At 61.0% G+C, this 128,264-nt stretch overlaps 4 protein-coding genes across 11 annotated transcripts; 3 read left to right on the top strand and 1 right to left on the bottom strand.

The window, feature by feature from the left end:
• Window positions 1–12,226: 12,226 nt before the first annotated feature.
• LOC115642504 (TLC domain-containing protein 4-like) lies at window positions 12,227–28,787 on the bottom strand. Its single transcript, XM_030546071.1, has 7 exons — window positions 28,712–28,787; window positions 23,228–23,398; window positions 22,756–22,845; window positions 21,823–21,881; window positions 19,244–19,338; window positions 15,619–15,692; window positions 12,227–15,217 (listed from the first exon to the last, which is right to left on the bottom strand). Exons 2-7 carry the CDS (start codon window positions 23,380–23,382, stop codon window positions 14,911–14,913), a joined length of 780 nt encoding a protein of 259 aa, XP_030401931.1. The 5' UTR covers window positions 23,383–23,398; window positions 28,712–28,787; the 3' UTR covers window positions 12,227–14,910.
• Window positions 28,788–30,698: 1,911 nt separating this feature from the next.
• On the top strand, window positions 30,699–38,180 carry ECSIT (ECSIT signalling integrator). 3 transcript variants are annotated; one of them, XM_030546037.1, is made up of 8 exons: window positions 30,699–30,765; window positions 31,968–32,213; window positions 32,858–33,284; window positions 33,508–33,731; window positions 34,183–34,240; window positions 34,859–35,007; window positions 35,801–35,903; window positions 37,520–38,180. In XM_030546037.1, the coding sequence occupies exons 2-8, from the start codon at window positions 32,097–32,099 to the stop codon at window positions 37,738–37,740; spliced, it is 1,299 nt and encodes a 432-aa protein (XP_030401897.1). In that variant the 5' UTR covers window positions 30,699–30,765; window positions 31,968–32,096; the 3' UTR covers window positions 37,741–38,180. The 3 variants fall into 3 exon arrangements, with proteins under 3 accessions (XP_030401897.1, XP_030401896.1, XP_030401898.1); XM_030546038.1 differs by lacking the exon at window positions 30,699–30,765 and adding an exon at window positions 31,777–31,868; XM_030546036.1 differs by lacking the exon at window positions 30,699–30,765 and having other exon boundaries at window positions 31,769–32,213.
• Window positions 38,181–40,479: 2,299 nt separating this feature from the next.
• ZNF653 (zinc finger protein 653) lies at window positions 40,480–56,407 on the top strand. The gene is made up of 9 exons (XM_030545843.1): window positions 40,480–40,799; window positions 45,391–45,434; window positions 50,188–50,403; window positions 50,636–51,226; window positions 52,681–52,849; window positions 53,155–53,266; window positions 54,213–54,327; window positions 54,995–55,094; window positions 55,745–56,407. Exons 1-9 carry the CDS (start codon window positions 40,480–40,482, stop codon window positions 55,920–55,922), a joined length of 1,845 nt encoding a protein of 614 aa, XP_030401703.1. The 3' UTR covers window positions 55,923–56,407.
• Window positions 56,408–78,505: 22,098 nt separating this feature from the next.
• Window positions 78,506–121,411, top strand: ELAVL3 (ELAV like RNA binding protein 3). 6 transcript variants are annotated; one of them, XM_030546076.1, is made up of 8 exons: window positions 78,506–78,522; window positions 78,886–78,956; window positions 113,297–113,519; window positions 113,878–113,981; window positions 114,452–114,605; window positions 115,552–115,777; window positions 118,239–118,277; window positions 120,323–121,411. In XM_030546076.1, the coding sequence occupies exons 2-8, from the start codon at window positions 78,888–78,890 to the stop codon at window positions 120,669–120,671; spliced, it is 1,164 nt and encodes a 387-aa protein (XP_030401936.1). In that variant the 5' UTR covers window positions 78,506–78,522; window positions 78,886–78,887; the 3' UTR covers window positions 120,672–121,411. The 6 variants fall into 6 exon arrangements, with proteins under 6 accessions (XP_030401936.1, XP_030401935.1, XP_030401937.1 ...); XM_030546075.1 differs by lacking the exon at window positions 78,506–78,522 and adding an exon at window positions 78,593–78,697; XM_030546077.1 differs by lacking the exon at window positions 78,506–78,522 and having other exon boundaries at window positions 78,712–78,956; window positions 113,300–113,519.
• Window positions 121,412–128,264: the final 6,853 nt, after the last annotated feature.

Here is a 128,264-nt window from a genome sequence, read left to right on the forward strand (position 1 = left end):
AGCACAGGCTGGGGGGGCAGTGCAGGCCCGGGGGGGCGTGGGGGGCAGTGCAGGCCTTTGCCAAAATGAAAACGCTATTTTATAAACACCGCTGGCCGCAGCCAAGTCGGAGACGCTTTAAGGCTTTATATGGCTCGGTGGGACCCGGGAAGGCAGCGGGGGAGCGGGGGGGCCGGCCGGAAGCTTGGGGGTCCCCAGCCAAGACAGAGACGTTGGGGGGAGGCAGGTTTGATCCCCCGGAGCCAGACCCAGAAGGGTATTAATGCTGGCAGGCGCCTCCGGCAGCCTCCTGACTCACCCAGCCAGGCCAGGCCCCCGGCCCAAACAGTGTGTAGGCCACGTCCGCTCCCCAACAGCACCCATGGGCCATGTCCACTCCCCAACAGCACCCATGGGCCACGTTCCCCCAAACCTAGCACCCATGAGCCTTGTCCGCTCCCCATTGCACCCATGGGCCTTGTCCGCTCCCCAACAGCACCCACAGGTCATGTTCCCCCAAACCCATCACCCACGGGCCACGTCCCCTCCCCAACAGCACCCACGGGCCATGTTCCCCCAAACTAAGCACCTACGGGCCACGTCCCCTCCCCAACAGCACCCATGGGCTACGTCCCCCCAAACCCAACACCCATGGGCCATGTCCGCTCCCCAACAGCACCCATGGGCCACGTCCCCCCAAACCCAGCACCCACGAGCCACGTCTGCTCCCCAACAGCACCCATGGGCCATGTCCGCTCCCCAACAGCACCCATGGGCCAGGTCCCTTCCCCAACAGCACCCATGGGCCACATCCCCTTCCCAACAACACCCATGGGCCATGTCCCGCCAAACCCAGCACCCATGGGCCAGGTCCCTTCCCCAACAGCACCCATGGGTCATGTCCCCTCCCCAACAGCACCCATGGGTGACATTCCCCCAAATCCAGCACCCACGGGCCACGTCCCCTCCCCAGCAGCACCCATGGGCCATGTTCCCTCAAACCTAGCACCCACAGGCCATGTCCCCCCAAATCCAGCACTCATGGGCCATGTCCCATCCCCAACAACACCCATCGGCCACTTCCCCCAAATTCAGTACCCATGGGCCACGCCCCCCCAAACCCCGCACCGATGGGCCATGTCCCCTCCCCAACAGCACCCATGGGCCACGTCCCCTTCCCAACCCAGCACCCATTGGTCACATTCCTGCCAAACCCAGCACCCACAGGCCACGTTCCCTCCGTAAGACAGCACCCACAGGCCATGTTCCTTCCCCAACAGCACCCATGGACCATGCCCCCACCAACCCAGCACCCACGAGACACATCCCCCCAACAAAGCACCCATGGATCACGTGTCCTCTCCAAACAACAGCACCTATAGGCCACATATCCCCTCCAAACAAACACATATGTGGCTCACCCCCCCCAAACACAGCTGTTATAACCTTATTCCCAGATTCTGGACCTTAGCGTCCAAAATTTGGGGGTTAGCATGAAAACCTCCAAGCTTAGTTACCAGCTTGGACCTGGTACTGCTGCCACCACCCAAAAAATTAGAGTGTTTTGGGGCACTCTGGTCCCCCTGAAAAACCTTCCCTGGGGACCACAAGACCCAAATCCCTTGAGTCTCACAACAAAGGGAGATAATCCTGATTCCCTTCCCCCCTCCAGGTGCTCCTGGAGAGATACACAGACACAAGCTCTGTGAAACTACGCAGAGTAAGTCCCCCTCTCCGTTCCCAATCCTGGAACAAAAGCACTTTCCTCTTCACCCAGAGGAAATGCAAAATCAGGCTAGCAATCCAACACACAGCTTTCCCCTGATTTCTTCCTCCCACCAATTCCCTGGTGAGTACAGACTTAATTTCCCTGAAGTAAAGAAAAACTCCAACAGGTCTTAAAGAAAACTTTATAAAAAAAAGAAAGAAAAAATACAAATGTTCTCTCTGTATTAAGATGATACAACACAGGGTCAATTGCTTAAAAGAATATTGAATAAACAGCCTTATTCAAAAAGAATACAAATCAAAGCATTTCCAGCACTTATATTCATGCAAATACCAAAGAAAAGAAACCATAGAACTTACTATCTGATCTCTTTGTCCTTACACTTAGAAACAGAAGACTAGAAAATAGAACTACTTCTCCAAAGCTCAGAGACAGCAGGCAGACAGACAAAAGACCTCTTACACAAACTTCCCTCCACCCAAAGTTGAAAAAATCCGGTTTCCTGATTGGTTCTCTGGTCAGGTGTTTCAGGTGAAAGAGACATTAACCCTTAGCTATCTGTTTATGACACGCCCCCCAAATTGCAGACAGTGGGGAAGCTCACTGGCGGCAATTTCTTCTAGAACTTGAAAATAAACAGATTAATACAACACATGCACCTTTACATATACTACTAAGTATATAACTAACAGACTTTAGATTTTAAGAACACTTTTTAACTACTGGATTCTGGGAAACTTTGTGTAAGAGGTCTTTTGTCTGTCTGCCTGCTGTCTCTGAGCTTTGGAGAAGTAGTTCTATTTTCTAGTCTTCTGTTTCTAAGTGTAAGGACAAAGAGATCAGATAGTAAGTTCTATGGTTTCTTTTCTTTGGTATTTGCATGAATATAAGTGCTGGAAATGCTTTGATTTGTATTCTTTTTGAATAAGGCTGTTTATTCAATATTCTTTTAAGCAATTGACCCTGTGTTGTATCATCTTAATACAGAGAGAACATTTGTATTTTTTCTTTCTTTTTTTTATAAAGTTTTCTTTAAGACCTGTTGGAGTTTTTCTTTACTTCAGGGAAATTAAGTCTGTACTCACCAGGGAATTGGTGGGAGGAAGAAATCAGGGGAAAGCTGTGTGTTGGATTGCTAGCCTGATTTTGCATTTCCTCTGGGTGAAGAGGAAAGTGCTTTTGTTCCAGGATTGGGAACGGAGAGGGGGACTTACTCTGCGTAGTTTCACAGAGCTTGTGTCTGTGTATCTCTCCAGGAGCACCTGGAGGGGGGAAGGGAATCAGGATTATCTCCCTTTGTTGTGAGACTCAAGGGATTTGGGTCTTGTGGTCCCCAGGGAAGGTTTTTCAGGGGGACCAGAGTGCCCCAAAACACTCTAATTTTTTGGGTGGTGGCAGCAGTACCAGGTCCAAGCTGGTAACTAAGCTTGGAGGTTTTCATGCTAACCCCCAAATTTTGGACGCTAAGGTCCAGAATCTGGGAATAAGGTTATAACATGGTGTGCAGCGGCGGGATATAGACAGAATCCAGAAGCCAGTAGGAATATTATATTTTTCTTTGCTAAGGGCTTTTTAGCAGAGAGAAACAGTTTGGTTTTAAAAGGGAACCAGAGAGAATTTTTTTTTCTGCTCTCTCTAGCAGTTTGTGGTTTGCATATTAAGCGAGAAGACTGTTAAGGGTCTTTTGTCATGCAATAGCCCTCCCATTAGGTGGCAAGTACCAGCACTTATATGCAGGCAAATTAAGTGGTTTTTCTGGTTTCCCTTCATTGAACATTAGCTAGAGAGAGAAAAGGAAAAAAGCACTGTTGCTAGGCAGACTTCTGGAGGCAACAGAGCCTGCAGTTCAAAAGAGAAACACCGGAGGGCACCCCAACACAAGAAAACAGGAACCATGTCTACCAGGACAAAAATGGAGGCCGAAGACCAATTAAAAGAAGCTGAACACAGGCGAGAGATGGAAAAACACAAACAGAAGACTAAAAAATAGAACTACTTCTCCAAAGCTCAGAGACAGCAGGCAGACAGACAAAAGACCTCTTACACAAACTTCCCTCCACCCAAAGTTGAAAAAATCCGGTTTCCTGATTGGTTCTCTGGTCAGGTGTTTCAGGTGAAAGAGACATTAACCCTTAGCTATCTGTTTATGACAACAGCACCCACAGGCCATGCCCCCCCGCAACTCAGCACCTACTGGCCACATTTCCCTACCAAACACAGCGCTTATGGGCCATATCCCTACCCCACATCGAGCATATGAGCCCTCCCCCCAGCACATATGGCCCATGTGCCTGCCTCCACGATGTATAGGTCAGGTCCCCCCCAACACATAGCACAAATCGACCGTGTCCCCCAGTCCCTCACATGGCGTGTACAGGTCCTGTCCCCCGGCAAACAGCAAACACGGTGCGTATGGGCCATGTCCTCCCATCCTGGGGCCACGTCCCCCCCAGCGTGTCCAGCCATGGAGCTGCAAAATTGCCGAGGGCTTGCTCGCATTGGCCTGAAGTGACCCCTGAGTGCAATGGACGGGCCCTGAGGTCCTTCTCCCAGGTGCCCGTGTGGGAGTCGTGGGCACAGCTGGGGGCTGAACCCAGGAGCTCTGGCTCTGTGATTTCCTAGCTTAAGGCCGAAGGGACCGTTACATCACCGCTCTGACCCCGCTGGGCCCGGGCCCTGGTCAGCTGCGTCCTGCCTAAGGGGTGGGGACTGCAGCCAGAAGCCCCAGCAAGCAAACGGGGTCAGGCAGGGTCGGGAGGAGGGGGTGCAGGTGGCACCGGGGGCGAGCTATGTCTGGGGACACATGGTGGCAGGACGTGAGAGATGCTGCCAGAGCTCTGGGTGAGCCTGCAGCGGGTGCTAGCCCATGAACTAGCCCAAAGCGACAGGTTAGACTGAGCGGTTGATGAGCCCGGCAGCGCGGCCTAGCGGATAGAGCTCTGGAGCGAAAGCTGGTTCTATCCCCGGCTCTGCCACTGGCCGGGTGTCACGGACTCACAGATCGTGCCCACTGGAAAACACAGAAAACCCAAGAAACCCTCCACAGTTCGTCACACCGGCTGGGTGACCTGCGTAAGTCATCTCCCCGCTTGGTGCCTCAGTTTCCCCATCTGGGAAATGGGGATAAGGATGCCACGCTGCTTGGAGCTCTGCTGGTGGCAGTGCTGAGAACTAGGGACTGTGGCTCTTTGTTCTCAGCGTCCTCAGGTGACTCCCCTTCCCCACACCTCAGGAATGAGTTTATGATGATGTTTATATCGGGGCAGCGCCGAGCAGGCCCCAGGCTGGGCTCAGGGCCCCTTGTGCCAGACGCTGCCCCCCCAATAGCTAATCACAGGCCTTGCCTGAAGTGTTTCTGAGCAAAGCGTCGGAGGCGAGAGGCAGGTGGGCACAGCAGACACATGTGACACTCCGGGCCCTGGCCTGGCACAGGGATAGACTGAAGGGGTGGGGGTAGGAAGACACTGACGAGGGGGAAATGCTGCCACGCTGCCAAGGCCATCCGGCTATGATCCCCAGCCGGGGTGCCCAGGGTGCCCGCTAAGAGCGTGGGAAGTACCGTGACACATGGTCCGGGCACCGGCTGGAGAAGGTGCGAGGAGGCAGCCCTGGCACTGTGCCCATGGGGCTCCCCCAGTCAGATCAGGGGCCTGGGGAACCCAGGGGCCCAGACTCTGTTCCAGCAGGAATAACCCCCTGGTTAGAGGCCGGTGACTGTTGGGGGATCTGATTTGGGGGGTTCCAGCTCCCTGGGGCTGGGAGCTCACCAGGAGGTGGGGAGGGCTGGGTGTGCATCTACACTGCCCCCTGCTGGCGGGCCGGGCTGTGAGATGGGGCAGGCCAGCTAGAGGTGTGTTTACAGGTGACACCCCAGGGCCCCGATCCTGTGCCCCCCCCAGCAGGCTGGCTCCTGCCAACCCAGCACTGCCGGGCTGTGCGTGTGCACACGCGTGTCCAGGCCGTGGCAGCCAGGGGGTTAAGGGCCCAGGCTGCTGCAGGCTGACTCAGCCCTGAGCTCATGGCCCAGGAGGCTCTGATGCTGGAGGGACCTGGCGGGCGGCTAATTTTTGCTGATGACGTGAGGCTGGGCTGTGTGGTGGCTGAGTCAGGTCGGGTACCGATGCCCCCCTCCCCACCCCCTGGCCCCCTCTTGCCCACCCCCTCTCGCTCCCCAGCTCAGAATGCGCATTGCCATTTATAGCTGCCTGGTGGCCTGGCCCCATGTCACCGCGCCCATGGCTCTGCCAACAGGGTGCCCCTGGGAATGGGGGGTCCTGCTAGGGGGCCGGGCAACTGTACCAGGAGCCCTGCTCCTCTGCCAGCCCCATCGACTAATGCTTCAGACAGGCAGTTGGGGGGGATGAGCGGGGAGTGAAATCACCAGCCAGGGAGCCCCCTGGGACTAGAGGGGAACCTTTGGAGCTGGCCCAGGCCTTGGGGTCAGGGGGTCCAGGCACCCAAGGGGCTTTGCGGGCTCCTTTGGGCATCCGCTGCTCAACAACCTCCAACCGGCAGCAAGGAAGGATGGCGCCAGCCACGGCATGGAGGGATGGATGCCTGAGGAGGGGGCACTGTGGGTGCCTGGGGAGGGGGTGCTGGGGGCCCCAGGGAGGAGGTACTGAGGAGGGGGTGCCAGCTGGGGTGCCCGATGTGCTAGGACATCTGGGCAGGATCAAGGAAGCGCCGACTGGCAGAGATCAGGGCTGGCACCAGCTACGTCAGAGGCAGGTGTGAGACTCCCGGCAGCGATGGGCTGATGCCCCCCCAGTCCCCTATTCTGGGTTCACTCGCGTTTGCCCTCCCCCAGCCCCAGGGGCCCTCACTGCCCCTGCTCCTGGCCTCACGGATCCCATGGCAGGGAGCAGGGCCAGCGCCAGGCACCAGCAAAGCAAGCCCGTGCTTGGGACAGCACGGTGTCAGGGGCGGCACTGGCCATCTGTTTTTTTGCTTCGGGTGGTAAAAGCCTAGAGCCCTGGCAGCAGCAGCGCGTCATGCGCAGGGGGCGCCCTGGGGCCGCTGCAGTTCGCGCCACGTGGGAGCAGCGCCTGCACCTCGTGGCTGCTGTGGGCAGGCTCCGAGCAGGGGACGCTCAGGCTGGGGACCGCCCCGCAGGGCACAGGGAGCCGCCTGCAGGTGCCGCAGGGTGGCTGCCCCCCAGTGCCGCAGCCGGGTGGAGTGGCCCGAGCCGGCCAGGGACTGTGGCAGGGCAGCAGCACGGGGTGCAGGTGTAGGGGGGAGAGAGCCCAGCACTGGGGCGGAAGGTGGGGGGGGAGAGAGAGCCTAGCACTGGGGTGGCAGGGGGTGCAGGTGTCTGGGGGGGAGAGAGCCCAGCACTGGGGCAGCAGGGGGTGGTGTGTGGGGGGGAGAGAGCCCAGCACTGGGGAGGCAGGTGAGGGAGAGAGAGAGCCCAGCGCTGGGGCGGCAGGGGATGCAGGTGTGGGGGGGAGAGAGCCCAGCACTGGGGAGGCAGGGGGTGCAGGTTTGGGGAGGAGAGAGCCCAGCACTGGGGCAGCAGGGGGTGCAGGTGTGGGGGGGAGAGAGCCCAGCACTGGGGCGGCAGGGGGTGGGGGTGTGGGGGGGAGAGAGCCCAGCACTGGGGCGGCAGGGGGTGGGGGTGGGAGGGAAAGAGAGAGCCCAGCACTGGGGCAGCAGGGGGTGCAGGTGTGGGGGGGAGAGAGCCCAGCACTGGGGCGGCAGGGGGTGGGGGTGGGAGGGAAAGAGAGAGCCCAGCACTGGGGAGGCAGGGGGTGCAGGTGTAGGGGGAGAGAGCCCAGCACTGGGGAGGCAGGTGGGTGGGGAGAGAGAGCCCAGCACTGGGGAGGCAGGTGTGGGGGGGAGAGAGCCCAGCACTGGGGTAGCAGGTGGAGGGGGAGAGAGAGCCCAGCACTGGGGTGGCAGGTGGGTGGGGAGAGAGAGCCCAGCACTGGGGAGGCAGGGGGTGCAGGTGTAGGGGGAGAGAGCCCAGCACTGGGGAGGCAGGTGGGTGGGGAGAGAGAGCCCAGCACTGGGGAGGCAGGTGGGTGGGGAGAGAGAGCCCAGCACTGGGGTAGCAGGTGGAGGGGGAGAGAGAGCCCAGCACTGGGGTGGCAGGTGGGTGGGGAGAGAGAGCCCAGCACTGGGGCGGCAGGGGGTGCAGGTGTGGGGGGGGGAGAGAGAGCCCAGCACTGGGGAGGCAGGTGGGTGGGGAGAGAGAGCCCAGCACTGGGGAGGCAGGTGTGGGGGGGAGAGAGCCCAGCACTGGGGCAGCAGGGGGTGCAGGTGTGGGCGGGAGAGAGCCCAGCACTGGGGCGGCAGGTGGGTGGGGAGAGAGAGCCCAGCACTGGGGTAGCAGGTGGAGGGGGAGAGAGAGCCCAGCACTGGGGTGGCAGGTGGGTGGGGAGAGAGAGCCCAGCACTGGGGCGGCAGGGGGTGCAGGTGTGGGGGGGGGAGAGAGAGCCCAGCACTGGGGCGGCAGGTGGGTGGGGAGAGAGAGCCCAGCACTGGGGTAGCAGGTGGAGGGGGAGAGAGAGCCCAGCACTGGGGAGGCAGGTGGGTGGGGAGAGAGAGCCCAGCACTGGGGAGGCAGGTGGGTGGGGAGAGAGAGCCCAGCACTGGGGTGGCAGGTGGGTGGGGAGAGAGAGCCCAGCACTGGGGCGGCAGGGGGTGCAGGTGTGGGGGGGGGAGAGAGAGCCCAGCACTGGGGAGGCAGGTGGGTGGGGAGAGAGAGCCCAGCACTGGGGCGGCAGGGGGTGCAGGTGTGGGGGGGGGGGAGAGAGCCCAGCACTGGGGAGGCAGGTGGGTGGGGAGAGAGAGCCCAGCACTGGGGAGGCAGGTGTGGGGGGGAGAGAGCCCAGCACTGGGGAGGCAGGTGGGTGGGGAGAGAGAGCCCAGCACTGGGGAGGCAGGTGGGTGGGGAGAGAGAGCCCAGCACTGGGGAGGCAGGTGGGTGGGGAGAGAGAGCCCAGCACTGGGGAGGCAGGTGGGTGGGGAGAGAGAGCCCAGCACTGGGGTGGCAGGTGGGTGGGGAGAGAGAGCCCAGCACTGGGGCGGCAGGGGGTGCAGGTGTAGGGGGAGAGAGCCCAGCACTGGGGCGGCAGGGGGTGCAGGTGTGGGGGGGGGGAGAGAGAGCCCAGCACTGGGGAGGCAGGTGGGTGGGGAGAGAGAGCCCAGCACTGGGGCGGCAGGGGGTGCAGGTGTGGGGGGGGGGAGAGAGCCCAGCACTGGGGAGGCAGGTGGGTGGGGAGAGAGAGCCCAGCACTGGGGAGGCAGGTGTGGGGGGGAGAGAGCCCAGCACTGGGGTGGCAGGTGGGTGGGGAGAGAGAGCCCAGCACTGGGGCGGCAGGGGGTGCAGGTGTAGGGGGAGAGAGCCCAGCACTGGGGCGGCAGGGGGTGCAGGTGTGGGGGGGGAGAGAGAGCCCAGCACTGGGGAGGCAGGTGGGTGGGGAGAGAGAGCCCAGCACTGGGGTGCAGGTGTGGGGGGGGAGAGAGCCCAGCACTGGGGCGGCAGGGGGTGGGGTGGGAGGGAAAGAGAGAGCCCAGTACTGGGGTGCAGGTGTGGGGGGGGAGAGAGCCCAGCACTGGGGCGGCAGGTGGAGGGGGGGAGAGAGCCCAGCACTGGGGAGGCAGGTGGGTGGGGAGAGAGAGCCCAGCACTGGGGTGGCAGGTGGGGGGGGGAGAGAGCCCAGCACTGGGGCGGCAGGGGGTGGGGTGGGAGGGAAAGAGAGAGCCCAGCACTGGGGAGGCAGGTGTGGGGGGGAGAGAGCCCAGCACTGGGGAGGCAGGTGTGGGGGGGAGAGAGCCCAGCACTGGGAAGGCAGGGGGTGCAGGTGTGGGGGGGAGAGAGCCCAGCACTGGGGCAGCAGGGGGTGCAGGTGTGGGCGGGAGAGAGCCCAGCACTGGGGCGGCAGGGGGTGCAGGTGTGGGCGGGAGAGAGCCCAGCACTGGGGCGGCAGGGGGTGCAGGTGTGGGGGGGGAGAGAGCCCAGCACTGGGGCGGCAGGTGGGTGGGGAGAGAGAGCCCAGCACTGGGGTAGCAGGTGGAGGGGGAGAGAGAGCCCAGCACTGGGGAGGCAGGTGGGGGGGGGAGAGAGAGCCCAGCACTGGGGTGGCAGGTGGGTGGGGAGAGAGAGCCCAGCACTGGGGCGGCAGGGGGTGCAGGTGTGGGGGGGGGGAGAGAGAGCCCAGCACTGGGGAGGCAGGTGGGTGGGGAGAGAGAGCCCAGCACTGGGGCGGCAGGGGGTGCAGGTGTAGGGGGAGAGAGCCCAGCACTGGGGCGGCAGGTGGGTGGGGAGAGAGAGCCCAGCACTGGGGAGGCAGGTGGAGGGGGGGAGAGAGCCCAGCACTGGGGAGGCAGGTGGAGGGGGGAGAGAGAGCCCAGCACTGGGGAGGCAGGTGGAGGGGGGAGAGAGAGCCCAGCACTGGGGAGGCAGGTGGGTGGGGAGAGAGAGCCCAGCACTGGGGTGGCAGGTGGGTGGGGAGAGAGAGCCCAGCACTGGGGAGGCAGGTGGAGGGGGGGAGAGAGCCCAGCACTGGGGTGGCAGGTAGAGGGGGAGAGAGAGCCCAGCACTGGGGAGGCAGGTGGAGGGGGGGAGAGAGCCCAGCACTGGGGTGGCAGGTAGAGGGGGAGAGAGAGCCCAGCACTGGGGAGGCAGGTGGGTGGGGAGAGAGCCCAGCACTGGGGTGGCAGGGGGTGCAGGTGTGGGGGGAGAGAGAGAGCCCAGCACTGGGGCGGCAGGTGGAGGGGGAGAGAGAGCCCAGCACTGGGGCGGCAGGTGGAGGGGGAGAGAGAGCCCAGCACTGGGGTGGCAGGGGGTGCAGGTGGGGGGGGGGAGAGAGCCCAGCACTGGGGTGGCAGGTGGAGGGGGAGAGAGAGCCCAGCACTGGGGTGGCAGGGGGTGCAGGTGTGTGGGGGGAGAGAGCCCAGCACTGGGGTAGCAGGTGGAGGGGGAGAGAGAGCCCAGCACTGGGGCGGCAGGGAGTGCGGGTGAGGGAGGGCACTGATGGGAGGGTGGGAGCCCAGGGCTGGGGTGAGAGGGCAGCCAAAAATTTTTTTGCTTTGGGCAGCAAAAACCCCCGAGCCGGCCCTGGCAGGGAGTCCCCCCGGCCCCTTCCCGGGGTTCCTTCCAGACGCACTGACGGCTCCTTGGCCCACATAGCTGACACCACACGCACCATGGGCCCCCCAGGCTCGGCAGCGCTGCCCACTGCTGCCAGACCTAACACTTATATCATCGGGGTGGGGGGACATTAGGGGCCTGCAACACCTGCCAGTGTAGCAACGCCCGCCCCGGCTCCTGTCTGCGGAGCGGCTTTGTCTGACTACGGCTTGCTCTGCAGCACAAGAGGGTCTGGGGGTCAGAGCAGGGGGCTGCGAGGCAGGACGCCTGGGTTCTATCTTGGCTCTGGGAGGGGAGTGGGGTCTAATGGTTAGAGCAGGGGGGACGGGGAGTCAGGACTCCTGGGTTCTGTCCTCAGCTCTGGGAGGGGAGTGGGGTCTAGTGGTTAGAGCAAGGGGCCCCTGGGGTTCCTGGGTTATTTTCCCAGCCACAACACATCCACCCACCAGCCCAACGTGCACAGCCTGACGCCCCCTCCCCCCAGCCCCCAACACACACATTCCCCCACAACCTGCTCCCTGTGCAGCCCATACAGCTTCACTCCCCCCAAACACACGTCCATTCCCCGTCATACTGAACCACTCCTTCAGCAAGGGGCTGCCCGCCCCCCACTGCACCCCACAGACTGACGCAGTGGGAAGGTTCTTTGAATGCTGCGTGGGGCGTGCTGGCCTGGGCCGATTGCAGGGGAGTTTTGCTGGGACTGGCTGCACTGGGGAAGGGAGGATACCTGAGCAGGTAACAGGAGAATGGGGGGGGGGTTGGAGCCAGGTGACACCTTGGCCAGGGAAACTGGACAAATGCAGGGGGAGGCTGGGCCAGATGCAGGGCTGGCGCTTCCATTTAGGCGACCTAGGTGGTCGCCTAGGGTGCCAAGATTTGGAGGGTGGCAATTCGGTGGGGGGGGGGTCCTTCCGCGCTCCGGGTCTTCGGCGACAATTCTCCAGCGGGTCCTTCACTCGCTCTGGGGCCCGTTGTCGAAGTGCCCCAAAGACCAGGAGTGCGGAAGGACCCCCCCACTGCAGAATTGCTGCCAACGACCAGGAGCGCAGAAGGACCCCCGCCTAGGGCGCCAAAAACCCTGGCGCCGTTCCTGGCCAGACAGCTGGGGGGAGTTTCAGTTTGGAGCTGGCTAGGAAAAGGGAGGGGAGCCCAGATGGGGCTCTGGCCTCCCTGCCCCCCGCCCAATGGAACTAACTGGGGGGGTCTTGTTCTCTGTACCGGCAAGACCTGTCTTGGACCATGTTTCTGTCGTCCAAATAAACTTGTTTTCCTGGCTGGCTGAGAGTCCCGGGGAATCGCAGGGAGCCGGGGGTGCAGGGCCCTGACTCCCCCACCCTCCGTGACACACACACACACACACACTGCACAGGGCACCTCTCCCTGCCGGGACGCCCTGAGAAAGGGCTGCAGGACGGCTCAACTTCATAAACGAAATCCTGTTTATTGTCACTTCCAAGGCCCCTGCCCCGTTTAGTGATCACAGGCCGGGGGAGGGGAGGATGAGAGACAGGCCTCAGATGGGGGACCTGCCCCTCGTGAGAACAGTGCCACGAGGCGGGAGAATGACCTCGCCACGATGGCAAACCTGAGTCCCCACAATTCGTGCCACGTCCCTCCAACTGCCCCTCCCCCTTTCTCCTGCGGGGCCCCCAGGGGGTGTGTGGCAGCGGGAGCCTGGGAGCTGCTCTGCAGGGCGCGGGCCGACGGGGATGCAGGTGTTTGGGGTGGGGGGTACGAAATGCCAGGTTTGAGCTGGCACTGGGCAGCACGGTCGCCCCCCTCGACCTCCAGCGAACTGGCCGGAGAATCCCCCAGCATCGGGCCCGGGGAGGCGGGTTTGAGTTCAGGGCTAGGCTCTGGTGCAGACCAGCCCAAGGGGACGTACGTGTGCCAGGGTAAATGCTCCAGGCCAGCCCTGCACCCAGCAGCCCAGGGCACCCGCTGTTACTCAGGGGCAATCGACAGCCAGGCCTGGAGGAGTCGCAGGTGGGGAAGATTCTGGTGTAACTTCACGCCCAGATTGTCAGCTGGTGCAATTTGGTGTATTACTGACTGGTCCTACTGTCCTTAGAGACCACAACCAAGATTGGGGCCCCCTTGTGCTGGAGGCAGCCCAGATCCTGGCTGAGCTATCGGGGTGCTCCCACTGTGCCAGGGGCTATCCAGACCCCAGCTGAGATATCGGGGCCCCCACTGTGCCAGGGGCTACCCAGATCCTGGCTGAGATATTGGGGTGCTCCCACTGTGCCAGGGGCTATCCAGACCCCAGCTGAGATATCAGGGGCCCCCATTGTACCAGGGGCTACCCATATCCCGGCTGAGCTATCAGGGTGCTCCCACTGTGCCAGGTGCTACCCAGACCCCAGTTGAGATATCGGGGGGCCCCCATTGTGCCAGGGGCTACCCAGATCCTGGCTGAGATATCAGGGTGCTCCCTCTGTGTCAGTGGTTACCCAGACTCCAGCTGAGATATTGGGGTGCTCCCATTGTGCCAGGGGCTCCCCAGACCCCAGCTGAGAGATCGGGGGCCCTCCATTGTGCCAGGGGCTGCCCACACTCAGAATGAAATACAGTACCTGCCCCAACAAGCTCACAATCTAAACAAAGGGTGAGGGGGAAACTGAGGCACAGAATAGGCAGTGACTTATGCAGAGTCACCCAGCCGGCCAGTGGCAAAGCTGGGAACAGCCGACACCCCCACTGTGGGTCCCGCCCCTCCCCTGACAGACAGACACTGGAGACAAACGTGGCCGGAGAGGTCAGAGTCCAGCCTGGTTTCGGGGTGAGCCAGTGGGGGGGGGGTTTGGGGTTAATAAATTAGTATCAAGGGGGGAGGGTTAATTCCTCACTAGGGCAGAAATGTCAGTCATGAAACAAAGGATCGAGAAGTAGTTTGAGATTCTCCACTGGAAATTGTCCAAAACCCCTGATCTCGGCGCCGACCGGAGTGAGACCTGCCGCACGAGGCTACTTCAGAGTGTCACTGGGCGTGTGGAAATGCCTAGAGGGAGATCAAGGGGCGCTGTCCGGGCCTGGCCAAGATCGGGGGCCCCCGGCCGTGCTGGGAGCTGCCCTGGTTGAGATTGGGGGCCCCGGCCGTGCCGGGCACTGCACAGATACAGAGTGAGGGACAGGCTTGGCCCGAAAAGCTCCCACTCTGAAGAGAGAAGGCACGGATGAAGAGGCATTGTCCCCCTTTGACAGACAGGGAAACTGAGGCACAGAGGCAGGGACTAGAACCCCGTTTTCTGGGGCCCCAGCGGTAGGTTTAGCTGGGGGCTGACCTGTGGTAGAGACACCCCTGCTGGGACCTGTGTGCCCTCCCAGCTCCTCCAGCCACAGCAGGATCAGCCCCAAGAACGCTGCCCCGTCTGGTCGGGCAGGGGCCAGAGCTTTATGGATGGGGGGGTGCTATGGGCCAGGAAGCGTCTGGGAGGGAGGGGCCAGGGTCAGACTGCAGGATCCTGGGGCACAGGGGTGTCCTCAAAAGCTATGTAGAACCCTTGGCCCTTGGGGGTTCAGTGCAGATGGGCCCTGCCCCCCCAACTCTCCAGCCCAGTAGTGTGGGGTTCCTCCCACTTTTTGCAGGAGTGGGAGGGGGTGCGGGGAAGCTGTTCATGAAGCAGTAACGTGGCCCTACCATGGCTCCCCGCTCTGCCCCTGCCCCGTGGGACCCCGCACCTGGCTGGAGCCTCTGCGCCCCTTATGCATGGACACGCAGGCCCCCACCAAAGACACCCCTAGCTGGGGGTTGGACAGCCTTAGTCCCCTGCGAGGGGCACTGCCAGCCCCACAGATGGGCCCCACCGGGCTCCCAGCCAGGGGCGTGGGCCAGTCCAGACGTCCCGTGTTCAGTGCCAGTCCCGGTGCCCCATGGATTTCCTGGGTGCCTGGGGCATATGCCAGTCTGTGATGTCCATGAGTTTCCTAGGTGCCCGCACGTGGCTGGCACTCAGTGGGGGGGCAGTCCGGGTGCCTGGCAGCACGTGCCAAGCCAGGTATTCCTGTTGCTCTGGGCTCTGATGGGAATTGGAGTGGATCGTCCATCTCTGCCAGGAGCTTTGGGGCGCCCCGGCCGTGCCCCCTGGGGAAGTCCAGCTCCCACTTAGTCGCCATGGCCGCAGGCCAGCTTATGCTCTCGGGGCCGGCAGAAGGCCCGGTAGAAGCCCCGGATAATCTTGTACATCCAGACCAGGTTGAGGACCTCCAGGGCCAGGCTGGGCACGATCCAGGCCACCTGCACGGCGAGCCCCAGGCGGGCGTACTCGGGTGTGCCGTACCAGGCCAGCATGCGGGCGTAGTAGCTGGGGATGACAGCGATGCGCACCAGGAAGAAGACCACGGTCATGGCCAGGCCATTGGCTAGGACGAACCAGGAGGAGCGGGGCTGCCCCACGGTGTCAAAGAACCACCTGGGCCACGACAAAGGAGCGCCATCACTTTAAACAGCCGCAGGCCCCGCCCCCTCCGGCTCCTGGCTTCAGATGATCACATCAGCGCTCTCATTAAGCCGGAGGGGTAATTGATGCTGCCTGAGTTTGCAGAGAGCCTGAGCCAATTGCCCAGCCTGGGTCAAGGGTGAAGCTGCCCTGATGCAAGTCAGAGAGGTGTTAACTCCCAGCACCACTGATCTAGGGTCACCGCCTGCCCTACCCTTCAGCCCGCCTCCCCACACTGTTTGCATCCCAGCATCCTCTGGGGTAGCGGCACCATCCCCATTCCCCAGTGCCTCGGGAAAATTTGAATCCGTCCCCCACTGGGACGCTCAGCCACCTTAGAGCCCCCCAGCTCCAGCCCCCACCCCCCGACTCACCGCAGGTTGACAAATGGGGTGGAGAGCTCGGACAGGAGGCGGAAGTTGGCGAAATAGGGCAGCACCCCTCGACTCTGGGGGAGAGAGAGGCCATTAATCCCCTGCCCCAAGGGGCCTGCAGGCGGGACATCCCCTCGCCCCCTGCATAGAGAAGGGAACGGATCCTCCACCCCAGGGCTGCTTGGGAACCTCCCCAGAGACGGGGGGCGCTGAGCTGTGCCCCAGCACGAAGAAAGGGAGGAAAAGAGCACAGGGGGAGGTGCCTTGTGGGGGGGGGGGTGTCACTGAACTCACAGACCCCAAAGCAAAGTCACTTCCCTGAGGACCTAGAGCCATGAGCAGAGTCCACCCCACCCCCTGCAGCCCTGCCGGTGACCCTCACTCCCGACCCACAGCCCTCTGCTATCCCAACCCTGGGATCCCCCCCATCCCCATCCCTGCCAGTGCCCCTCACTCCCGACCCACAGCCCTCTGCTATCCCAACCCTGGAATCCCACCCCCAAGCCCTGCCAGTGCCCCTCAGTCTTGACCCCCAGACCCCTGCTATACCAGCCCTGGGATCCCCCACATACCCAGCTCCGCCAGTGCCCCCTCAGTCCCGATCCCCAGATCCCTACTAGCCCAGTCCTGGGCTCTCCCCAGCCCTCCCAGTGCCCCTCAGTCCCGAATCCCAGACCCTTGCTAGCCCAGCCCTGGGATCCCACCCCCAAGCCCTGCCAGTGCCCCTCAGTCCCAGCCCCCAGCCCCCTGCTAGCCCAGCCCTGCCAGTGCCCCTCAGTCCCGAATCCCAGACCCCTCCTAACCCAACCATAGGATCGCCCACGTCCCCATCCCTCCCAGTGCCCCTCAGTCCCGACCCCCAGACCCCTCCTAACCCAACCATAGGATCGCCCACGTCCCCATCCCTCCCACTGCCCCTCAGTCCCGACCCCCAGACCCCTCCTAACCCAACCATAGGATCGCCCACGTCCCCATCCCTCCCAGTGCCCCTCAGTCCTGACTCCCAGACCCCGGCTAGCCCAGCCCTGGGATCCCACCCCCAAGCCCTGCCAGTGCCCCTCAGTCCTGACCCCCAGACCCCTGCTAGCCCAGCCCTGGGATCCTGCCCCCCACCACAGCCTTGCTTGCTAGTGCCCTTCAGTCCCAACTCGCAGCCCCATAACTCCAGCCCTGGGTCTCCCCTACCCAGCTCTGGGAATGGCTCCCAATCTCAACCTGCCCCACCCCTGATCAAAGAGTTGTCCACATATTGAGACCAGGCTCCCTGTGGGTGTCCGTCCCTGCTGGTGGGGCCGTGTCTGACAGCTGTGGGGGGGGGGGCTGATCCCTGGGGAGCTCAGTACCAGGGTCACATCAGGGAGGGCCGGTGGCTTGGTAAGGAGTCACAAATATTCAGATGTTCCCATGGCCGGGGCACAGCGCAGGGGGCACAGTGGGGAGAGAGACGCCAGCTGGGGCTGGGTCCGGACTCTTCCCGCTGGCTAAGTTCTGAGGGGTCGACGGCCCCACAAACAGGGGAGACTGACCCAGGTGAAAACACAGCACAAGTGAGTAGCCCAGTTCACAGGCCTGGTCGATGCTAACAGGGCTGCCAAGCAGGAGTGTCACTTCCTATGGGGGGGCAGCTGCTCCCCCCCACCTTGGTTTGCCCCCCTGACTTTTCATAGGTCCCTACGACCCTCCTCAAGACGCTGCAGGCTGGGACACAGTTTAATCCCCAGCGCCCCCTGTTACCGAGCAGACGCCCTAGCTCCCAGAGTCGGGCGAGAGTCGGTTTCAATCCCCAGCTCATGGAGTCCCGGGAGAATCCAGCTCTCGCAGCAAAGGCAAAGCAGCGTCCTGGCCCGCGTGGGGGCCAAGAAAAGCTCCTGGCCCTCAGCAGGATGGATAAAGTTGCAGCGCTAGGGGAAGCCGGTTACAGCTGCAACCCCCCCCCCCACGGTTCATAAGGTGAACCCCAAACACTGGTAGAAAGTCATGAGGCTCCTCCCCAGTGACCTGGGACCTGGCAGCGCTGGGCTGAGCAGACCTGGGGAAGGGACATTAACCCTTCGGGGCATCACATGAGCCCTTACTAGGAGAGAGGATCTCCCCCCGCCCGCTGCCCTGTGAAGGGTTCTTTCCCCTTCCCTGGGGCAGCCGGTGCTGTCCCTTGTCAGAGCTGGGAGGACAGCGGGTCGGGACCTGGGGGATGGCCAGTCCTAGGGTAGGAGGCAGGTTTTCTTCCCCAGGACTCAGGCGCCTCAAGGCAGGGGCGGAATGGAGCTGGGAGTTTAGGAATTATTGTTGTGTGTCTGTGCAGCGCCTGGCGCAACGGGGTCCCTGCCACGACCAGGGCACCTAGGTGCTACCATAATACACCGAATAAATGTACAGTACCTACCAGCCCCTGACCAGGGCACCTAGGTGCTACCGTAATACACCGAATAAATGTACAGTACCTACCAGCCCCTGACTAGGGCACCTAGGTGCTACCGTAATACACCGAATAAATGTACAGTACCTACCAGCCCCTGACCAGGGCACCTAGGTGCTACCGTAATACACCGAATAAATGTACAGAGCCTACCAGCCCCTGACCAGGGCACCTAGGTGCTACCGTAATACACTGAATACATGTACAGTGCCTACCAGCCCATGACCAGGGCACCTAGGTGCTACCGTAATACACAATATCAGGTCACTGACACCCGCCTAAAGCTTTTTGGATGGAGATTTTCAAAAGCAGCCTCTGGTTTATGGGTGACCAGCCTGAGCTGCCTGAAGGGGGGCAGTTTCCGGGCAGTGCTCGGCCCAGGACATTCCATAGATCTTGGCTGCTGGAGCCTCCTTCTGGGCCGGGGAGTTTTGGTGCTAACAAGCAGCTGAGGCTGTGGAGGCAAACAGCTCCTGGTGAGTCGCTGGCCACCAAGAGAAGCCGCCTGGAGGGGTGTGTGAGAAAAGCCCAATTGTTATCTCCCAGCACAGCCCTGCAGCCACAGTGTGTGCACAGTTCGGCTGCCATCACCATGGCATCTGGGCACCTCACCATCATTGGTGTATTTAGCCTCAGCGGGGCTCATCTCAAGGGGCCGCGCTCTCTACCTTGAGCTAATTTTTCATTCAGGAGGTGGGTGAAATTCTCCGGTCTGTGCCACGCAGGAGGTCAGACTAGATCTATGGGTCATTTGTGGTGTTAACCCCCCCTGAGATTAGCCCCTCCCTGCTGCAGAACAGGGACCGGGCCCATCTACCCCGGTATCCCGTCTTCAGCAGCGGCCAGTCTCCTTTCTCAGCCCCTTACACCCAAACCCAGCCCAGCCTCCCGGAGGCAGGTGCCATTAGCTCCTGTGTTCTGGACAGGCCTGGGGAGTGGGGACGCCAGCTAGTGAACGGGGGTTGAAATCTGAGGTTGACTTGAAGCAGGGCGAGGGGGTGGGAAGGTGGATTCTAGCAGGGTTTAAAGGGGGGGGGTGTTGAAGCTGATTTTGGAGCCTGGATGGAGCCAGCCGCTGCCCTCGGCATGGGGGCAAAGGAAGTAGCTGGGGCTGTGTGTGCAGAGGAAGCCCAGAGAGAGCAGAGATCTGGGGGGCAGGGACAGAGGAGGGAGCCTGCCCCAGAGCGGCCGGCCGGGCTTGCCACTGACCAGCACGTAGCCGTAGGCGTACAGCGCCACCAAGTGGTGGCAAACGAACAGGGAGTCGCCCAGCGTCTTCCAGTAGCGCAGGAGAAGCAGCAAATCTGGAATTGGAAGAGAGAGCGAGGGGTTTGAACGGGGTGGGGGGGACAGGTCAGTGTGCAGGGTGCCCGGGGTCAGGCTGAGCAATGGGGAAATGCACCAACACACACGTGCCCTGCAACACATGCACAGCCGCCCCCCCACCCCAAACACTCCCCACATATCCCCCCTCCCGCACGCCTGGCACCTCCCACCGCGTCCCTCGGAGCAGGGCCCGTAGCCGGTGGGCGTCCCCTGGAGCGCCGGCCCTGGCTGAAGTCGCCCCTTTGGGGCCCGAGGAACCATTCACTGCCTGGGAGACCCTCCCCTGGGCTGGGCATCTGGATTTCTCCTGGGGCTTCCATCCATTCCTGGGATCTTCAGCTTTGGGGGGGGGGGACAAACAGCTCCCCCTTGGATGGGGTTTCAGGGTCCAGCCGCCCCATCGCAGCTCTCTGCTCCAGCCCCAGAGCCTGGCCCCAGCAGCTGGCAGTGCCTTTCACTCTAGAAGGAAATAGGGCGACCGGACAGCAGGTGTGAAAAATCGGGACCGGGGCATGGGTGGCAAGTTTGTAGAAATGGTGGTGGTGCCCAGAACCCGCCCCCCCAAATCCGCTCCCCCCCAAACTCTGCCCCCACCAGCCTAAGGCTCTGGGCGGGGTTTCGGGGGGAGGTATGGGATGCAGGTCCTGGGCTGGGGATTAGGGTGCAGGAGGGGTGCAGGCTTTGGGATGGAGTTTGGGTGCAGGCTCTGGGCTGGGGTGGGGATGTAGGAAGGGGTGAGGGGTGCAGGCTCTGGGAGGGAGTTTGGGTGCTGGGTGCAGGCTCTGGGCTGGGGTAGGGGGTGGGTGTGCAGGAGGGGGTGAGGGGTGCAGGCTCTGGGCTGGGGGTGGGGGTGTAGGAAGGGGGAGGTGGTGCATGCTCTGGGAGAGAGTGCTTGCCCTGGGAGGGAGTTTGGGGATAGGGAGTGCAGGGGTGAGGGCTGTGGGGCTGAGGATGAGGGATTCATGATGCAGGAGGGGGCTCAGGGCTAGGGAAGAGGGTTGGGGTGTGGGGTGAGGGCTGTGAGGATGAGGGGTTCATGATGCGGGGGGCTCAGGGCTAGGGCAGAAGGCTGGGAAGTGGGGTGAGGGCTGTGGGGCTGAGGATGAGGGATTCATGATGCAGGAGGGGGCTCAGGACTAGGGAAGAGGGTTGGGGTGTGGGGTGAGGGCTGTGAGGATGAGGGGTTCATGATGCGGGGGGCTCAGGGCTAGGACAGAAGGCTGGGAAGTGGGGTGAGGGCTGTGGGGTTGAGGATGAGGGGTTCATGATGTGAGAGGGCTCAGGGCTGGGGGCAGAGGATTAGGGTGCGAGGGGATGAAAGCTCTGGCCGGGGCTGGGGGATGAGGGTTGGGGCTGGGGGATGAGGGGTTCAAGATGCAGGAGGGGGCTCGTGGCTATGGCAGAGGTTTGGGGTGTGGGGTGAGGGCTGTGGGTTCATGATGTGGGGGGGCTCAGGGCTGGGGGCAGAGGATTAGGGTGGGGGGATGAGGACTTTGGCTGGGGATGAGGGGTTCATGCTGCAGGGAGGCTCAGGGCTTGGGCAGAGGATTAGGGTTGGGGGGGTGAGGGTTAGGGCTGGGGATGAGGAGTTCATGATGCGGGGTGGCTCAGGGCTGGGGCAGAGGATTAGGGTGGGGGGATGAGGGCTGGGGCAGAGGATTAGGGTGGGGGATGAGGGCTGGGGCTGAGGATGAGGGGTTCATGCTGCAGGGGGGGCTCAGGGCTGGGGGCAGAGGATCAGGGTGCGGGGGGATGAGGGCTCTGGCTGGGGATGAGGGGTTCATGATGCGGGATGGCTCAGGGCTGGGGCAGAGGATTAGGGTGCGGGGGGATGAGGGCTCTGGCTGGGGATGAGGGTTGGGGCGTTGCAGGGTAAGGGCAGCCTGCCTTGCCAATAGCGGCTCCCAGGCACTAGGACCCTGCGCCAGCAGACAGCAGTTCTGCAGGGAGCCGATCTCTGGCAGCGCAAGCAGGCAGGGCAGAGACCCCCGCTGATATCTGTCAGGCAGGGACGCGGCGGGGGGCGGGGGCTGGGACCTGCTCCAGGCAGGGACGTGGTGGGAGGCCCGTGGGGGCTGGGGCCCGATCCAGGCAGGGCCGGGGGAGAGACCCAGCTCCAAATATTGCTGGAGCAGGGCACCCGGCCCTGAATATTCCTGGAGCCCGAGCACCGCAAATGTATCTAACCCGCCGCCTATGTCACGGGGGTGGGGGTAATAGGAGCCTATATAAGAAAAAGACCCCAAAATCGGGACCGTCCCTATAAAATCGGGACATCTGGTCACCCTACAAGGAAAAAGCCACCCAAATTGTAAGACGTTTCCCCGTTTTTTCAGGTTTTTAGATGATTTTGTGTCTAAAATCCCAGTTTTGGGGTCCCCCCAGGTCAGGGAGGCCCAGGAGCTGGGGGTCGCAGTCCCCAGGCCGGCCAGCAGGGGCAGTGCGGTGCCCCCAGTGTTTACCGTAGAGCAGGTACCCGCAGGAGATGGCCACGTTGAGTTTCACCAGGTCAGGGTCCCCCCTGGAAGCACAAGGAGTCAGGGGATGAGGGGCTGGCATGGGACGGGGTAGAGGAGTTAGTACTGGGGGGGAGGTGGAACATGAACACAGGCAAGGGGGTGATCGTGGGGCCCGCTCCCCCCCCTCAGACACTCACTCCCCTTAGTGCCTGGGCCCCAGATCCTCCTTGCATGCAACCCCCCTGCCCGGGCACCGTGCCAGCCCCCAGGCTCCACTCCCCAATGCAAGTGGCTGTGCCCAGCCGCACCACGCAGCCCCCTCTGCCCAGCCAATGCCAGCTGCACAGTCGGCTCTGGCTCCTGGCAGCCGGGGAACAAGGGGGCCATTCTTCCCAGACACAAAACAGCCTTTTATCACCTCTGTCACCATGTGATCTCAGGCCCACGGGACCCCCCACTCAGCCCCCCCCCCCGGCTCAGGGCTGGCACCTTCCAACCAGCTGTGAGAGACGGGGCTTGGGAAAGGGACCAGAGCAAATCTGCCCCCCCGCCCCCAACTGCAGCCAGCTACAGAACTGTGCGTGTGGGGGGAGAAGCCCAGGGCTGGGAGAGCAGGGGGCTGCGGGGGAGCTGTGGGGCAGGGAGCAGGGGGCTGCGGGTCAGGAGTGAGGGGCATCAGGGGAGCTGTGGGGTGGGGAGCAGGGGGTTGCAGGTCAGGAATGAGGGGCACCGGGGGAGCTGTGGAGTGGGGAGCAGGGGGGTGTGGGTCAGGAGTGAGGGGCACCAGGGGAGCTGTGGGGTGGGGAGCGGGGGACTGCGGGTCAGGAGTGAGGGGCACTGGGGGAGCTGTGGGGCAGGGAGCAGGAGGCTGTGGGGTAGAATGAGGGGCACGGGGGGAGCTGTGGGGCAGGAGTGAGGGGCACCAGGGGAGCTCACCAGATGGGGTTGGCGTTAATGGCTCCATCGAAGAAGAGGATGTAGAGGCAGAAGAGGCCGACGATGAGCGCGTGGAGAGTGGAGACACACCTGAGAGGGACATGCAGGGGGGTCAGCCTCCCCTGGAGGATCACACATGGCTCAGCCCCCCCATGCTCCCCCCCGGATCACCCATAGCCCCACCACGTTGCTCCGAGCGCCCAGCCCCCGTGTCAGACAATGGCTCCTTTCAGCCCATGAGATGCCTCACGCACCAGGATGTTCTCAGGCTAAGCTCACCAGGAACGTCCGGACGGCTTCCGCTGGGGGCTGGGCCTAGTGGTTAGATGTTGTTGGGCTGGGAGCCAGGACTCCTGGGTTCTATCCCTGGCTCTGGGAGGGGAGTGGTGTCTAGTGGTTAGATGTTGTGGGGCTGGGAGCCAGGACTCCTGGGTTCTGTCCTTTTCCCCTCAGGCCCAGAGGACTGCGGTACCTGGAGTTCCACTCGCACTTTTTGACAGCGGTCAGGCTGCTGTAGTGGCGACTGAGCGCCAGCGAGAGCTGGGGGCTGACAGCCGAGAAGAAGAACTGGAAGGCCACGAAGCTGCCTGCCACGATGCAGTAACCCAGCCGCGTGGACTCCTCCATGGCCGCTCAGTGGCACCTGTGAAAGGAGCGTGGGGTGTGAGCATGGCGCCCCACCGAGATGGGATCTGGAGCCTTCTGGTCATGAAGCACCAGCCCCCAAATCTGAGCGCAAGGAGAATCACCATTGGCTGATAGCACTATAGGGCATATGACACACAGCAGAGCTGCTCTCATTCCATGCAGCAAAGGGCAATGGTACACACACACCCTGCCAGATTTCTGTGGAGTGGCAATAAGTCTGCATCACAGAGGGGAGAGTACTTAGGAGTTTAATTCTCTGTAGATCCCCCACTCCCCTGCACTGGAAACATCACAGCAATGCTCAGCCCTGTGCCCTTCCCCCGCCGCAGGCCCTTGGTGCCGTGTGGTGCTGCCCCCACTCTGAGTCAGGGGATTTTGCTGGGGCTCTCAATGGCTGTCGCCCAGCAGCCCAAGGCCAGCGGGGGAGGGGGAGCACCAGCAGCCCCCAGGATGTACCCCGCTCTCTGGAGGTGAGATGGGGATCTGGCCCCCTGGAGCTGGGGAGAGAACCCATGGGGAGAGAGGCCTGAAGTTGAAGAAAGAGGGAGCATTATTGAATGATAAGGGGGCAGGAGCCAGGACTCCTGGGTTCTATCCCTACATCTGGGAGGGGAGTGGGGTCTAGTGGTTAGAGAAGGGGGCTGGGAGCCAGGACTCCTGGGTTCTAGCCTGAGTGGGGTCTAGTGGTTAGAGCAGGGGGCTAGGAGCCAGAACTTCTGGGTTCTAGCCCCAGCCCTGGGAGGGGAGCAGGATCATTTTGGTTTGTGAGCGAGAGGTGGGATCCTCCCAGAGGCTGGAGCTTTAAACCAACCCTTGGATCTGGCAGGCGCTGGGTGATCCTTGCCCAGAGGAGCCCTGCTGACTGTAATTAAGGATTTGCTTAATAAGCCTCCTGCAAACTAACCTCTGCACTTCAATCAATATTTGCTCCAGACGTGTCCTGCTGGAACCCTGAATGGATTTCAGGGGCAGGGCTTTGGGGTGGGGGAGGGGATTCAGGGCAGGTGACCTGGTGGGGTGGGCGGTTTGGGGCAGGTGACCCAGTGCGGTGTGGATTTGGGGTAGGTGACCTTGGGGGGGCAGTTCGGAGCAGGTGACCCAGTGGGGTGGGAATTTCGGGGCAGGTGACCTGGCCAGGGGGTAGGGCGGTTTGGGGCAGGTGACTCGGTGGGGTGGGGGATTCCGGGCAGGTGCCCTCCCCCAGCCAGCCAGGAGATCTCTATGATCACAAACTGAACAGGCTGTGAAACTGCAAACTGATCCTGGTGGATCGAACCCCGGATCTACACCACTGCCCGGCCGGACGGAAGGAGCAGGAGGGGAGGGTTTGCAGACTGGGACTGAGGGGTGCTGGCAGTGGCAGATTAGCCAATGGGGTCTGTGCCCGGGGGCCCCAGAAAAATGAGTCCCCATACCCCCCTCTCCCTCCCAGCTAGAGTGCCAGGCAGGCGGGGGAATGGACTGCATGCAGAATGGGTGGGGAGGGTCCCCCACTTGCTCTGGCCCAGGGCCCCACAAAACCATAATCTGCCTCTGGGCACCGGCAGAGCTGAGTGGGGAGCCCAAGGCTGGGCTAGCAGGGGCTGCGGGTTGGCAGTGAGTGGCAGCAGTAGAGCAGTGGTGCAATGGCAGACAATAGGAAACAGAGGCTCCTGCTCTCCTGTCCTTTTGCTCTGGGCACGGGGAGCCGTTCCAGTGGGGCCACGAGCCCCCAGCTCCATGGGGCAGGGCCCAGCATTCCCAGATGAAGCTGAGCCCACCCAGAGTCGAGCGGGATCTGGCTGGCCCTGAGCAGAGACCCAGGTGGGAGTGATCCCGGGATCCTGGCAGCGGGCGTGTGGTGGGGGGGAGGGCAGGCAGTGCCATGGGGCCCACGGACTGAATACTGGTTCCCTGTGTGTGGGGAGGAAAAGGAGTCTGGGTGGGCGAGGTTCCAAAAGGGGCTGGAGCCGGCCCTCCTCCTCCAGACCAGATACCACGGTGTCAGGCACCGTGTAGGTACGACGGCTTAGAGCCGAGCCTGCTGCCCGCCATGCCCATCAGCATCGTCTCATTGTTCCCTGCCCCCCCCCCGGCTGCCCCCACCTCTTGTCTGATGCTTTGCCCCCGATCCCGCCAACGCTGCCATGCGCTTCAACTCACTGCCAAGCAGTGAAGCACAGCGTGTGCAACAGCGTTGGCAGGCCTGGAAGGTGTTTGGGGCAGGGCTGGTGTCTTTGGTCTGTGTGCAGCGCCTGGCACAACGGGATCCTGGGCCATGGCTGGGGTGCCTCGGCGCTACCGCAATACACCTAATAAATAACATACAGCGCCTAGCACCATGGGGTCCTGGGTCATGGCTGGGGCGCCTCGACGCTACTGTAATACACCCAATAAATAAGGTACAGCGGCTGGCACCATGGGGTCATGGGTCATGGCTGGGGTGCCTCGGCGCTATCGCAATACACCTAATAAATAACGTACAGCGCCTAGCACCATGGGGTCCTCGGTCATGGCTGGGGGACCTCGGCGCTATTGTAATACACCCAATAAATAACGTACAGCGCCTGGCACCATGGGGTCCTGGGTCATGGCTGGGGTGCCTCGGCGCTACCGTAATACACCTAATAAATAACGTACAGCGCCTGGCACCATGGGCACCTGGGCCATGCTCCTAAGCCCAGCGGTAGCACTCCCTGCAGCTGCGATTGTGTCAGCTCCAGTCCCAACTCTGCCACTGACCTGTGGTTCCAACCCCTTGGCATGACTGCCTGTGCCCTGGTCCATGAGGAACAGTCGCATTCGCAGCCCCAGTGGTGTTGGAAGCCGATGGCTGTGGCTGTGGCAGGGGGCTGAGGCTAACCATGGGATCCTCATGGCCGGAGGATTTTCAGAACAGGCGGGACGAAAAGCAGGGCAGGGATAGGCTGGGTTTACCGGGTCCCACTTCAGTATGGAGGGGCTGGCGCAGACGCCCTCACAAGGTCCCTGCCCCACCGACAGGCCTGAGAGTGGGTACTCAGGGTCTGGATGCGGTGACAGGAACTGGCTCAATCGAGATGCCACCTCCAGCTTTCGCTGCCAAGGCAAACGGATCAGGGCCAGAGAACAAAGCCGGCTGCAGCTTGGAGCCAGGCCGGGTCACCGCAAGACGGAGCAGCCACGTTGTGCCAGGCATCCGTGCCAGCTCCCTGTGTTCACGTGCTGTGCTGGTGCAAGGGGGCGGGCACCTCACACAGACTGATCACGAGGCTTAGGTCAAAATCTGGAATTAAGGTCGGGGGGCGGGGAATAGTGTAATGCCATGGTCCACCTAAGTGGTTAGAGTGGGGTGGGGGCTGGGAGCCAGGACTCCTGGGTTCTATCCCAGCTCCGGGAGGGGAATGGTGGTTAGAGCAGGGGAAGGGGGGAGCCAGGACTCCTGGGTTCTATCCCAGCCCTGGAAGGGGAGCATGGGTTACAGGTTAGCGTGGGGTGGTGCGTGGGAGGGATTTCAGGGAACTTGGCAACCTCCAGGGAAGCACCCGACGTGCCCAGCTCCCAGGGCGGGTGAGACGCTCCCATTCAGTAATTAAAGGTTGCAAAACACCAATGCCAGGGAACTGAAACATGCAGCTAAATAATCCAGTTCCCGCCACCTCCCTCTGGCTGCGCTGGGCCCAGCCCCCTCCCTGGGGTTAAGTATTATCATTCATTTTCACAGGTCACTAAGCAAATTGGGCTAGTAACAAAGTGGCAAAACTTGCAGCCAATTTCCCCCCGTGTCCCTCCGCCCAGCCACTAACCCTGCCTGGCGTAATGCCCCCTCCGCGGTGGGGCCGGCCCGGTGCATTCTGCTGCGTGTCAGCTCAGGGATGAGTGACAGGTACCCTGATTTCATGGGGGGGCTCCCCCCCAGTGCCCCAAATGCACGGTGCCAATTTCGGTGTAAGGGGGGTGTTGCCAGAAGGGAGCCAGCAGCCCGGCCCCTCATGGCTCCCCCTCTTCCGACCCCATTGGCTCCCCAGCTCCTACCCCTAGGCGGGAGATCCTGGAAGGGAGCAGGATCTAGTGGTTAGTGGGGGGGGGCGCGGGGGAAGCAGGGACTGGGAGTCAGGATTCCTGGGGATCTATTCCCTGAATCCACAGTTGCCCCCCAGCTCCCCCTCCCAGGGCACAGCCCCCCATGGATCCAGCTCCCCTCACTCGTCCCCCAGGGCACAGCCCCCCATGGATCCAGCTCTCCCCACTCACCCCCTATGGATCCAGCTCCCCCCACTCAACCCCCAGGACACAGCCCCCATCGATCCAGCTCCCCCCACTCGCCCCCCAGAGCACAGCCCCCATGGATCCACTCCCACTACTTGCCCCCCTGGACACTGTGCCCCATGGATCCAGCTCCCCCAACTCACCCCCCCGGACACAGCGCCTCATGGATCCGGCTCCCCCTACTCGCCCCCCAGGGCACAGGCCCCATGGATCTGCCTCCCCTCACTCGCCCCCCAGGGCACAGCCCCCCATGGATCCAGCTCTCCCCACTCACCCCCTATGGATCCAGCTCCCCCCACTCAACCCCCAGAGCACAGCCCCCATCGATCCAGCTCCCCCCACTCACCCCCCAGAGCACAGCCCCCATGGATCCACTCCCACTACTTGCCCCCCTGGACACTGTGCCCCATGGATCCAGCTCCCCCAACTCACCCCTCCGGACACAGCGCCTCATGGATCCGGCTCCCCCTACTCGCCCCCCAGGGCACAGGCCCCATGGATCTGCCTCCCCTCACTCGCCCCCCAGGACACAGCCCCCCATGGATCCGGCTCCCCCCCACTCGCCCCCCAGGGCACAGCCCCCCATGGATCCGGCTCCCCTCACTCGCCCCCCAGGACACAGCGCCTCATGGATCTGGCTCCCCCCACTCCCCCCCAGGACACAGCGCCCCATGGATCCGGCTCCCCTCACTCGCCCCCCAGGACACAGCGCCTCATGGATCTGGCTCCCCCCACTCCCCCCCAGGACACAGCGCCCCATGGATCCGGCTCCCCCCACTCGCCCCCCAGGGCACAGCCCACTATGGATCTGGCTCCCCCCAGTCGCCCCCCCAGGACACAGCGCCCCATGGATCCGGCTCCCCCGACTCTCCCCCAGGACACAGCGCCTCATGGATCCGGCTCCCCCCACTCGCCCCCAGGACACAGCCCCCCATGGATCCGGCTCCCTCCACTCGCCCCCCAGGGCACAGCCCCCCATGGATCCGGCTCCCCCTACTCTCCCCCAGGACACAGCGCCCCATGGATCGGGCTCCCCCCCCCCCGCTCGCCCTGCCCCGCGTGTCTCGCACGACCCACCCACCTGGGGAGCTCCTGCCCCCGGGCGTGGGGCGCCGGCTGCTCGGAGCCCAGGGGCTCCCGCGGCCACCCAGGCGGAGGTTCCGCGGAGCTGCCACATCCCAGCCCCACGCCCCGCTCCTGGCTCTGACAGGGGGGCCGGCCAGCGCCCCCGCCTCCACCAATCCCTGCGCAGGACACGCCCCCTCGTGGGACCAGACACGCCCCCCGCCGCCTTCCCCCACCCACCCGCGGTGGGAGCCGGCCAGGTGGCAGGTCCCGAGGTGGGGCACGAGCCAGCGCCGCCGTGGGGGTGGCTCTGAAAGAAGCGGGAGGCCTGGGTGCGGTCCCTGTCTGGGGGGCAGGGCGGGAGCCAGGACGCCTGGGTTCTATCCCGGTGGCAGAAGGGGAGGGGGGCTGGGAGGCAGGACGCCTGGGTTTTATCCCCGTGGCAGGAGGGGAGGGGGGCTGGGAGGCAGGACGCCTGGGTTCTGTTTCCTGAATTCACAGCTGCTCCGGGGTTAATGCAGGAGGCGGCTGGGAGTCAAACTCCTGGGTCTATTCTTGGCTCCGAGAGGCGAGGGGGGAGGTCTAGTGGTTAGGGTCAGAGCTCCTGGATTTCTAGTCTCACTTCTCATACTGCCTCCTTGTGTGACCATGAACAAATCATGTCACCTCCCCGTGCCTCAGTTTCTCCCTTTGAATAATAGGGAGGATACACACATCTCCTGAGGCAATGCGTATGCAATGCCCGAAAGATGGAAGCTGCTGCTTTCGTCTGTCGCCACAGCCCTGTGTTTATAGACACACCTTTCAGGGTGTCACAAAGCGATATACAACATAAAGGCAGGGATCAGGTAATCCCCTATTGAAATCCACCTACTTCTGGGGTGGGATCCAGGGGTGGTTTATCCAGAGATCCCTCATCCAGCGCTGAGGTACACTCACCCAGGGGTGGAACACAGCAGCTGTTTATATCAGGACTCTCACCTGGTGCTGAGGTGCAGCCACCTCTGGGGTGGGGCCCGGCAGGTGTTTAACAGTGGCCATGCCACAGCTTGGGGCAGGAGTGAGGAAGGATCCAAGTGACCCTCGGGGGAGAGAACAGGCCCGAGGGAGGAATCAAGGGAGAAGGTAACGTTCCCTCCCTGCTGTCCATAAAGCTGAAGTTGGAGGCCTGCTCCCTCGCCTGGGGCAGGGGGTCTGGTAAAGCAGGGCTGGGGAAAGGAAAGCCAGGGCACGCTCTGGGCCAGCGAGGAGATGGAAGAGGAGGGGGTCCCTGGGCTAGGCCTCAGGAGAGGTGGGTTCAGTTCCTTGCTCTGCCACAGAATCCCTGAGTGACTCCCCTGCCCTGACTCAGTTTCCCCATCTGTAAAATGGGGTCATTGACCCTTCCTTTGTTGTGATCGCTGTGGGGCAGGGACTGTGTTTATACAGCCCTGACATAATGGGGGTGTGTGATCTGTGCGGGGGGGGGGGTTGAGGAGGGAATATTAAATAATAGCAGAGCCTCATGCTTGGGCTGCGGGGTCTATCAAACCTCCCGGCTGCAGGCCAGTCCTCCCACCCGGATTCTGGGGGACTGGGGGGGGGGGCGAGATTGGTTCGTACCTAGCTCTGCCCCATGTGCCCCCCACCTGGGACAAGGTGCCCCCTGTTCTGTAACCAGCCGGGAACCAGGGAATCCCGCCGGTCCGGGCACGTCTGGGGCAGGGTGCGATAGGCTTGGCAGCCCCGGGGCACCGGCTGATTCATCCTCACCCCGGCCAGGGAAACCGAGGCACAGACAAAGGAAGGGACTTGGCCAAAATCGAGGGGTGGGGGGAAGCCCAGAATAGAACCCAGGAGTCCGAGCCCTCTGCCGGGGGGTGGGGGGGAGGAAGACTCAGGGGCGCGCCCCCTGCCCGGCGAGGGGGCAAGTGGGACCCACGTGTCCGGCTCTACCCCACGGGCGCCCCGCCCCGGTGGGGGATGGGCCTGGGAGTGGGCGGGGCTCAGAAGCGAGGCGTGTGATTGGCTCCGCCTCCTGACCCGGCAGGGATTAGAGGGGGCGGTGCTAAAATGGCGGCGCCCAGTGGGGTGAGGCCGGCTGGGGTCGCATGGGGGGGGGAGGCTTGGGGAGCCAGGTCCAGATGGGGGGATGAGAGCTGAGGGTGGAGATGGGGTTTGGGGGTGCTGGGGGCATGCCCAGATAGGGAGCAATGGGAGCTGGGGTGAGGGGTGGGCTGGAGATGGGGTTTGGAGGTGCTGGGGGCATGCCCAGATAGGGAGCAATGGGAGCTGGGGTGAGGTGTGGGGTGGAGATGGGGTTTGGGGGTGCTGGTGGCATGCCCAGATGGGGGGATGAGAGCTGGGGGTGGAGATGGGGTTTGGGGGTGCTGGGGGCATCCCCAGATAGGGAGCAATGGGAGCTGGGGTGAGGCGTGGGGTGGAGATGGGGTTTGGGGGTGCTGGGGGCATGCCCAGATGGGGGGATGAGAGCTGGGGGTGGAGATGGGGTTTGGGGGTGCTGGGGGCATCCCCAGATAGGGAGCAATGGGAGCTGGGGTGAGGCGTGGGGTGGAGATGGGGTTTGGGGGTGCTGGGGGCATGCCCAGATGGGGGGATGAGAGCTGGGGGTGGAGATGGGGTTTTGCGGGGCTGGGGCATGCCCAGATAGGGGGCAATGGGAGCTGGGGTGAGGTGTGGGGTGGAGATGGGGTGCTGGGGGCATGCCCAGATGGGGGGATGAGAGCTGGGGTGAGGTGTGGGGTGGAGATGGGGTTTGGGGGTGCTGGGGGCATGCCCAGATGGGGGGATGAGAGCTGGGGGTAGATATGGGGTTTTGCGGGGCTGGGTCATGCCCAGATAGGGGGCAATGGGAGCTGGGGTGAGGTGTGGGGTGGAGATGGGGTGCTGGGGGCATGCACAGATGGGGGGGATGAGAGGTGAGGTGTGGGGTCGAGATGGAGTATTGGGGGGCTGGAGGCATGTCTATGTGCTGGGGGGCGGGAGGTGGAGTGTCTGGGAAGTGTGAGGTGAGGGGATGGGCGTGCTGGGGGTCTGGAAGCCTCCCCTCCCTGTGGGGGGTATATGGGAGTTTGGGGGCAGGGCATGGGGGGGGTGAACATGTTTGTGGGAGACACAAATGCAGTGTATGTGGCTGCATATAGGGCCCCATGAATGGGGGGGTGCCTGAACAGGTGATGGAGAGCTCTCCCTTCCCCCCACCTCCCCCCGGTAGATTTCCTGTCTCCATGTGCTACGGTCAATCTCTAAGTTACGTCTCTGTCTGTTTCAAGCAAACACTGGAGGTTAGGCATGGCTGAGCCTGCCCCTTCCTCCCCCCGTCATTCTGCATCTCCCAGCTCCAGCAGCAGCCTCCTTCCTCGCCAGCCTCCGCCCTGCATCGGAGGGACAAACTCCCCACCATGAACAGCGTGCGGAACCTGCTCCGGGCCCGAGAGCTCTCTGCCGGCCGAGGCGTCCTGCGGCAAGCCGTGCCGGGGAGGGATAGCCCATGGCTGCAGGAAAGGAGCTGTGCCCAGGTACCAGCCGTCCTGCAGCAGGCTGGGCACCACGTGAGACACAAATTCCGTGTGTGTGGGTGTGGGTGTGGGTGTGTGTGTGGGTGTGGGTGTGGGTGGGTGGGTGGGTGGAGGGGAAGCAGGGACTGGGAATCAGGACTCCTGGGGTTCTATTCCCTGAAACCACAGCTGCCCCCTGCAACTCGTGCCCCAGGGCACAGCCCCCCATGGATCCAGCTATCCCCGAACTCCCCCTCCCAGGGCACAGCCCCCCATGGATCTGGCTTCTTCTCCCGCTCGCCCCCCAGGACAAAGCCCCCCATCCCCGCTCCCATTTGATGTAATCCGAGGGTGGGGGAAAGAGGGGCACCAGGCACCCGTTTGTACGAGTGGTATCGCAGCGGATCGGTCTGGTGGACAGGAGGGGCTGCTGGGAAGTAGTCTGAGACCCCGCGGTTCCATTGCACACAGGCTGCTAAGCAGCTGTCAAATGGTACCAGTCGCTGCTGGCCTGCAACCTGGCATCCAGTGCCTGTGAGCCAGGGGAATGGAATGGCGCTGTAGAGTGTGGGTCTGCTATCTAGGGCCTTGCCCCGCTGAGCGAGCTCAATCACCAGGTAACATGACAGCTGCTAAAGGCCCTGTTTGATCCAATTCTCTGCTAGTGCTTCTGGCTGGTGCCTGTGCGGAGCATCCGGAGCAGCGCTGCCCTGAGCCGTTCTGAGCTCGTCCCCTCGGCGAAGGGGGACAAGGAGAAAGACAGAGGGTTCCGTGATGGGTCCCTGGTGCCCTTTGATGAGCTCTTCGAGCGGGCCCACGAGGGAGACAGGAACAAAGCTGCCTTCAACCGAGCGGTGGAGTTCTTCTGCCAGAGGGACATCCGGCGCAGAGGTCACGTCGAATTCATCAACGCGGCCCTCAGGAAGATGCCGGAGTTTGGGGTGGAGCGGGATCTCGACGTCTACAACAAGATCCTGGACGTCTTCCCCAAGGAAGTGTTCGTGGCCCGCAACTTCATCCAGAGGATGTTCAACCACTACCCGAGGCAGCAGGAATGCGGGATCCACGTCCTGGAGCAGATGGAGAACTATGGTAGGGGTGGGGGGTGCCCAAACACCCACAGCAGCAGTGTGGGGTAGTGGTTAGGGCTGGGGGGAGTTGGAGTCAGGACTCCTGGGTTCTATTCCCAGTTCTGCTACTGACTCCCTGTCTGAACTGGGCAAGTCGCTTAACCCCTCTGTCCCTTAGTTTCCATGGTGAGGGCTGGTGAAGGCACTGTCTGCGTCTCTTACCCGCCTCTCCTTTGCATACACAGGCATCATGCCCAACAAGCAGACGAAATTCCTGCTGCTGCAGATCTTTGGTGACAGGAGCCATCCCATTCGCAAGTACCAGCGGCTCATGTACTGGTTCCCCAAATTCAAGCATATCAACCCTTACCCGGTCCCGGCGGCTCTCCCCCGAGACCCCGTCGACCTCGCCAGGATCAGCCTGCAGCGCATTGCCGCGGACCTGAGTGCCGAGGTCACGGTCTATCAGGTAACAAGAGGTGCTCGGCTGTAGCGCGTTGCCCGTAGCCATGGGAGTGCCTGACTCTCGCGTGCTGGGGTGTGAGTGCCGCGGGGGAAGGGACTCTAACACGCCAGGGCCTCTTGCCGCACAGCGGTGGAGTCCCAGAAAGAGCAGCGGCTGCCGCCGATGAAGGCAAAGCTCTGGTCAGCTCGAGCGACCCCTAGCACAGCCTGATGCAGAGGAGAAGGTGCTTGCAGCAATCGGGGCATGGAGCACCTTCTAGACTGTTCAGTGCACCAAGGAGTTTACTCCTGTTACCTGGGGTCCGGCCTCCCGGGGCTCGGTCCCCAGTTCGCGCAGGGAGCCCGGCCTCTTGGGCTCTACAGCCTGCCGGGCTGTATTGAGCTGGGGGAGCAGGTCAGGGATCCCATGCGTGTGAAGGATGCTGTCTCTAACAAAGGTGTCTTCATCCCCGCAGATGCCTCTGACGGATATTTCGGATGCCGGAAAAGAGATCACCCAACCGCACATCGTAGGTACGGGATGCCCCGGACAACCTTGCCTTTGACTGGCCGGTGCTGGATTACGTGGGAACGAAAAGTCTCTAGCCCGTTGCGGGTGTCTCCTTTGGAGCCTTAGCTGGAGGGGACGTCAGCACTGAGAGCGTACGGCCCTTCGAGCTGCTGGCTGGAGGCAGCCCACATGGCTCGTGATTTCTAAGCCCCCCGCAACCCTGGACAGACTCAGAGGGGGGCTTTTGGGTTGGGTACGGGGGTGTCTCTCTAGCCCCATTGACGTGGATTTGCTCACCTTCCTTATAGCCTCGCCTCTAACCTTTCCTTCCCCCGTTAACTACTGACACTGCTCCGGCGCTGAGGAGCCCAGCGTCTTCAGAGACGCTAACGAGCTAAGCTTCTCTGTGGGGCATCGCATCTGGGGTAACAGACGCGCAGCTTGGAAGCCCAGCTCCTAGGTAGGAATCGCAGCCTGGCAGCTAGGGGCTGTACGCGGCTCGTGTTCTGGAGAGCTTCCCCACCTGGGGTGCTTTGGCTTGGTGCGAAGGCCGTTCAGCGCAGAGCCATTGGATTATGTTCATTCTCTCCCCGGGTGGCTAATCCTTGATTTGTGGCGTGTGTGGTTTCCCCTCCCTTTAGGAATCCAGAGCCCCGATCAGCAGGAACTCTTGGCTCGCCACAATCCGGCCAGGCCCGTGTTTGTCGAGGGCCCCTTCCCCTTGTGGCTGAAGAAGACTTGTGTTTATTATTATGTACTCCGCGGAGATCCACTGCCTCCTGAAGAAAAGGTAGAGAATGGCCTTGCCTCCCTGTGTAGGCCTGGGGCTGCCGGCTGCAGGCTCTGGGGAGGAGGGTCTGTATTTCCAGGCTGTTTTCCTGCATTGCAAACACCACGGAGTTGGTGCTGCTTTGGTGAATGACGTGAGTCACTGTGGAAACGCTGTAAGTCTTGTGGAGGTGGGCCAGGGGCTGGTTCATGGGGTGTGGAGAATGGGCTATGGGGGCTTTTCCCCTATAGGGGGTGCTGTCTCTGACCCTGACCCCCAGCATGGGGACTGGCTTGCTCAGGGGAGTCAGAGACTGGAATATGGGGCTTTTCCCCTCTTGGGGGCACCAGTTCTATTCCCTCCTGCTTTGGTGGAGACCAGTAATTACCTCCACCTGACGCCATTCGTCGGCCTGCACATAATGAGTTTGCCGGGTCTCAGTTCATTCCTAGCTGGGCTGGTGAACATATCGTCGAAACCACCAGCACAATCTGCAGTGACCAGGCCCCTCACGAACAGCCTCACTGGAGAGGCTGGCGTCCATTCTTCCACTGGGGGGGAGAGGGGTCTGTCCAGGGCTGGCTCAGGGATATCGGACAGGAAGTTCGCTCTGCAGACACACTGGGCTGCCATTCTGGCATCTTTCTCTGGAAATCCAGAGGCTGCACAAGCTGAAGAGTGGGCTTGTCTTGTCCAAGGAGGGCAGAGAGATGCATGCGGCTCAGCGGTGTTGGTTAGCTATTGAGGAAGGTAGAGGTGTTTGGTGGGGGTATTTACTCCCCCTGTATAAATATCTTTCCCCCTTCCCCCTTAGGAAGAGGTGATCGACTCCGAGAGGAACTTCTACTACCCCATGCACCTTGACCTGGACCTGGACCGGGACCTCTGGGACGACGAGGAATTTTACGTGGATGAAGGTAACACGCGTGGGGCAGGGCCGCTGAGGTGGGGGCACATTTAGAGCCAATCAAATCTACTGGCACAGTCGGGCAACAGGAGAGCCAGAGCAGCTGGCAGTGAAGCAGAAATAGAGCCCAGAAATTGATTCATCCCTCTGGAAGCTGTTCCATAGGTTAATCGACACCTCTGTCCTCACTCACCCTAAACTGAGATTGAGGGATGTGATCATTCCCCTCTATTCCACATTGGTAAGGCCTCATCTGGAGTCCTGTGTCCAGTTTCTCAGTGCCTAATTCCACCTCTTAACCAAAGCCACTCCCCCTCGGTATAAGCTTCCAACGCTTGTAATAGTGTGCTGTCAACCTCTAAGTCGCCAGTTCAAATCCAGCCCTGCTCAGCAGTGGATGAAGGTTACTGCCCCAGTTAATAGTCCCCATCCTAATCCAGAGCTTCTGAGAGAGGTCTGCATAAACCAGCCCTGGCACTGGTTAGAATAGCAGGGTTGGAAGGGAGCTCAGGAGATATCTAGTCCCACCCCCTGCTCAACGCAGGACCAACCCCAACTAAATCATCCCAGCCAGGGCTTTGTCAAGCCTGACCTTAAAAACCTCTAAGGAAGAGATTCCACTCCTCCCTAGGGAACCCATTCCAGTGCTTCACCACCCTCCTTGTGAGATAGTGTTTCCTACTATCCAACCTAAATCTCCCCCACTGCAACTTGAGACCATTACTCCTTGTTCTGTCATCTGCCACCACTGAGAACAGTCTAGATCCATCCTCTTTGGAACCCGCTTTCAGGTAGCTGAAAGCAGCTATCAAATCCCCCCACATTCTTCTCTTCGGCGGACTAACCAATACCAGTTCCTGCAGCCTCTCCTCATAAGTCATGTGCTCCAGCCCCCTCATCCATTTTTGTTGCCTTCTGCTGGACTCTTTCCAATTTTTCCACATCCTTCTTGTAGTGGGAGGGCCCAAAACTGGGCACAAGACTCCAGATGATGCCTCACTAATGTCGAATAGAGAGGAATGATCACATCCCTCAATCTGCTGGCAGTGCCTCTACTTATACAGCCCTAAATGCTGTTAGCCTTCTTGGCAACAAGGTCACCTGGTGACTCATATCCAGCTTCTGAGCAATCACAGATTAATAAGAATGATCTTTTTCCTCCCCCTCTAATTTCTATATTTGATCCCCCAAGAAAGAAAGTATTAAGGTTACTTAGATCAGCAGATACTTTTCTTCCCTACCTGCACATGTCAAATCAAAACTCCTCTGCAGCAGGATACAGTAGTGACTTCTATTCTAAGCGGCTGTGTGGTAGCTGTTGTGTTCTGCCCCAGAGGTGGCCACATTTCAATGCCGGGTGAAAAAAATAGTTCCTGGATGTGTGGACTTTGCACCAGGGAATCGAAGTCCTTGACAGACAAGCCGCCTCCCTCCTGAGGGTGGAGGATTATTGTTGTTCGGTGAATTGACAGTTTTCTTGCGGAGGGAGGGGCAGAGGTGAGATTAGGACCCCAAGAATCCTGATTTCCAGTCACCCCGTTGGCATTACTGGAGTCCACTGCTCCATTGTGCTGTGGGGTTTGCTAATATTGACGCTGCTTCTGTTCTCTGTCCTGTCCCCTGCAGTGGCGGAAGGCCCCATCTTTGCCATGTGCATGGCTGGGGCAGGAGACCAGGCCACTTTGGCCAAGTGGATTTTGGGCCTGCAGCAAACCAATCCCATTTTGAGTCAGACACCAGTTGTGTTCCACCTCACGCCGGGGCCCCGAGAGCTCCAGGCGGCCTCAGACTCGGAGAGCGGCGAGGAGGAGATCCCGCAAAGTTGGCACATGAAGCAAGAACTTTAAACCTGCCTTCATTTCATCGCCTTCCTTGGGGATTGTTTAGCTGTATGCAATCGAGCCGATGGGCCAGAGGGAATCTGCTTCAGCAGCCACCGTGGCATAGGAACGGATCTGTCCCTTCAACCAGTCTGAGCCACTTTGAGTAGAGTCCCATGTAATGGGGGTGCTGTGACTGTCTGTCTCCTCCCCATGGCCATGCTTCCTTTGCTCTAGCACTAAGGACCGTACTGGGTAAGGGGTGAATGCGCTTAGCCGCCAGATGATTTGATGTAGTAGCCTCACATTTGGACCTGATCATTGTTCTGGGTGGTCTCTGATTGTGGCAGGGGGAGCCCAGAGCCTCCTGAGTTGTAATCCCAGCTCCTTTTAAACCACTGCGCCGGGCGTGGAGCAGAGACATTATTAAAAAGCCTTCAGCACTTTCCGAAGGAGGCAGGGAATGAGTCCTGTTCTGGCCCTGCTGGTCCTTCTCCATGAAAAGGGGGCAGGTCAACATTACAACATGGCTTTGTGCAGGGGGGGGCCTGCCCAAGCCGTGGGGGCCTAGGAGAGCCTGCCCCACTTCCCCATGCCTTCTGCTGAAGCCGCTCTGAAAACTAGCCAGGAGCTGGCCTGACAGGGTGTTCAGAGCCAGGACTGGGGGCTGCTGCTGATCACAGAGCAGATACTTGCTGCGGGGGTCGTGACTGGGCTGAACTGCCTCCAGCCAGCTAGTCAAGGCCAGCTGCTCATGGGAACTGTATGGGTAGAGGGGCTGGGCCTGGGGGGGAGGGGGTGTCTCCTGAGGGTTCTCTGGTGCGGGGGAGCATGGTGGGTAAACTGTCCAGGCCTGGGGTGGGTGGGTGGGGGTGTGTGTGTGTCCGTCCTGGCTTAAGCATGTGGGACCATGGTGGATGGAGCAGCCATGTGCTGGTTGGGCCATGGGGGGACCTGTCCTGGGGGGCTGGGCCCAAGCATGCAAGGGAGGGTGGTGGCTGGCAGGGGTGTGTGCTGACCTGTCTGTCCCAGAGCTTGGGTGGAATGGTTGTGTATGGGCTGGGCCCTGGTGGTGGGGGTCAGTCCTGGGGGGCTGGGCTCCATGAGGGGGAAATGTGATGGGTGGAGGGGGCTGGGTGCTAGTTGAGCCCTGGTGGGGGGGTTAGTCCTGTGGGGCTGGGCCCCAGGAGGGGAGTGTGATGGGTGGAGGGGCTAGGGACTAGCTGGGCCCTGGTGGTGGGGTCAGTCCTGTGGGGCTGGGCCCCACGAGGGGGAGTGTGGAGGGGCTGAGCGCTAGCTGGGCCCCGGTGGTGGTGGGGTCAGTCCTGTGGGGCTGGCAACCCCGAGGGGGAAATGTGATGGGTGGAGAGGGCTGGGTGCTAGCTGAGCCCTGGTGGGAGGGTTAGTCCTGGGGGACTGGGTCCCAGGAGGGGAGTGTGATTGGTGGAGGGGCTAGGGACTAGCTGGGCCCTGGTGGTGGGGTCAGTCCTGTGGGGCTGGGCCCCACGAGGGGGAGTGTGGAGGGGCTGAGCGCTAGCTGGGCCCTGGTGGTGGTGGGGTCAGTCCTGTGGGGCTGGCAACCCCGAGGGGGAAATGTGATGGGTGGAGAGGGCTGGGTGCTAGCTGAGCCCTGGTGGGGGGGTTAGTCCTGGGGGGCTGGGCCCCAGGAGGGGATGGGTAGAGGGGGAGGGGCTGGGCAGTAGCTGGGCCCTGGTGGGGGGGTCAGTCCTGGGGGGCTGGGCCCCAGGAGGGGATGGGTAGAGGGGGAGGGGCTGGGCGGTAGCTGGGCCCTGGTGGGGGGGTCAGTCCTGGGGGGCTGGGCCCCAGGAGGGGATGGGTAGAGGGGGAGGGGCTGGGCGGTAGCTGGGCCCTGGTGGGGGGGTTAGTCCTGGGGGGCTGGGCTCCATGAGGGGGAAATGTGATGGGTGGAGGGGGCTGGGTGCTAGCTGAGCCCTGGGGGGGGGGCTTTGTCCTGTGGGGCTGGGCCCCAGGAGGGGAGTGTGATGGGTGGAGGGGCTAGGGACTAGCTGGGCCCTGGTGGTGGGGTCAGTCCTGTGGGGCTGGGCCCACGAGGGGGAGTGTGGAGGGGCTGAGCGCTAGCTGGGCCCTGGTGGTGGGGTCAGTCCTGGGGGGCTGGGGCCCAGGAGGGGATGGGTGGAGGGGGAGGGGCTGGGCGGTAGCTGGGCCCTGGTGGGGGGGGGTCAGTCCTGGGGGGATGGGTGGAGGGGGAGGGGCTGGGCCCTGGTGAGGGGGCGGGGGAACGGGCGAGGATGCCCCCCGGGGGGGCTGGGGGGGCTGTCTGGGCCGGGGCTTCCCCCCCGGAGTCAGGCAGAGCCCGGGGCGCCTCAACGCTGAGGCCCCCTGAAAAGGCTGCTGGGGGGCGGGGTACAGATAGGCTCCCTGTACTCGGGCGCATGCGCACGGGATCTCCTGGTGGCGGCGGTGGGGCTCTCCAGCGCATGCGCAAAAAGAGCAGAGGCGCTCGCATCAGTGTGGACATGTTGAAGGCGGAGCGTAGCTCGAGTGGGGCGCCTGAGCCCTGAACCCATGTCTCCGCGCAGGCGCGGCGTGGACCCAACGGGCGCTGGGTGCGCATGCCTAGAGCTCAATCAGCTGGGCACGCGCGTTGCCGACTGATGCGACTTTTCTGGCGGACCAGCGGGCGGAAACAGGAAGCGGGTCGCGGACTGTTGACGTCACTGCCCCTGCGCCGGGCTCCTGCGGGTCCCCGAGAACGGGCCGCTCGGCGCGGCGGGCGGGCTGGGCATGAGCGAGGCGCAGCGGGGCCCGGGCCCGGCCGCGGCCGCGGAGGAGGAGGAGGCGGAGGCCGAGGAGGAGGAGGCGGGGCCCGGCGCGGGGGAGGCGGAGGCCGGCGGCCGCAAGGCCCGGGGGCGGCCCCGCCTGACCGAGTCCGACCGGGCCCGGCGCCGCCTCGAGTCCCGCAAGAAGTACGACGTGCGGCGGGTGTACCTGGGCGAGGCGCACGGGCCCTGGGTGGATCTGCGGCGGCGCAGCGGCTGGAGCGACGCGAAGCTGGCGGCCTATCTGCTGGGGCTGGAGCGGGGGCAGCGCGCGGGGCGCCGCGGGTGAGAGCCGGGCCCCCCCTTCCCCCCCGGGTCCTGCCCCGTGCACCCCCTGTCTGCTGGGGCTGGAGCGGGGGCAGCGCGCGGGGCGCCGCGGGTGAGAGCCGGGCCCCCCCTTCCCCCTCGGGTCCCCTCCGGGTCCCCTGCACCCGCTGTCTGCTGGGGCTGGAGCGGGGGCAGCGCGCGGGGCGCCGCGGGTGAGAGCCGGGCCCCCCCCTTCCGCCCGGGTCCCCTCCGGGTCCCCTGCACCCCCTCTCTGCTGGGGCTGGAGCGGGGGCAGCGCGCGGGGCGCCGCGGGTGAGAGCCGGGCCCCCCCTTCCCCCCCGGGTCCCCCCCGGGTCCCCTGCCCCGTGCACCCGCTGTCTGCTGGGGCTGGAGCGGGGGTAGCGCGCGGGGCGCCGCGGGTGAGAGCCGGCCCCCCCCTTCCCCCCCGGGTCCCCTGCCCCGTGCACCCCCTGTCTGCTGGGGCTGGAGCGGGGGCAGCGCGCGGGGCGCCGCGAGTGAGAGCCGGGCCCCCCCTTCCCCCCCGGGTCCCCTGCCCCGTGCACCCGCTGTCTGCTGGGGCTGGAGCGGGGGTAGCGCGCGGGGCGCCGCGGGTGAGAGCCGGGCCCCCCCTTCCCCCCCGGGTCCCCTCCGGGTCCCCTGCCCCGTGCACCCCCTGTCTGCTGGGGCTGGAGCGGGGGCAGCGCGCGGGGCGCCGCGGGTGAGAGCCGGCCCCCCCCTTCCCCCCGGGTCCCCTGCCCCGTGCACCCGCTGTCTGCTGGGGCTGGAGCGGGGGCAGCGCGCGGGGCGCCGCGGGTGAGAGCCGGCCCCCCCCTTCCCCCCCGGGTCCCCTGCTCCGTGCACCCCCTGTCTGCTGGGGCTGGAGCGGGGGCAGCGCGCGGGGCGCCGCGGGTGAGAGCCGGGCCCCCCCTTCCCCCCCGGGTCCCCTGCCCCGTGCACCCCCTGTCTGCTGGGGCTGGAGCGGGGTGCCCAATCCCCCCCCGGGCCTCCACTTCCACCGTGCACCCCCTGTCTGCTGGGGCTGGAGTAGGGGCAGCGCGCGGGGCGCCGCGGGTGAGAGCCGGGCCCCTCTTCCCCGTGCATCCCTTGTCTGCTGGAGCAGGGGCAGCGTGCAGGGCGCCGCAGGTGAGAGCTGGGCCTCCCAACCCCCCTTGTCCGGCCTGGACCCCCCCCTTCCCCGTACGCCCCCTACCTGCGGGAGCAGGGGCAGCACACGGGGTGCCATGGCTGAGAGCCGGACCCCCCAACCCTCTGGCCTGGACCACCTCTCCTTGTACACACCGTTCTGTCTGGAGCGAGGGTAGTGCATAAGGTGCTATAGGTGAGAGCTGGCCCCTACTGAGCCAGATTCCTCCCCCCCCCCAAAAAAAAATAAGTGTGCCTGGCCAGGCCCTTCATTGATTCCTCTTCTCTGATCCCCATCCCTGTATGCCCACACCTCCCCACCTGCTGGAGCACGGCCAGCAAGTGGGGTGCCACAGGTGAGAGCTGGGGGAGGTGGGAGATCAGGTCCCTGACTGAGCTGGGACCCACCCCATCCCTTACCCTCCAATCCCATAAACCGTTTCCTTCCATGACTGACAGCCAGGACCACTTCACTTGGCTGGTCCCACTCATTCCCTGACTCCATTGTCATATCCTGTTGGGGCAGAGACAACAAGTAAGGGGATAGATGGGGGAGTTGTGGGCTCTGGAGCCCTTTTTCCCTACCCCCATCCCCATATATCTCCTTCCTTCCGGAGCAGGGGCTGGAGAGAGGAAGCCTGGGGGAGACCAGGATCCCTCACATGGGGTGTTAACCCCATTGCCCCCATAGCATCTCTAGGGGAGAGACTACTCCTACAACCTGCTTTGAGAGGAGTCGTGAGCAGCTCGATGGGGTGTCTTACTCCAGCCTCTCTACATGGGAGGGGATATCTTGCCCCTGCATGGATAGACACATTGTCCCCCCCCACCCCCCCATCTGTTCCCATCTCCAGTTGAGGTGTAGCCAGTAGACTGAGGATGGGAGGAGATCCAGGCCTCCACCTTCTCATTTGACAGCGAAATATGTGACCATATTGACTAGTGGTTAGAGCAAGTGATATGGTGTCAAAGCCCCTGGGTTTTGCCCACAGATTTCTTAGAGACTCTCCGCCCATGACCTTCTTTAGTGACATTTTTACACCATCCTCATCACCATGGTATGCAAACAACATGGTCAAGTCACCTCACACCTCTGTGCCTCAGTTTTCCCCCTCTGTGTGTAGGGGATAATATCACACACAGGTGGGGGGAGGAGTTGGGCAGCTGAGATTTGGTGAAGGACTTTGTGACCCTTGGATTGAAGGGGCTCTAGAAAGGTGTTATATGTGAAGCATCTTGCCTGTACAGTTGTCACTTTGGGGGGTGATTTTTGCCAAAATTTTTATAGCAGCCAGAGCCATAGTGTAGACATGGTTATACCAGCAAAACTATAGTTTGGGTACAGCTCATTTTGCTCTGCGTACTGGCCCTGCGAGGCAGTGCTCTCTTTCTCTGGGATAAACTGCTCAGTGCTAGGAGATTTTGCCTGTTCAGCCTTATCGGCAAACTTTCTCCCCCCTTCTGCTTTTGTCGTGCCTGAATTCCAGTGGTGAGCTGCTGTGGATCAGCAAAGAGAGTTCTCATCTTAAAGCAGAACTGTTTACACTCTCTGCCGCTCCCCTGGTGATTGTTAAATCACACAAGAGTCACGGTCTGGGTCCCAGATCACAGCACTGGTCCTTCTAACTCAGTGTGCCCTGCCAGCCATGTGATGAATGCTTCAGGGGAACGGCTCTCATCAGGCAGTACTGTACCGTGCAGGGAAATTACTCTCCGATCCCAGCTCCTACATGAGAACTAGTGGTATTTCCCTTCTGATATTGTATCCTAGGGTGCTGATCCTGTGACGGGAGAGACGTGGGCAGATTAGCTGTGTTCTCGTGGTGCTGCATCTGAGTTCTTGTGGGTCTGTGACGGTGCAGAGATCTACTTGCATTCATTTCGCTGCAGGTTCAGGGCCTCAGCGAGTATAACGGACTCTGGAGATTTTTCACCTTCCTCTGCAGCATGGGGTGTGGCTCACCTGTTGGTATCATCTGGGCGTGTCTCACCTGAACAATTCCGTGCCATCACAGGGGCATCCGTGGCACCTCGATCTCTCCTGTTCTGCCTGTGGCACAGTTTAGTCTCCTGAGGACTAAAATGCTTTAGTCTAACTAAAGTCATGGGGCTCAGCTTAGGGGTATCTGTCGTGGCTTGTGAGATACAGGAAATCAGATGAGAGACTCTAGCCTTAAATTATTTAGGTAATAACCTGCACAGTGAATTTCCCAGGTTAATTATACGCTGGAAGAAAATGGGCTAAAGTGTTCTTCATGGCCTTACTGTATTAAGAGCATTGTCCCTTTTGGGTAGCATCTAGTCAGCTGGATTTCGTGGCCTGTCACATTTAGATCAGCAATCCATGGCTGTGCTCTGCTGAGAGAATTTGGGAGCAGAGGGTTTAGATCGCTCACCGGTCACGGATCTAAGCGCTTTTCATTATTTCTTTTGCAAAAGGGCATGAATGTGGGGGCTGGTTTTCAGACAGAGGAGTAACGATATAGGTTTGATCAGTGGTCTGTAACATGGTGCCCGTGGGCGCCATGGCACCTGCCGGGGCATTTATGTGTGCCCGCCTAGTGCCCAGCAGGGGAGAGAAGCTGCGGCCCCGTGCCTGCCAGGGACAGAGAACTCCAGGGCCCATAGGCTGCAGGCCCCGGTGTTCTCCGTCCCTGGCAGGGGCGGGGCCGTGGCTTCTCTCCAGCCTCGCCCTGCCAGGGACAGAGAACTCCGGGGCTGCAGGCTGTGGGCGCCAGTGTTCTTGGTCCCTGGCAGGTGCAGGGCCATAGCTTAAGCCGGAGAGAAGTCGCAGCCCCGCACCTGCCAGGGACAGAGAACTCCGGGGCTGCAGATGCTGGTGTTCTCGGGACCCGCCTAGTGCTCAGCAGGGGAGAGAATCTGGGGCCCCACCCCTGCTGGGGACAGAGTACTCTGGGGCTGCGGGAACCGGTGTTCTCTGTCCTCACGGCTTCTCTCCAGCTTCTCTCTTCTCTGTGGATTCATATGTATGTTAAATATGATGTTTTTGTATTTAATGTACAAATACAAAATAAGCCTTGAAAAATTGTTAGTGCCCGCCACACTCTTCTGAAAACATGAATGTGCAACTGGCCACAAAAAGGTTGGGGACCACGGGGTTTGAGGATGTAAGGGACAGATGCCGCTCCCTGTGTGTTCTAATAGAACAGAGCTCTTTATGTGGTCTTAAAAGCCAATAACTGAGAAGCCCTACTCCTGTTATAAACCTTGGCAGTAAACCCTGCTTCTCGGATTTCCTCTCGTGAATCTGCGCCACATAAGGTGCAGGTACCATGACTTGGGGCAAGTCACTGAATCCGTGCCTTGGTTTCCCCATCTGTAAAAGCAAGATGGGATGGGGGGGAGATAATAGCACAGCCCTGCCTCCTACGCTAAATGGTTGAGGTGTCCAGATATGGCAGCATAGACCCTGATGCTAAATCAGTGCTCTCTTTTTCTGTTGCAGGAAACCATGGGAGCAAATCCCTAAAAAGCCAAAACGAAAGAAAAGTAAGTGAATTGTCCTGGGGGATCCAGCTTGTGACAATGGCTGAATGTGGGTGCACAAAGAACGCGTCCAAGATCCGTGTCTGCACCCAGAAACCCATTACAATTCTTTTTGCTAGCACAGCCATCTCATAGACTCATAGGTCAGAAGGGACCAATATGATCATCTAGTCTGACCTCCTGCACAAGGCAGGCCCCAGAACCCTACCCATCCACTTTTATAACAACCCCTAACCCAGGACCGAGTTATTGAAATCCCCAAAATTGGTTTGAAGACCTCAAGCTGCAGAGAATCCACCAGCAAGCGACCCATGCCCCACGCTGCAGGGGAAGGCGAAAAACCTCCAGGGCCCCTGCCAATCCGCCCTGGAGGAAAATTCCTTCCCGACCCCAAATATGGCGATCAGCTAAACCCTGAGCATGTGAGCAAGACTCACCAGCCAGCACCCAAGAAGGAATTCTCTGCAGTAACTCAGTTCCCATCCCATCCAACATCTCCCCGCAGACCATTGAGCAGACTTATTTGGTGATAATCCAAGATCAATTGCCCAAATTAAACTATCCTATCATAACATCCCCTCCATATACTTATCAAGCTTAGTCTTAAAGCCAGAAAAGTCTTTTGCCCCCACTACTTCCCTCGGAAGGCTGTTCCAGAACTTCACTCCCCTAATGGTTAGAAACCTTCGTCTAATTTCAAGTCTAAACTTCCTTATATCCAGTTCGTACCCATTCATCCTCGTGCCTACATTAGTACTAAACTTAAATAATTCCTCTCCCTCCCTCCCTAACATTAACCCCCCTGATATATTTATATACAGCAAGCATATCCCCCCGCAGCCTTCTTTTGGCCAGGCTAAACATCCAAGCTCTTTGAGTCTCCTTTCATAAGGCAGGTTTTCCATTCCTCGGATCATCCTAGTAGCCCGTCTCTGGACCTGTTCCAGTTTGAATTCATCCTTCTTGAACATGGGACACCAGAACTGCACACAATATTCCAGATGGGGTCTCACCAGCGCCTTGTATAACGGTACTAACACCTCCTTATCCTTGCTGGAAATACCTCGCCTGATGCATCCTAAAATCGCATCTGTCCAGTTCCCCGCCAGGTGGCCTTTGTCTTTGTACAGCACCTAGCACAAAGGGGTCCTTCTCCAAGATTGGGGAGCCCTATCACTGCCGTAATCCACCTAATAACATACAGGACTTTACACAGCTGGGTCCTACTCCGTGACGGGGGAACCCTACTGCTACCGTAATACATAAATGTGCAGGGGTCAGCACAATGTGGTGGGGGCTGTGACTGGGGCTGCTGGGCTCTACCATAATACACCTAATACATAATGTACCGCACCTAGCAAAATGCAGTCCTGGGCCATGATGGGGGCTCTTTGCGGCTGCTGTAATATACCTAATAAATTACATATAACACCCACCATAACGGGGTCCTGGTCTGTGATTAGGGCTCATCGGGGCTGCCGTAATACTCCTAAACAATAACGTTCTGTGCCTAGCACAAATGGGTGCCGTGACTAGGGCTCCTAGATGCTACCGTAACATACCTAATAAACAATAATCTGCATGACCCCATCTGCCCTGATGCGTAAGAATTGCTCACCCCAGTGGCCTTTCTCGTAGCTCCATGACCATAAGATCTCCTCTCTACAAATGTACCAAGTGGTTTGCTGCAGCAGTGTTGGACGCAGGCTGATTTCTGTAGGTCTGGCCCCTGATGGTAAAGGCTGGTGTTTTACTCCTGTCTTTCCTGGGGGAAGCACCAAGTGCAGAAATAACTGGCGTGACATTGAGTGAGGGAGCGACGATGCTATGTGCCCATGGAAGGCGTCCATAGAGTGCAGTGGAGTTTTCACATATACAGCCCGAAAGTGCAGTCCAGGCCCAGAGAGCTGGGACTGCCCCGGGACAGTTCTGGACTGATCTGGCGTGGGAAGACTGGCCACTGACCATAGATCTAAAGCCGTTCCAGCTGGAAGACTGGCTGAGCAGGCTCGGTGGCGTCCTGGAAGTCACTAAAGCCCTGCTTGGCCTGCCTCTGAGGGAGGGGGATCGAGAGCTGTGCAGCTTTCTGTGGGTCTGAGCTTCAGCTCTGAATCCTGCTCCTGGGGATGAGGGTGGGCCACGGGTTAGAGCATGAGCCTTGGGCCTGCAAGCCCTGGTTCAATTCCCAGCTCTGCTGCCAGCTCTCCGGGTGACCTTGGGAAGTCACTGTACTTCTGTGCGCCTCGGTTTGCCATCTGTATAGACCTGCCCTGAGCCAGGTGGCTAGCAAAACTAAACCCATTAATGACTGCGAGGTGCTTGGATACCACTGTTACGGGGCTGTTCGTCTACCTTAGACAGACGTTCAGTGTCCCCTGACATTTCTAAGGGGGTTTACTCCACTGCCTTAGTGGGGGTGGGAAAATGACTGTTCTCCCCAGAGGTGGCTGCATTCCCATTGAGGGGAAAAGGCTATAGAAATGTAGGTTGTGGGCTACCAAAGTTCACAGCACAGCCAGTGCAAATGGTGGGCCGGTGACACACGGGGCCAGAGCTGGCAAAGCAGGATGGAGACGTAGGACTCCTCAGACAGACCTCCCTCTGCCTGTGTGCAAGAGGAGGGTATTACAGGTGTTGGCAAAGCAGGGAGCCAACCTGCTCAGCGTTCATTGCTGCAACAGTGTCTTCCCGGCATCTTAACGTCTGAGGAGACCTTTGCTTTTGCACCGGTTAGGGTGCAGCTCTGGTGTGAGCTCTCCATGCCCTGGAGGGAGGCAGCGTTACAATTCGGATTCCTCTGGCAGTAGATGCCCCTCTCCTGGGAACGTTAAAAATGGTCCAAGAGGCTCTATAGGAATGACAGGAGGATTGTGACAGTAGCAGAGGTGCTGTCATGGCACTTCGCTGCTCCATTGTTCCGAGCTCAAACACAGAGACCAGGTGGGGAAAGAATTGTCCTTTCTCTGGGGAGCTGGGTGCCCCAGCAGGGACAGGTCCTACTTCAGGTGTCATGTGCTGAGCCAGCAGCCACCGTCTTGGCAGTGCCATAGAATCACAGAAATGGGGGACTGGAAGGGACCTCGAAAGCTCATCAGGTCCAGTGCCCCATACTGAGGCAGGAGCAAATAAACTTCAGCCTTCCCTGGCCGGGGTTTGTCCAACCTAAAACCTCCAGTGTCGGGGATCCCGCAGCCTCCCTTGGACACCTGGTCCAGAGCCTAACTCCCCTTAGAGTTAGTTAGAAAGTTTTTCCTAATATCGAACCTGAATCTCCCTGACTGCAGAGGAAACCCATTGCTTCTTGTCCTGCCTTCAGCGGCCATGGAGAACAATTGATTCCTATCAACAGCAACAGCCCTTAACCTATCTGAAGACTTCTCAGGTCCCTTCGGTTGACTTTTCTCAGGACTAACCGTGCCCCCGTTTTTAACCTTTCCCCATAGGCCAGGTCTTTTAAATCTTTGATTGTTTTTGTGGCTCTCTGGAGTCTCCAGTTTGTCCACCTCCTTCTTAAAGTTCAGCACCCAGAATTAGACGCAAGACTCCAGCTGAGGCCTCCCCAGTGCTGTGCAGAGTGGCACGGTGACCTCCTGTGTCTTACATGTGACACTCCTGCTAATACAATGACATAAGCTACTTTTACAGCCGCATCACATTGTTGGCTTGTGTTCGATTTGAGATCCACTCTAACACCAGCGCCTTCTCCGTGGTACTGCTGTCAAGCCGGTTGGTCCCCAGTTTGTAGTTGTGCTTTTCGTATTTCCTTCCTAAATGTACTACGTTCCACTTGCCTATAATGAATTTCATCTTCTTGATTTCAGGCCAATTCTCCAATTTGTCCCGGATGTTACGAATTTGAATCCTGTGTTCCAAAGCGCTCGCAGCCCCTCCCAGCTTGGTGTCAGTTGCAGATGTTCTAAGCAAACTCCCCCCTCCATTATCCAAATCATTAATGAAAATATTGAATAGAATCAGACCCAGGACTGACCTTTGCGGGCACCCCCCAGGCATGCCCTCTCAGTTTGACAGCCAACCATTGATCACTAATCACTGAGGGGGGTCTCTGAACCAGTTGTACACCCACCTTATAGTGATTTCATCTAGACCACGTTTCCCTAGAGTGCGTATGCAGTTGTCATTTGGGTCTGTGTCAAAAGCCTCTGCAAAATCAAGATCTGTCATGTCTACTGCTTTCCCCCTACCCACGAGGCCCATAACCTTGGTATGATTTGGTGGCGTCTGCCCAGAGCCTGGTCTACATACTAAACAGGCTTCACCTGAAGGCCGCCTTGCAGCCACCTGGCTCCATCAGAGCATCAAGCCATCTGCAGTGTGCCTGAGTCCCGCAGGCCACCTGTCCCAGCTGGCTGGCGTGTCTGTGGAACAGACAGCGAGTGCGAGTCAGTCTTGACGCAGATTCCTCTCCTCCCAGTTGCAGAGTTCACCCTCCTTGGGTCAGGTCAGCACCCAAAGGCAGGGCTGAGGGGTGGTGGATGGCCGGAACTCCCCCACTACAACCTGGGCTGTACCAGCCAGGGATCCCTGGAACTTAGCCTGCCAGGGTCGTTAGTGGGGGTAGTACAGTAGTTATGACAGACACAGACGGTCCCAGTGCTGACAAACGGTTGATCACTTGACAGAGTAGTCTTCTGGCTAATGGTTTAACCCAGGGGGGTGCTCTCCATCTTTTGCTAGCAATGGGCATGTCCCTCCGATTCCCTGTAGTCGGCTCACGTGCCTCTCTCCTCCCCCTAAGGAAGGAGGCGGAACGTCAACTGCCTGAAGAACATGGTGATCTGGTACGAGGACCACAAGAACCGCTGCCCCTACGAGCCCCACCTGTCGGAGCTGGACCCCACCTTCGGGCTCTACACCACGGCCGTGTGGCAGTGTGAGGCCGGGCACCGCTACTTCCAGGACCTGCACTCCCCGCTGAAGCCGCTCAGCGACTCTGAGAACGAGAGTGACGATGGTGAGCGGGCGGGATCCTAGTCTCCTAAGGCAGCCCGTGGGCAGGGTAGCGCTTAGGGTAGCCTGTTGTGTGGCGTTGCAGTGCATCCCACCCCAGAGGTGGCTGCATTTCAACATAAGGGGAATGATCCCTAGGCCTGTAAGGGAGATGTTCAGTTAGTATCCCTCAAAGCCCAGGGGAGAGTCCTGCCGTGGCTCTAACCCATGCCCGCCGATCGCTCTCCCCACAGCAGCTGGCAACGGCGTGGGGGCCGGAAGCTCGGACTCCTCCGAGGAGAGCTCCAGCTCGGGCTCGGAGGAGCAGCCCGAGAGCCGTCAGGCCAAGGCCCAGCAGCATCCGCCCCCATCGGCCGCGGAAGGCGGGAGCAGCAGTGGCCTCATCACGCAGGATGGCATCCACATCCCGTTCGAGCACCACATCGAGAACCTGACGGCCGAGCAGGGTGCCGCCATGTGCCACAACCCGCCTCTTAACGGCTCGGAGAGCATGGAGACCGTGGTGTGCGTCCCCATGCCCGTCCAGGTAGGCGCGAGCCACGGGACTGTCTTTGAGAACGTGACGCAGGAGACGCTCGGGGAGGTGGTGGCCAGCTGCCCCGTGCAGGGCATGATGCAGGGCTCCCAGGTGATCATCATTGCCGGGCCCGGCTACGACGCCCTGACGGCGGAGGGCATCCAGCTCAACGTCACCAGCGGCGGGGGCGAGGAGATGCCCTGCTCCATGATCGAGGGCGTTGCCGCCTACACCCAGACGGAGCCGGAGAACGTGCAGCCCAGCGGCGGGGAGCCAGTGGAGAGCGAGGAGTGCATTGAAACCAAAAAAGGTAGCTGTGGCCAGCCCTCGGGGGTGGGGGGCTAGCCCCTCTGCCCCCAGCTCAGCATGGGGAGCTTGGTCGGTACTGGGAGGGGAGGCCTCCGAAGGCCATGAAAAATGCTGTGCGTTCCGTGGGGGCCTTCTCGCAGGGTCACAGCCTGGCAGTAGGGGGCGCTGTGCTGCTGGGAGTGAGCTGGGGCGCTCGGTAAGGAATGCGCACTCCTGGGTTAGTGCTGACTCCAGTACCCAAGCGTAGTGCTTGTGGGTGGCTCCGTAGGGGGCGCTCTCCCTGCTTAGTGACCCCGGTGCCCCATCACGGTGCTGAGCTGCAGGATGAGGGGCTCCGTAGGGGGTGCTGACCCCTGGATCTGATGTCCTGGCGTGGTGCCAGGGAGGGGGTGGGGGTTCTGACCCCTGGATCTAATGTCCTGGTGTGGTTCCGGGGGCGGGGGGGGGTCCATAGGGGCCGCTGACCCCCTGGATCTGATGTCCTGACATAGTGCCAGGGGGGAGGTCCATGGGGGGGCTGACTCGTGGATCTGATGTCCTGGTGTAGTGCCAGGGAGGGGGGTTCATAGGGGGCTCTGACCCCCTGGATCTGGTGTCCCAGCGTGGTGCTGGGGGGGGGGGGGTCCTGACCCCTGGATCTGATGTCCCAGCGTGGTGCCGTGGGGGATCCTGACCCCTGGATCTGATGTCCCAGCGTGGTGCCCGGGGGGGGGGGGTCCGGACCCTTGGATCTGATGTCCCAGCGTAGTGCCAGAGAGGGGGTCTGTAGGGGGCGCTGACCCCTGGATCTGCTGTCCCAGCGTGGTGCCGTGGGGAGTCCTGACCCCTGGATCTGCTGTCCCAGCGTAGTGCCAGGGAGGGGGTCTGTAGGGGGCGCTGACCCCTGGATCTGCTGTCCCAGCGTGGTGCCGAGGGGAGGGGGGGGGTCCTGACCCCTGGATCTGGTGTCCCAGTGTGGTGCTGGAGGGGGGGATCCTGACCCCTGGATCTGCTGTCCCAGCATGGTGCTGCGGGGGTGGGGGGATGTCCTGACCCCTGGATCTGAGGTCCCAGCGTGGTGCCGGGGGCGGTCCTGACCCCTGGATCTGATGTCCCGGTGTGGTGCTGGGGGAGTGGTCCTGACCCCTGGATCTGAGGTCCCAGTGTGGTGCCCGCTCATGTGCCCCATTAAAAATCCCAGGTCCCTTGATTCCCCATGGAGTGTTAACCCTGATGTAACTCCATTTCACCTCCGCCATCCGTAGGTTCAGCTGGCTACAGGACTGTCCCCTTCTTGCCCTCACCCCGTGTGTGGTGTTAAACAGCTGCTGTGCTCTGCAGCAGAACTAGCTGCATTTCAGTGGCTGGTGGCTCTTGCCTGCCTCTGGGATGGGGGTTAATGGCTTCATGTTTGAAAAGCTTTGCCAGATTCTCGCCACGCAGTGCGGCCTGCTGACACATGTTTTGTGGTGGCAGAAAAAGATGATCCTTATGGGCTCAAAAAGGAGGAGCTGCAGCCCCCCTCGGAAATGGAGATGCCGGAGGAGCTGGAGCCGGCCCAAGAGAACACGGAGCCGGAGCCCGAGGAGATGGACGGCAGTGACATGTCGGCCATCATCTACGAGATTCCGAAGGAACCGGAGAAGTGAGTGTCGCCACGGAGCGGTTAGCTGTCTTTACAAGTCTCTGACCCTTCCTGTGCCTCGGTTTCCCCACTCAGCCAGAGATCCGGCCAGCTGCGTCAGCGAGCCGCCTAGTATTTCCTTCCCTTTTCCGTGCGCTGCATTGGGTGCTCAAACACAGGGGCAGCTCAGCCTCAATCCAGGGCTGTCTGCGCCTCCTCCCTCCCCAGGCCTCTGCCCTGAGGGCCTTCCGCTGCCTCCTCCCCAGCCAGGCGGGCAGCACGTTGCCTTCCCCTGCCTGTGGCTGACCCCTCCTTTCCCCGTGCAGGAGGCGGCGAAGCAGGCGTGGCCGCGTGATGGATGCCGACGGCATGCTGGAAATGTTCCACTGCCCTTATGAAGGATGCAGCCAGGTCTACGTAGCACTTAGTAGCTTTCAGGTATGATTTGTGCGCGTCAGTTTCCCACTGCCCTGTCTCTGGGGGAGGGTGTGAAGGGTGCTCCAAGGGGCCTGCCTGAGAGCCCCGCTCTGGCCCCCGCCCCCCGGAGACTAGGAAATGCTCAGGCCGGCTGGTTATTCTCTGCAGCGGGAGCTGGAGCAATGACGCTGGGCGGTTGCTTTCCCTTTGGTGCTGGTGAGTTTCACGTCCTGGTTGATGGGTCGCTAGGGCCTGCCTGGCGTGGCGGGTTTCCAGCACTGGCGGGAGGGTGGCGCTTGCAGGCTGCGTTGGGAACTTGACAGCACCCTGGGGATATTTCTGTTGCGTTTTCTCACAAAACCCAAACCTTGAGCCTGCTTGGCACTTGAGAGAGGGGACAGCAACGGAGCGTGTCTCAGTGACAAGAGAGCGCCAGATTTCATCCCCTGCTTTGCCACAGACTGTCTGGGGGACCTGGGGCAAGTCATTTAGCCATTCTTTGCCTCAGTTTCCCCATTTGCACAGTAGGAATAATAGCCCAGGGAATGAGGGCCAGATTAGTCCTGGCTCAGTGTCTAGCCAAGGGTTTGATAGAGTCTTGGACGTCCGCTTGGACAATTGGCAAATCATTTAACGTCACGGCCTCAGTGCCCCACCTCGCTACCCCCGCGCTGGCTTTGGGGACAGGTTGGTTCCAGCACTGTATCAATGGGGTGTCATCTTGTTGGGGAGAGGGAATCTCTGGGCGTAGATTGTGGGGTGAGGGAGTTTGTTGAGGTTGAGTCAAGAGAGTGGGGTAGCCCCAGCTGTGGTGACCGAGGCACCGCATTGTGAGGGGAAGAGAGGGACGAGCTCTGATGTGGGAATTCCTGCCCGTTCCTGGGGGGGTTGTAGCAGCCTCTGGTGTGACTGTGTGTGGTGGGGGTGTGGTCTAGCCCTCTGTCCCCCCTTCTCCTTGTGTCTCCAGAATCACGTCAACCTCGTCCACCGGAAAGGGAAGACAAAAGTGTGTCCCCACCCGGGCTGCGGCAAGAAGTTCTACCTGTCCAACCACCTCCGCAGACACATGATCATTCACTCAGGTGCACCCCCTGGGCTCTCTTCCCCGGCGCCCCCTGCTCCCCGTGGCCTGCTGGCCCTTGCCCTGCACTGCGCTGCTCTGGGGAGATGCCGACGCCCCCAGCACGTGTGGCCGGGGCCGTCCAGACGCCGCTCCGCCTTCGTCCCCTGGTTCTGGGGAGCTCAGCTGCCTCTGCTTAGCCTTCGCTTCCCCCCATCCCCATCCCCATCCCCATCCTGTCCTGCTCCCTGCATGGCACCAGAGCACCCGGGAAGGGAACTGGGTCAGGTTCCCCGCAGGATCAGCTGTCTCACTCGGCTCATTTTCAACACTTCCATTATGGGGGGTGGGGAGAGAGTCAAAAATCCAGAACAAACAGAAGCCCCCCCGGCTGGGTTGTCTGCTGGGATTGATCTAGGGCCTCTTGGTTTAAAAGCAGGACTCTCTCCGGCCTGAGCTAAGGGACGTCACTTTTTTAGCTGGCCCCATGGGCCGTCTCGGACATCGGATGTGGGAGACAGAGACCCAGTGCGATGCCCCAGCTGGGCAGGCATCACCCCTTCGGGCAAGTTGAGGGCCTGCTTGCTGCATGCGTCAGGCTGGGTGTGGGCCGAGGGGGATCCTGGATTCTCCTACTGAGGTCCCTTGGCAGTGAATCTCGGCTGTGCCCCGTTTTTTGTCCCCTGCAGGCGTTCGTGAATTTACCTGTGAAACCTGTGGGAAATCTTTCAAGCGGAAAAATCACCTGGAGGTGCATCGCCGGACACACACGGGAGAGACGCCCCTCCAGTATGTGCGGGAGTTGAGGGGCGCAGGGGTGACCCATTTAGGAACCAGACCCAGGCTCATTTGAGCCCCTCAAGTGGAGCATCTCCGTGTGCCACCATCTCTGGGGCAGAGCACATCAGCAGGAGTTAGCTCCAGGGCGAGTGAGGTGGGGAGTGTGGATCTGCCCCTGGGGTGCCTGGGCCTTTTATTAGTGACACTGCTTGAGATGACCTTGCTTTGCCCCAATGAGCTTTTCAAAGGTGGTGGGGAGATTACCCCTCTTGCTGCTGAAATGCAGCTGCCTCTGGGGTGGGGTGTGGCAGCTGTTTGTACAGGGATCTTTCACCCGGTGCTAAAATGCAACCGCAGCCAAGGTGGGGTACAGGGGCTGTTTACACAGGGATCCCTCGCCTGGGGCTGAGATGCAGGCGCCTCTGGGGTGTGGCACGGGGGCCGTTAACAGCACTTAGTAACACTGACCAGGAAGTGGAAAAATGCCACATCCAGCTGAAAGTATGGGCGGTGGGGTGGGGGTGTGTAGCCCGGCAGAGGTAGAGAGCGTACTGCTGCACAGGGGGCCCTCAGCTTGCCAGGGGTGTGCCGCGATCAGGCCCTGGGACGGGCCCGAGGGGTGCAGCCTGCGTGACTGTGTCTGCCCCCCCCCCCCCCAGGTGCGAGATCTGCGGGTACCAGTGCCGCCAGAGGGCGTCTCTCAACTGGCACATGAAGAAGCACACCTCGGACGTCCAGTACAACTTCACCTGCGAACACTGCGGCAAGCGCTTTGAAAAGATGGACAGCGTCAAATTCCACAAGCTGAAAAGCCACCCGGATCACAAGGCCACGTGATCCCGGCTGGGCCGTCCTTCCGGAGCCGCGGAACGCTTTATTTATTTCCCCGCCGCCTCCCTTCCCCCTCCCGGACGATGGCGGCGGCACCGGCTCCCACCTCGAGGGGTGAGATCACAGTGCCCTGGGGTGGCACATGTCTCCCCCAGCCAGGAGAGGGGGTGCTGGGCTCGGAGCAGGCCGCATGCGTGAGTGTGTGTGTGTGTGTGTGATATGTTGTGGCCTCCGCAGCAGGCAGCCCCCCGATTCTGCCAGGGTGAGACTTTTTTAGCTTTTAATGTCGAGGCCGTGAGGGCTCTGGGGTCGAGCGAACAGAGGGGGGATGTGCCCGTGCTCATCTGCAGAAGAGGGCGCAGCCTGGCCTGCTCAGACTCAAGGGAGTGCGAAATGTAGCACATCCTAGGGATCAGAGGGGTGGGGCTTGGCTGCCACACCGAGACGGCGCTGAACAAAACGCCCAGACCATTAAATCGACACTACTTTTATCTGCCTGCCTCCTGGCATCTTCCTCCCCAGCGGGCGGCGGCCTCGGAGGGGGACGGGGACCGCTGGGGGCTGACCGGCGGTCGTACCAACCAGCCACGTGCCCGAGGCTGGTTGGCATGGGACTCACAGTGTTATCTGAAGGTGAGGGCATGAATGCCTGCACTGGCTCTTCCTCCGAGTTTGTGGGGCACGTGCCCTCCTGTGTGGGGTGGGCCCAGACCTCGCTGGTGGGGGTCGGATCTCCCCTTGTTCTTCAGCGTCTCCTATTTCCTGTAAAGCGAAGAAGTGTCCAGCTGGTAGGGGGGTGAACAAATCGTCCCAGTGCTGCCTGAGTGTGCTACGAGTCTGAGCCCGTCGCTCTAGAGCAGGGAGCTGGCCTGGGCAGGTCAGTGGGTTACCATTGATGGCAGCAGCGCCGCTTCAGATGGGTGCTTCAGAAGCAGGGTGGGCTTCCCTAGTGGGGGGAAAGGAGGAGCCTGGCCCTGGCTCAGATAAACCTCCCTCTCCTCCTCCTGCCAGGATGTGGCCCTGGCGCAGCTGTCCCTGCTACCTTTCTCCCATCCCTTTCCACACCCTGGGAATCACTCCCATTCTGCCTCAGTTTCTCTTTGCCTCATCTGGGCCCCCTAGCGAGGGCAGCAGTATTCTGCGGGCAGGCAGGCTGTGCCCATGGGCCGGGTCTCCTACCACCATGGGGCTGGTGCCATTCCCTGCCCCGACCCAGCCAGTCCCCTACGCTAGGGTAGATTGGAGCCAGCGCCCTCTAGAGGTGAAAGGCTCCATTTTGGGGTAGATTGGCGGAATGGCATTCATGTCCTTTCAGTTTTCGGGGGAGGCGAGGGGGCCCTGGTGGCGCTGGGGCTGAAGGAGCTGGCCTGGGTCTCGGCTTCGATGCCAGCACAAGAGATTAGGGAAGGGAAGAAAAGTAGCTGCGGGGGCTGCCTGTATTCTGCAATGTGGGAGCAGGGAGGGGGACTGGCTGGCGGGGGGAAAGGGGGGTGGTCCCGGGTCCCCCCTCTTAGCCCACTTCAATCCACCCTGGGGCTGCTTTGCTGACTTGCCCCATGAGAGGTGAGATGCTGGAGGGCAGCTGGCTGGGGCCCAGAATTGGGAGGGAGCAGAAAGACCCCTAGAGAGTAAAAGATCTGGGGCGGAGGGTTCCCCCTCATTCAGCCTGGCATGGTCACGGGGCAGGAGAGCCCAGAGCTCTTGCAGGGCTATAATACAGACCAGGCAAGGACCCCTCTGGAGGGGGATCCCGCCAGGCCGCCCCCAAGGGAGCAACTGTTACTGTAATAGGGTAAGCGCCTGAATCCAGATCTGGGTCCCTTTGTGCAAAGTCAGAGAGACTCCTTGGAGATCGGGGTGCCTGGACCCCTCGGCTCCGTGTGGCTTTGGGAGGGAAGTGGGGGCCAGCAGGGCTGGGCGCCTGGACACTTCAGTTCCGTGTGGCTTTGGGAGGGAAGCGGGGGCCAGCGGGGCTGGGTGCCTGGACCCCTTGGCTCTGTGTGGCTTTGGGAGGGAAGTGGGGGCCAGCGGGGCTGGGTGCCTGGACCCCTTGGCTCCGTGTGGCTTTGGAAGGGGAGCAGGGGCCAGCGGGGCTGGGAAGCAGGACCCCTTGGCTCCATGTGGCTTTGGGAGGCGAGCGGGGGCCAGCAGGGCTGGGAACCAGGACCCCTTGGCTCCGGGTGGCTTTGGGAGGGGAGCGGGGGCCAGCGGGGCGGGGCGTACCCTGTTAGTAGATACAGCGGAGGAGAAGCAGTTAACCCATTTGCTATGGACAGTCTCAAGCCAGGTGGTCGCCTTGCCCCGGGGCTGGGCAGAGTTGGGAGAAGGGAGATGCCCCGGCCCGCCCGGCTCTTCGAGGGTATTCAGGCAGGTGACGGGGGCTAGAGGTTTAACTGGTGCTGGTTGAGTCCAATCCCCCTTTCCAAGGGGCCAGAGAACCGCCGAGAGGAAACAGAGTCGGGCTCTGCCGTGGGCTCTCGCTTGCAGTGTTGCCGCTGGCAGCACCTGGGCCTGGCACGTGGTTTGATCAGCTCGGAGCCCCGGCGGGCTGGGGCCTGGCGTTCGGCCACCTCTCCCTGGGCCTGGCACGTGGTCTGATCAGCTCGGAGCCCCGGCGGGCTGGGGCCTGGCGTTCGGCCGCCTCTCCCTGGGCCTGGCACGTGGTCTGATCAGCTCGGAGCCCCGGCGGGCTGGGGCCTGGCGTTCGGCCGCCTCTCCCTGGGCCTGGCACGTGGTCTGATCAGCTCGGAGCCCCGGCGGGCTGGGGCCTGGCGTTCGGCCGCCTCTCCCTGGGCCTGGCACGTGGTCTGATCAGCTCGGAGCCCCGGCGGGCTGGGGCCTGGCGTTCAGCTGCCTCTCCCTGGGCCTGGCACGTGGTCTGATCAGCTCGGAGCCCCGACTGGCTGGGGCCTGGCGTTCGGCCGCCTCTCCCTGGGCCTGGCACGTGGTCTGATCAGCTCGGAGCCCCGGAGGGCTGGGGCCTGGCGTTCGGCCGCCTCTGTCTGGGCCTGGCACGTGGTCTGATCAGCTCGGAGCCCCAGCGGGCTGGGGCCTGGCGTTCGGCCGCCTCTCCCTGGGCCTGGCACGTGGTTTGATCAGCTCGGAGCCCCGGCAGGCTGGGGCCTGGCGTTCGGCCGCCTCTCCCTGGGCCTGGCACGTGGTCTGATCAGCTCGGAGCCTCGGCGGGCTGGGGCCTGGCGTTCGGCCGCCTCTGCCTGGGCCTGGCACGTGGTCTGATCAGCTCGGAGCCCTGGCGGGCTGGGGCCTGGCATTCGGCCGCCTCTCCCTGGGCCTGGCACGTGGTCTGATCAGCTCGGAGCCCCGGAGGGCTGGGGCCTGGCGTTCGGCCGCCTCTCCCTGGGCCTGGCACGTGGTCTGATCAGCTCGGAGCCCCGGAGGGCTGGGGCCTGGCGTTCAGCCGCCTCTCCCTGGGCCTGGCACGTGGTCTGATCAGCTCGGAGCCCCGACTGGCTGGGGCCTGGCGTTCGGCCGCCTCTCCCTGGGCCTGGCACGTGGTCTGATCAGCTCGGAGCCCCGGCGGGCTGGGGCCTGGCGTTCGGCCGCCTCTGTCTGGGCCTGGCACGTGGTCTGATCAGCTCGGAGCCCCGACTGGCTGGGGCCTGGCGTTCGGCCGCCTCTCCCTGGGCCTGGCACGTGGTCTGATCAGCTCGGAGCCCCGGAGGGCTGGGGCCTGGCGTTCGGCCGCCTCTGTCTGGGCCTGGCACGTGGTCTGATCAGCTCGGAGCCCCAGCGGGCTGGGGCCTGGCATTCGGCCGCCTCTCCCTGGGCCTGGCACGTGGTCTGATCAGCTCGGAGCCTCGGCGGGCTGGGGCCTGGCGTTCGGCCGCCTCTGCCTGGGCCTGGCACGTGGTCTGATCAGCTCGGAGCCCTGGCGGGCTGGGGCCTGGCATTCGGCCGCCTCTCCCTGGGCCTGGCACGTGGTCTGATCAGCTCGGAGCCCCGGAGGGCTGGGGCCTGGCGTTCGGCCGCCTCTCCCTGGGCCTGGCACGTGGTCTGATCAGCTCGGAGCCCCGGAGGGCTGGGGCCTGGCGTTCAGCCGCCTCTCCCTGGGCCCAGGCTTGCGGCTGGCATGTGAAGTACCTGCTCCCGTTCGCTGGTTTGTCTCCCCAGCTCTCTACGGGCCCGCGGGGGGCAGAACGGCCCAGCCCCTCTGTATCCTGTCCCCCAATTTGGCCCAGCTGCTGGCGCCCCAGCCTTGGTTCACTGGCTCCACTTCTGCACACTTCTTGTTCGGCGCAGCCCCGGACAGTCAGGCGGCCCTGGGGTTTGGACTGATTGGGGCTGGCCCCCTGGGGTGCCTCTCGCTGTCGCCGGTTAGTGGCAGGGCCGTGCAGGAACTTCCCCTCCCTTGGTGCAGTCAAGCTCAATGAGCAGGTCTAGTGGTTAGAGGGAACCAGGGCCCAGGACTCCTGGGTTCTATCCCTGGCTCTGGGAAGGCAGTGGGGGCTCGTGATTGGAGCAGGGGGCACCAAGGGTCAGGACTCCTGGGTTCTGTCCCATTTTCCTCTGCTCCTGGCTGGACCGTGCCCCTCCGAGGGATGCCTGTGACCTTGGCGGCTCCCCAGCAGGGGGTGATGGACCCCCCAGGCCCTGCCAGGCTCTGACTGCGGGCAGGGTTCAGGTGTCCAGCGCGGGGACCCCTGCCCCTGGTATGCCAGAGTGGGGGGGTGGCTGGGGGTGCTGCTGGGTCTGGACCCCTAGGGGCTCCTGGGACCCACTGGCTGCTGTCTGACGTTACAGGGGGTCAGTTCTCTATGGGGCAGGGGTTGGAGTCATAGTGTTGTAGGACAGGGGTTACAGAGCCAGGCTGGAATTAGGGGGTAGCAACTGCCCAGGGCCCCATGCCACAGGGGATCCCGCGAAGCTAAGTTACTCGGGCTTCGTCTTCAGCCGCAGGCCCCAGCCAGTGTAACGCCAGCCCTGCTCTCTGGGTTATTTTGATGGACACCCCCACCCCTGCTTCCCAAAGGCCCTGCTCAGTAATTCGCCATCCAGCCAAGCCCTGGGAATAATGCAGGGCCAGAGCTGTTTGGGGGTGCCAGGGCCCAGCTTGGGCACCCCCTCCCCTGCCCAGCCGTGGGGTGGGGGAGCACAGGGGGCCCAGCCTGGCCCCATGTCCACCATGTTCTGTTGTGTTGTGGGGGGAGTGGGATTGAGTTTGGGGCTGGGTAAGATCTGGGGGGTGACAGTGATGCCCCCCCTCCGCCTCCAATACCCCCCCCTCCGGTGGTCTCTGTGTGACTTGCCCACCCCACTCTCCCTAACACAGGCTCCTATGGGGCAGGCTGGGAAGCCCCCTGCTGTGAAATGGAGGCAGGTGGGAGTGGGGCTGGGAACCAGGACTCCTGGGTTCTATCCTTGGCTGGGGGAGGGATGCCAAGGGTGAGTCACCCGCCCAGTTCCACAGCAGCTCTGGTGCCATCCCTGATACCAAGGCGAAAGCAGCCCCTGGGGTCTCCCATCCAGGGGCTGCTCTGGCCTGATGCTGCTTAACTTGTGGGGCAGGCTGGGCTCTCACCCCAAAGAGCTACCTACTCCTCACTCTCCAGGGCCTCCTTTCTGGGTGCCCTGATGGGTGAGGCAGGGGCACCGAGGTGCCCTCGCTTGGCTAATTACCACAGATCATTAGCAGCCACCAGCTGCTGCCTCTTGTCAAGAGAAATTGGATCCACGTGACCCCTCCCTCTTCCCCCCCCCACCTGCTAGTGGTTGCTTTATGGCAGCTGCACTAACCCCCCCTTCACCCAGGCAGGACAAGGTGCGTTGGCCTATGTCCCCATCCATATGGGGGGGGCATGAGGGGGTTCCCTGGCTGGTTCCTTGCAGAGGCCGGGCTGGGCTCTGAGATGGGGGCTGGATCTAGGGCCAGGGGCATAGGACACTAGCTGAAAAGTTGAGGGCGGGGGCAGATCTAGACAGCCTGGGTGATTGGGGGGGGCAGGTCCCAGCTGGGCCCCTTGGAGCCAGCCTGGGTTGGCTACAGAGGTTCCCTTTCTGAAAGCCGCAGCAGGGTGGGGAGGGAGTTGGGGGGGCAGGAAATGTGGGGGGTGTCTCAGTTCAGTCAGTCATTACCCTACCCCCACCCCAGCACACAGCTGCTGGTTCCCAGCAAGCGCCTGACTGGAGATGGGCCGGTGCTGCCAGCCCTGGGAGCAGAGGCTGGGGGGGGGGGGGCGTGGTATGACCCCTCCCCCCATGGGCATATCTTCAACAGGGCAAGAGGAGAGAGCGGGAGGGCAGCAATGTGGCAGCAGGCGATGGGGGTGAGTGGCAGGGGGCAGACAGAGACCCCTCTGCTTTGCTGCGACATGGGGCCTTTCCCCTGTGTGGGGTGCTGGCTCCCCTCCAGCCCCAGGGGAAGGACGGGCTGGCTCGGGTGGGTCAGGAATGGGACCTGGGGCCTTTCCCCTGTGTGGGGCGCTGGATCCCATCCAGCCCCAGGGGTGGAGACAGGCTGGGTTTGGGGAGGGGAGGGGGGCCGGGAATGGGACCTAGGGCCTTTCCCCTGTGTGGGGCGCTGGCTCCCATCCAGCCCCAGAGTGGGGGACAGGCTGGGTCAGGAATGGGACCTGGGGCCTTTCCCCTGTGTGGGGCGCTGGCTCCCATCCAGCCCCAGAGTGGGGGACAGGCTGGGTCAGGAATGGGACCTGGGGCCTTTCCCCTGTGTGGGGCACTGGATCCCATCCAGCCCCAGGGGTGGAGACAGGCTGGGTTTGGGGAGGGGGGCCGGGAATGGGATCTAGGACCTTTCCCCTGTGTGGGGCGCTGGCTCCCATCCAGCCCCAGGGGTGGAGACAGGCTGGGTTTGGGGAGGGGGGCCGGGAATGGGACCTAGGGCCTTTCCCCTCTGTGGGGCGCTGGCTCCCATCCAGGCCCGGTGGGGGGACAGGCTGGCTCGGGAGGGTCGGGAATGGGACCTGCGGCCTTTCCCCTGTGTGGGGCGCTGGCTCCCATCCAGCCCCAGGGGCGGGGACAGGCTGGCTCGGGGGAGGGGGGTCGGGAATGGGATCTGGGGCCTTTCCCTTGTGTGGGGCACTGGTCCCCTCCAGCCCCGGGGGGAGGAGGGACAGGCTGGCTTGGGGGGATCAGGAATGGGACCTGGGGCCTTTCCCCTGTGTGGGGCGCTGGCTCCCATCCAGACCCAAGGGGGGACAGGCTGGCTTGGGGGGATCGGGAATGGGACCTGGGGCCTTTCCCCTGTGTGGGGCGCTGGCTCCCATCCAGACCCAGGGGGCGGGGACAGGCTGGCTCGGTGGGATCGGGAATGGGACTTGAGGCCTTTCCCCTCTGTGGGGTGCTGGTCTCCTCCAGCCCTGGGGGGGGACAGGCTGGCTTGGGGGGGTCGGGAATGGGACCTGGGGCCTTTCCCCTGTGTGGGGCGCTGGCTCCCATCCAGACCCAGGGGGCGGGGACAGGCTGGCTCGGTGGGATCGGGAATGGGACTTGAGGCCTTTCCCCTCTGTGGGGTGCTGGTCTCCTCCAGCCCTGGGGGGGGACAGGCTGGCTCGGTGGGATCGGGAATGGGATCTGGGGCCTTTCCCCTGTGTGGGGTGCTGGTCTCCTCCAGCCCCGGGGGGGGGACAGGCTGGCTTGGTGGGATCGGGAATGGGATCTGGGGCCTTTCCCCTGTGTGGGGTGCTGGTCTCCTCCAGCCCCGGGGGGGGACAGGCTGGCTTGGTGGGATTGGGAATGGGACCTGGGGCCTTTCCCCTGTGTGGGGCGCTGGCTCCCATCCAGACCCAGGGGGCGGGGACAGGCTGGCTCGGTGGGGTTGGGAATGGGACCCGGGGCCTTTCCCCTCTGTGGGGTGCTGGTCTCCTCCAGCCCTGGGGGGGGGACAGGCTGGCTTGGGGGGGTCGGGAATGGGACCTGGGGCCTTTCCCCTGTGTGGGGCGCTGGCTCCCATCCAGACCCAGGGGGCGGGGACAGGCTGGCTTGGGGGGGTCGGGAATGGGACCTGGGGCCTTTCCCCTGTGTGGGGTGCTGGTCTCCTCCAGCCCTGGGGGGGGACAGGCTGGCTTGGGGGGGTCGGGAATGGGACCTGGGGCCTTTCCCCTGTGTGGGGCGCTGGCTCCCATCCAGACCCAGGGGGGCGGGGACAGGCTGGCTCGGTGGGATCGGGAATGGGACCTTGGGTCTTTCCACTATGGAGCCTGGTTTGAACGCAGCTGGCCAAGCACCGGGGTCCTTCATGGCCTTTTGTCCAGGGGTGAGATGAGTTGGGGGGTTCTCAGCCCGTTCTGAGGGGACAGGCACCTGCTGCACAAACATCGCAGCGAGGTGAGGGCTGAATGAGCTCCCCTCACTCACAGGGGTCCCTGGGGCACACTGAGCGGGTGTCTGCCTAGGTGGTACCTGAGCCCCCTTGAAAGCTGGAGGAATTTGTGCCCATTTCTCACTCAATCCCGGCTCCCTGCCCCCACTCGAACCTGGCTCTGCCCACAGTCCCAGCTCTGCTTCTCTAGGTCCCAGCTGCCCATTGCAGGTGGGGCAGCTGGGGCCCATGGGACCCCTGTGCTCAGCCCAGCTAGTGACGCAGGGACCAGGCCATTAGCTGCTGTCAGTGTTGAACGGGTCCTGGCTGTGGTGGGGAGCCCAGGCCGGGCTGCTCCAGCTCTGGGGGTGCCCAGAGGAGCCCAGGTCCCTGCCATGACACAGAGGGACTGGCTAGGGTGACCAGCTAGCAAGTGTGAAAAATTGGGACACATTTTTTTGTTGTGGGGGAGGGAGGGGGTGTGATGGTGCTGCCCGTGGGAGCCAGCTGAGGTCACTCAATCAGGGTGAGCTGCAAACAAAACGGGGCAGGCAAACCCCAAACGCTGGTGGATCTTCCAATACTTAGATTTACCAACCAACCCAAAGCAGATCTGAGATGCAGAAGGATTGTGTCCCGGGGTTCTTACACATTTCCAGCAGCCCTTTGGCCTGAGAAAACAATCAGCTGAACTCTCCTTCTCCCAAACATCCTGGCAATTAGCGCAGGGTCATTTATCCATTAAACAGTTCAGAGACAGGTTGCCACAACCTTCAAAGAGACACATAGACAATAATACTATTTCCCTCAAGTATCATCACAAATGTTAATATTCCTTTTTGATCTTTGAGTTAAAGCCATAGCACTAGACAAGGCTTTTTCGCTGATATCCCAAGCCCTGAGCAAACCCCTCCCCTTCTCTGTCTAGCAACCCCGACTGCATTTCAAAGCTCTGTTCATTTACAGATCTTCCTAACCAGCCCTTAAGGTTCACCCATGAGTCGGGTCAGTCTGTGAGTTGATTAAGTCTTTCTGGCCCTGTCACCTTTCAGTGAAATATTATATCACACTCATAACGTCATGGGGGAGATAGTTGTGTAGACAAGACAAAGTTCCTAACATCTGGACACCCTCGGCCTGGCACGGCCTTGATGGTCGTGGAGCTGGAAGAGTCTGGAACCACCCCAGCCGGCCCCACTCCTTGCAGCCCAGCGCCTCCTAGCGCCTCCTAGCACTGCCTGCCAGATGAGAGCGCCCCCTGCTGAGCCCCCACCCTCTCCCTGCAGCCCAACACCCACTGGGGCCAGCCCTGCCTGCCAGGGGAGAGCGCCCCCTGCTGAGCCCCCACCCTCTCCCTGCAGCCCAGCGCCCCCTGGGGCCAGCCCTGCCTGCCAGAGCAGAGCGCCCCCTGCTGACCCCCTGCCCTGCTCCCTACAGCCCAGCGCCCCCTAGCGCCTGCTAGCACTGCCTGCCGGGGAGAGCGCCCCCTGCTGAGCCCCCACCCTCTCCCTGCAGCCCAACACTCCCTGGTGCCAGCCCTGCCTGCCGGGGGAGAGCGCCCCCTGCTGAGCCTGCTCCCTGCACCCCAGTGCCCCCTAGTGCCCCATGAGGACAGCTCTGCCTGCCAGGGGAGAGCGCCCCCTGCTGAGCCCCCACCCTCTCCCTGCAGCCCAACACCCCCTGGGCCCAGCCCTGCCTACCAGAGCAGAGTGCCCCCTGCTAACCCCCTGCCCTGCTCCCTACAGCCTAGCGCCTGCTAGCACTGCCTGCCGGGGAGAGCGCCCCCTGCTGAGCCCCCACCCTCTCCCTGCAGCCCAGCGCCCCCTGGGGCCAGCCCTGCCTGCCAGAGCAGAGTGCCCCCTGCTGACCCCCTGCCCTGCTCCCTACAGCCCAGCGCCCCCTAGCGCCTGCTAGCACTGCCTGCCAGGGGAGAGCGCCTCCTGCTGAGCCCCCACCCTCTCCCTGCAGCCCAGCACCCCCTGGGCCCAGCCCTGCCTGCCAGGGCAGAGCGCCCCCTGCTGAGCCCCCACCCTCTCCCTGCAGCCCAGCACCCCCTGGGCCCAGCCCTGCCTACCAGAGGAGAGCGCCCCCTGCTGACCCCCTGCCCTGCTCCCTGAAGCACAGCAGCCCCTAGTGCCCCCTGGGGCCAGCTCTGCCTGCCAGATTAGAGCGCCCCCTGCTGAGCCCCCACCCTGCTCCCTGCAGCCCAGCGCCCCCTGGGGCCAGCCCTGCCTGCCAGAGGAGAGCGCCCCCTGCTGAGTCCCTGCTCTGCTCCCTGCAGCACAGCGCCCCCTAGTGCCCCCTGGTGCCAGCCCTGCCTGCCGGGGGAGAGCGCCCCCAGCTGAGCCCCCACCCTGCTCCCTGCACCCCAGTGCCCCCTAGTGCCCCATGAGGACAGCCCTGCCTGCCAGGGGAGAGCGCCCCCTGCTGAGCCCCCCACCCTGCCTCCTGCAGCACAGTGCCCCCTAGTGCCATGCTGGGTCAGCACTGACTGCCAGGGGAGAGCACCCCCTACTGAGTCACCCACCCTGCCTCCTGCAGCACAGCGCCCCCTAGTGCCATGCTGGGTCAGCACTGACTGCCAGGGGAGAGCGCCCCCCTACTGAGTCACCCACCCTGCTTCCTGCAGCACAGTGCCCCCTAGTGCCATGCTGGGTCAGCACTGACTGCCAGGGGAGAGCGCCCCCTACTGAGTCACCCACCCTGCTTCCTGCAGCACAGCGCCCCCTAGTGCCCCCTGGGGCATTGGGGTCAGCACTGCCTGCTGGGGGAGAGCGCCCCCTGCTGACCCCCTGCCTCACTCCCTCTAACTTTGTGCCACTCCAGAGTCCAGTTCCAGATGCGGCTGCTTGCGATTTTTCTAGCGCTTGTGACCTGGGGTAAGACTGCCTGGGCCTGGGGCGAGGTCCGGCTGGCTTGGCGGGGGCGGGATGGGGAACGGGACAGGGGCCCTTCCTCCGTTTCTCCCCTCCTCTGTCGCTGGCTCCCCTCTCCCCCCCAGCTCTCAGCGGTGCCAGCCACCCTCGAGTGCCACTTCAGCCCCCTTGACCTGAGTCCCCCTCTCGCGGCCCTGCCTGGCAGCACCAGCCCGAGAGCCCCATTCAGCTCATTGTGCGATTCTGGAGTGGCTGGAAATTGGCTCCTTGAAGTGGAGATGAGGGCGGGCGGGCCAGGTGTGCGCTGCCCACGTGGGGCTGGGAAGATTGTGCCCACTTGCCCGCCCCTCCTCCTCTTGCTGGGGAGAGCCCCCTGTGCCATATGGCAGGGGGCATTGATGGCATCGTTTAGCACTCTCTGCCCCCCGGTCTGTGCCTCTGTTTCCCCGTGTGTGCAATAGGGTGACACCGTCCCCCTACCCCAGCCTCCTTCATGCAAAGGGCTGAATTGGGGGGCTCATTCCCCCCTGGTGAAACAGCAGCTTCTGCTATGGCTAATGGGGGGCAAAGCACCCCTGGGCGGGGGGGGCTGGGAGCTGGGGGGTGGAGATATTTAAGGCCTTTTCATATGGGTTGCAGCTGGCAGGGAGACTTTGTGGCTGCAGGGACCTCCCCGTCCCCCAGCGCTGGCTCCCTCTGATGCCCCCCTTCCCCATCCCTGCTGGGTTCTCTTCTCTTCCCCCTCCCAGATGCCTCAGCCCCTCCACCCCCAAAGTGCTTGGCACAGGGCCCTATCCCTCCCCCATTAGGGTCAGTGCATTGGGGGGAGGGAGTTGGGTGTGGGGCACGGAGTGGGGGGTTGGGGTGAGTAGGGATTGCTCTAAGGGGTGAGGTCACAAATGGGAAGGCATTACCCCTCCCCCAGCTGTGGGGCTGCAGTGGGGCGAGCTAGAAGGGGGTGGAGGGGCAAAGGCAGCCAGGCCCCCCTGCAATAAATTGCCTCTGATCCTGGTAAAGGCAGAGGGCTCGGCTCCCGCGACCCCCGTCCTGATTCTCCCCCCGCCTCGCCCGGGTCAGCCCAGGCCCGTCCCAATGCGCCCAAATCCCGGCTCAGCACAGCGCAGCTGGTCCGGCCAACCGGGCTCCCGGCTTAGGGCTGCTGGAGACGGGCCGCGCACGGCGCGAGGCACAGACACACAGCAACACACAGAGTGACACACAGACACACAGCGACACACAGTGACATAGACACACAGAACGACACACAGACACACAGCAACACACAGCAACACAGAGTGACACACAGAGCGACACACAGACACAGAGCAACACACAAACACACAGCAACACACAGAGTGACACAGACACACAACAACACACAGACACACAGCAACACAGAGCGACAGATACATAGAATGACACACAGACACACAGAGCAACACACAGAGTGACACAGACACACAGAGCAAACATACAGACACCCACAGAGCAACACACAGAGCGACACAGACACACAAAGCGACACACAGAGCGACACACACAGCAACATACAGAGTGACACAGACACACAAAGCGACACACAGACACACAGAGCGACACACAGACACACAGCGACACACAGAGCGACACAGAGACACACAGACACACAGTGACTCACAGACACATACAGAGTAACATGCACAGAGCGACAGACACACAGAGCGATACACAGACACAGCAACACACAGAGTGACAGACACACAGAGCAATAGACAGAGCAACACAGATACAGAGAGACACGCACAGAGTGACACACACAGGGCAACACACATGCAGATACACACCCATACAAATACACACAGAGATACATACCCACACAAATACAGCAACACACACAGAGCGACACACATGCAGATACACAGCTACACAAATACACACACAGAGTGACACACACAGAGCGACATACACAGACCAATAGACACCGAACGACACAGACACACAGAGCGACACAGACAGAGCAACACACATGGAGACACACACCCACACAAAGACACACACAGAGCGACACAGACAGAGCAACACACATGGAGACACACACCCACACAAAGACACACACAGAGCAACACATCCACACCAATACAGCAATGCACACAGACAAATACACCCCCAGGCCCACAATCCCGCTGCTATGAGCTTAACACAGACATTGTCACATGGGCTCAGACCCCTGGGCCCCTCCAGCCTGGTATCCCCCGCCCCCCAGATCAGACCCCTGGGCCCCTCCGGCCCGGTATCCCCCACCCCCCCGATCAGACCCCTGGGCCCCTCCGGCCCGGTATCCCCCCGCCCCCCAGATCAGACCCATGGGCTCCTCCGGCCCGGTATCCCCCCGCCCCCCAGATCAGACCCCTGGGCCCCTCCGGCCCGGTATCCCCCACCCCCCCGATCAGACCCCTGGGCCCCTCCGGCCCGGTATCCCCCCGCCCCCCCCGATCAGACCCCTGGGCCCCTCCGGCCCGGTATCCCCCCACCCCCCAGCTCAGACCCCTGGGTCCCTCCGGCCTGGTATCCCCCCGCCCCCCAGATCAGACCCCTGGGCCCCTCCGGCCCGGTATCCTCCCGCCCCCCAGATCAGACTCCTGGGCCCCTCCGGCCCGGTATCCCCCGCCCCCCAGATCAGACCCCTGGACCCCTCCGGCCCGGTATCCCCCCGCCCCCCAGATCAGACCCCTGGGCCCCTCCGGCCCGGTATCCTCCCACCCCCCAGATCAGACTCCTGGGCCCCTCCGGCCCGGTATCCCCTCACCCCCCAGATCAGACCCCTGGGCCCCTCCGGCCCGGTATCCTCCCGCCCCCCAGATCAGACTCCTGGGCCCCTCCGGCCCGGTATCCCCCCGCCCCCCAGATCAGACCCCTGGACCCCTCCGGCCCGGTATCCCCCCGCCCCCCAGATCAGACCCCTGGGCCCCTCCGGCCCGGTATCCCCCCACCCCCCAGATCAGACTCCTGGGCCCCTCCGGCCCGGTATCCCCCCGCCCCCCAGATCAGACCCCTGGGCCCCTCCGGCCCGGTATCCTCCCGCCCCCCAGATCAGACCCCTGGACCCCTCCGGCCCGGTATCCCCCCGCCCCCCAGATCAGACCCCTGGGCCCCTCCGGCCCGGTATCCCCCCGCCCCCCAGATCAGACCCCTGGGCCCCTCCGGCCCGGTATCCTCCCACCCCCCAGATCAGACCCCTGGGCCCCTCCGGCCCGGTATCCTCCCACCCCCCAGATCAGACTCCTGGGCCCCTCCGGCCCGGTATCCCCCCGCCCCCCAGATCAGACCCCTGGACCCCTCTGGCCCGGTACCCAGCACCTACTCTGGCAATCCCTCCCTAGAGACCAGCTCCTCCTGCTTCCCAGCCCCCTCCCCGCCCCCCGGAAGCTGAGGCAATGGAGGGCAGCAGATGGGGAGGAGGAAAATGGGGGGAGGGATGGAGCAGCCCAGCCCCCTCTTTAATCAGTGTAATGGAGGGGATCTCAGGGAGGAAGTTAGACCAACTGGTGCATTCTGCCAGTGACCCTTGACCCCAGGCCTGGGGGGGGGCGCTGCTGGCTCCCTGCCCACCCAGCGTGCTGGGGGGATGGGCTGTGGACCCCCCCCCCCCGCGTTGCAATTAGGCACAAAGGAGCCGGGTGTGCGGGAGGTTAGTGCTGGGGCAGGGGAGTAGCCGCAGCTGTTTCCTGAGCTTGGGGACAGCCCCGAGGCTGCGGTGATGGGCAGGGCGGATGGGCAGCGAGCACCCAGGGGCTTTCCTGTACCCGCCACAGAGGTATCACCTCTCCTCAGCCATCTCCCCAGGGCCACCCCCCACAGCATGGGCACACACCCCCCCAGGAGACAGAGAGAGGGGAAACTGGGGCACAAAGCAGGGAAGGGACTTAGCGAGTCAGTGGTGGAGCTGGGAATAGAAGCCAGAAATCCTCACTCCCAGCCCCACGCCACCCCCCCAGCTCTAACCACTAGACCTCCACCCTTGCCAGAGTTGGGGGTAGAACCCAGGAGTCCTGATGGCCACTTCCTGTCCTAAACAGTTCTGTGGTGTTGCTGTGTGGCTGGTAACCAGCCCCTGCATCCCACCCCAGAGGCGGCTGCATCTTAAGACTGGGGGAGGGATCCCTGTATAAACAGCCCCCATGCCCCGCCCCAGAGGTGGCTGCATCTCAGCATCAAGGGGGCAAGTGTCACCTGCAGGGGGAAAGAGATGGGGCCCGTGGAAGCCTGGCTGATGGCTCTGGCTGCTCAGGAGCTGGTGCCAGTGAAACCACAGGCAGATGCCACAGATGGCCCCGGCGTGGGGGGTGAGGCTGCCCGGGGCACCCCCACGTGGGGCTGGCCCCCGGCTGCCTGACCCCATTGCCCACCCCCAGCAGGTTCTCGTCAGACCGGCGCACGGACGCTGCCACCCCAGGCAGAGCGGCTATTTTGAGCCTGCAACACCCACACTGGGGCCCGGGCTGTCAGAAGTGCTCAGGGACGCCGGCCTGCGCGGTGTGAACGCTGCCCACGGAGTGAGAGCTAGGCCCGGTCCCCTGGAGCCCCCCGCCGGACCTCCCTCCAGGCCGGTGGAGCCGGATTCCAGCCCAGGGGGTCCTGAATGGATCAGTCACCACCCTCAAGGTGACTGGCTTGAGTGGGAAAATCTCTGGAGAAGGATGTAGCCTCTGGGGGGAGTGGGGTGTAGTGGTTAGAGCGGGGGAGCCTGGGAGTTGGACTCCTGGGTTCTATTCCCAGTTCTGCCAGGGGAATGGGGTGTAGTGGTTAGAGTATGTGTGTATTGGGGGGGGAACTGGGAGTCGGGACTCTGAGGCCCCATTCCCCCCTCCCCCCAGAACTGGGAAAGCCACAAGCAAAATGCAAGGAATGAAATGCACAAGACACGGGGCCGGCGTTACCCTAGTTCTGGGCACTCGTAGGGCTGGCCTGGGGCGGGAGCAGGGGTCATGGGCGTCTGTCCATGGCCCCCCAGTCAATGGCTGCCCCCTGTGGGGCTGTGCCAGGGGCCTGAAATCAGAGGCCCCCATGGACCAGCTCCTTTCACCCTCTGGCCCTGTGCTGTTGCGAATCTGTACCCCCACCCCCGGCTAGCCCCTGCTCTGCTGCCAATCTGGCTCTGCCACATTGCTGCCCCCCCTCCGTGTGACCAGCTCGTGCCTCCCCCCTGCCCCCGCTCTGCTGCAGATCTTCAGCTCCGTGAATCCTCCTGCCCAGCACCGCATCCCCGTGCGCTGCGCCCCTGCGGCGTCACCGTCACCCGCCACCCTCCCGCCCTGCCTCTTAATGCCACCTCCCCGTGCAACCAGCCTGCGTCTCCTGGCAGCCTCGCCCTGAGCGGTTGCATCCCCCCCCCCGCCCCAGCAAGATACTGCAACCTCCTGCAAATGCCGTATCCCCGTCAGGCCAATGCTCCAGCCCCCCTGCAAAGCTGGTTCACCCCCCAGCCAGGATTACCCACCTCCTGGCTCTGTCCGTCTCCCCCCGCCCCGGCTATTGGCAGCAGAGCTCCCGTGGCAGCCAGGCCTGGGCGCTCCGCGAGAGACATCGCTGCCGAAGGCCAGATCTGCTGACAAAGCCGAACGGGGAGTGCGTCTCCTCCCCATCCCCAGGCCGGGGCCAAGGCTCCCTGGGAGCAGGGCTGGGATGTGACGCAGCGCTGTGGCTTGTGGGGACCCACGGAGCAGATTTTACCACAACTGTGGTAGCAGGCACCTGAGATTGCTCCCCGCCCCTCGTGCCGGGCGCTGCACCGACCCCCATCAAGGTCAGAGCCCCCCTCATGCCAGGCACTGCCCAGACCCTGACCACAATCACAGCCCCTCCCCCTTGTGCCATCTGTGCACAGACCCCAAGCGAGATCAAGGTCCCCCTTGTGCCAGGTGCTGCCCAGACACACAGTGACTGTCCCAGTCCTGAAGGCCTTTCCGCCTCAGCAGACAAAGGCAGGATGGGGAAACTGAGTCCCAGAGGTGCAGGGCCTCGCCCATGGTCAGGCAGAGGGGTCAGTGGAACAGCTAGGAACTGACCCCAGCTCTCCGGAGCCCCAGTCCAGGGCCTTAACCACCAGCCTTCGGAAGCACCAGGGGGTGGCCTCGATGCAGGGGGGTGAGGCTGGTAGGGGCTGAGAGCTCCTGGCCTCTGTACAGAGATGGTGCCAGGGCCCCTGTGCTTCAGGGGGCTCACTAGGGGACGCTCACCCCGGTGCCCCCATGTGGGCATTTCTGTAACATGGACCCCTGGGAAACAGGCTGAGGCCCAGCAAACGCGTGACATAGGGGGGCCCTCAGAGGGGAAGGCCTGGGTGGGACTCCCAGAGCCCCTACAAGGGGGGAGGAAGGACTCCATGAGTAGGGGTGGGGAGGTTTGATTTAGCGGTGGGGGGGGTCAAGTAGGGGGATGGGTTCTGTGTTATATTTGGGGGATTAAGACTGAGTTTTGGGGTGGTGGTTTGCCGTGGGGAGGCTGTAGGATGGGGGGGTTGGTTTGCAGTGGGGGCCCCCCATCTTTCTCATCCCTATACTGGTGTTTCTGCCCCCTCCCTCCCTTTCCCCTTGCTGCCATAGGGGGCCTCCCCCTCTAATCCAATCCACTCCCCCATCTCCGGCCATCTGGCTCCCTGTCCCTGAAATAAGAGTCCCTTTGGGACCCCTCTCCTCCGGCCAGTCACAGCACGTGGGCTGGGCGCTGCCAGCCCAGGGTGAGATCCTGCATCTGGCAGGCGCCTTCCTCCCATGGGACATGGGCTCGGCCTCCTTATCACATCCTCTCCCCCTGCCAGGATGGTGGCAGCTGTGGGATCACTGGCTAATTGGTGGCATATGGTCCCTGCTCCCCATCTCTGCTCCTGGGGGCAGGAGAGCGGGGACTGGGCTTGGCAGAGAGGAAAGGGGGAGATCAGTTTCAACCCCCCACCCTGCTCTAACCACCAGACCCCACTCCCCTCCAGATCCAGGGAGAGAATCCAGGAGTCTTGGATCCCAGCCCCCCCTGCTCTAACCACCAGACACCACTCCCCTTCCAGATCCAGGGAGAGAACCCAGGAGTCCTGGCTCCCAGCCCCCCTTGCTCTAACCACCAGACCTCACTCGCCTTCCAGATCCAGGGTGAGAACCCAGGAGTCCTGGCTCCCAGCCCCTCCTGCTCTAACCACCAGACCCTGCTCCCCTCCCAGGTCGAGTGAGAGAACCCAGGAGTCCTGGCTCCCAGCACCCCTGCTCTAACCACCAGACACCATTCCCCTCCCAGGCAGGAATCACTCTGTGGTGGGGGCTGGGGATGCGGCCTGGGGTCTGCTCCCCTCCCCTGCCCCAGGGGGTCTATTCATGGCAGGGAGAGTGCCGGGGGGAGGGGTTACCCCCCTGCCACTAGCTGTTGTTCCTCATGAGGGGGAGCTGACCCTTCGTGGACCCTGGCGGGTCGAGAGGCCAAACTGCCCCCCCTACTGACCTCTATTCAAAGGTCATCTGAGGTCACTGGGGATATTGCAGCTGAAGCTCTGGAGAGTCCAGCCCCCTTGGAGAGCCGAGTGGGGGCTGGGAGCCAGGACTCCCGGGTTCTTTCCTCAGCTCTGGGAGGGGAGTGGAGACTAGTGGTTAGAGTGGGGGGGCGGGGGGCTGGGAGCCAGGACTCCCGGGTTCTTTCCTCAGCTCTGGGAGGGGAGGGGGGACTAGTGGTTAGAGTGGGGGCGGGGGACTGGGAGCCAGAACTCCTGGGTTCTTTCCCCAGCTCTGGGAGGGGAAGGGGGACTAGTGGTTAGAGTGGGGGCGGGGGACTGGGAGCCAGGACTCCTGGGTTCTTTCCCCAGCTCTGGGAGGGGAGTGGGGACTAGTGGTTAGAGTGGGGGCGGGGGACTGGGAGCCAGAACTCATGAGTTCTTTCCCCAGCTCTGGGAGGGGAGGGGGGGACTGGGAGCCAGAACTCCTGGGTTCTTTCCCCAGCTCTGGGAGGGGAAGGGGGACTAGTGGTTAGAGTGGGGGCGGGGGACTGGGAGCCATGACTCCTGGGTTCTTTCCCCAGCTCTGGGAGGGGAGTGGGGACTAGTGGTTAGAGTGGGGGTGGGGGACTGGGAGCCAGAACTCCTGAGTTCTTTCCCCAGCTCTGGGAGGGGAGGGGGGGACTGGGAGCCAGAACTCCTGGGTTCTTTCCCCAGCTCTGGGAGGGGAAGGGGGACTAGTGGTTAGAGTGGGGGCGGGGGACTGGGAGCCATGACTCCTGGGTTCTTTCCCCAGCTCTGGGAGGGGAGTGGGGACTAGTGGTTAGAGTGGGGGTGGGGGACTTTGAGCCAGAACTCCTGAGTTCTTTCCCCAGCTCTGGGAGGGGAAGGGGGACTAGTGGTTAGAGTGGGGGCGGGGGACTGGGAGCCAGGACTCCTGGGTTCTTTCCCCAGCTCTGGGAGGGGAGTGGGGACTAGTGGTTAGAGTGGGGGCGGGGGACTGGGAGCCAGGACTCCTGGGTTCTTTCTCCAGCTCTCGGAGGGGAGGAGGGACTAGTGGTTAGAGTGGCGGGGGAGGGGGGCTGGGAGCCAGGACTCCTGGGTTCTTTCCCATTGGCCCTGTCTCGCCTCGCTGCAGTGGTCCCCAGCGAGCGCTTTGCTAGCGCCGGGACGAGCCGAGCGCGGTTCGGGTTTGCTCCGCACGCTCGGCTCTCTCAGCGCCGCTGGGCCCCGCCTTGGGACCGCGGACAGGGGCGGCTCCCTGGAGCTGTCTGTGGTGCTGAATTGGGTCTGGTCTCAGGAAATGCTAAGGAGCCACCTTGGCTGTCTCCGGACTCCTGGGTTCTCTCCCCACCCTGGCCCTGGGAGGGGAGTGAGGTCTAGTGGTTGGGACTGGGGGGCTGGGGGCTGGGAATCAGGACTCCTGGGTTTTCTCCCTGGCCCTGGGAGGGGAGTGGGGTCTAGTGGTTGGGATTGGGGGCTGGGGGCTGGGAGTCAGGACTCCTGGGTTCTCTGCCTGGGATGGGAGTGGGGTCTAGTGGTTGGGACTGGGGGCTGGGAGTCAGGACTCCTGGGTTCTCTGCCTGGGATGGGAGTGGGGTCTAGTGGTTGGGACTGGGGGGCTGGGGGCTGGGAATCAGGACTCCTGGGTTTTCTCCCTGGCCCTGGGAGGGGAGTGGGGTCTAGTGGTTGGGATTGGGGGCTGGGGGCTGGGAGTCAGGACTCCTGGGTTCTCTCCCTGGGATGGGAGTGGGGTCTAGTGGTTGGGACTGGGGCGGCAGGGGGCTGGGAGCCAGGACTTCTGGGTTCTCTCCCTGCCCCTGGGAGGGGAGTGGGGTCTAGTGGTTAGGGCAGGGCACTCGGTGAACAAGGTGGGTAGATCCTCAGTCCAGTTGTTTTTCTCCTGTAACACAATTCAGTGCCAGAGAAACTGAAGGGTATTTAGCAGAGACGTAGCTGGGGGTCTCGGAGCCGCTACTCCCCCCTGAGCCAGCCAGGACCCGCACGGGAGGATCTTTGCAGCAGCAGGAGTGCCATGGCCAGCGTGAGTGCACGGGCCTTGTGAGCGAGAGGCCATGTATGTGTCACTAGGAGTCTCTGTGCACTAGGTCCCCTGAGCTGCCAGCACACGACTCGCACCCCTGCCTGGCCCATGGCTCCTGTGTGGATGGATGCAGCCGGTCCCCATGGCTCGGGGGACACCCCTGTCTCTCACCTCCTGACCTGGCGATGGCTGGTTTTGCTTCACCCTCCACCCAGATTGGAGCATCCAGCGTGCAGCCAAACACTGAGCAAGGCTGGGCCTGCCCCAGAGAGCTCCGCTGGGCCGGTTCTGTGTGGTATGCGGGTCCTGGGCTAGACAGGCTGACTAGTGAGATCTGGGTCAGCGCTATGGGGATGATACGAGGCTAGACAGTCTGGCGGTGCGATCCAATGTAGCCCCAATCTCCTCCTGGAGCTGGGAGTGGAACCCAGGAGTCCTGGCTCCTAGCCCCCCCCCCCTCTAATTCCGAGAGCCCACTCTCCACCCAGAGCTGGAACAGGACCTAGGAGTCCTGAGTCCCACCCCCAATCTGCTCTCCCCACTAGACACCGCTCACAGCCTAGAACCAGAAATAGAACCCAGGAGTCCTGACTCCCAGCCTTCCCCTGTTATAACCCACTATGCCCTGCTCCCCTCCTGGAGCTGGGTTAGAACCCAGGAGTCCTGACGCCCAGCCCCTCTCCCCCGCTGTAACCCCCTAAGCCCACTTTCCACTCAGAGCCCAGAACAGAACCCAGGAATCCTGATTCCCACCCATGTGCCCTGTAGGCCGAATCACCCCCTAGCCTCCCACCGGTGTGACGGATGGAGCTGCCACTTTCCAGGTGCCCTCATGATCAGGTAGCACCCCGGGTTCAGAAATAGGGTGAGCGAGGTCTCCCTCCTCCTCCCTGGGGCAGCCTCTGTGGGCGCCCAGCCCCCAGCCTTGGCGGAGACCCCCATGAAACTAACCTGAAACCCAGGCAACTGACCAGCCTCTTTTCCTGCTCTGAGCTGGGAGGGTGGCTGGGGCTGTGGGGGTGCAGAGACTGCCCCCTGTGGGTGTGCCGCTCCCCCTGCTCTGGGGAGACACAGGGGCATCAGGCTGCGTTTCCCCAGCCTCAAATTCCCGAGCCCATCAAAGCGGGAGGCCGGGATCCTGCAAACACTGGTGCTCCTGGGAAACTTTTCTGTGGTGCACCAGTGTCTGGGGCACTTGTGAGGAGCAAGCTGAGAACACTGGGGAGTGGGAGGCTACATGGAGGGAACAATGTATGGGCTGAGGGCGGGGGAGGAGGCAGGCTGGCAGGTGTCATGGGGGGCTGAGGAGGGGTGGTCAGAAGAGCGCAGCTGGGAAGCTTTTGCTCCCCGTCATTGTCCCTGCCACAATGTCCTGATTTCCATGGTGGGGCAGCGATGAGCGATCCAGGCGGGATGATGCCCCAGCCCAGCTGCGGAGGGAGCAGGGAAGGGCCCCGCATGGCTGGGGAGAGCACAGGAGATATTGGCCTCCGGGGAAGAGCCCCAAAGTCATCCCATCCCATCCCCCAGCCCTTTCTGCTCCCTCACCAGGGCCTGTTACACACGTCTTAGCGCTGGGTATAAACAGCTGCCCCACCTCACCCCAGAGGTGTCTGCGTTTCAGCGCAGGGTGAGGTCTCCTTGTACAAACCGCTACTGTGTGCTCTAACCACTAGGCAAGGGGGTTTCAACCTGTGGGCCGCGGACGCCTGGGGGTCTGCAGACTATGGCTAAGATTTCCAAAGGGGGCCGCACCTGCATTCGAAATTTGTTAGGGGTCTGCGAATGAATAAAGGTTGAAAATCATTGCACTAGGCCTCAGGCCTCTCCCAGAGCTGGGACAGAACCCAGGAGTCCTATCCCCCTCCTCTCTCTGCTCTAACCACTAGATGCAGCTTCCCATTAGCATGTGCACAGGTGGCAGGACGTAGCAGCATCTTCCTCGATACCCGCGGCTGACAGTACGTGCCGCGGGCCAGGTTCTCCGGCAGCCAGCTCCCGGCCTGTCCCCCCTCGGCCCTTCCCTTTGCACGGCATCATCCAAATATCCTTTGGATATTTAAATATCCCAGATATTTCTCTCTGCGAAGAACCTGACGGGAAGGGAGCCACGTGTGCGCGTCAAGGGGGGCGTTGGTCAGTTTCGGTTTTTCAGCGTGGCGAGATTCCTTTTCTGCTTCTGGCTCCTGGGTGGAAAATCGCAGGCCGACTGGGCTAGAAATCACCAGCCGCGGCTAACAACCCGTTACCTAGCTATGCGTGCGTGTCTCTTTCTTCCTTTCCCCTGGGACTAATTTTCTCTCCTCTCTCACTCCTTCCATCAGCAATGGCGACGTTATTCAAAAGGAGCAGATGCCCGCAAGACGCAGAAAGATACCTGCTGAGCGCAAATGAGGTAGGGAACAAGGCACCGTCTCAGCTTAACCGAAACCAATCCTCTCTCCTCGGTTATTAGCAAACAGCCCCCCCCCCCACACCCTTCCCGCTCCCACCGCCACCTCCTCCTCCTGCCCCCCAAATCGATGGGTTTCGATGGAAACGGGGCTGGGTGAGAGCCGGGGGATGGCGGAGCTGAGTCTGAAGTGGCTGCCGCACGCCCTCCCCGCGGCTGCACGCGGGGGGGGGGGTGTGTCTCTAGCCAAGGTGGTGGCGGGTCTGCCGATGCTCGGTTCGGAAATCTAGCAGGCAGCGGGAGGGCTTTTCTCCCTGCATCGCGCTGCTGCTGCTGCTGGAGCATGACATTGCACTGATTTCCCTATAGACAGGGTGGGCAGGCCAGGATCCCGCCAGGGAAGGGGAGAGAAAGAGACGGGGCTAGAGGGGGAAGGAGGCGCCCAGTTTGAGGCCAATGTGTATCCCCTGATTGTGCTGTGAAACAAGGGTAGGGGTCAGGGACGGGGGTTGTGGGAGGTGGGCTGGGAGTCAGGACTCCTGGTTTCTATTAGTAGCTCTGGGAGAAGAGTGCGGCCTGGTGGGTTAGAGCAGGAAGGGGCTGGGAGTCAGGACTCCTGGGTTCTATCCCCAGCTCTGGGAGAGGAGTGGGGTCTAGTGGTTAGAGCAAGAGGTGCTGGGAGCCAGGACTCCTGGGTTCTCTTTCTTTAGAGGTTAGAACAGGGGGAGATTAGGAGCTCAGCCTTCTGGGTTCTGCCCTAGCTCAGTAAGGGGCCGCAGGCATGTCCCTGCCCAGCTTGGTGTCTCAGTTTCCCCTGCTGTGAAATGGGGATAATATATGCCTCCCTTTCTAGAGCACCGTGTGACCTGCAGAATGTGGCTTTAGGCCAGGGCAGCTTTTCACTGGAGGCAAGGAGTGGTGAGCATGTCAAACCTGGGACAAAGTGACTTTCACTGCAGTTATCTCTCTGGCACTGGGCTCCAGCACCATAGTATCTGGGCAGCTCACAAACATCTGCCTGGATGTATTGTTCGCCTCATGCTACAGATGGGGAAACTGAGGCATGGGAGGAGGAAGTGACTTGTCAAGGTCACACAGGGAGTTGGTGGCAGAGCCAGGAATAAAACCCAGGAGTCCTGGCTCCCAACCCACCCTGTTCTAACCACTAGACCCCACTCCCCTCCCAGAGCTGGGTAACCCAGGAGTCCTGGCTCTGATGCAGCCCCAGAAAGTGGGGACTGGCTGTCTCAGGGAATTGGATATGGGGCCTTTCATCTCTAGGAGGTGCAACTGCCAATCCAGATCTAGGGGAGTGGTGAATTGGATATGGGATGCATAGAGGATCCAGTTTCCAGGGTCCGCCTTGTCAGTCCCCATCCTTCAGTCATCCCCTGGGGATAATGACATGGTGACAGCCTCCCTTTCCCACACTGCAGTCTGTGTCCTATTGGTAACTCCAGCCTGAACTCTGGACCTCCTTGCCTCACCTGCCTGAGCCATTGGAGACTCCCCATTTGACACCAGCAGTATAGGCACTATGACACACAGCTGAGCTTCTCTGATTCCATCCTGGGCTGGTGCTGCCATTCAGGGCCTGCAGGCTCTTTGGATGGCCATGGGTGGGTGCCCTCCACCCCGGCTCCTCTGCAGCTCCTCTCTCCCTTCAGGGTTCTGTTGCTTAACCTAGAATGAATCTCCCTTTGCTGGCAGCAGTAGTTGGTCTTTTATCCAACCTTCCTGTGGGGCCAGACTAGGGGCAACATCACTCCACCAACCTCAGTGCTGGATGCAGCCTGCGTGCATCCCTCCCCATTGGGCCCATCCAGCCTGGACTGTCCCTTACTTGGCCTAGCACAACGGGGCCCCTGGATTAGCCGCAGTCATTCCCCAGCATTTCAGTGGCTCAGGAACTGGGCGATGCCAGGGGGGCAAAGCGGAGACAGAGTGAAACTGGCAACTTTCAGAGCTAACGTCTAAACTGGAGTGAAGGCTGCGCCGAGCAAAGACTGGGAAACCAGGACTCTTGGGTTCTGTGCCTAGCTCCAGGAGGGGCATGGGGTCTAGTGGGTAGAGCTGGGGAGGGACTGGGAGCCAGGACTCCTGGGTTCTGTCCCCAGCTCTGCCAGTGCCTTGCTGGGTGACCTTTTGGCAAGTCCTCTTTGTGCCTCAGTTTCTCTGCCCCACGGAATGGGGGTTAATCTGGCTGGTGGAGTAGACTCTGCAGGATCCCCCCAGCAGTTCCTGTAACTCCCTTTCCCTCGGGTTGTGGCCCCTGGCCCAGACACCGGGAGACTCAATGGCCTGACATGAAAGAGAGATTCTCTGTCTGGACCTGGTTCTTTCATACACCGTGGCTGCCCCCCCCCCATCTATCTATCCCCATCCACCCCCTCTATCTATCTATCTATCTATCTATCTATCTATCTATCTATCTATCTATCCCCATCCACCCCCTCTATCTATCTATCCATCTATCCCCATCCACCCCCTCTATCTATCTATCCCCATCCACCCCCTCTATCTATCTATCCCCATCCACCCCATCGATCTATCCCCATCCACCCCCTCTATCTATCTATCTATCCCCATCCACCCCCTCTATCTATCTATCTATCTATCTGTCCCTACACACCCCCTCTATCCATCTATCCCCATCCACCCCCTCTATCTATCTATCCCCATGCACCCCCTCTATCTATCTATCCCCACACACCCCCTCTATCTATCTCCATCCACCCCATCTATCTATCTATCTATCCCTACACACCTCCTCTATTTATCTATCCCCATCCACCCCCTCTATCTATCTATCCCTACACACCCCCTCTATCTATCCCCATCCACCCGCTCTATCTATCTATCTCCATCCACCCCCTCTATCTATCTATCTATCTATCTATCTATCTATCTATCTATCTATCTATCTATCTATCTATCTATCTATCTATCTATCTAATCTCCTTCTCTCTAGATCTATATCTATCCATCTCTAGCTATTTATATCTCTCTATATATATCTCCCGATCTCTCTCTCTCTCTGGCTTGTATCTGAAACATCCTCTCTCCCCTTCCCCCCTCCCTGGAGCTGAGGGGTCCCCCTCCCCAGGCGTCTGTGCACTTTGGGGGCTGGTCACCGAACGGGGAGGGGCGGGGGAAGCGGGGCGGTACAGAGGTAGGATGGGGTCCGAGTGAATGCTGGGGGGAGCTGGGAGGGCAGTATGGGGAGACGTGTGCACGAGCTGGGTGGGGGCTGCTTGGGAGGGATGGATGTGCCATGGGGTGGGGGCTACGTGTGCTATCGGGGGGGAGGGGCTCCGTGTGCTACCCCTAGGGGGGAGGCGCTCTGGCGTATGTGCTATCGGGGGGGGGGGGCTGTGTGTTCCATCGGGGGAGGCGGGGCTGCGTGTGCTACGTGGGGGGGGGGCTGTGTGTTCAATCGGAGGGGCTGGGCTGTGTGTGCTACCCCTCGGGGGGAGGCGCTCTGCGCTCTGTGCTATCGGGGGGGGGCTGTGTGTGCCATGGGAGGGGGGGGGCTGCGTGTGCTACCCCTGGGGAAGAGGCCCTCTGGGGTATGTGCTATCGGGGGGGGGGGGGCTGTGTGTTCCATCGGAGGGGCTGGGCTGCGTGTGCTACCCCTCAGGGGAGGCGCTCTGGGGTGTGTGCTATCGGGGGGGGGGGCTCTGTGTGCCATTGGGGGGTGGGGCTGCGTGTGCTACCCCTGGGTGGGAGGCGCTCTGGGGTGTGTGCCATTGGTGGGTGGGGCTGCTTGTGCTACCCCTGGGGGAAGTGCTCTGGGGTGTGTGCTATGGGGGGGGGCTGTGTGTGCCATGGGATGGGGGCTACGTGTACTACCGGGGGGGGCTGTGTGTGCCATCGGGGGGGGGCAGGGCTGCCTGTGCTACCCCTGGGGGTGCGCTCTGGGGTGTGTGCTATCCGTGTGTCTGTGTGTGGGGTGCCATGCGGGGGCGCGGTTGCGTGTGCTATGGGGGGGGATATTAACCAAGAGAGAACTCTTTGCCGCTGGTCCCAGCCAATGAGCCGGGTCCCGTCGCTGGGGGGCCGGGACGAGTGCGGGGGGGGGGCACGCGGGGCAGCCAGACTCAGACATCGCGCGAAGGGGGTGGGGGAGCTGCAGAGGTTCCTTTGTTTTTTTTGCATATTGGAGGGGGGGAGGAAAAACCCGCCCCCCTCGAAAAAACCCCGCCCCCCCTCCCCCGGTAATAAACCCCGGGTTTAAATAACCAAGGACATTTAAAGGACCAGCTAGCGCAAGGCTGCCGCAGCGGCTCCTCCTTTTCCTTCCTTTTCTCGTTCTTTTCTTTTTTTTTCTTCCTCCTTTTCGTTTATCACCCCCCTGTTCCCCCCCCCCCCCCGTTCTCTCCTCGCCCCGGGCCAAGACTCGGCTCCTTCTGTCCATTTCATTGTTCGCTTTTACTTCTGCTTTGCCAGTTCCTCCGCTGCCTTTCCCTGCTCCCCGGCCCGGGTTCTGTCCCCCCCATCCCTGCGCCCCCCCCCGTCCTCTCTCGCCTTCCTTTCTTCCCAGAGAGGCCGAGAACAAGAGGACTCCCCCATTCAGCCCCCCACTGCTCAGCCCCCCCACTAATCATCTCCCCCATTTTTCAGCTCCCCCCACTGCTCAGCTCTCCCCCCGCTCAGCCCCCCCCGATCTCTCCCCCCAACCCCGCAGCTGGACCTACACACATCCAGCCCCGATCCTCGCCCGGGAATTTGGCTTTTCAATCGGTCCTCCAGGAAAATCGGATTCCCACTCCCCCTGCCTCCAGTCCTCGGCGCTGATCCGACCCCACCCGGGGCGGGCGGTTTGGGGGGTGCGGGCCGGCGGCTGGAGAGCGCAGCCCCACGGCCGCCCGGCCCTGCAGCGGGGGAGCCCGCGGCGCTGGAAGAATGGTCACCGTAGGTATCTGGGGGGGCTGGGAGGGGGCTTGGCTGATATTGGGGTACGCGTCTATTGGGGGGTGTACGGTATAAATCCCCCCCCCCCGCACTGGAGCTCGCAGCCCGGTCCCCAGTTGGGTGTCAGGGGGTGGGGTGGGGAGCTTGGTGAAATGTGGATGTAAAGATGCCAGGATGGGGGGCGATGCCCCAGATCTACAGCGCTCTGGCCCCATAGCGCGCGTGGGGCAGAGCTGTGGGGCGAGCCAGGGCATGGCGGGGGAGGAGAACAGGGCTCAGCATGGAGACAGCCAGGGAGCCGCAAAGAGCCGCTACCGAATACACCGCGGGGGGGGTGTCGGTGCCGGGGTGCCGGAGGGGGGTCTCGGTACGCCGGGCGAGGCTCGGTGGCGGTACGCCAGGGAGGGGGCTCGGTACGCCTGGGGGCCCTAGGTACGCCGGGGGGGTTCGGTGGCGGTACGCGGGGGGGCCTCAGTGGCGGTATGCGGGGGGGGGGCTCGGTGGCGGTACGCGGGGGGGTGGGCTCGGTGTGCCGAGGGGGCTCTGTGACGGTACCCCGTGGGGGGCTTGGTGCGCCTGGGGGGGCTCGGTGTGCCGGGGGGGCTCGGTGGCGGTACGCGGGGGGGCTCGGTGTGCCGGGGGGGCTCTGTGGCGGTACCCCGGGGGGGGCTTGGTGCGCCTGGGGGGGCTCGGTGTGCCGGGGGGGCTCGGTGGCGGTACGCGGGGGGGTGGGCTCGGTGTGCCGGGGGGCTCTGTGGCGGTACCCCGGGGGGGGTTGGTGCGCCTGGGGGGGCTCGGTGTGCCGGGGGGGCTCGGTGGCGGTACGCGGGGGGGTGGGCTCGGTGTGCCGGGGGGGTAATGGGGGGGATCTAGAGATGTGCGATATGCTGTCTATGCATCTGTAGGAATATTTGGTGTGTCGGTGAGCGGCTGGTCCATGGGTCAGGGATGTTCTGTGGCTGCGAGACAGGAGCTAGGGCGGGACTGATATAAAATTTGCCCTCGGTGGGAATGTGTCTGGGGATGGCGAGATCTCATAGACTGCGTGTGTGTGAAATACACTGGGGTGCGTGTGTGTGTGTGGGGGGGGTGGTAGCGAGCGAGATGTGTGTATCCACACACACACGGCTGTGGGATGTACTGGGTGTGTGGCTCTCTAGGTATAGCTGCATACATGTATATTGTACTCTTTGTGTGTGTGCTGATAGGGGTGTGTATCTGTGTGTGAGTGAGTGTGTGCTGATAGGTGGTATGTGTGTGTGAGTGTGTGCTTGTGCTGATGTGTGTGTGTGTGTGTGTGTATGTGTTTGTGCTGATGGGGTGTACATCTGTGTGTATGAGTGAGTTTGAGTGTGTGCTGATAGGTGTGTGTCAGTGTATGTGCACGTAGGTGTGTGTGTATTGATATGTGTGTGTGAGTATGTGCTTGTGCTGATAGGTGGTGTGTATGTGTGTATGTGTGTGTGTATTGATAGGCGTGTGTATGAGTGTGTATGTGTGCTGATAGGTGTGTGTGTGTGAGTGTGTGTATGTGTTTGTGCTGATTGGGTGTATATCTGTGTGTAAGAGTGAGTTTGAGTGTGTGCTGATAGGTATGTGTCAGTGTATGTGTGCTGATATGGGTGTGTGTGCATAGGTGTGTGTGTATTGATAGGTGTGTGTGAATGTGTGTCAGTGTATGTGTGCTGATTCTGTGTGAAGGTGTGTATTGATAGGTGTGAGTGTGTGTGTGTCACTGTATGTGCGCTGATAGATGTGTGTGTGTATATGTGTGTATTGATAGGTGTGTGTGTGTGAGTGTGTGTCAGTGTATGTGTGCTGATAGGTTTGTGCGTGTAGGTGTGTGTATTGATAGGAGTGAGTGCGTGTGTGTGTCACTGTATGTGCGCTGATAGATATGTGTGTGTGTAGGTGTGTGTATTGATAGGAGTGAGTGTGTGTGTGTCAGTGTATGTGTGCTGATATGGGTGTGTGTGCGCGTAGGTGTGTGTATTGATAGGTGTGTGTGTGTGTCACTGTATGTGTGCTGATAGGTGTGTGTGTGTATGTGTGTATTGATAGGTGTGTGTGTGTGTCAGTGTATGTGTGCTGATAGGGGTGTGTGTATGTGTGTGTGTATTGATAGGTGTGTGTGTGTGTCAGTGTATGTGTGCTGATAGGTGTGAGTGTGTCAATGTGTATTGATAGGTGTGTATGTGTCAGTATATGTGTGCTGATAGGTGTGTGTGTGTATGTGTGTATTGATAGGTGTGTGTGTGTGAGTGTATGTGTGCTGATAGGGGTGTGTGTATGTGTGTGTGTATTGATAGGTGTGTGTGTGTCAGTGTATGTGTGCTGATAGGTGTGAGTGTGTCAATGTGTATTGATAGGGGTGTGTGTGTGTGTGTGTGTGAGTGTATGTGTGCTGATAGGGGTGTGTGTATGTGTGTGTGTATTGATAGGTGTGTGTGTGTCAGTGTATGTGTGCTGATAGGTGTGAGTGTGTCAATGTGTATTGATAGGTGTGTGTGTGTGTGTGTGTGTGTCAGTGTATGTGTGCTGATAGGGGTGTGTGTATGTGTGTGTGTATTGATAGGTGTGTGTGTGTCAGTGTATGTGTGCTGATAGGTGTGAGTGTGTCAATGTATATTGATTGGTGTGTATGTGTCAGTGTATGTGTGCTGATAGGTGTGTGTGTGTCAATGTGTATTGATAGGTGTGTGTGTGTCAGTGTATGTGTGCTGATAGGTGTGTGTGTAGGTGTGTGTGTAGGTGTGTATATTGATAGGTGTGTGTGTGTGTCACTGTATGTGTGCTGATAGGTGTGTGTGTCAGTGTATGTGTGCTGATAGGAGTGTGTGTATTTGTGTGTGTAGGTGTGTATATTGATAGGTGTGTGTGTGTGTCACTGTATGTGTGCTGATAGGGGTGTGTGTATGTGTGTGTGTATTGATTGGTGTGTATGTGTCAGTGTATGTGTGCTGATAGGTGTGTGTGTGTCAATGTGTATTGATAGGTGTGTGTGTGTCAGTGTATGTGTGCTGATAGGTGTGTGTGTGTCAGTGTATGTGTGCTGATAGGTGTGTGTGTAGGTGTGTGTGTAGGTGTGTATATTGATAGGTGTGTGTGTGTGTCACTGTATGTGTGCTGATAGGTGTGTGTGTCAGTGTATGTGTGCTGATAGGTGTGTGTGTAGGTGTGTGTGTAGGTGTGTATATTGATAGGTGTGTGTGTGTGTCACTGTATGTGTGCTGATAGGTGTGTGTGTCAGTGTATGTGTGCTGATAGGAGTGTGTGTATGTGTGTGTATAGATCTAGATACATGGCTATAACCGCATGTGTGCACCACTATTACACTAATGCCTGAGACCCCTCCAGAATCAAGATCAGGCCCCATCAGGCCAGGCACTGCTCACACCCCACCCGAGATGGGCCCCCCCATCGTGCCAGGTTCTGCCCAGACCCCACCCGAGATGGGCCCCCCATTGTGCCGGGTGCTGCCCAGACCCCACCCCCGAGATGGGTCCCCCATTGTGCCGGGCGCTGCCCAGACCACCCCCCCCGAGATGGGTCCCCCATTGTGCCGGGCACTGCCCAGACCCAACCTGAGATGGATCACCCATTGTGCCAGGTGCTGCCCAGACCCCACCCGAGATGGGTCACCCATTGTGCCGGGCACTGCCCAGACCCCACCCGAGATGGATCACCCATTGTGCCGGGTGCTGCCCAGACCCCACCCGAGATGGGTCCCCCATTGTGCCGGGCGCTGTCCAGACCCCACCCGAGATGGATCACCCATTGTGCCGGGCACTGCCCAGACCCAACCCGAGATGGGCCCCCCATTGTGCCGGGTGCTGCCCAGACCACCCCCCCGAGATGGGTCCCCCATTGTGCCGGGCACTGCCCAGACCCAACCCGAGATGGGTCCCCCATTGTGCCGGGTGCTGCCCAGACCACCCCCCCGAGATGGGTCCCCCATTGTGCCGGGCACTGCCCAGACCCAACCCGAGATGGGTCCCCCATTGTGCCGGGTGCTGCCCAGACCCCACCCGAGATGGGTCACCCATCGTGCTGGGCGCTGCCCAGACCCAACCCGAGATGGGTCACCCATCGTGCTGGGCGCTGCCCAGACCCCACCCGAGATGGGCCCCCCATTGTGCCGGGTGCTGCCCAGACCCCACCCGAGATGGGTCCCCCATTGTGCCGGGCACTGCCCAGACCCCACCCGAGATGGGCCCCCCATTGTGCCGGGTGCTGCCCAGACCCCACCCCCGAGATCAGGCCCCCCCATTGTGCCGGGCACTGCCCAGACCCCACCCCCGAGATCAGGCCCCCCCATTGTGCCGGGCACTGCCCAGACCCCACCCCCGAGATCAGGCCCCCCCATCGTGCCAGGCGCTGGGCACTGTGGAGATGCGCAGGGCGAGCCACACAATCCTTCAGAGCACGATACATTTTTGTGCGTGACTGGAGAGCAGCTCCTGCAGAACTGCCTTTCTCTGGGTGCTGAGACAGCAGCTCCCCCCCACCCCTTGCCATCGCCGTCTCTGCAGAAGGAGAAACGCCAGCCCGGCTCTGAACAATAGGAACTGACAGCGGGCTGGCTTGGGGGGGATGGGGGGCTCGGTCACAGACAAGCCCCCCCCCACACTCAGGTTTTGCATTTGCAAATTGTAAATCCTGTTTTTTTCCAACCCAGCGTCTCTCCCTCGCTAGCTCATTTAAAACCCAGCCGCTCTCCTGTGCCCCCCACGCGCGGGCTGGCAGTGCCAGGCGCAGGGCCCGGGCTCTCAATTCCCCAGCCTCTGGCTTGCCGGCTAATTTAAGAGCCTCTTAAAAAACCATGCCCACCCCCCGGCTGAATTGCAGATTTTAACACCCCCACCCATGTCGTGTGTTTGTAATTGTGTGGCTGGCTCTGCAAGCCAGGCCTCTGTCTACCTAGTATAACATCCCCCCACCCCAAGTTTAATTGTAGATTGTTTCAACCCCCCCTCTCAACACCAGGGGTCTCACATGCTATGGAGCCAGGCTGGCCCCACTTGCTTTGCCCCCCCAAATCTCTATACTGCACCCCTCCCCCACCCCGCAGACTTGCAGGTGACCCCCGAGACCCACAGGATGAGAAGGGTCAGTGGGTCTAGGCCAGGCCTGGGCCAGGCCCAGGATTTGTTGTGTCTAAACCATCCAACCCAGATAATGTTCTGACCCAGCCGTGTCCCCTGCTCAAGTTCCCCCCCCACATTCTCCCTCGCTCATTTCAACGTGTCTCTGAACTGACCCCCCCCTTTTCTTTGAAGACGCTGCTGAGCCAGCAAGGGTGTAGGCCCGAGGGGGGGGGGGGGGCTCGGCGCACAAGGCCTCCTGCTGGCGCCGTTCCCTCAGCCTCGTGCGCTTTAAGATCATCGTAACCCCCCTCCCCCCCCCCCCAGTTTGAATTCAAGGTTGGTTGAAGAGCCCCTCCCCCAACCAAGAGACACTTTTCCAGAGCGACAAAAGCCATTTTGACCTTGTAGCGATGCCGAGGCGCCTTCGGGCCCAGGCATTCGCTGTCCCTTATAACCCCCCCTGGAAGGATTGAAGAGTGGGGGTGGGGGTGCAAAGGGAGGTGTCACAGAGGGAGGGGGGTTGGGGAGCCCCTCGTGGGCAACAACCTTGTCTGGACAGAGCAATGGGTGGCCGGGTTTTGGCCAGGATGGAGGAATTTGGGGAGTCCCCAGTGGAATACATCATGGGGGGAGGAAAAGGGGGTGGGCAATCTCTGGGTAGCCCCCAATGGAAGCTGCCCCCACCACCCGTTCTCATTAGCGGTGCTTTTTGTGTCATGGGGGGGCTGCAGGGAAGGGGGCTGCAGGGACAGCAATGCAGCAGAGAGGGGTGTGTGTGTGGTGGGGGGGTTGCAGCAGCTGAGTGTGTGTTTCAGAAAGTCACAGTGCAGGTGGCTTAGCAGTGGGGGAGGGGGAGCCCCATTTCCTCCCCCCTGCGCCAGGGTGGAGGGGGGGAGCAGTTTGGCGAGCTGACAAAGGTGTGTGAAGGGGAGGGGGCAGCTGGGGAGAACCAGAGCTGGTTGGGGGGGGCTCTGTCACACCCCCTGCCTTTGGAGCAGGGACCCCCCACACACATGTTGCCTGCCCTTCCCCCATTGTGCACGCAGGGCAAAGAGCTGGGGATGGGCCGGGGGCTTTGTGCAGAGGGGATGGAAATGGGAAGGGGCTGGTGTGTTGCTGTCCCTGGGGGCTGGCGTGTTGCACTGGGGGGCTGGTGTGTTGCTGTCCCTGGGGGCTGGTGTGTTGCACTGGGGGGCTGGTGTGTTGCTGTCCCTGGGGGCTGGCGTGTTGCACTGGGGGGATGGTGTGATGTATTAGGGGCTGGTGTGTTGCACTGGGGGGCTGATGTGTTGCTGTCCCTGGGGGCTGGTGTGTTGCACTGGCGCATGGTATGTTGCACTGGGGGGATGGTGTGTCGCAGGGCCACCCAGAGGATTCAGGGGGCCTGAGGTCTTCGGCGGTGGGAAGCCCCAGCTTCAGCGGTAATTCGGCAGAGGGGGGTCCTTCCGCTCTGGGACCCACCGCCGAAGTGCCCTGAAGACCCACAGCGGGGGCCCCCGCTGCCTTGAATTACTGCCGAAGTGGGACCTGGAGTGGAAGAAGGTCCGGGGGCCCGGGCTCCGCGAGAGTTTTCCAGGGCCCCCAGAGTGAGTGAAGGACCCCACTCCAGGGGCCCTGAAAAACTCTCGTGGGGGCCCCTGCGGGGCCCGGGGCATAGGGCAAATTGCCCCACTTGCCCCCCCTGGGCGGTCCCGGTGTGTTGCATTGGGGGGCTGGTGTGTTGCATTGGGGGGGCTGGTGTGTTGCTGTTCCTGGGGGCTGGTGGGTTGCAATCATGGGGTGGGGGAGGGGCAGTACATCCTTCTCCCCCAGGGGTGCGTCCATCTTGGATCCTGCCCCCCCATCCTCTCTCTCCTTCCCCTGGTGCTGCCAGCCCTTGGGCTGTGCTTTGAGCCCCCAGAAAATGGCTGCCAACCAGGCACCCCCCCCCCCGCCCAGCCCCATGGGGAGATGATAGGGTGCCTGGGGCAGCCCTCCAGTGATGAGCTGAGAGCCCCACCCACCCTGCTTGGGGAGGCCTCACTGTCTGGGGTGATGAGGCCCTGCACCTCAGCCTAGGAGGAGAGTCTGGGGGAGGGAGGATCCTTGGGGTGAGGGGGGGAATCCAATGAGCATAGGCTCTGTGGGGAGCCCCTGCAGCTGCCATGGTACCCAGGAGTCCTGGCTGACGCCCCCCGACCCCATCTGCCCTGCTACATGGACGAAGGACCCAGGAGTCCTGGCTGACGCCCCCCGAACCCATCTGCCCTGCTACATGGGCGAAGGACCCAGGAGTCCTGGCTGAACCCTTCCCCCCCGCCCATCTGCCCTGCTACATGAGGGAAGGACCCAGGAGTCCTGGCTGATGCCTCCCGACCCCATCTGCCCTGCTACATGGGCGAAGGACCCAGGAGTCCTGGCTGAAACCCCACTCCCATCAGCACCGGGCCTTCCTCAGCCCCACCCCATTTCAGTCCCTGGCCAGTTCTCTGCAGGGCACCTGCAACCAGCGCTGGGAGGGGAGTGGGCAGAGCGGGGGCTGGGAGTCAGGATTCCTGGGTTCTATCCCCAGGTGCAGCTCCGGGCCCTGGGGGATGTTACTGTCTGATGCTCCTGGCTGGGTGTCACCCTTTGCTCCTTTATCCCTTGATGGGGGCGTGGGGGGGGGTGATCTGTGCTGGCCATGCTGCCTGGTGTCAGACCCCCCTCCCCAGGCTCAGGGCTCTGAGGTCCCTTCTGCACAGAGCCCAGGGATGTTTCAATCCCCACTTGTCTTTGGCCTCAGGGTCCTCAGTGCCCAGCCAGGGTCTGCCCGTCCCACGGGACCCCTCTCTGGACCCCCAGAGCTCATTTGTAATGAGTTCCTGCAGCAGGATGTGAGCATGCAAGGTGGGGCGCTAGGGGAGCAGGGGGCTGCAGGTTGGGAGTGAGGGGCACCGACAGAGCTGGGGGTGGGGAGCCCGGGGCTGGGCTAGTGTGTAGGACGTGTGGTTACTGGTACACTTTGTGGTCACTAAGGACCCAGGACTCCTGGGTTCTCCTCCCCAGCTCTGGGAGGGGAGTGGGGTCTAGTGGGCTAGAACAAGGAGGCAGGACTGCGCCTCAGTTTCCCATCTGTATACTGGAGGTAATATCCCTGCCTTGCCTTGTGGGGTGTGTGTGTGGGTTAGATAGAACTGCCTGTTGTTGTAGTATCTGACTCCCCCATATTATAAGGGCACCTCCCAATCTTTATCCTCACCTACCCCCACTGTTATTCCCATTGTACAGATGGGGAAACTGAGGCACAGAGTTTGGAAGAGAGGATCCTAAATACCTTCATGGCTTTGGGTTAAGAGCAGGGAACTAAGCCCAGGGCTCCCCTCCCATCCCCCTCCATGGGCTTGGCTGGCACCGTGCTCCCTCCCTGCTCTGCCTGTCCCAGGGCCTTGCACCCTACTCTGCTTTCGAGTGGGGGCTGGGGTCCAAATGCTGTGCAGCGCCCTGCGGGACAGATGGTGCCAGACACCCCAGCCCCGCCCCCCAGGCTCCAGGTGTGTAGTTCTTGGCCCTAGACATCAAGTGGGTCTCCGTGCCTTCCTCCCAGGCCTGGGTCCCTGCGTGGGGACTCTGTTGGCACCCAACTCTCCTAGGAAGCATTGAGGTGGGGGGGTGGGGCTGGAGTGTCTGGATCCTCCCCCACAATCCTCCCCCACCTGAATCCTCCCCCACAATGGCGAACACAGCTACATCTGGGCTGAGTCTAAGGGAGATTCTTCCCCAAGTCTGATTGAACCAGACAGACCCTGGGCTGCTACCCAGAGGCAGGCACAATTACCCAGCTGCCCCTGGGGCTTGGGCTAGCAGAGCTGCAGGGGCCCAGGCTAGGAGTCAAGACTCTTGGGTTCTATCTTTGGGAGGGGAGTGAGGTCTGGTGGTTAGAGCAGGAGGCCCTGTGAGCCAGGACTCCTGGGTTGCAGCTCTGGGAGGGGAGTGGGGTCTGGTGGTTAGAGCAGGAGGTGCAGGGAGCCAGGATTCCTGGTTTCCAGCTCTGGCAGGGAGCCTCTAACAGAACCCAGGAGTCCTGGCTCCCAGGGGAGTGAGGACTGGTGGTTAGAGCAGGAGGTGCTGGGAGCCAGGACTCCTGGGTTCCAGCTCTGGGAGGGGAGTGGGGTCTGGTGGTTAGAGCAGGAGGCGCTGGGAGCCAGGACTCCTGGGTTCCAGCTCTGGCAGGGGAGTGGTGCTGAGCCCAGGGCAGTTCCATGCTGGCAGCTCCTGAGCCGTAAACAATCCCAATGCAGGTGCATCCCTTGTGGCTCCCAGCCCTTCGTCACGTCGCCTGGGTGACCCGCAGCCGGGAGATTTGCCCTCCCCCTGCCCCCCTGGCTACGGTGCTGGGGAGGATCAGTCAGCAGCAAGAGACGCCCACTCCCTGCACCTGCCAGAGCCTCTAACAGAACCCAGGAGTCCTGGCTCCCAGCCCCCACCTCTGCCCACCCACTGGACCCCCAAGTGTCCCTTTGTGGCAGGGCGAGGGGCTGTGGGCTCTGGGGTGTCCCCTGCCGGCAGCAGCTTCTCCCTTTGCTGGGGATGGGCCAGGCTGGGGGGTCTTTCCATGCAGGGGTCTTGGCAATGCAAAGGTGCAGCTGGAGGGGGGAAGGGCTGGTGGGGATACAGGCAGGGCACGTCCGGCAACTGGGGTAGGGGGGATGCTCGGGGTGAGGGAGGGATGCTCGGGGGGCAGTGGGAGGCAGATTGGCAGCACCCTGCGGCAGGAGGCTGCAGGACCACTGGGGGGAGGGAGGGAGAGACTGTGAGGAAACAGGGCAATTGCTGACCTTCCACTCCCCCACCCCCTCTCCAATTCTGGCCCGGAGGCAGCGAGCCCGGGCCCTCAGCTGGGCCGGTTCTCATGAGAGTGTGTGGCACCAGTGACTGGTGGCCTGGCACTCTGGCTGGGATGAGCACCCTCTGTATCCTGACCCCCTCCCCAGCACCTGAGCTGCTGGGATTCAGGGCCTGGCCATCATATGCTGGGAGCTAGGAGTCCTGGGTTCTGTCCCTGGCTCTGGGAGGGGAGTGGGGGCTAGTGATTAGAGCAGGGAAGGCTGGGGACCAGGAGTCCTGGGTTCTCTCTTGGCCCTGGGAGGGGATTGGGGGCTGGTGGCTAGAGCAGGGGGGTCTGGGAGCCAGGACTCCTGGGTTCTCGCTCTGGGAGGTTGGTGGGGGCTGGTGGGTTAGGGCACAGGAGAGCTGGGAATCAGAACTCCTGGGTTCTATCCCTGGCTTGTGGGGGTCTTCTTATGGAATTGCTGCACAGCTTTAGTTCTAAGACTACTAGAGAAATGGAAATAACTTGGCAAATCTATCCCCGCTCCAATATCTCACTTTAAAGGTAACAGGAGTCCTCTGAAAAAACCGGGCTTGGTGAGCAAATGTAGAGGAATGGACTGGATAGTGTGTATGTGTGTGTGTGATTCCCCTCTCCTGGATGGACTCCAAGCAGCTCAGCTCAGCAGTATCCTAGCCCCTGTACTACTAGCTGCAGAGGGACTCTCATGTATAAGGGGCATTTGGTACCAGCTCCTGGGAAGGGCTCCAGCTGTGTGGCTTTGTCTTATCCAGGGAGGGGAGGGAGATGTGGGGAAGGAGGGGGTTATTGTGTGAACAAACACACATGCCCAGCATCAGGCAGCCCCATTGTGCCAGGCGCTGGACAGACACAGACCAAAAGAGGGTCCCTGCCCTGAACGCCGTCCCATCGAAGAACGCTCACACCTCTCTGAGCAATTGGTTCAGGCTCTCTGCAGACTCAGGCACACACTGCTGCACTGGCCACCACAGATCTCTGGCTGTTATGGTGCCAGGACGACACAGAGGACGTCGCTGGGCAGGGACCTGGGCAACCTGGGAGTTCAGGCCCAGAGCTACCGGGGGGTCAGGTAACCTGAACATTTGCCACCTGATAAACGCCCGGACAGTTAGCATTGGCTGTCCCACCTGCGAGCCAGGCTTTGCAATGTCTTGGTGGTTTCCTGAGAGTAGGGTGACCAGATGTCCCAATTTCACAGGGACAGTCCCGATTTTTGGGCCTTTTTCTTATATAGGCTCCTATTACCTCCCATCCCCGTCCTGATTTTTCACACTTGCTGTCTGGTCACCCTACCCGAGAGGTCCCAGGGTCAGAGCTCCAGGATGCCTGGCCTGTGTGTGTGTCAAACTCTAGGTGGGTGGTGGGTATTAGGGGGCATAAAGGTCAAATTTTAGCCACCTCCCCATCCCTCCTTACTCAAAGTGTCAACTCAGCCAGGCAGGGGCTCTCTCCTTTTGGGTCTAAGCAGCGCCCAGAAGAGGGGACCCTGATCTGGGTCGGGGTCCGTGCAGCGCCTGGCACAATGGGGCCCTGATCTTGGTCAGACCCTGTGTGGAGCCCCCCGGCGTGGGATCCTGATCTGGGTTGGGGTCTGTGCAGCACCTGGCACGACGCGGGGCCCCCAGCTCAGTTAATGACCGCCCCTGCAAAGTCCTTGGAGATCTGTGGCTGAGAGGCACAATACAACAGCCTTGTTACAACTTGTTTCCCTCGGGCGTGGCACACTTGCTGGTGAGATATTAGGGGGTGTGAGCCGATTGATCTGTTCTGCAGGGCAAGAAAGCAGGCATCTAGGAGGCTTTGGGGGTGTTACGATTCTCAGGGAGTCTGCGTGTAACAAAACAGATTCCAGCAGTGCCAGGGTTAATTTTGTCTGCGCCTGCTGGGCTGTGAAGATGCAGGGCGCTAGCTCCGTGCCCCTGGGCGATGTGTGTCCTGAATGCGCAGAGGCACGAGACACTGTTGCAGCGAATGTTCTAATCGGCATCTGTGGATAATCGATTTGGAGATGGCTCCTTGTGAGCGGCGAGAGCGTGTCTATTTGGGACGACTGCTGGGCTAGTGCATCGGTCGCTGAAACGGCTTGACATGCTGTGTTGAAACAAATGCACTGTCCAGAGATTAGAGGGGGGGGAGTGGGCTCTCGTGGGTTAGAGCAGGATGTGGCTGGGAGTCAGGACGCCTGGGTTCTGCTCTCAGGTCTGCCCCACCAGCCTATGTGATTTTGGGGGAGTCAGTTCCCCTTTCTCTTCCTCAGTTTCCCCAGGTCGAGTGCCACTGGTGTAAAGCCAGTCAAGGGAAGAGGTTTTGCACATCCCCAAATGTCATGTCAGGCTGTTAGATGTGAACTTTGTCCCAGGGGAAACAGCCGAGGCCCCGTCCGGGCTCCCAAATGCAGGAGTGTTTCTACATTTCAACCCCAAGCCACTGAAAAGTGCAGAAGCGGCTTAAAAATATCCTGAGATTTTGGAAAAAAAATCCCATGGTGGGAGCTTTATTTATCTTCTGGCTTCGGAGCCGTGGGGAGGTTGCATTTTTTGGGCTTTGTCCACAAGGCCTAGAAACTGATGTTGGATTTTGTTTTCAGTCGGCAGCCGAGGGTCCCAAAGAATCCTGTGACTCCGGAAGCTGGGGCTTTCTGGTGAATGCCCTTGAGGGGCAGCCCTGGGACTAGATGGAAGCATAGGGCTTTGGCACGGTTAACTGGGCCCAGGAAACAGCTGCCCTTTTTGGTGGGGACCCAAAGTCCTTAGAGCCAGATTTCCGAGAGCGTCCAGGCTATGGGTACCACAGCAACATGGGCCTTGGAAGGTCGGGATGGCGTGGAAGTAACTATTGAGGCTGGACTGATAGGAAGATGACCAGAGCCAACAGTGCACCAGAGCTCTGTAATGTTCTGTACTCGAGAACCACATAGAAATGGGGGGCAGTGAGTTGGGGGGTTGATTTTCCCTCTGTATGAAGCACTAGGGAGAGCGATACTGGAATACATAAGAACATAAGAAAGGCCACACTGGGGCAGAGCACTGGTCCAATGTATCCTGTCTTCTGACAATGGCCGGTACCAGATGTGAGTGAACAGAACAGGGCAATTAGCGCATGATCTGTCCCCCGTCGTCCAGTTTAGGGACCCCCGGAGCATGGGGCTGCAGCCCTGATCCTCTTGGCTAATAACCATGGATGGATCTGTGCTCCGGGAATTTATCAAAATCTTTGTTTAACTCCATTATACTTTTGGCCTTTACAACATCCCCTGGCAGTGAGTTCCACAGGTTAACGGTGCGTTGTGTGAAGAAATACTTCCTTATCTTCGTTGTAAACCTGCTGCCTAGTAATTTCCTTGGGCGACCCTTGGTTCTTGTGTTACGTGAAGCGGCAAATAACACTTCCTTATTCACTTACTCGGCACCATTGGCAATAGTATAGAACTCTATCCTATCCCACTTCAGTTGTCTCTTTTATAAGCTGAGCAGTCCTGGTCTTTTTAATCTCGCCTCATGCAGAAGCTGGTCCAGCCCCCAAATCATTTTTGTTGTCCTTCTCTGTAGTTTTTCCGATCTGAACATCTCTTCATTGAAATGGGACAGCCAGAACGGCACGCAGTATTAAAGGTGTGGGCGCACCGTGGATTTATTTAGAGGCATTATGATATTTTCTGTCTTATTATCTGTCCCTTTCTGAATGGTTCCTAATGTTCTGTTCGTGTTTCTGACGGCCGCTGCACGCTGAGTGATGTTTTCAGAGAACTCTCCACAAAGCCTCCCAGATCTCTCTTGAGTGGTAACAGCTGCATTAGAGCCTATCATTTTGTATGTAGAGTTGGGATTACATTTTGTGATGTGCTTCACTTTGCGTTTATCAACGTTGAATTTCATCTGTCATTTTGTTTCCCTGTAGCCCAGTTTTGTGAGATCCCTTTGTGCTTCTTCACAGTCAGCTTTGGACTTAACGACCTTGAATAATTTTGTATCAGCTGGAAACTTGGACACATCACTGTTCACTCCCTTTTCCAGATCATGTATGAATACGTTAAACAGCGCTGGTCCCAGTGCAGATCCATAGGGGACCCTGCTCTTTACCTCTCTCCATGCTGAAAACTGACTATTTATTCCTATCCTTCTCTTTCCTATCTTTTAACCAGCTACTGATCCATGAGAGGACCTTCTCTCTTATGCCATGACTGCTTATTTTGCTTAAGAGCCTTTGGTGAGGGACCTTGTCAACGGCTTTCTGAAAGTCCAAATTACACTATATCCACTGGATCACCTTTGTGTACATGTTTGTTGAGCCCATCAAAGAATTCTAGTAGATTGGTGAGGCATGATTTCCCTTTGCAGAAACCATGTTGACTCTTCCCCAGTGTATTGTGTTTCTCTGTGTGTCTGATAATTCTGTTCATTACCAATTTGCCTGGTACTGAAGTTAGGCTCACTGGCCTGTGATTGCCATGATCACCTCTGGAATCTTTTAAAAAGATGGTGTCACACTAGCTATCCACAAGTCATCTGGTCCAGAGGCTGATTTAAGCGATAGGTTATGTACCACAGCTAATAGTTCTGCAGTTTCATATTTGAGTTCCTCCAGAACTCTCAGGTCAACCCCATCTGGACCTGGGGACTTATTACTGTTTAGTTTATCAGTTTGTTCCCGAACCTCCTCTAGTGACACCTCAATCTGGGACAGCTCCTCAGATTTGTCACCTGAAAAAAATGGCTCAGGTGTGGGAATCTGTCTCACGTCCTTAGCCGTGAAGACCGATGCACAGAATTCATTTAGCTTCTCCACAACTCTTCCTAGAGTGCTGCTTTAGCACCTCAATCGTCCAGCAGCCCCACTGGTTGCTTGACTTCCTGCTTCTGATGCACTTGAAAAACCCGTAATTTTGTTGCTGTTAGTTTTTATGTCTTTTGCTAGCTGCTCTTCAAATTCTTTTTTTGGCCTAGCTAATTATCCTTTTGCGCTTGACTTGCCGGAGTTTGTTCCTTTTTATTTTCCTCAGTAGGAGCTGACTTCCAATTTTTAAAGGACGTCTTTTTGTCTCTAATCGCCTCTTTTACTCTGGTGTTTAGCCAGGGTGGCATTTGTTTGCTTCTCTTACTGTTTTCTTAAAATTTGGGGTATCAATATAGTTTGAGCCTATATCATGGTGTTTTTTAAAAGTTTCCATGCAGTTTGCAGGCGTTTCACTCTTGTGACTGGTCCTTTTAATTTCCACTTAACTAGCCTCATTTTTCTGTAGTTCCCCTTTTAGAAGTTAAATGTTACTGTGGTGAGTTTCTTTGGTATTTCCACCACCCTACAAAGATGGCCAGTCTGGTTAGTGATCATATTAAAAAGGCTGTGGGAAAAACCAGAGAGGATCCACTGAAGAACCATAAAATCCATAGGACCGGAAGGGACCTTGAGAGGTCATCTAGTCCAGTCCCCTGCATTCAAGGCAGGGCTAAGTATTATCTAGACCAGGGGGTTTCAACCTTTTTCTTCCTGAGGCCTCCCCAACATGCTATAAAAACTCCACAGCCCACCTGGGCCACAATAACTGATTTTCTGCATATAAAAGCCAGGGCCAGCATTAAGGGGTAGCAAGCAGGGCCATTGTCCAGGGCCCCACATCACCGGGAGCCCCGCGAAGTTAAGTTAAGTTCAGGCTTCTGCTTCAGCCCCAGGTGGCAGATCTGAGGGCCCCAGGCTTCAGCCCCATGCAGTGGGACACTGGCTTTCTGCCCTGAGCCCCGGCAAGTCTAACATGGGCCCTGCTTGGCGGACCCTCTGAAACCCGTTTGTGGCCCCCCAGGGGGTTCTGGATCCCTGGTTGAGAACCACTGATCTGGCCCATCCCTGGCAGGTGTTTCTCCAACCTGCTCTTAAAAAATCTCCAGTGATGGAGATTCCACAACCTCCCTGGGCAATTTATTCCAGCGCTTAACCAGGAAGTTTTTCCTAATGTCCAACCGAAACCGCCCTTGCTGCAATTTAAGCCCATTGCTTCTTGTCCTGTCCTCAGAGGTGAACAAGAACAATTTTTCTCCCTCCTCGTAACAATCTCTTATGGACTTGAAAACTGTGATCCCGTCTCCTCTCAGTCTTCTCCTCTCCAAACTAGACAAACCCCATTTTTTTCAGTCTTTCTGCATAGATCACATTTTCGCGTCCTTTATTCATCCAAGCAACAAATCCGCCAACGGCCGGGGGGAAAGAAATGGCTGACTGAAACCCAGAGGCTTGGTTTTAACATTTGTGCTGGTGTCGCTCTGTTGAGCAGGCATGTGAAAACCCTGTACCCGCCAGTCGTGCCAGCACAAGCTGTAGTGCAGACACAGTTGTATGGCGGAAAAAGCTCTCAGGGGACTGGCATTGGCTACGCCGACAAAAGCCCTGTCCTGCCGGTATAAGCCGGGTCTCCATTGGTTTGCTGGTCTTGCTAGCGATTAGCCATGGGAACAAACTCCCCCAATGGAGGATTCGCTTGGTTCCTATCTGGCAGCTGCTTTAGCCAAACACAAGCGTTTGGGCTCAGCACAGGGTGAATTCTCGGGCCTGTGAGACCTGGGAGATGGTCCCTTCTGCTGTTAAAATAGACAACACTGCACGGGGTACCGACAACTAGGGAGCCCACTCTGGAAATAAACCCCAGAGACATGTTAGCAAATCGAAGCCCCCCTCGGCACCTCCTCTGTGCCAGCCCCAGCGTTCTGTCCAACAGGAGGTGCTAGGACGTGGTCTGTCTGTCCCCACCCCGGAGGCGAGAGAGAATCTGTGGGCTCTTTAACCCGACAGCCCTTGGCCGAGCGAGATCCAGCTTCAGAACGAGAGATGGATTCAGGCTGGGAATAACGGGGCCCGTTTTGCCCAGCGAGGGGCACAAACCCCAGGGGAGCTGCCCACGGGATGGGGCGGTTTCTGCGTCGCTTGGCGGCTCTCGCTAAAAGAGATGCGGAGATCCCTGGGAGTTACAGCCAGAAGGGACCGGTCTGAGCGTTTAGCCTGACCTCCCGCACTGCGTGGCCCAGAGAAGCCACCCAGCTCTTCCTGCGCTGAGATTCTGACTAGCTCACCCACCAGATATGGGCTGGGAGCCAAAGCTCTCAGGGGACGCAGGCAGAGGCGAAGGCAGCGTGGCTGCACTGGGATGCCTGTTTCCGGGGCCACTGGGGTGCTGCCTGGGCACGAGAAGGCAGTGGTGGGGTTGGGAGAGGCCCGTGGCGGCGCCTCTGGGCGCTGTGGGGCTCGGATGTGTAATGGGGAGTCAACTCACAGGGCTGTTTCAGAAAGGCGTGTCTGGAAGGCAGGTGGGCCTGGCGGTTAAGATGCTGGATTAGGCTAATGGAGCTCTGGGTTCAACTCCTGGCTTTGCTGCAGATGTTTCGTGGCCTCTGCGTCAGGTTATGCAAGGCCCCGCACCTGTGGTGGGAGTCGGAGGGCTGAGAATCTGCCCCCAAACCCTCAGAGACCCCCTGTCAAACAGGAGGAGATGAGTCCCCATGCTAGTGAGAGCGTGAGCGACTGTGCGGCTGGGCTGCGGCTGGCACGATGGGAACCCTGATCTCAGGCGGGGATGGGGCCTTGCTCTCAGGCAGGTTCTGAACAGCGCCTGGCACAATGTGGGGCTCTGATCTCGGGTGGGGTCTGAGCAGTGCCCGGCACAATGTGGGGCACTGATCTCGGGTGGGGTCTGGCAGCGCCTGGCACAATGTGGGGCTCTGATCTCGGGCGGGGTCTGGGCAGCGCCTGGCACAATGTGGGGCCCTGATCTCAGGTGGGGTCTGGGCAGTGCCCGGCACAATGTGGGGCTCTGATCTCAGGTGGGGTCTGGGCAGTGCCCGGCACAATTTGTGGCCCTGATCTCAGATGGAGTCTGGGCAGTGCCCGGCACAATGTGGGGCTCTGATCTCAGATGGGGTCTGGGCAGTGCCCGGCACAATGTGGGGCTCTGATCTCAGGTGGGGTCTGGGCAGTGCCCGGCACAATATGGGGCTCTGATCTCAGGCGGGGTCTGGGCAGTGCCTGGCACAATATGGGGCCCTGATCTCAGGCGGGGTCTGGGCAATGCCCGGCACAATGTGGGGCCCTGATCTCAGGTGGGTTCTGGGCAGCGCCTGGCACAATGTGGGGCTCTGATCTCAGGCGAGGTCTGGGCAGCGCCCAGCACAATGTGGGGCTCTGATCTTGTGGGGAGGGGTCTGGGCAGCGCCTGGCACAATTTGTGGCCCTGATCTCAGGTGGGGTCTGGGCAGCGCCTGGCACAATGTGGGGCTCTGATCCCGGGCGGGGTCTGAGCAGCTCCTGACACAATGTGGGGCTCTGATCTCAGGCGGGGTCTGGGCAGCGCCTGGCACAATGTGTGGCCCTGATCTCACGTGATGTCTGGGCAGCGCCTGGCACAATGTGGGGCTCTGATCTTGGGTGGGGTCTGAGCAGCGCCTGACACAATGTGGGGCTCTGATCTCGGGAGGGGTCTGGGCAGCGCCTGGCACAATGTGGGGCTCTGATCTCAGGCGGGGTCTGGGCAGTGCCTGGCACAATGTGTGGCCCTGATCTCACGTGATGTCTGGGCAGCGCCTGGCACAATGTGGGGCTCTGATCTTGGGTGGGGTCTGAGCAGCGCCTGACACAATGTGGGGCTCTGATCTCGGGAGGGGTCTGGGCAGCACCCGGCACAATGTGGGGCTCTGATCTCAGGCGGGGTCTGGGCAGCACCTGGCACAATGTGGCGGTCTGATCTCAGTTGGGGTCTGGGCAGCGCCCGGCACAACAGGACCCTGATCTGGGCTGGGGCCTCTATGTGCTACCCTAAGGCAGCAAGCCAATAGCACCCTCTAATCCTGCCCGCCATGTGCTGGGTGCACTTGGGGAGATCTGAACGGGGGAAAGTGGATTGATCCCAGTGGACTATCCTAGGCCTCAGCATAAGGGCTAGAACCCAGGTGTCCTGGCTCCCTGTCTCTGTATCCTCCCCACTAGGTGCTACTGCCCTTCCAGACACAGGACCAGAAACCAGGCGTCCTGGCTCCCAGGCCTCCCCGTGACCCCCAGACTCCCTTCCCCTCGCAGATCCAGGAGCCCTGACCCCCAGCCACATCACTAACATGCCAGCTTAGCCACCCCGACCTGTCTCGTTCTCTCGCTGATTCTCTCCCTGTGCTGTAGAGCTCCCCTGACATGGGGGGGCGGTGGGGCGCACGAGGGGGGAGGTGGATGTGTGGGAGAATAGCAGCGCTCCGTGGCTGGCAGCCCGGTGCCTCCTGTCGCCTGGGCGCTCAATGCCCCATTGTCCACAGGGCCTGGGGCCAGCATTGTGTGTGCTGGGTTTGTCTCTGCGTGGGGGAAGGGGAGGCGGCGTTTCGCTCCTCTCTTGCCTCCTTGCCTGGTACACAATGGAGGATTATCATGCCATGGATGACTTGCTTTGCTGCGGAGACGGGTGAGGGAGGACAGGCCCGGGGTCAGGACTCCTGGGTTCTATCCCCAGCGCTGGGAGCGGAGGGGAAGGGAGTGTAGTGGTTAGAGCAGGGGGGGGAGCTAGGACTCTTGGGTTTTGGCTCTGAGTGGGGAGTGTGGTGTAGTGGTTAGAGTGTGGGGGGGAGCTGGGAGCCAGGACTCCTGGTTCTGTCTCTGGGAGGGGAGTGGGGTCTAGTGGTTAGAGCAGGGGGGAGGCTGAGCACCAGGACTTGATTTTAAATGACCCTTGATGGAGGATGGTCCCACAACTATCATGCACCTGCCACAGCCACATGGTGACTTCTCCAGCTGGGGAATGGGGATATCAGTGTTGTTTTTTTTAAATCTTGAGATTATCTTCAAAAATCATAAGATTTAAGAAAAAATAAAATAAGTCAGTCCATTTGGGGTATATTCAGTCTGCGTTCTGAGCCTTTAGGAGGCAGGTTGTCAAGCTTATCTCTGCACCTGCAAAGGCTTTTTGATGGCTGTGAAAGCTGGGATTCCCTCGTCAGCCCTATGACTCGAGCAGCTGGAGAAACATCAAACATTGCTGGTGCTGGCAAAACTGCGATTGTGGCTTTTAAAGGGGATCAATGGTTAGAACGCCTGGGTTCTGGGCCCAGCCCTGGGGATGGGGCTAAGGGAGAATATGGACACCTAGATCTATCCCCAGCTGTGGGAGGGGAGTGTGATCTAGTGGTTAGAGCAGGGGCAGGGGAGAAATCAGGATGTCTGGGTTCTAGTCCCAGCTATGTGATGGGAGTGGTGTCTAGTGGTTACAGGGGAGGGTTGTTATTCAGATTTGCTGTGTGATACATCTACGAAAATCACTTACTTGCTTTTGGGCCTCAGTTTCCCCCTAAGTATTGTGAGGATGACAATGTCCTCCAGAAACTTGGCAGAACTTGGATGAAACCAGCTAACCCACCCAGCTCCTCCACAGCCAGCTGGGCACGCTGACCCAGGGCCGGCTCCAGGGTTTTGCTGCCCCAAGCAGCAAAAAGAAAACAAGGGCAAAAAAAGCCGCAATCGCAATCAGCAACTCTAATGCCGCCGCTTCAGTCTTTGGCGGCAATTCGGCGGCTGGTCCTTTGCTCCCAGAGGGAGTGAGGGACCTGCTGCCGAATTGCCACCAAAGACCTGGACGTGCCGCCCCTTGCCATTGTCCGCCCCAAGCAGCTGCTTGCTGGGCTGGTGCCTGGAGCCGGCCCTGCGCTTCCCTGAGCCGGACACACCGGGGCTGGCAGGCCCAGAGTTCCTGGGTGTCCCACCGGGCAGACTGCCCTGAGCCGGGCACACTGGGGCTGGCAGGTCCAGGGTTCTCAGGTGTCCCGCTGGGCAGACTGCTCTGAGCTGGGCACACCGGGGCTGGCAGGCCCAGGGCTGCTGGGCAGACTGCCCTGAGCCGGGCACACAGGGGCTGGCAGACCCAGGGCTCCCAGGCATCCCGCTGGGCAGACTGCCCTGAGCCGGGCACACCGGGCCTGGCAGGCCCAGGGCTCCCAGGCATCCCGCTGGGCAGACTGCCCTGAGCCGGGCACACCGGGCCTGGCAGGCCCAGGGCTCCCAGGCATCCCGCTGGGCAGACTGCCCTGAGCCGGGCACACCGGGCCTGGCAGGCCCAGGGCTCCCGGTCATCCCACTGGGCAGACTGCCCTGAGCCGGGCACACCGGGCCTGGCAGGCCCAGGGCTCCCGGTCATCCCACTGGGCAGACTGCCCTGAGCCAGGCACACCGGGGCTGGCAGACCCAGGGCTCCCAGGCACCCCGCTGGGCAGACTGCCCTGAGCCGGGCACACCAGGCCTGGCAGGCCCAGGGCTCCCGGTCATCCCACTGGGCAGACTGCCCTGAGCCGGGCACACCGGGGCTACCAGGCCCAGGGCTTCCGGGCAGACTGCCCTGAGCTGGGCACACCGGGGCTGGCAGGCTCAGGGCTTCCGGGCAGACTGCCCTGAGCTGGGCACACCGGGGCTGGCAGGCCCAGGGCTCCCGGTCGTCCCGCTGGGCAGACTGCCCTGAGCCGGGCACACCGGGCCTGGCAGGCCCAGGGCTCCCAGGCATCCCGCTGGGCAGACTGCCCTGAGCTGGGCACACCGGGGCTGGCAGGCTCAGGGCTCCCGGTCGTCCCGCTGGGCAGACTGCCCTGAGCCGGGCACACCGGGGCTGGCAGGCCCAGGGCTCCCGGTCGTCCCGCTGGACAGACTGCCCTGAGCCGGGCACACTGGGGCTGGCAGGCCCAGGGCTCCCAGGCTTCCTGCTGGGCAGACTGCCCTGAGCCGGGCACACCAGGGCTACCAGGCCCAGGGCTTCCAGGCAGACTGCCCTGAGCTGGGCACACCGGGGCTGGCAGGCCCAGGGCTCCCGGTCGTCCCGCTGGGCACACTGCCCTGAGCCGGGCACACCGGGGCTGGCAGGCCCAGGGCTCCCAGGCTTCCTTCTGGGCAGACTGCCCTGAACCGGGCGGTGTTTTTTCCACTTGAAAATGCACCTATAGAATTTTACCCTCGTGGGAAATGCCCCTATAGAACTTCCTGGGGCTTCCCTAGAAGAGGAGCAGGGTTCCCAGAAACCTGGAGGATTTTCTATAGGTGTTTTAGAATGTAATCAACGATTCTCTCCCGCTATAGGTAGAGTCCCTGCCCTACTGAATTGAATCAGGGTTTCTATCCCTTCGATAGGTATCTACAGACCCCCTATGGAATTAGAGGCTTCTGTCCCTTCCATAGGTATTTAGAGACCCCATAGCACTGAGGAGAGAATTTCTTCCCTTCTGTATCTCAAGATCCCCTATAGAATTGAACAGGGAATTCCACCCCTCCTAGAGACACCCCCAGGGGCCATAGAGCAGCAGATGAAGGGGCTGATCCCTTCTATAGGGCTTTGTAGGGAGCCTATGGCAGGGGGAGGGGAGGAGTAGGTGGGACGAGGTTTGGGGATACCCTGTAGACCTCCCAGGGGGGCTGGTCTCTCTGCAGGGTGATGATGCGGGGGAGGGCTTTGGAGGGCCGGGGGGGGGGCATCAGCATCCCCACACCCGCTCCGGCCAAACCGGATTAGGGGATGGCGTCTCTGTTGCCAAGCGGTTGCTGAGAAGACGGTTGCTGCGGCAACTGGGGCCCGCGGGCTGGGCAGATGGCTGTCATGTGGGAAAGGGGTCCGGGGGGGGATCAGGCCCTGGGTGTGTGTCTCAGTGCAGCCCCCCCCCGCCCCATGACATATGTTTGCGGGGGAAGGGGGGGCTAAGCTCGTTGTGTGGTGTTAAGGCGGATGGAGCCGGGGGATCATCCTAATTAGGGGCTTAGCCCGGCTAAGCTGGGCCGCAGCCTGCAACTGAGACCGCGGCCGGCTGCGCCGTGGCAGGGGACGGCCCCGCCGCCCACCCGGGGACGCAGCTGCCCAAGCCAGGCGGGGCCGGGGAGCGAGGACAATGGCAGGGCCCCAAAGGGGGGCGGCTTCTACCGCTCCCCCCATCCCTCCATCCCCGGCCTGGCCCATCTGTCTGTCCCCAGCCACTGACATCTATCTATCTATCTATCTATCTATCTATCTATCTATCTATCTATCTATCTATCTATCTATCTATCTATCTATCTATCTATCCCTACACACCCCCTCTATCTATCTATCTATCTATCCCTACACACCCCCTCTATCTATCTATCTATCTATCTATCTATCTATCTATCTATCTATCTATCTATCTATCTATCTATCCCCATACACCCCCTCTATCTATCCATCTATCCCTACACACCCCCTCTATCTATCTATCTATCTATCTATCTATCTATCTATCTATCTATCTATCTATCTATCTATCCCTACACACCCCCTCTATCTATCTATCTATCTATCTATCTATCTATCTATCTAATCTCCATACGCACCCTCTAGCTAATCTAATCTATCTATCCATCCAGCCCATGCAGAGCTCTTCTGCTGACTCCCCCTGCTGCCGGGTGCTACCAGCTGTGCTGGGAGGTGGGTTCTCTCTGCTCCCCAACTCCTATTGGCTCCATGCCAGGGGCACTGTGTGCCCCCAAGACCCCCTCCATACCAGGAACCCCCACTTTTCCCATGCCAGGGGCTCCGTGCGTCCCCCATTTGGCCTCTTCCAGATTTCTGATTTCCCCACAAATCCCAGGGGCTCTTCCCACGGTGCCGAGATCAGTCCCTGTGATTTTCGAGTGGGTTAGAGACGGTGTTCAGGTGTTACTGTGGTGCTGCCGGAGAAGGGCCAGCCGGGCTGCCTACCAAGCCAGGGCGTGTCAGTGCCTCCCACCCTGGAGTGACCTGAACGGATCGATGGTGTCTGGGCAGAATACGTGATCTCACTCGGTCTGGGCAGGCCAGGAGAAGGAGTCTGGGGTCCACCAGGTGTGGGTGGGGCTGGGAGCCAGAACTCCTGGGTTCTAGCCCCAGCTTGGGGACGGAAGTGGAGTCTTGTGGTTAGAATGGGGGGGAGGGGGCTGGGAGCCAGGACTCCTGGGTTCTGTCTCAGCTCAGACTGGGAAGTGGGGATCCAATGGGTAAAAACACATGGCAGGAGGTTGCATTTGGGACTCCCCACAATCCCTGGGGCCCAGGCCCTCAGGGGAGGGGAGCATCCAGGTGGGTTTGCACAGGTCTGGCTGGGCCTCAATCTGAGGGTGGTGGGAGGAGGGACCCAGCCAACCCAGCCCCATGTCACAATCTGGGAATGAGCTCCCAGTGGATGGGGGGCTACGGAGGGGCTTCTAGTTCCCAGGGTGCTGGGGGGACTCATAGGAACCCCAGGCAGATCTCCTGCCTTCCAGCACCAAGGCGGAGAGCCTGGGGCCGGGACAGGAGGGGGCTGTGGGTTGGGACTGAGGAGCATGGGGGGAGCTGTGGGGGGCCCTGGGCCGGGACAAGAGGGGGCTGCGGGTCGGGAGTGAGGAGTGTTGGGGGAGCCCTGGGCTGGGACAGGAGGGGGCTGTGGGGTGGGACTGAGGAGCATTGGGGGAGCCCTGGGCCGGGACAGGAGGGGGCTGCGGGGTGGGACTGAGGAGCATGGGGGGAGCTGTGGGGGAGCCCTGGGCCGGGACAGGAGGGAGCTGTGGGGTGGGACTGAGGAGCATTGGGGGAGCCCTGGGCTGGGACAGGAGGGGGCTGCAGGTCGGGACTGAGGAGCATGGGGGGAGCTGTGGGGGAGCCCTGGGCCGGATCAGGAGGGGGCTGCGGGTCGGGACTGAGGAGCATGGGGGGAGCTGTGGGGGAGCCCTGGGCCGGGTCAGGAGGGGGCTGTGGGTTGGGACTGAGGAGCATGGGGGGAGCTGTGGGGGAGCCCTGGGCCGGGACAGGAGGGGGCTGCGGGTCGGGACTGAGGAGCATTGGGGGAGCTATGGGGGTGCCCTGGGCCGGGTCAGGAGGGGGCTGTGGGTTGGGACTGAGGAGCATGGGGGGAGCTGTGGGGGGCCCTGGGCCGGGACAGGAGGGGGCTGCGGGGCGGGACTGAGGAGCATGGGGGGAGCTGTGGGGGAGCCCTGGGCCGGGTCAGGAGGGGGCTGTGGGTTGGGACTGAGGAGCATGGGGGGAGCTGTGGGTGGCCCTGGGCCGGGACAGGAGGGGGCTGCGGGTCAGGACTGAGGAGCATTGTGGGGGGCCCTGGGCCGGGACAGGAGCGGGCTGCGGGTCTGGACTGAGGAGCATTGGGGGAGCTATGGGGGGGCCCTGGGCCGGGACAGGAGGGGGCTGCGGGTCGGGACTGAGGAGCGTTGCCGGGTGCAATCTGGCTGGCAGTTCGCTGCCGATGGATTCGGTGTCTGGCCTGGGGCGAGGGATAATGTTGAGATCGATGGACGGATCAATAACCCCACAAGGAGCTGACGGCCACCCCAGAGCAGCTGCAGGAGCCACTCATGGAGCAGGGTGGGGGCGGAGGGGTCCCTGGGGGACATGGTGGTGGGGGTGGAGGGGTCGCTGGCCGGCGCGGTGTTGGCGGGGTGGTGGTGGTGGAGGGGTCTCTGGGGGGCAGGGTGTTGGCGGGGTGGGGGCAGAGGGGTTCCTGGGGTTAGGGTGTTGGCAGGGTGGGATGGAGGGGTTGCTGGCAGGCGGGGTGTTGGGGGGGGTCCCTGGGGGTAGGGTGTTGGCGGGGTGGGGGTGGAGGGGTCACTGGCAGGTGGGGTGTTGGCGCGGTGGGGGTGGAGGGGTCACTGGCAGGCAGGGTGTTGGTGGGACACTAGGGGGCACTGTACTGCAGGGAGTGGGGGGGTCAGTAGGGGGCACTCTCCCCTTGCAGTTGGTTGTACCCCCAACACCCCTGCCTGGGTCTAGGAGGCGCTGTGGTTGCTTCTTCTGATCAATTAGAAAGTCCTAGGCCGGGGGGGGGGGTAGGGGTCTGGGGGCGTCACTAGTGTCCCTCGTGAGGCTTTTTGCAGCTTCTGGGAGAGGCGTGATCTTGGCAAAACTCCCCAGCCCCTTTGGGCCCTAAGCTGCGGGGCGGGGGTGGCGTGTGAGGCCGGGTGGACACAGGATTCGCTGGGTAGAACCGTGCAGCTTGAGGGGGGGTCTGATTTTCTCGCTATCCCAGACACGCCCGGGGCCGGCTGCACAGGGGAGAGAGCTGCTCAGTCGGGAGTGTGCAAAAGCTCGTTCCCGACTCACCCAGCCGAGCCAGCAAAAACCCTGGGGGTGCTGGGGAGAGCGCTGTCCCCCCAGCTGCGTCCCTGCTAGGGGCACTTTGCCAGGCCCTCTGTGCTGGCAAAGGCCTCGGATGCAGACCCAGCCTCGTCTACACCGGATTAAGGCGGGGGGCGACTTCGGATTAAGGCGGGGGGTGAACTGAAAGGCCCTGCTCCTGGGGATGCCACATGGGGACGGACACTCGTGTGTTGGAAGGAAAAGACCTCGTGTAGCTTAACGCTCTTGGGTTAAACGGTGCCATTTTTGGCCAAGGGCTCTCAGCCCGAGTCTATGCTGCAACCGTTAGCAGGCAGAGTTTGTAGGAATTTGGGGTCCCTCTGTTCCAGCCTGATACCCGCTTTGCGGCGCCTCTTTCCAGCCTCTCCTCCCTCAGACGCGCGGCTGCGGCACAGGTCGGATCGGGCCCATGGGTCCCTGACGGAGCTGCCAGGGAACTTCCAGAACCGAGGGGGAGAGGCTGATACAGCCGTGGCTGAAATTGACCGGCCGCTGCAGGCATCCCCAGGGCAGCGGAAGGAGCTGGGATTGGTTTGTGGCGCTGATCTGGCTACTGAATTTTGGGGCCCAGTCTTGGATCCGTGCGCTGGGCTTGTCCTCGCTGTTGACTCAATGAGGGCAGCTCACCAGTGGGGGCACTCGGCACCCAGGGGCACACGGCCACTGGCCATCTCCTGCTGCCGGAATCGCACCTCCCGGCTGCACGCAGGAAACGAGGGATGGGTTTGAGGCAACAGGCTCCCCAAATCACACACCCCGATCCTGCTGCCCCCCTGCCTTGCCGCTGAGAAAGGGGGATGTTTCTGGGGTTCTGCATCACTGGGGGCTTTTCACCGACATTAACATTGGCTGATCAGAAGGGCCTCTCATGTCTTTCGGGACTTTCGGACAAGTTGCAGGCAGGGTCATTCCCCCCTGGCCCGGTCTCACCAGAGGGGCGGCAATGACCCCTGTATGGGAATCGCCTCCTGGGATCTGCCCTGCGTTTCCTGGACTCACAAAGCCACATGTCATGTGGGTGGCAGGACAGCCACAGGGGCAGGCAACAGACTGTGGAGCAGGCCCATGGACGACTAAAGGGTCGTTGGCGATGCCGCGAGGGCTTTTCAGTCTGGCTGACAAGGGCTGGCTGGGAGTTGAAGGTAGATAAATCTGACCCTGGAATAAGACACAGGGAGGTGATGACACGGCGGAGTGATTCCCCAGGGCGGGGCTGGACTCATCATCGCTTGGAGGGTTTTGAAAGATGATCTCCCACTTCTGGGAGCGATTCTACAGCCTGGGGGAGGGGCAGCTGGTCATGGAGGTCCCCTCCGGCTTGGAATCTATCAGCCCCACTGTTCATCCCCTTTCATCACAGACCACGAGGAGAAGAGGAATCTCTGCATTGCCCTCCGCAGGCTTTAAGGCTGGAATCCAACCTCATGCTTCAGGGCTGCAGCCGGTTGCCTGCGGGGTCAGGAAGGGATGTCCCTTCCCCCACAGTGCACAACTGGGCAGATGGAGCCTGTCTCTCCCCCCCATGCCCCTGCCTTCCTCCGGAGCATCAGAGCTTGGCCAGAGAAGCATCCTCTGGTTGGTGGAGCTTGCCTAGGGTCAGACTGACTGTCCGATTAGGGGCAGGGAAGAATTTCCTCAGGTCAGATTGGCAGAAATTGGGGGTCATGGGGTGTGGGTTTTCGCCTTCCTCTGCAGCATGGGGCTTGGAGTATCTGGGCATGTCTCAGTGAATCAATTCCCTGCCATCGCAGGGGTGTCGGGGCACCTGGCTCCCCCGGTCTCTGCCCGAGGCTGGTTTAGTGAGATCCTGGGGCCCTGCACGGGGCATCTGGGGGATGGAACTGCCTGGAGGTCAGGCTAGAGCTGCTGGCTGTCAACGCAAGGCACCTTCCCTGCAGCCAGGGCAGTGCTGACAGCACTGTGATTGCTCCGCCTGGCCGGACGCAGGCTGCCAGGGAGCTGAGCGCTCCGTCTACACCCCGGGGGGGAGCCAGGAGGCAGGCACGAGCAAATGGGGACAGACCGAGGCTGGACATGGGGAGGTTTCTGGCCACCGAGGGGAGGCAGATCTGGGGCCCCTGGAGGAGCCGGGTGGGCAAAGGCTTTGGAAGGTGGATAAGTGTCTCAAGGGGAGGGTCTGATGGGGCGTCCTGGGGCAGCCGGGCCTGGAGGATCCTTGGGGGGGATGCGGGCGGCCGAGGGAGGGTTAAGAGAAAGTCCAGGACTGGAATGGGGGTGTTGGGAAGGGGGGGCGGCTGATTCGGGGTTCGTGCATTGGAGGGGGCAGAAAAAAAACAGGCCAGGGTGGGGGTCGGAGCAGGATCCCCATTGTTTCCAGGAGGGGTGGGGAAGGGGCTCAGCTGCAGGGAGTGCATGGGTGTGGGGGGGTGGCTCTTGCCCTGGGCAAGGGAGGCGGGGGACATTTGGGGGCTTGGCTCCCCAGAATGTTAGAGTAGCTGGGACTGTCTGTACTCAGCCCGTCTGTCCCTCCCCTCCCGTCTATCTGTCCCCTTACTCGTCTGTCTGTCCCCCCGCCCATCTGTCTGTCCCCCTGCCCGTCTGTCCCCCCGTCTGTCTGTCCCCTGCCTCGGCCCAGCCGCCTGTCTCTCCTTGGCCTGTCTGTCCACCCACCGCCTGTATGTTCCCCCTTCCCAGCCCGTCTGTCTGTCCCCCCTCTCTGGTGCAGCCATCTGCCCCCCGACCGTCTGTCTGTCCCTCGGCCCAGCCATCTGTCCCCCCTTCCCAGCCTGTTTGTCTGTCCACCCTCCCTGGTCTGGCCATCTCTTCTCCCAGCCTGTCTGTCCCTTCCCCCCAGTCAGGCTGTCTGTTCCCCCCTCCCCCTGGGCTGGCCGCCTGTCCCCCTCGGCCTGTTTGTGTGTCTGTCTGGGCCCCCCAGCCTGGCTGTCTGCCCTCCAGGGCTTGGTCCCGCCATCCCCGGGTTTCAAGGGCTCCGGATTTGGCAGCCTGGACGGGTTCCCCTGGTCCCTTGGCTTTTCCCTGAGCGCGGGTAGGAGGGCATCTGTCCATGGCACCCCCTGGGGCTGAACCAACCCCAATGCCAGGACGCTCGGCGACCCATCAGGGTGGCAGCAAACCCCAGGGCATCCTGCCAGATACCCCCCTTGGAGAGTCTCCCCAACCCCATGGAGTGCCCCCTTGGATCAGTCCCCTCTCCCCACACAGCGTCCCTACCCCACGTGGAACCCCCTAACCCCATCCATCACCCCCGTCCCACACAGCCCCCCTCCCCCAAGCAGTACCCACCCCTTTTACCCCCACAGTGCCCCATGACCCCACCTAGCACCCCCTGCCCCACTCAGCGCCCCCGGCCTGCAGAGCAATCACCCCCTGCCCCACCCAGAGCCCCCATCCTGCAGAGCGATCACCTCCTGCCCCCTCTTGTCTCCAGCAGATAATCAGCACCATGGAGACCCAGGTGTCCAACGGCCCCACCAGTAACAGCGGCCTCCCCAACGGGCCGCCCCTGAGCGCCAACGGAGCGGCCGACGACAGCAAAACCAACCTCATCGTCAACTACCTGCCCCAGAACATGACGCAGGAGGAATTCAAGAGCCTCTTCGGCAGCATTGGGGAGATCGAGTCCTGCAAGCTGGTCCGGGACAAGATCACAGGTACAGGGGCTACGGGTCGAGAGTGAGGAGCACCGGCAGCGCTAGGGGGGGGCAGGGCTGGGAAGGCAGGGGCTGTGAGTCGGGAGTGAGGGGCACCAGCAGAGCCCGGAGTGTGGGGCAGGGCTGGGCTAGCAGGGGCTGCGGGTCGGGAGTGAGGGGCACCGGCAGAGCTCAGGGGAGCCGAGGGCCGGGCTAGCAGGGGCTGTGGGTCAGGAGTGAGGGGCACCAGTAGAGCTGTGGGGGAGCCCAGGGCTGGGCTGGCAGGGACTGTGGGTCGGGAGTGAGGGGCACTGGCAGTGCTGTGTGGGTGAGGGGAGGGGGCTCTGTGCCCCCCACTCACGTCTCTCCCCACCCCCAGGGCAGAGTTTAGGTTACGGGTTCGTGAATTACGTGGACCCGAATGATGCGGACAAAGCGATTAACACCCTGAATGGACTGAAACTGCAGATGAAAACCATCAAGGTGAGCGGGGGGCCGGGCCTGGGGAGGAGGCGGCGAGTGGGGGCCGGGATGAGGTGAGGGGGGAGAAGGGGATGGGGGGGATGGAGCCGGTTGGATTCAAGGACAGGGAGGGGTTCGGGGTAGCCAGGTAAGTCCCCCAGTGACAGACAGACCCATGGAGTTGGGCGGGGGGAGGAAGCACCACAGATCCTGCCCCTGACCCCAGCTCAGAGCTTGGAGTGGGGCCTAGTGGTTAGAGCAGGGGGCTGGGAGCCAGGACGCCTGAGTTCTATCCCCAGCTTGGAGCGGGGCCTAGTGGTTAGAGCAGGGGGCTGGGAGCCAGGACGCCTGAGTTCTATCCCCAGGTTGGAGCGGGGCCTAGTGGTTAGAGCAGGGGGCTGAGAGTCAGGACTCCTGGGAGGGGAGGGGGGAAGGAATTGGCCCCACCTGTCTCCCCGCAGCCCCCGTCTTACCCCTTCCCACCCCCCAAGGTCTCCTACGCCCGGCCCAGCTCGGCCTCCATCCGCGACGCCAACCTGTACGTGAGCGGCCTGCCCAAGAGCATGAGCCAGAAGGAGATGGAACAGCTCTTCTCGCAGTACGGCCGCATCATCACCTCCCGCATCCTGGTGGACCAGGTCACCGGTAGGGGCCGGGAGCCCCCTGCTCCGGGGGGGGGGGCTGGGAGCCGGACTCCGGGGTTCTCTCCAGGGTGCTCGATCAATGGGGCCCGGTGACTTCAGTGGCATCCAGCTCCGGCCCCTCCCAGGCCCCCTGGATCAGACCCATCTGGGTCTGAGGGACCGTGGGGCCTGGAGACTGATGGACTGGGGTGGTGGGGGTCAGTGCTGCAGGGGCCCAGGGCTCTGATTTGGCCCAAATGGGGGAGGGGGGGCACGATCCTCATCTTGCTGGCTCCAGGCTGCTGTGAAAAGCAGCCATGAGTCCTCAGAACCCCCTACCCTGTTGTGCTGACTCCCTGCCCCATGGAGCCCCCCCACGGCACCTCCAACTGACTCCCCTGCTCCCTGCAGCACAATGCCCCCTACTGACCCCTGCCCCACTCCCTGCCCTGTGGCACCCCTCACTGACTCCCTACAGACCCCCCTGCTCCCGTCTCTTCCCCACGGCACCCCCTACCAAGCCTCACCCTGGCCCCCTCCCCCATGGCACCCCATACTGGCCCTTCTGCTCCCTGCAGCACAGCATCCCCACTGACCCCTGCCCCACTCCTTGCCCCATGGCTTCCTCCTGCTCCCTTCTCACAGTGCCCCTCACTGACCCCCTGCTCTGCTCTCTGCCCCATGGCACCCAGTGCCAAGCCCCACCCTGGCCCCCTGCCCCATGGCACCCCCTAATGACTCCCTTGGCCCCTTGCCCCATGGCACCCCCTGCCAAGCCCTACTCTGGCCCCCTGCCCCATTACACCCCCTAATGACTCCCCTTGACTCATGGTGCCCCCTACCAAGCCCCACTCTGGCCCCTGCCCCACAGGGCCTGCTATTGACCCTACAGGCCACTGCCCCATGGTGCCCCTCGGCGCCACGCTAAGGCCCGCCCAGCCCCCCTGACCTGGCTGTGCTCCCCCCAGGCGTCTCCCGAGGGGTGGGCTTCATCCGCTTCGACAAGAGGATAGAGGCGGAGGAGGCCATCAAGGGGCTGAACGGGCAGAAGCCGCTGGGCGCCAGCGAGCCCATCACCGTCAAGTTCGCCAACAACCCCAGCCAGAAGACGGGCCAGGCGCTGCTGAGCCACCTGTACCAGACCACGGCGCGGCGCTACACGGGGCCGCTGCACCACCAGACCCAGCGCTTCAGGTGCGACGCCGCTGGGCCCCAGCCCCGCCCCTCCTCCTGGGAGCCCCGCCCCTTTGGCCATGGCCCCGCCCTTCTACTGTTAGCACCTCCCCCTTAACCAGTAACCCCGCCTCCTTTTCCTGGCCCCTCCCCTTTGTGCCCCGTCTCCTTTACTATTAGCACATTTCTCAGCCCCTCTCGTTAGCTCCTCCCATTTCACTAGTAACTCCTCCCCCTTTGCTCCTGACTCCTCCCCTTGTTGTATTAACATTTCCCCTTTTGTCCCCTTTTACCATTGGCCCCACCCCTTACACTAGTAGCCCCACCTCCTTTGTTCCTGCCCCTCCCCTTTGCCAATAGCCCCGCCCATCTCCTGTGTACAGCACCGTGAGCCCTGGTTGCCCAATGACGAACTCGGGGTCTGTGAAATGGCCCCTGGGTACCTCTCCCCCGGGCACCCCCTCCCCTCTGTCTCTGCTGGGGCTGGGGGGGCTCCCCGTCACCTCTCGCTCTCTGCCCCCACCTGGGGCTGCTCCATCGCAGAGGTGTGAACTGTCCGGGACCCGTGGGGCCCGGTCCCCACAGCGCTAAGCAGGGCTAGGCCATGGCTAGGACTTGGAAGGGAGACACCCCCCCCACCCAGCCCAAGGGGTTGAATTGGAGGCTGGGGGGGTGCTAGGTGCTGGGCGGGGGGAGGCACCGCCTTGCAGAGGAGAAATAAACCTCAGTTCTTAGTAGCTTGGGTCGGGGGCGTGAGCCCAGGCGTCCTAGCCGAAATCCCGTCCTGCCCCGAACTCCTGCCAGGGCCGGGCTCCTCCCTCATGGCCTGGCTCTGTCCATTGTGCGGCATTGGCTGGAAAACCAGCCCCCACCCCAGAGGGGGCTGCATCCCAGCCATGGGGCTGGATCCCCAGGTGTCAAAGGAGCGATGGCCGTTCACGCCGGCTGGCGGGGGGCTCTGGCTCTGTGGGGCAGGAAGGAAGGGGGCAGCTGGGATGCTGTTGGCCGTATCTGCCCCTCTGGAAGGCAGGTAACCGGTGGTATCTTGGGCACCCTGGGCAGGGACTCAAGGGATCCCTGTAGAACCAATCCCCTGCCCCACCCCAGAGGTGGCTGCATCTCACTACTGGGTACCATGGCTCGATGGGCAGTGTGGGGGGTGGGACGGGACCATTCTTGGGATGCCGGCGATTCAGGGACCTCAACTTTCTCAACCACAAGAGGGAGTGGGAAGAGGGGGGCCTACTGGGTGCATGGGGGGGTCAGGGATGGACTGGTGGCTGGGTTGCCATGGCAGCCATAATCCCCTCCCCCCCAGTCTCACTAGATTCCCCCCCTTTTTACGTGTTCACATATAGTTACTGCGGCCTGTGAACGAGGGGCTCTGAGCCCCCCCCCCACATTGGGATGTGACCCCCCCCGCAAACAGCCAGTCCTGTACCCCCAGACAGGGGCCCATCCCCCTCAGCGCCCCATTTTCTCCAGCCAGGGTCCGTTCTGGCACCGAGCCCACTCTCCTTGTCTAGTTAACCCTCCAGCTTTAAAATTACCCCCCAACGGTATAATAGAACCGAACTCCTCCCCCCACAAGCCAGGACTGCGGTGTGTACACAGCCTTGAGGGCAGAGCCGCCGCACATGCGTGACCCGTGTCCTGCCCTGTGTGTGCCACATATGGCCGAGCCGGTCGGACGTGTTTGTGTCCACGGGGGTTGCTGGCCTGAGTGTGAGAAAAAAATTACACACAACATGCATGTGCATCCAGCAATGTCCATGTACATCATGCCTGCCTCATGCATGCAGAGGGGTATGTGGGCTATTCCACACACTGCAATGCCACGTGTCGCACACATGACATGCATGTTGGATGTGTCTCTTCTGAGCAGCCACATGTAGCGTACCGTGTGATTCAATGCCTTCTGCACAGCTTCTGAGCCTGCATGTGCGAACTGCCACGAATACACACGTGGCCAGGCAACATGCATGTGCGTGAAGCACACACCCCTTCATGAACGAAGCATGTGCTACATGGAACATTCATGCAACATGCTTCCAGGCACATGTGTAACACATGCAACAGAGCCACTGTGCATGTGTGTGCATTTACCCATGCTACACAGCCCTCGTGCATGCGTGTGCATTTATTCGTGCCACACAGCCCTCGTGCATGTGTGTGCATTTAACCGTGCCACACAGCCCTCGTGCATGCATGTGCACTCTGACCTGCAATGCATCTGCCACGCCCAGGTGCACTGTACACCCAGGTGCACTGACACGAGTGATGCGGTTGCCGTGCAAACACGTGCTGTGCAGCCATCACGCAGCCGGGTGCACTCACATGTGCAATGCAGCTGGTGTCGCACCCCCCATATCCTTTCCTGCCCCATAACCGAGCCAGGTGACCTCGCAGGGCCCCCCTCCCCGCTGTACCGGGTCAGCTACTAACCGGGGCCTCTCCTCTCCTCTCCCTCTTCCTCCCACAGGCTGGACAATTTGCTAAACATGGCCTACGGCGTTAAGAGGTAACGAGCCCCCCCCAGCCTGCCGCTGCCCCCCAGCCCCAGCCGCCAGCACTGAGAATTAACCAGCCCCCCCCCCACTTCCCATCCCCTCCCCAAGGCCCCCTGACAGCAGAGACGCCCCCACCTCCCCCATCTCCCCTGGGGCCCTTCCCTGCGTGACTCGGGGGGCATGGGGGAGGATCCTGGCCAGCAGGATGCCAGTTTCCTGCTTCCATTTCGGGCCTGATGGTGGAAAGGAAAAACCTTCTTTAGGGGTCGATTCTGCGGCGACTTCTTTGAAATCATAATCCCAACCCCCGCCCCCTCCAGCATGGGAACATTGGCCAGTGCAGAATGCCCACCCACCCCTGCCCCCCCGGGGGGTGTCAGGGCCTTGGGAGTCAGGCAGAGGGGCACATGGGACGTGTCACTTGATTATTCTCTCTCTTGAGTTGGGGTTCAACACTCTTCAGAGCCTGGCCGGCAGGGGGGTGGTGATGGGGGGGGAACCTGTGCAGATCCCCCAGCAGCAAACACACCTGCTTTTGTTATTGGGCTGAGAGATTCCGACTGAGATCCAGGCCCCCCCAGACCCCAAACAAGATCCGGGCCCCTGTTGTGTCGGGTGCTGCCCAGACCCAGGGACAGACAGTCCCTGCCTCCAAGACTTTACAATTGAAATAGAGCCAGGAAGGATCATTATCCCCATTGCTCACATGGGGAAACTGAGGCCCAGAGAGGGTCACCCGGGAGTCTGGGGCAGAGGAGGGAGATGAACCTGATTCATGGTAAGGGCAGCGCAAGCCAGAGCCGCCCATGCCCCGGGCGGCGTGGGGGGGATGGGAGAGGCTCAAATCCTGGTCTGGCCACGCCCCCCAAATGGAATTGTTGTGGGGGAGGAGCGGAGGGCACTGCAGGTGAGAGTGGGTTCGAATCCAGGCCCCAGGCTCTGTTGTCCTGGGGAGCAGCCTCCCTGCAACCCCTGCCCCCCGGAGCTGAGCTTGGTGGCTGGCTAGAGTGTAGGGCCTCCCGCACCCAGGCCTGGGGTGGTGGCCCAGGAAGGACCCCGCTCCCCATGCCCAGGGCAGGTGGTTGGGTCCCCGCTCCCTGTGCCAAGGGCGATTCCCCACTCCCTGTGCCCACGGCGATTCCCCACTCCCCGTGCCCAGGGAAGGTGGGTAGGTCCCTGCTCCCTGTGCCCAGGGCAATTCCCACTCCCCTGTGCCCAGGGTGGGTGAGTAGGTCCCCGCTCCCCGTGCTCAGGGCGGGTGGGTGATTCCCCGCTCCCCGTGCCCAGGACGGGTGGGTTGGTCCCTGCTCCCCGTGCCCAGGGCGGGTGGGTGATTCCCCGCTCTCCATGCCCAGGGCGGGTGGGTTGGTCCCCGCTCCCCGTGCCCAGGGCGGGCGGGTGATTTCCCACTCCCCGTACCCAGGGCGGGTGGGTTGGTCCCCGCTCCCCGTGCCCAGGGTGGGTGGGTGATTCCACGCTCCCCGTGCCCAGGACGGATGGGTGATTCCCCGCTCTCCATGCCCAGGATGGGTGGGTTGGTCCCCGCTCCCCGTGCCCAGGGCGGGTGGGTGATTCCCCGCTCCCCGTGCCCAGGGCGGGTGGGTGATTCCACGCTCCCCGTGCCCAGGACGGATGAGTGATTCCCCGCTCCCCGTGCCCAGGGCGGGTGGGTGATTCCACGCTCCCCGTGCCCAGGATGGATAGGTGATTCCCCGCTCTCCATGCCCAGGATGGGTGGGTTGGTCCCCGCTCCCCGTGCCCAGGGCGGGTGGGTGATTCCACGCTCCCCGTGCCCAGGACGGATGGGTGATTCCCCGCTCCCCGTGCCCAGGGCGGGTGGGTGATTCCACGCTCCCCGTGCCCAGGACGGATGGGTGATTCCCCGCTCTCCATGCCCAGGATGGGTGGGTTGGTCCCCGCTCCCCGTGCCCAGGGCGGGTGGGTGATTCCCCGCTCCCCGTGCCCAGAGCGGGTGGGTTGGTCCCCGTTCCCCAAGCCCAGGGCAGGTGGGCGCTGTGCTCCCGCCGCGCCGACGCCCGCGTTACGCCCAAGGTAGTCCTCTGTCCTTAATCTCCAGGTTCTCGCCCATCACCATCGACAGCATGACCAGTCTGGCGGGTGTCAACCTGACAGGCGCCTCCAGCGGCGGCTGGTGCATCTTCGTCTACAACCTGTCTCCGGAGGCGGACGAGAGCGTCCTGTGGCAGCTCTTCGGGCCCTTCGGCGCCGTCACCAACGTCAAGGTGATCCGCGACTTCGCCACCAACAAGTGCAAGGGCTTCGGCTTCGTCACCATGACCAACTACGAGGAGGCGGCCATGGCCATCGCCAGCCTCAACGGCTACCGGCTGGGCGACCGCATCCTGCAGGTCTCCTTCAAGACCAGCAAACAGCACAAGCCCTGAGCCTGAGCCCGACCCGAGGGCAGGAGAGAGGAGCCGTGGCAGAGACTGGGCAGCCCCCCCCCGACACCCCGACCTGATGGAAAGAGAGACAAGCCCCCCCAGAACCTCCCACCCCATGGCAGGCACCATCCCCCCCACCCCGTGATGGGCACCGTCCCCCTCCCAGCCCCATGGCGAGCCACCCCCAGCTGGCGCACGATGCCCCCCGTGGGGGAGCGGAAGGAAGCGAGCGCCTCGCAGCCTTGGTGAGGAGGAAGAAGCCGCCGTGGGAGCCGTGACGAGACAGCGAGGGGGGTGCCAGGGTCCCACACCCACCCGCAGGCGAGGCAAACGTAAGCCTGACCCCCCCGTGCTCCTCCCCCACAACTGTGCCCCACGGCGTCGCGAGGACCCCAGCGGGGGCATGAGAGGGGACCTCCTGTTATGCACTGAATTCCAATGTCCCCTCCGTTTTGGGGTGCCCCCGGCCCTCCTCCCACATCCTGGCCCCCCTGACAGCCATCCTGAGGTTCCCCCACACCAACTGCCCCACACTTGTCCTGAGGGTCCCCTCCCAACATTGTCCCCCCATCTCTTCCCCTGGGATTTTCTCCAACCCAATTTTGCAGGGAGGGGATTCCTGGCAGGCCCCCAGCTGTGATCAGCAAGCGTCTCTGGGCTGCGTGGGCAGATGGGTGAGACCTTATTGGGGGCAGGGGCTGCTATTCCCAATTAGTGCTGGGTGGGGGGCTGGGATGGGGAGGGGATGGGTTGCTGCTGTTGAGTTGCTGGGGGGAAAATGCTCCCCTGAGCCCCCACCCCCTGATCCAACCGGGGCCCCAAGCCTCCCGGCTGTGGGGCTGCCCCAGAGGTGAAGGGGGACTGGGGCTTTGAAACTAACCAGGATCCATCCAGGAGCACTTGGGGTGGGGGGGCAGAAGGATGAGATGGCACTGGCTGGAGGCGCCCCAAGATATGACTCCCCCCCCACCATCAGAACAGGGGGTCCCAGCCTGGCTGTCGGGGAGGGGCCGTGGGGCATGTTCTCACTGTGTCACCGTGGTGCCGTCTGCCATTGCAAAACTGACTGCTGCTTTCACCCAGCTGGGGCGGGCTGAGGGGCAGACTCGGAGGATCGGTGCTGGTCACTTGGCTCGTGTGACTCCAGCTGGGGCTTGAGACTACAGCTCCGAGCCTGGCAAGGCCGGTGTGTGTGTGTGTGGGGGGGAGGCGGGGAGGGGTGACTGTGTCTTTAAAATCCAGGCATGCGTCTCCTTCAGCCCTACCCCCCCCCGACAGCACGGCCCTGGCAAAGGGTCAGATCGGCCAAAGGATCCAGTGGGTGCTAAGCGCCAAAAACAGGGTGCTCGTATAAGCCCCACCCACTTGGTGTGAAGCCACGCCCATTCTGTGAATGCCACACCCACTTGGCGGGTGGGCCACGCCCACTCAGTGTGGGGCTCTGTCGCCCTCTAGTGGTGGCTGGATCACACACAGAGGTGGAGGAGCCCACACCTACTTGGCTAACAGCTGGGGGGCGGGTAGCAGCCCATGTTTACAATGCAAGGACCTGGGTTCAGGGCCCACAGCTGATACCCCCCCCATGGGCCCCCTCAAACCCGCTTGGCTCCAACGGCATCCATGCATCCTCCTTTTGCTACCGGCGTCGTTCACTGCACTGCATGCTCATTCCTTGGGGGCTGGCGTTTCCGGGGGCCGTGGGGAGAAGCCCCCCCATGGGTGGCTCACGCATGCGTCGGCTGCTGGAAATTTGCGCAGTCCAGGAGGAGCGACTGGGCGGTGGTATCAGATCCTCGGGTTGACCCATCAGAACCGCACTCCCAGGGCCGAGGCTCAGGGGCCGCGACTCGCTGCAGAGCGGCGCTTGGCGGGGGTTTGATGTCAGTGGGAGTTAGGTCCGTAGCGTCAGTGCCTTTGGGGATCTGCGGTTAGGCACCTGCCTTTAGGTGCCTAACCCCCTTTGACACCCTTGGCGGCGCTGAGCCGTAGCGGCCTGCGTCTGAGCCATAGTGGCCTGCGTCTCATTGAAATGTAGGCTGCTGAATTGGTTTAGAAATTGGATCCCTCCTTGCTCCCTGCACCCCCTAAAGAGCCCCAATCCCCATCCAGCATTAGCCCTTTCCCTGCCGCAGCCCCACCCCGCCAGGCAGTCTTCAGCTTGTGACTGCTTTCGTTCCAAAACTGCCCCAAGCAAAATGGGGAGGGGGGGCGAGGCACAAAGAGATGTTTAAATAAATGGATTGAACCCATTTGAAAATCAAGAGAAAGTTACCCGCCCCCTCAACCTCCCCTTCCAGCCCCCCGTTAATTTATTTCCTAGAGAAGGGTTGTTTTTTTGTTGCCAAAAAGGGGTGGGAGTGAGAGGGAAAGGGGGGGCTTCCTCTCGCAGCTCGTGAACGAACAAATGAAATAAAATAAATAATAATAATAATAGAAAAGGCTGAAAATGGAAATAATAAAAACCAACAAAAAAATGGGAAAAAAATTTATTTTTATAAAAAAGGGGAAAAAAACCAACCTCGCTGGGAATTTTTACTGGGATTCTTGAACTTCACACACACACACAAACACACACAGACACACACACACACGCACACACACACATACACACACACACACAAAATCTTTTTTGTTTTGAACAATGAGGTTCTGTGATTGCCCAGCTCAGGGCCGAGAAATGGAAATGATGGTTTTCTTTTCCAAAGTGGGGAAGGGTGTGTGTGTGAGCACTCACGATTGTTACCGAGGATATTTTTTTATTTAACATTTTATGACAAAAAAACCCACAAAAAACAAAAAACAAACAAAAAAACAAAAAAAACCAAAACAACAAGAAAAATAAAACCTAGCGGAGAAAAGCAAGGAAAAAAAATTAGAAGAGGATTTAAAAAACACCCCAAACTAACCGGAAACACAACTGATTTTATCCAGGGAAACATGCTTCATCTTGCCATTACTTCCATTTACACCCAATTCCATAGTTTTGAAAAAAAGCCGTGAGTTCCTCCTTCCCCTTGGTTTTGGGCTGAAAAACTTTGGCAGCGCGTGAACATTTCTTACTGATTTATTGTCCGTATCATAGTCATGCCTGGGAGCTCCAGGCTTGGCTCAATCTCGTTGCGCAAGGCACAACACAAATGAGAAACCGGTCTATGGAAGTGGCACAAAAGCATTTCTGAGGATCCCGGGGAGGGTGGCGAAAACAAACCCCCACCCTGACCAGAAATACAGGAGTGATTCACTCATTGGCTCAGAAAAGCATTTGACTGGGTCGAGAGGAGGATCAGTTTCGGGGCATCTCATGTGCTCATCGGTTCACAGGCTTTGAGAGATTCATAAAGTTTCAGAGCCCATTGGATCATCTAGTCCAGCGGTTCTCAAACTGTGGGTCGGGACCCACAAGTGGGTCGCAAGCCCATTTTAATGGGGTCGCCAGGGCTGGCTTAGACTTGCTGGGGCCCAGGGCCAAAGTCCGAGCGCCACCACCCAAGGCCGAGCCTGAGGGTTTCAGCCCTGCATGTTGGGACTCAGGTTACAGGCTCCCCACCTGGGACTTCAGCTTTGTCCTGCTATCCCTTCCCTCCCTCACCTGGGTCCATGGGGCTCGGGCAGGCTCAGGCTTCAGTTCCCCCTCCCCGGGTTGTGCAGTAATTTTTATTGTCAGAAGGGGGTTGCGGTGCAATGAAGTTTGAGACCCCCCTGCTCTAGTCCCACCGCTGGATAGACCAGGCCAGAGAACTCCACTGGCGGTTCGCCGATCCATCCCATATCTTGTGGTTGAGCTAGACTGGCACATTTAGAAAGACAACGCCCCCATCTGGATGTGAAATCTCCACGCTGCTGCACAGCCTGTCTTGCTCCGTGGGAGGCTGCTCCAGGGGTTCACCCCTCTCGCTGGGCAAACTTGGCACTGCTATTTCCACTCCGTACTTGTCTGGCTTGGAAGCTGGATCTCCCTTTGCCCTGTGGCATCAGCCCTCGTTCGCCAGCATCAGGGACTGACCGCGGTGATCAAACTGCTGCCTAAGCTTCTCATCCATCAGCAAAATTGATTTGAGCCTTCCCATGTCCTAGCCTAAGGCAACCGTCCAGTGCCCAAAACTGCTCTCAGATCCCTTCACTGAACCTGTCCCAATTTTTCCAGCCGAGAAATGCCAAAGCCATAATGGTGGCAAGCTGCAGGTTCTACTCCAGTGCCCCTAGCATGAGATCCCAGGCTCCAGCTAAAAGACAAGACCTCACCCACCCTGCCTCTCTAATACCATGAGGACAGCATGTAGCACCATGCCCGTAGCATGGCCTACCATGATGCCCTGGCTGTGAGCTCACATGGAAACCCAAAACCCATAGCCTCCTCCTTCATGACTCATGTCTCCTCCTCTGAAACGGTGGCCCCAGCGGGAGAAGCCAAGCCCTGTGTACCCCCACCACCACACCCACAGCCATGCTACGAAACTGATCCACCCAGGAGACCCACATCTTTGCACCAACCCTCCCCTTCATGGGGAGGTGCTACTTTATTTCAAGCCATAGGATGGATAATCATGGGGGATTTTTTTGTTTACGACGTCATTGTCCGGCCACCTGTAGCCACCTTGGTCAATTACCCCAATTTCCAGCCTTACAGCTGGGAGTAGAGCTTAAAACTGGCCAGTGTCAGCTCTCTTCTGCTCTCAGGAAGGTCTCTGGAGCTTTACCGAATGCCGCATGAAACATTTTAGTCAAAAAAATTCCTGGGACCATCAGATTTTTGAAAATCAGATTTTTTTCCCCCAAATGCCCAGCTCTTGCATTGGAAAACTGAAAATGTTGGGCCAAAAGCTGGAGTTTTAAGATATTCAGCTAAAAATGGCTTGGTTTTTATGGCCAATATTTGGCTAACAAATTTCTAGTCACTGGCAGAATTTGGTAGATGTTTCAGTTTTCTGCAGGAAATTTTCCAGGTTTTGGGCCACATTTTTCCAGTTTGGGGCAATATTTGGTCCAAAATTTACCAACGTTAGGGAGATTTGGGCTAAAATATTTTGGAAAATTTGGGTCATTTTTTTCTCATTTTTATCAGTTTTCCCCCCAGTCTTCAGCAATTTTCAGCCAGTTTTTTTAAATTTTTGGTTAAAAATTTACCAGTTGTTAACCACTGAATCCCCCGTTCTGAGATTTTTTTGACCATTTTTTTCCATTTTCATGGGGTTTTAGTCAAATTTTCATCAATTTTCAGCCATTTCCCCCTTATTTTGGGGAAGTTTTTGGCCACTTATCAGTGTTTGTCCATTTTACTGTCAGTTTTCAAAAAAATTGGCCAATACAAATGTCGGTTTTTGGTCATTTTCAGCCACCATTTTTCAGTTTTCTGCTGCCAAATACTCCAGTTTTTTGGTTTTCCAACTAAAAATCTACATTTTCCAACAGGGGGGAAAAGAAACCCCCTTTTCTCCCACCATCTCTAATGTAACCACTGCCTGTGACGGGAGCCAATTCCCCCCAATGCTGGTGGCTTGTAGCGGAGCTCTACCCTCGGTTAATTTCTTTGAAGGATGTTTCATTTCAAGGAGTTTAAAGGGGGCAGTTTCCTGGATTTCTGCTGAAAAAAACACTTTCAACTCCTTGAAGTCCAGCCGTTCCTGAGAAGATATCTTCCAGTGTCTTATGTTTAAGCCAAAATCTATAGAGAATAAACTTGTCAGGAGTCCTGACAGACTTTTTAAACAATCACTCTTCTTGCTCTGTAGGCTTCTTTCGTTTGTCACAGCGTAGAGCGACCCTGGTAATGGAAGGGAACTATCCCCAGAGGGGTGTTACTAACTCACCTGCCTGATTTTCTTTTCTCTTCCGCCCCCCGCAAGAGCGAGCAGAAATTACATTGATTTAAACTAAATCCCAAACCTTAAAAAGGGGGAAACTCAATTGCTCTTGCTTTAGCCGAGGCCTGTCACGGCGGTTCACATCCCAACTCACATCCCAAACAACACACAGCCGCTACTTTTTGGTTTAGGTTTTGTTTTTGGTTTTTGTTGTTTTTTTTTTAATTTGATTTTCCAGTTTTGGTTTGACAAAAACGAGACCAACTCTTTCACTTTAGAAAACAAACGGGAAAAAGAACAACGACGTAAAAAAGAGAACGTAACGCTAACGAAAACCTTTTAGCATTAGTTGAGTTTTAATTGTTTAAATGATTTAGAAGTTAGTTTAGGATTTCTTGAGTTCTGAAGATAAACGTGTTCTGTGTTCGTACGAATCTGTGAGAGCTTCTGTTTGCGAAAAAACATAGAAAAACGACAAAAAAAATTAACTGGCACCATTAACTTGTATCTTTTTGCGGATTTTAGCTTCTTGTAGTTTTAACTTATTGTTAACTTAACTATTTATGATTACTGCCTTGTATGAGTACATTTGTGTATATTTATGTTATCTCATCAGCTCTGCAAGTTACAGAGGAACTATTTTTTAATTTGCTGAGACGTGGTTTTACCTAATTTATTTATTAAGGGAAAAGGGAACAGAAAACTCAAATCATCGTAATAAAACCATTTAAGGAGCGATGCTCCCATCGAGGCGAAGTGCACGGACTCAAGTTAAGGGGGCCGATGTAAAGAAACGGGTACAGCTCAATTATCGATCAAAGCGTGTCTGTGGGCATCAATGTTACATCGATTACTTTTGTCGTGTAGGGGGAAATTGCAAGCCTGTTTCTGCTCTCCATTCTAGGAGCAGGTTAAGGGACTCGAATTTCTAGCTTGTCGTTTGATCTATTTCTTTTTCTTGGGTGTATGGATTAGCCCCTTGTCCCCTACAGAACACAGCCCTCAGCCCTCAGCCACCCCCCTCTGCCCAGGTAAAATCAAGGATCGATTTCAGTTTGGTGATGGATTTCCTTTTATTTCAGTTTTTTTTTCTTTTAAAAAGAGCCTCCCGTGAAGCCGATATTGTGCATGTAAAGGGGCAAATTGCACTTCTCTCTGGACCTGATTCAGCAATGGATTTAAGCATGTGAGCAGGATTACAAAGCTAACTAAGATGGGGGGGGTTATCATGCCGGGCACTCCACAGATCCTGACTGAGATCAGGGCCCCATTGTGCCAGGCACTGCACAGACACTGAGATCAGGACCCCGTTGTGCTGGGCGCTGCACAGACCCCGACAGAGATCAGGGCCCCATTGTGCCAGGCACTGCACAGACCCTGAGATCGGGGCCCCGTTGTGCTGGGCGCTGCACAGACCCCGACAGAGATCAGGGCCCCGTTGTGCCGGGCGCTGCCCAGACCCCGACAGAGATCAGGGCCCCGTTGTGCCGGGCGCTGCCCAGACCCCGACAGAGATCAGGGCCCCGTTGTGCCGGGTGCTGCCCAGACCTCGACTGAGATCAGGGCCCCGTTGTGCCGGGCGCTGCACAGACCCCGACAGAGATCAGGGCCCCGTTGTGCCGGGCGCTGCCCAGACCTCGACTGAGATCAGGGCCCCGTTGTGCCGGGCGCTGCACAGACCCCGACTGAGATCTGGGCCCCATTGTGGGGCCCAGGCACAGAGTGAGCGAAGGTCCCTGTCCCGAAGAGCTAAATACACAAAGGCTGGGAGGGGAAACTGAGGCACGGCCCT

Source organism: Gopherus evgoodei, unplaced genomic scaffold (genome assembly GCF_007399415.2).
Source record: "Gopherus evgoodei ecotype Sinaloan lineage unplaced genomic scaffold, rGopEvg1_v1.p scaffold_40_arrow_ctg1, whole genome shotgun sequence".
Lineage (NCBI taxonomy): Eukaryota > Metazoa > Chordata > Testudines > Testudinidae > Gopherus > Gopherus evgoodei.

What these genes read in the sequence shown, in the direction of transcription:
- ECSIT (XM_030546037.1), top strand. Translation starts at nt 32,097, where the DNA reads ATGAACAGCGTGCGGAACCTGCTCCGGGCCCGAGAGCTCTCTGCCGGC. An exon ending in CCGAGGTCACGGTCTATCAG is followed by an intron (nt 33,732 to 34,182) that starts GTAACAAGAGGT and finishes TCATCCCCGCAG; the next exon opens with ATGCCTCTGACGGATATTTC. An exon ending in GGAATTTTACGTGGATGAAG is followed by an intron (nt 35,904 to 37,519) that starts GTAACACGCGTG and finishes TGTCCCCTGCAG; the next exon opens with TGGCGGAAGGCCCCATCTTT.
- ZNF653 (XM_030545843.1), top strand. Translation starts at nt 40,480, where the DNA reads ATGAGCGAGGCGCAGCGGGGCCCGGGCCCGGCCGCGGCCGCGGAGGAG. An exon ending in ATTCCGAAGGAACCGGAGAA is followed by an intron (nt 52,850 to 53,154) that starts GTGAGTGTCGCC and finishes TTCCCCGTGCAG; the next exon opens with GAGGCGGCGAAGCAGGCGTG. An exon ending in ACGGGAGAGACGCCCCTCCA is followed by an intron (nt 55,095 to 55,744) that starts GTATGTGCGGGA and finishes CCCCCCCCCCAG; the next exon opens with GTGCGAGATCTGCGGGTACC.
- ELAVL3 (XM_030546076.1), top strand. Translation starts at nt 78,888, where the DNA reads ATGGCGACGTTATTCAAAAGGAGCAGATGCCCGCAAGACGCAGAAAGA. An exon ending in GGTCCGGGACAAGATCACAG is followed by an intron (nt 113,520 to 113,877) that starts GTACAGGGGCTA and finishes CCCCACCCCCAG; the next exon opens with GGCAGAGTTTAGGTTACGGG. An exon ending in TGCAGATGAAAACCATCAAG is followed by an intron (nt 113,982 to 114,451) that starts GTGAGCGGGGGG and finishes CCACCCCCCAAG; the next exon opens with GTCTCCTACGCCCGGCCCAG.
- LOC115642504 (XM_030546071.1), bottom strand. Translation starts at nt 23,382, where the DNA reads ATGGAGGAGTCCACGCGGCTGGGTTACTGCATCGTGGCAGGCAGCTTC. An exon ending in ATTAACGCCAACCCCATCTG is followed by an intron (nt 21,882 to 22,755) that starts GTGAGCTCCCCT and finishes TTGTGCTTCCAG; the next exon opens with GGGGGACCCTGACCTGGTGA. An exon ending in ACCCCATTTGTCAACCTGCG is followed by an intron (nt 15,218 to 15,618) that starts GTGAGTCGGGGG and finishes GTCGTGGCCCAG; the next exon opens with GTGGTTCTTTGACACCGTGG.